Raw genomic sequence first — 104,956 nt, forward strand, 5'->3', positions numbered from 1 at the left:
CTAGATTCAGATAAGTCAAGACACAAACCAGAAAGTTTCAAGCCATTTATTTGTGTACAGCAGTTTGATGAGTTTAATGAACCATAATTTTAAAAATTTGACATCCGACATAACTATTTTTCTCAAGATTTTTCTTGTAATAATTGTTTAGTAATAATGGTCATGTTCATAACATAACATTATTAAAAACATTTTTAGTCGATTTGGTTGTTGGTTGTTGGTTGTTGGTTGTTGGTTGTTGGTTGTTGGTTGTTGGTTGTTGGTTGTTGGTTGTTGGTTGTTGGTTGTTGGTTGTTGGTTGTTGGTTGTTGGTTGTTGGTTGTTGGTTGTTGGTTGTTGGTTGTTGGTTGTTGGTTGTTGGTTGTTGGTTGTTGGTTGTTGGTTGTTGGTTGTTGGTTGTTGGTTGTTGGTTGTTGGTTGTTGGTTGTTGGTTGTTGGTTGTTGGTTGTTGGTTGTTGGTTGTTGGTTGTTGGTTGTTGGTTGTTGGTTGTTGGTTGTTGGTTGTTGGTTGTTGGTTGTTGGTTGTTGGTTGTTGGTTGTTGGTTGTTGGTTGTTGGTTGTTGGTTGTTGGTTGTTGGTTGTTGGTTGTTGGTTGTTGGTTGTTGGTTGTTGGTTGTTGGTTGTTGGTTGTTGGTTGTTGGTTGTTGGTTGTTGGTTGTTGGTTGTTGGTTGTTGGTTGTTGGTTGTTGGTTGTTGGTTGTTGGTTATTGGTTGTTGGTTGTTGGTTGTTGGTTGTTGGTTGTTGGTTGTTGGTTGTTGGTTGTTGGTTGTTGGTTGTTGGTTGTTGGTTGTTGGTTGTTGGTTGTTGGTTGTTGGTTGTTGGTTGTTGGTTGTTGGTTGTTGGTTGTTGGTTGTTGGTTGTTGGTTGTTGGTTGTTGGTTGTTGGTTGAGGTTTTGGTTTTGGATTTGGTTTTGCCTTCCTCACTGAGGTAAGGCTATAATCCTGCTCTAAAAATGAACTTTCTATTAAAAGCTCCTAGACCCACCTTCATGTATACATATCGACTCAGAATCGAAAACTGAACAAATGTCTGTGTGTGTGTATGTGTGTGTGTATGTGTGTGTGTATGTGTGTGTGTATGTGTGTGTATGTATGTATGTGACCAAAATTCTCACTGAGTTTTCTCAGCACTGGCTGAACCGATTTTGATCGAACCAGTTGCATTCGACTTGGTTTAGGGTCCCATACATCGCTATTGAAATGTTTGAAGTTTCGATAAGTAGTTCAAAAGTTATGTATAAAAATGTGTTTTCACAAATACCCGGATCTCAATTATATGCATGTAAACGATGTCCGGATCCATCATGCGACCCATCGTTGGTTAGGTAATTGAAAGGCCTTTCCAATGAGTCCAAAACATTGAAGATCTGGCAACCCTGTCTTGAGTTATGACCACTTAAGTGATATTTATGTACTTTTTTGAAGCCGGATCTCACTCAAATGTATGTAAACGATGTCCGGATCCATCATGCGACCCATCGTTGGTTAGGTAATTGAAAGGCCTTTCCAATGAGTCCAAAACATTGAAGATCTGGCAACCTTGTCTTGAGTTATGACCACTTAAGTGATATTTATGTACTTTTTTGAAGCCGGATCTCACTCAAATGTATGTAAACGATGTCCGGATCCATCATGCGACCCATCGTTGGTTAGGTAATTGAGAGACCTTTCCAACGAGTCCACAACATTGAAGATCTGGCAACCCTGTCTTGAGTTATGACCACTTAAGTGATATTTATGTACTTTTTTGAAGCCGGATCTCACTCAAATGTATGTAAACGATGTCCGGATCCATCATGCGACCCATCGTTGGTTAGATAATCAAGAGACCTTTCCAACGAGTCCACATCATTAAAGATCTGGCAACCCTGTCTTGAGTTATGACCACTTAAGTGATATTTATGTACTTTTTTGAAGCCGGATCTCACTCAAATGTATGTAAACGATGTCCGGATCCATCATGCGACCCATCGTTGGTTAGGTAATTGAAAGGCCTTTCCAATGAGTCCAAAACATTGAAGATCTGGCAACCCTGTCTTGAGTTATGACCACTTAAGTGATATTTATGTACTTTTTTAATGCCGGATCTCACTTAAATGTATGTAAACGATGTCCGGATCCATCATGCGACCCATCGTTGGTTAGATAATTAAAAAAACTTTCCAACGAGCTCACAACATTGAAGATCTGGCAACCCTGTCTTGAGTTATGACCACTTAAGTAATATTTATGTACTTTTTTGAAGCCGGATCTCACTCAAATGTATGTAAACGATGTTCGGATCCATCATGCTACCCATTTTTGGTTCGATAATTAAAAAACCTTTCCAACGAGCTCACAACATTGATGATTTGGCAACCTTGTCTTGAGTTATGACCACTTAAGTGATATTTCTGTACTTTTTTGAAGCCGGATCTCACTCAAATGTATGTAAACTATGTCCGGATCCATGCGACCCATCGTTGGATAGATAATTAAAAAACCATTCCAACGAGCTCACAACATTGAAGATCTGGCAACCCTGTCTTGAGTTATAACCACTTAAGTTATATCTGTGTTCTTATTTTTCTGGATTAAATAGAAATAGCTGAAATACGTGTCCAAACCACTCATATTACCACTTACATTGTTGGTAAAAAGTGAGGAATGCATCAACCACATAGGTGGATTAAGTTAGTTTTAGTAATCAAATCAAATGTCTAGGTTATCAAAATGGGAAAAAAAGAAAAAAAAAACGCAATCAATTTTGAACAGTACCAATTTATTTATATGACCTAATCGAATATTTACAATAATATCTACTTAAAAGTTAACTTGAAATATGATATTAAGAAAGTAGTTAAGTTATGTTTGAAACAGTCAAATCTTTATGGTTCGTAACTTGAACATTTTCTAAAGCAAAACACTGTTTCTTTATGCATTTGTTATTTCTTAAGCTATTCTGGAAACTATTTAATTTAAGTTAAGCTTTTTATGGACCATTTGAATACAATTCACTAAATCTTATATCTATTCTACTATAACGTTAAACTCCAACGAATTCACCAACCTAAATGTGCGTCGTTTGCGGCGGCGTCAGCGGCGTCCACGCCCCCGTTGACGCACTCCGCACGGGACTCTGGCCGGCCATCCCGCCAGCTCCCGCTCCTGCCGGCGATCCAGCGACCGCCGCTTCCGAAACGTTCCCACTGCTGCCAGCAGCCACGTGGTTCGGTTCCGGCGACGAGTGATTCTCCGGACACTGGTGTTGGTGGTGTTGGTGATGGTGGTGGTGGGGGTGGGCGTGCTGAGGGTGATGGTGGTGGGAGGTCAGCAGGGTGTGCTCCACCGGAGATTGCTGGTGGTACTGGATTGGGACCGGCGAAGAGGACGAACTCGGTTCGTGACGATGGTGGGAGGTTGGGACCGGGGTCAGCTCGGTGATTTCCGCCGGGTGGTTGTAGGTGCTGGTTGGGCGAGATGCAGTCGGTTAGTATTGTGACTTGGGCGATATCTAGTATCGATTTAGTACCTGATGTCCCCGATCATCGGGATGTACTCCGCGGTTGGATAGTGATACGCGCCCTGGTAGACACTGTAGTCCCCGGCACTGTGCCACGAGGCCGAGTAGCCAAGGTTGGTGATCGTCGGAGCGTTCAGGACGTTGCCGTAGAGTTGATGGTTTGGCGAAACCGTTGGAGTTGGGTGGTAAATCTGCAAGAAAATATTGATTTCTGATTATTAAACAAGTTCAATTCAAATGAGAAGAGATCATCCATTACCTGATGCCCTGCCGGTGCGTAAATCTGCTGCGGCGAAACGCTCGGCTGGTACACATCGATCTGGGAAACGGATGCCGTCGCCGAGGACACCGCCGGAGTGTACTGACTGGCGCTGCTGTGCGAACCGAGGTGGTACGTCGGCGAGGATGTTACATAGCCCGGGGATCCGTTCGAGTGTGTCGGCGAGATGTTCGGGGCGATCGAGTTGGGACTGCCGGGGTTCGTGGTCTGGCTGGTCCAGTAGGTTCCTCCGGCGGAGGCCACCGAGGACGGAGTTTGCCAGGCTGTGGAGTACGATGAAAACACCGGCGATGGGACCGTTTCCAGCGGAAGGTAACCCGTGGCAGGTTGGGGTGAAGTGCTACCACTGGTACTGCGCGATCGCTGGGTGCTGTACGGGGTCACCCGGTTCGTTCGTAACGTCGTATGCTGGAACCGTTCCGCCGTTGGCAGCGGTGATTGTGCCGTTGCGTACGACGGGTGGAAGTTCAACCAGCCGTAAGTCGAGTTCTCCCTCGCGTACACCGAGTCCGGCCGTTCCTTCGCGTCCAAAAAGGCCTTCGCAAACGGATTGTACTTGATCTTCAGCGAAGTGACCTCCTCATTTTGATAAGCCGTCACGGCGATGAACTGAGTTTCCGGAAACGGAAAAGAGTACACCTTCTGCTGATCCCGCTGGTCGGAAACCAGATGGACCAAATGTACTCGGGGCTCGTACTTGTGCAGCGAGTTCAGCATGATCTGCCCGTTGCCGTTGGTTTTGTTGGTGAGCTTCACCTTGGCGAACGAGATCGGTTCCTTCATCCAGTGCTGGCCAAAGTTGGGCGACTCCGGGTGGTAGTAGATCGGGTTGGGCGGGGGAGCCTCAGCTTTGCCGCCGGCGACCTGGAGAAGACATTTCATATTTAGATATTTCTAGGCTAGTATACATTTTATTCAAAGTTCAAAATCAGGGGATAAAAAATATTTTTTCAAAAAACTTTAAAAGTTTAATGGAAATTGAGGTAATCAGCTTAAATCAATTCAAAATGCATTCCCGTGCATTTAGAATCATTTTTAAGCATGTTTTTGTTTATTTAAAAATCTTTTGAATTTAAAAAAAAATCGATATTTAGCATCGCAAATATTTTTTTTGCTAAAATGTTGTTTTTGTCAAACCTTACATTTTTTGAAAACTAATGATTGCAAAACAACTGAATTAGTGTAAAATGTATTTTAAAACACTTTTTGCATTCAAATGTTGAGACTATGGCATGTTATTTCAATGTTTAATAATTTTATTTTTAGGGACAAAAAAAAGGGACAAAAATTAAAAAAAAAATGTTTGCATGGGCCTCATTAATAATAAAAAAACAAATTTATGAATACATTTTAACTTTTTACCGAAAATTTAAGCTATTGGTCAAGTTTCAAAACAAAATCATTTTAAATTTCTAACAAAGTACGAGATTATTTGTTACTGTTATTTTTAATATGTACTGAAACTTATTTTTATTTCAAATATTTTATTTTATTTTTTTATAAAAAAAACAGGAACATTTATTAGTTAAAAAGAATTATTAAATTTTTGGATTTAATAATGCTCAATGTTTTGAATTAAAAATGTATTTTTATTTTTAAGTTTTCAAAACTTTTTTTTATTTTGCAATATGGTATCTTATGTTTAATCATTCAATTTTATTTTATTGTTTAAATATTTTTGCTCTATGGTTTTTATTTTTTTATTTATGATTTTTTAATATTTTAGAATTTCATTCAATTCGATAACTCTATTGATACCATCCACAAACCCAAGGATTTTTTAATTTCAGAATGGGCCGGTGTCCATGATGTTACTGTATAAAGCATTTATGATTTTCCTAAATGAGATTTTTTCTCCACACAAAGAATTTCGATTAGAGTTCTGTTTTCTTCAAAACAGCTTAAAAATGTACTGAAATGAACCTAATGTTACGATTCTCAATGTCAATAAAAGAATCATTCGTAAAATGTTGTGATCTCTTAGAAAAAAATATTAAAAATATTTTGGAAATTTTAAATAAAGGACTGACAATTCCAAGGGGCCAAAGATTCAATATTACGACCCTTTGAAAAGTTAGTCTTGTGCTTAAAATTTGCAAATTATTTTGTTGAATAAACCAGAAATTTAATTGATGATTTATTTTTTTACGTTGAGATATAGTCACTCAAATATATATATTTAAAAAAAAACAAAAAAATAGATTTCTAAAAGGCACATAAATTGCATTTATTTTTAATGCCGATATTTGTGAACCTGATGGTACGATTTTTAATGTAAATAATTGAATCATTCTTAAAATTATGTGATCTCCTTGAAAAAAATATTAAAATTATTTTGGAATTTTTAAAACTAGGACTGACAATTCAAAAGGGCCAAAGTTTCAATATTACGACCTTTTGAGAAGTTAGTCTTGTGCTTAAATTTTAAAAATAAATCAGAAAATGTATTGTTTGATAATTTTTTTAACATTGCTTTGGATTTTTATAGATTGCAAATTGCAAATCGAGTCATATGTTTCCGGAATGCCGCACGGCGTGTTTTCTGGGCAACCTTAAGGAGAAAAAATAGTCATCGCTACTTTCAAATGTGTCTTATAGGAAATTTTCTCAGCTTTCCAATGCTTCTAAGAGCGAAATGTTTCATCGGGAAATTTCTGAGATATCTCTATTTTAAGTTATTTGTTTTAAAATCCTTAATCATTTATTGGAAACTTTTAAATAACAGTTCAGGAAACTTGTCAAATGATGTGTTTCATGTGTCATTTACTCATCAAAATGTGCAAAATAAGACAAGAAACAACTTTGTAGAAGGTTGCAAACCGCTAAACATTTCGAAAATGAAGTTTTAACCGAATTTTTGAATATGTGGGATTTATTCAGAAATTAAAATCATTAAACTGCATAAAATATTATTTTCACAAGAACAAATAGATTATTACATAATTGCTGTGTACAAATAACACCGGTCTGCTCTGATACAGCTTGGAATTAGCTGCTACAACCGATTTTTTTACAGGTTTGAGATTGATAGGATATTACAAGATTTTTATGGATAAATATCATGTTTCCTTAATCAAACATTAACCAGTTGCATAGATACAAAACATGTTTAATACTCGAAATTAAACTGCAAACTACCGTTGCAAGCTTTAGGAGAAATACTTTTCATTAGTATGAAATGATTGTTTTAGTTTTTTTGTATTAATAATCAAAGATTTACCAATATTTTAGAAGTTTATAAGACTGTCATCTTCAATCTCATCTTTAAAAAAGAAATATTTCGTGATTTTTGTTTAAATAGTTTCGAAAGAAAGTTTCTGTTGATTTTTTTTTGTTAAAATAATATTTTAAAAAAAAGTTTGTGACGGTGTTTTCAGCATTCTGAATTGGAAGACTCGAGTATTATTGCTACTTTTAAGTGCATGTTCAACAGAAAACATTTTATAAAATTTTATCTTTATTTTATACTCATGAAAATATGACTTTTGAAGCATGCAACAGTAATATGTAGTACATTTTCGATTTTAAATCATATTTGTATTTATGTTCCTGGTTAATGTTTGCTTAAGAAAATATCAAATTTATTCATTAAAATTCAATAATACCATTAACAATCACAAACCTGCCAAAGTTTCGGTTGAACATGCAGACACGTGATATTTGTACACAAAAAATATGTAATTATCTAATGATTCTTGTAAAAAATATATTTTAACACTGTTTTATGATTTTAATTTCTGAATAAATCCCACATATTCAAAAATTCGGTTAAAACATAATTTTCAAAATGTTTAGCGGTTTACAACCTTCTACAAAGTTGTTTCTTGTCTTATTTTGCACATTTTGATGAGTAAATGACACATGAAACACATCATTTGATAAGTTTTCTGAACTGGTAGTATAGAATTTCAAATAAATAATAAAGGAATTTAAAACCAAAAAACTTAAAATAGAGATATCTCAGAAATTTCCCGATGAAACATTTCGCTTTTAGAAGCATTGGAAAGCTGAGAAAATTTCCTATGAGACACATTTGAAAGTAGCGATGACTATTTTTTCCTGATAAGTTTGTTCTAGAAAACACGCCGTGTGCCATTATTTGAATATTGAGTTCTGTTTTGGTGACAATTAAAAAAAACTTAAATTTTATTGATTCTGTATATTTCAGTGGCTGTATCTCACAACGAATAAACCATTCTTCTATTTTTCTCAGATGAATTTATTGAATGTTTTTTCAGTTTTTTTGAGAAAAATATCTTTTTTTTCAGAAATGGGTGCGCTTTTTAAAAACCGATAATTTGATGATTTTTTCTCAAAACTGAACATATTTTCGCAAACTTCGCACTTTATCCAAAACTAAAAAAAAAAATAAAGCACTCTTCGGCTGTAAAAAAAAAATAACTGCAAATAATCTATTTTTCAAAAAATCGCTGCTACTTCAAAACAAAAAACCTGCCCATGCTTCTCTGTAGCTCAAAGATTACTTTTTTGGACCCCTAAAACATATCAAAATATTTCTAAAATCTAAAAATACGGATCTTGGGAATTCAATTGTTGATAATAAAAAGTCTATTGAAAATGGCTTTTTTTAAAGTGTAACTATTTTTATACGAATGGTCCTAACCAATAACTACAACTTTGTCGAAGACAAAAACATGCGCAAAGAAGCTTAGAAAGTAGAAGAAAGGATAGTACAAAGTGTTAGCCAATTTCAAAATACAAATGAAATCTAAAAAATATATTTTTTTATTTCATATTCGGCCAGCACTATGGAATCATTCTTAAAAACCAAGCGTCCCGATCTTTCGTAGAATTAATTCATGATTCTCAGCATTCCAACCCAGTCATTAGCCACCTTAAAATTAGCATTGATTCCGCTAGACACAGCCCAATCCGGCCACGGTCGGAAATATCCTCCCGAAACGGTTCGTAAAACCGATCTTGGCCATTCCATCATCACTAGACACCAACTTCATCTTTTACATTACGCCGGCAGCGTGAGCCCTTCGGCGGGCTCCTGTTTTCGCCTGTTCCAATTAGCGCCTCCATCGCCCGCCACGGAATTATTGTTTTTTCCAGCAACCCTCGTCATGCATTAATTAGCGGAATGCAAATAGTTTGCCTCGCTACGGAATAAACAAGATCTTGAGAGGCCCCGAGCCGCCGCCAAGGTAGCAGCGAAACCTCCGCTTAAAACGTGCATCGGTGCATGGAATGCTAGGTGTTTGCACAATTGTGGAACATTTGTGCACAAATTTTTCATTTAAAATTATATTTTACTTTGTTCAGAGAGGCAAAAGTAGCTTCTTATGTTCCAAATTTCAACAAAATTTAAAAAACGAAGTTTTGTTGTTTTTTCAGACTTGATGCTCTAAGGGTTCTAGATTTGATGTGCTAAGGTTCAGGACACCTACCCACTCGCCGTTGACGTACTTCCAGCGGTGCGAATCCACCTGGCAAAACTCCAGCATCACGTTATACATTGCGGTGGGATCCAATCCGGACGCGGTCACTTTGACCACCGGGAACATGCGCCTGAAACCAGAGAGAGTGAGTTGAAAAAAACCTCAATTCCTGAGAAAGTTTGCAAAATTAAAAAAAAAGTCGTGAGCTGGGAATCACCAGACGGTGACTTAACTCCGATGTAAGTCAATATTAGTCCGCAACTAAGTCCGGACTCCACAGCAATGACAAAGGAAGCTGATCTAATCGAAAGTGACTTGCGAGCGCACAAGCGACGAACCTACCGGCCATTTTTCGTCACAATCATCTCGTTGGTCAGGTTCTGGAAGCGCAGCCACAAATCCCGATCGTCAAGGGAAATCGACAGGTTCCGATCGCGACCACTTCCACCTCCGCCACCACCGCTAACGGTGCGTAGCAATCCTCCGGAGGAAGAACCGCCGCCGGAACCGGTTCCGTTTGAGCCGCCGGTCATGATGGGATCGATCGAGGACAGGATGTGGGATGTGGCCATCTCATCCACGGAGCGCATTCTGGAATGATTGGGAGAAAAAATATTTTTGTAGATTTTGTTCAGAGGTAGTTAACTTGTTTGCACTAGTAATAGGTTGAATGAATAAAATCAATATTAGCCGACGGGGTTCGTCAATAGCTGGGAAATTTTCGATTTCACGTATTTATGCGTCATTAAATTAAACACGAGTTTGTAAACAACATTTTGCCTACCGGACGTTGAACTTTTATGTAATCATTTTCATATCATTTAGAATTTCTCTCCAAACTTTTTATTTTCTTGCTATTATGAAAATGTCATAATAACTGCAATGGCATAACCAATAGAGTTTATTCATCATTTGGAAAATACTTTCTGTCAAAATATAACCCACCTTCAATTTGGGTAAATCAGAACACATGAGTTTTATTTTTATAATAAAATTATTCGAAGTAAGTAGAAATTTTTGGATAATCGAATCCTCGAACAGTCAGGTTCAGTTTCAAACAAAAAGCCATTCGAAAACCAAAATTTGAAGCTTTTCCAAAATGTATTTCCAGAGATAAAGCCATATTAGTGTTTTACGTCTTATTTTTACTCTATTTTTTCCTATTAAATTTTTGGTTTTATACAGAATCATATACTGAACATCAAATTCGAAATCTCGGCTCATTCTCGCTCGGAAGATCGACAAGTCGTATAGTCGAAGCATAAACGCCAGCACATTTACGCTTGCGCGTTTTACGCTGCGCGTGAAAGTGTTCTTTCTGGCTTCTCATAATAGATCGACAAAGTGCAATATCGATACATATTTTTTAAGTTAATCATAGACTAACATTAAAGACTGAGTACCCTTTATTTTTTTTCTAATAATGTCAATCCAATATGTTTTTCTCAATTAAATATAATTATCTTGCTACCCATAATGTATCCCTGAAATTTAAAAAAAATTGCAGCACTCACTGAGTGGTATCATTATGTTTCTGAAGAATTAATTGCACCAATATATTTGTCGGAGTTTCATCATTTTGTAAGAAAGGCTCTATTTCACCTCTGGTAATATTAAATCGGGTTTTTTAATTTTGCCTTCCTCACTGAGGTAAGGCTATAATCCTGCTCTTAAAATGAACATTTTATTGAAAGCTCAAAGACCCACTTTCATGTATACATATCGACTCAGAATCGAAAACCGAACAAATGTCTGTGTGTGTGTATGTGTGTGTGTATGTGTGTGTGTATGTGTGTGTGTATGTGTGTGTATGTATGTATGTGACCAAAATTCTCACTGAGTTTTCTCAGCACTGGCTGAACCGATTTTGACCAAACTAGTTGCATTCGACTTGGTTTAGGGTCCCATACATCGCTATTGAATTGTTTGAAGTTTCGATAAGTAGTTCAAAAGTTATGTATAAAAATGTGTTTTCACATATATCCGGATCTCATTTATATGCATATAAACGATGTCCGGATCCATCATCCGACACATCGTTGGTTAGGTAATTGAAAGACCTTTCCAACGAGTCCACAACATTAAAGATCTGGCAACCCTGTCTCGAGTTATGACCACTTAAGTGATATATTTGTACTTTTTTGATGCCGGATCTCACTTAAATATATGTAAACGATGTCCGGATCCATCATCCGACCCATCGTTGGTTAGGTAATTGAAAGAACTTTCCAACGAGTCCACAACATTGAAGATCTGGCAACCCTGTCTCGAGTTATGACCACTTAAGTGATATTTATGTACTTTTTTGATGCCGGATCTCACTTAAATGTATGTAAACGATGTCCGGATCCATCATCCGACACATCGTTGGTTAGGTAATTGAAAGACCTTTCCAACGAGTCCACAACATTAAAGATCTGGCAACCCTGTCTCGAGTTATGACCACTTAAGTGATATTTTTGTACTTTTTTGATGCCGGATCTCACTTAAATGTATGTAAACGATGTCCGGATCTATCATCCGACCCATCGTTGGTTAGGTAATTGAAAGACCTTTCCAACGAGTCCACAACATTGAAGATCTGGCAACCCTGTCTCGAGTTATGACCACTTAAGTGATATATTTGTACTTTTTTGATGCCGGATCTCACTTAAATGTATGTAAACGATGTCCGGATCCATCATCCGACCCATCGTTGGTTAGGTCATTGAAAGACCTTTCCAACGAAGGCACAACATTAAAGATCTGGCAACCCTGTCTCGAGTTATGGCCTCTTAAGTGATATATTTGTACTTTTTTGATGCCGGATCTCACTTAAATCAAATGTATGTAAACGATGTCCGGATCCATCATCCGACCCATCGTTGGTTAGGTCATTGAAAGACCTTTCCAACGAGTCCACAACATTGAAGATCTGGCAACCCTGTCTCGAGTTATGACCACTTAAGTGATATATTTGTACTTTTTTGATGCCGGATCTCACTTAAATGTATGTAAACGATGTCCGGATCCATCATCCGACCCATCGTTGGTTAGGTTATTGAAAGACCTTTCCAACGAGTCCACAACATTGAAGATCTGGCAACCCTGTCTCGAGTTATGGCCACTTAAGTGATATATTTGTACTTTTTTGATGCCGGATCTCACTTAAATGTATGTAAACGATGTCCGGATCCATCATCCGACCCATCGTTGGTTAGGTCATTGAAAGACCTTTCCAACGAGTCCACAACATTGAAGATCTGGCAACCCTGTCTCGAGTTATGACCACTTAAGTGATATATTTGTACTTTTTTGATGCCGGATCTCACTTAAATGTATGTAAACGACGTCCGGATCCATCATCCGACCCATCGTTGGTTAGGTCATTGAAAGACCTTTCCAACGAAGGCACAACATTAAAGATCTGGCAACCCTGTCTCGAGTTATGGCCTCTTAAGTGATATATTTGTACTTTTTTGATGCCGGATCTCACTTAAATCAAATGTATGTAAACGATGTCCGGATCCATCATCCGACCCATCGTTGGTTAGGTCATTGAAAGACCTTTCCAACGAGTCCACAACATTGAAAATCTGGCAACCCTGTCTCGAGTTATGACCACTTAAGTGATATATTTGTACTTTTTTGATGCCGGATCTCACTTAAATGTATGTAAACGACGTCCGGATCCATCATCCGACCCATCGTTGGTTAGGTCATTGAAAGACCTTTCCAACGAAGGCACAACATTAAAGATCTGGCAACCCTGTCTCGAGTTATGGCCTCTTAAGTGATATATTTGTACTTTTTTGATGCCGGATCTCACTTAAATCAAATGTATGTAAACGATGTCCGGATCCATCATCCGACCCATCGTTGGTTAGGTCATTGAAAGACCTTTCCAACGAGTCCACAACATTGAAGATCTGGCAACCCTGTCTCGAGTTATGACCACTTAAGTGATATATTTGTACTTTTTTGATGCCGGATCTCACTTAAATGTATGTAAACGATGTCCGGATCCATCATCCGACCCATCGTTGGTTAGGTAATTGAAAGACCTTTCCAACGAGTCCACAACATTGAAGATCTGGCAACCCTGTCTCGAGTTATGACCACTTAAGTGATATATTTGTACTTTTTTGATGCCGGATCTCACTTAAATGTATGTAAACGATGTCCGGATCCATCATCCGACCCATCGTTGGTTAGGTAATTGAAAGACCTTTCCAACGAGTCCACAACATTAAAGATCTGGCAACCCTGTCTCGAGTTATGACCACTTAAGTGATATATTTGTACTCTTTTGATGCCGGATCTCACTTAAATGTATGTAAACGTTATATCTATGTACTTATTTTTCTGGATCTAAAAAAATAGCTGAAGTATGTGTCCAATCCGCTCATATTACCCATTGTTGGTAAAAAGTGAGGAAGGCACCAACCACATAGGTGGATTAAGTTAGTTTTTATTTTCAAGTTTATAACTTAAAAAAGATTATTGAATGTTTGGGTTTTTTTAATATTCAATGATTTAAATTTTATTTATTTTTTCAATTTTAGGTTTTTAAAACTTTTTTTTAATTTTTCAATATAGTATTTTAGGACTATTTTTTATTATTTTTATTGTTTAAATATTTGAACTCAATAATTTTACTTTTTTTTCAATTTATGATTTATTTTATTAATTTAGAATTTTAATCACTTCGATAACTCTATTGGGACCATTCACAAACCCGTGACTTTTTAAGGCATTTATGAGTTTTCTGTATCAGACAAAAAAATCAACACAAAGACTTTCGATTTGAGTTCTGTTTGCTTCAGGAAAAGCTTTAAAATGTACTGAAATGAACATATTTTTGTAAATCTTACCGTTTCTTTAGTTACATTTTAAGTATTTTCAACTGCTATTTGTTTGGTTACTTTAATGTTTTCTACAAGTTTGAACACATTAAAAAAATATTCAGAAAATAAAAAAAAAAGTTTAGTGAATAACAAAATATTGATACTTGAAACATTCGCCTTTTTTGCAAACAACTTCAAAATTACGATAACTATCGATTTAATTTTTGATTCATCTGAAGTATTGTAAAAAAAGGAAAGTTTAGACTATTCTTCAAGAGATACAATAGGACATCAGAATGACTATATAAACATCCCATTGTGCCTTTTTTCTGTCAGAAAACTTCATATTAAATTTGTACGAACATTTATTCAAAATGTTCCTAAATAATTTAGAGGAATTATAGATTTTTCTATTAATTTACATGTTTAGTAGAGAAAAATGCAAACATTTGAGCTGTATATTTTGTATGGATAATGTTAATGCCTTTTTATTGAAAAACAGTGAATTTTGAAAATACACTCAACATTTTGACAAAGATAGTTAATTCATTTTATTGAAATTTTGAAAAGTGTCCAATTGTATCAATCTTTTTTTTTTAAATATTCAGAATATTATATACAATTTTCTTTCTTTACTTGTTAGTTGCTGAAATCGTGCCTTGCAAATAAGATTTTTTATAGTTTTTTTTCTAGATTTTGAAGAATAATGTTAAAATTGACTAATATGAAAACGTTATTTTATCTTAACAATAAATTTTTCACTGTAACTTCATTGTTTGTAGGGGAACCGCATCTGATTCCAGCGTGCCTTTAATGTTTCCATATCAGCACTTTGACGTTCAATTACAGCTAATTAAACGCGTTTTCAACTGAAATCGGGTGATAAATAGTTGAATAGGAAGTGAGCAAGCAAGTTTCTATAAACAGTTTTCCAAAATAAGTTGTTTAAATTGTTTAAAACCTGCCAAACATACGAGAATATCCCCAATCTTAAAAAAACTACAAAACGATTCTTTCTTCAAATTCTAAGTTCAATTATTTTACAGGTTAAACCAATTTTCAGCTTAATCAGGAATATTGGACTTAATTAAAATTTATTGTAATTTTAGCTATGTAAACTTGTTTACACAATTCCAAGTGAGAAAAGAAACAACTCGATTTCAGTTACGTATGCCTTTTAAAATTTGTAATCTGACGTCAAAATGTTGGCATGCCAACATAAGGTGCTCGATGTGATTACATTCTGTTCTCTCATGTCATATCGTCGTATATTTTTTTTAAATAGATTTTTAAGAAGTTAAAATTATTTCTGTTATTTTAGACCATATTGTTAACAAATCAGCTTTTAAATATTAAAAATGTAGGAAAAATTTTAAACATATATTTCAGAAAAATGTATAATAACACTTATTTCGACAAAACAATATTATTCATAATTCTAATGTAATAAACTAAAACAAAAATATTTAAAAGCAAAAGTTGCTAAGGTTTCCATGTGGAATGGAAAATAATTACTTAAATATGATATTGTTTCATAATGATATCAAAGAAAGACAAACTATCTGTTTCCATCCAGAGTATCGGGAAAATAACTCAATGGGAACCAGTACTTTACCCCTTCAAATCTTGAGCTCTAGTGTGTGAAAACCTGGTGATCAAAACCGGCACGCATCTTACACATATATAAACACCTAATTAACACCAGTGTGGCACGTCTTTCCATCACTTAGCAACATCTTCCAAAACTGATACCATTCAAATTGGAAGTTAATATACCTCCATCATCGACATCGCCAGGAGAGGCCTTTTCGTGCACCGATTGAACCCTTGATCAATGAGTTGAGTTGAGACTGGTTCAATCCGCAACTTACTAAGTGACAACGTCACGTTGATCGAAATCTTTTTATTTTTCGAATCCACGCGCGAAATTCTGAAATTTGACCTTTCTTGCTTCACCAAGTTTCCCCCCAGCTGATCCGACACTGACCTCTCTCTGTCTGACTTAAGTCGCGGAGAAGCTCTATGGAACTGCGCGCGCGGGCACGATTTATGACCTCCTGCGGAAATGTCTTAATCAATCGCGATCACTTTGGGCCGTCTGGCGGGGATCGATCCAACAGAAGCTGTCGAAGTTTGATTGTCCAGAGGTGTTTTATTGGAGGGGCCCAAAAGGCCGACTTTTGCCGCCGCTGAACTCGGGAAGACTGGTCTTTGGCGAGATGCGGAGCGCTCTTTTATTGGACCTTTCGATCGGGGTGCCGACTCATCATCATCACCATCATCATGGGCTTAACCCTGCGTTCATCAAGGAGATTAGTGTATGAGTGTTGCAATTTTTCTATCAATTTTTAAATTATCTTGTTGAATTTCATTTCAGCAATCTTAAATTGATACTTTTTGAAAGACATGCATAAAAATACAAAATAAAAGTTTAGACCAAGGGTTAGGACCAAATCCGCATCCAACTACCTGAATAGGACCTGAGAAAATCTTCAGTTTCCACCCAGAACGTTTGCCGCCGCGGTCACCCTCCTTCGGTGGGAAAAGAGGAAGCCCCCTGACACGACGGGTTGTACGAATTTATGCCCATCCCATGACCGACCGGCGATCGCTCCTCGGAACACAATATCAATATTTTATTTTTATCGCTTTTTTATTGAAAAATATCATTTAATTTTTATCGTTTTATGGCACCCCTTTGAGAAAAAAAAGAGTCAGCAAGCAACCCTACCAACCTTTGTCCGCCACTAATTTGAGCCACTTTTGCCGACTTTCATCGATATCAGGGAAACTTAACCGTTTTTTCTGTTGAAAATTTGCGACAAAAATTTAAATAATATAAAATAACCACGCGTCTCCACCGAGGAAGTACTTTTCTAAGAAATTTCATGAAACTAGACGTTTGGTCACACACACCTGAAAAAAAAATCGCTTCACAAATACTTGAAAACCATTCATGACAGTCTGCACCAAAGTGCCAGTTTATGGGTCCCCCTCAATTAGGGTGAAATGTGGGTGATGGAGATGAGTCGTTTGGCGGCTCTCCTTTGGTCGACGGTCATAAATTGTTTTGTTGATGAATCAATTAATAATTCTTCTGATTCTTGCTTTTTCACTGATTTTGATCCCAAAATCTGGGATATTCTCATCATGTTGAGAGAAGATTGTGGCTTCAGTGAGAGGTTAGTTCCATCAACGGTAGCCCGTATTGCTTCTGAAGAGCAAAACTGGTTTCGATGGTAAGAAACGAAAAGCATTTTTATGAAGAAAAGGTCTACCTGAGCATCGCAATTTGGTAGATGAGTTGTACAAACAGAGAGATCCACCCGAGTCAGGTCAGATGACTTTGCTGTTGATTTTTTTTACGTCACGAAAACGTGCCCATATTTGTCATTTTAGTTGCGTGACAAGATAAGTTCACTTAACAAAAATAAATTCTTGGAAATGTATAATGTACAAAGATTGTATAGATAAACCGTGCAAACAATGGGATAAAAGTTTGCGCTTCAAGAAAATTTATGTAGAAGCATAATGTTAGGGTTCCAGAAATCAATTTTGTCATAAATAAAAATAAAAAGATCTAAGACTGTTCACTAATGTAACAAAATATTCAATGAAGCTTCAATGAAAATCACTTCGGATAATCAAATCTTCAGATAATCGAGTCACAAAAAAATCGTTGTCTTATTTTTTACTGACGAGCTTAAGTAACCCCTGTTATTGAGTTACTTATTTTTAATAAAACTTTATATATAAACTTATTAAGCCATTTCAAATTTTATTAAAAGTTTTTGTCCCCTCCTTTTTCCGATTTTACGAAAAAAAGTTTTGAAAAAGTTGGTCGTCATCGATCATGGCCGTTCATGGTCACCCGCGACAGACACGAACGACGAAACAAAGAGAAACGCAAAAAGTAACTTTTTCAAAACTTTTTTTCGTAAAATCGCGATAACTCTCGATGTTTACAAGCAAACCCCTTATGTCTATATATCAAAATTTTTGTAATTGTTTGCTCTACAACTTTGTAGAACATTGTTACACTCTAAAAAATAACCCTGCAAAGTTAGAAAAAACACGAAATTTTAAAATGAAAAATTTTGTTCTAAATGAAAAAATGACCCTTGTAGATTCGAAGAGTACATTAAATTTCCCTTAAAATGACATGTTCCAAAAAATTTTACAGTCGAGTGACGGAAAATGGGAGAATTTTTAAAACTTTTTTAGGGTTTTTTTAGATGAAAAAAAAGTTTTTTCGGAATTCTGAGTACGCCATCAAATCGGGCGTCTAATTTTACATAAAAGTCCTTTTGACACCAAATTTCTATCTCATCACCGTTTCAGGCTGCAAATTATTGAAAAACACATCTTTTTTCGCATGTTCAATAATGGTCGGGGCAACTTTTCCCGATTTCGTGTGAGTTGGTAGAGAATTACCCAGATAACATTTTAATAACTTAAACAATTGATTGTTAACAATAAGAATAAATTGTTTGACGATTATTTTGGTATTTTTAAACAAATAGGGAACTTTAAAATTTTCTACAAATTTGGAATTTGTGGAACACTGATAAAAATAAGACATAACACATTAGATAAAAAAAACATACTAGTAATTTCATTGATATTTTGCAAATTCTCAGAAGTTTTACATATACTTATAATATAAAATCATTATGTAATACTTTTTGCAATATTTTTTTTAAATTCAATTTATTTTTATCTTGTTGAGTTTTTGATATGATAGAATTTTTTTTTTTATTTCCAAATGACATTTTTTTTTAATTTTTAATTATTTTTTCTAAATCAGCTAGTTTAGAACTTAAATTTTTTATTCCTGATTTTTTTCCAGATTTTTTGGATGGATTACTATGATTATAATTAAGATTAATATTTTTAAGAAATTTATGTCACTCAAATCTGAATCAAATTAAAAAGAGGGGAAGGGGCAAAAAAACACACATAAAAAAATAATTACAATAAATTACAAGCCATAGTATAAAAATTCGATTGAAAACAATGTTTTAAAATGCATTTTACACCAGTTCATGTTTTAGGCTTTTCAGAAAGAGCACACAATTTGGAACCAAACTGCATCAATTGGAAATGTTGAAACTGGATTTCAACATTTCAATGCAAAAAAGCATAACAGTTTTCAAAAATTCAAAATTTAAAGAAAATATTTTTATGTAGAAAAAAGTTTTTGCTACTGTACAAAGAAAATTCAAAAAAACTCAAAATATTTTTGAACTAGCTTGAACACGTTAAAAATGATTAAAAACGCATGACAAGGCAAATTAAATTGTTATCAGTTGTTTTCAAAATTTATTTAAAGTATTTTTCGATTGCAAATTTGATTTAACATGCCAAATACATTTTGACCAATTTGTGTCATAGCACAAAATCGGCCTAAAAAATCAGGGGGTAAAAAAATTAAACTACAAAATTGTAACAGATATAAAACTATAATCTACTGAAACCATTTCAAGTGCATTTTCTTCTTCTTTTCATTTTAAACCTGACCAATCTTGACTACCTCTAAAAATATTTTTTTCAAAAAGATTGAAAAGTTTCTTATTTATTTGCTTCAAAGGCAAATTGAAGATTTAAAATTATGATTTTTCTACATCATCTAAATAGCGTCAAATTATTATGGCTAACGAAATGAAATTTTTGTTCAATTTCCAATCTTTTGAATAAAAATATTTTCAATACATTCAAAACTTGTATGAAGTAAAATTAATTATCTTGTCACAAACTTGTCATAGGAAAAGTGCATGCAAGATTTCATCCAAATAAAAAAATACAAAAAAAAATTTTCACAAAAAAATTCATACTTGAATTGCTCAATCTTCTGAAAAAAAAAATCTGAAGAGATCATGGGACGGAAAACATAGTTACATTGAAATTTATTTCGTCTGTTGTGTGCTATCTAGTGACAACGACCATTTAGTGCTATTCGAAAAAATCGAATTTAAAGTTTGATGATGAATATTTTCAAAACTTTCTGAAACAATCGGTTCGTATACTATCGCTTAACAAACGCTCCAAGTTTCAACTAATTTGGTTACACTAGTTAAAAGATACAGTAAGTAATGTAAACAAAAATCTGAAAAGCACGTGTCACAAGTGTGTTTCGAAAGTAAAATTGTACTACGTGTCACAAGTGTGCACAGAATTTCCATACAAACTAAAATAGACTTAAATCAATAGTTTAACCGACTTAACGGTGCACATCAACCAGAGCTTTTGCAACCAGATTTTTGTTACAGACATTTTAGTATCTTCGAAATTACGGGTACTATCGAAATATTGTTTTATTCATCCCCTAAAGTACTGTCCACAAAGTAATTTACAACAAAGTTTGACTTATTTGACAAACGCGTTGTTGCAGGATTGGGTCCGTAAGTTTGACAATTTTGGAATAAGAAGACAACAACTTCCTTCGTTGCTGTGTACCCTTAATCAGTATATTTTCAAAAACAAAAGATTGCATTGCCTTCAGAAAATGTGTATCAACATAAATTTGTGAAAAACATGAAAAATTTTCCACATTTTCTAACAACATGTATGACGTGTCACAAGTGTGCACGATCATTTTGATGATAAATTGGTCTATGTCACTAGTGTGTATTGCGATATCCGGGAAACGGAAGCGAGTTCCCAAAATCGGGTTGAAGCATCTTGTAGTGTTTGTAGCAAAACTTCATCATTAACTCATTTTCGACCAAAATGGCCTTTGTCACAAGACAGCAGACGATTTATCAATTTTTAAGTACTCTCGGATTCGGATTCATCGGGAAAAATACTAAGATTTCCTCAGAGACAGAGCTTTCCGGAGAGTGTAATTATTTTGAGTTTAATTTAAAATTCCAGCAAATAATTATAAAAATAGTTTCAAAGTTCTTTTTTTATTATTTCTTCCACCAACTTATAGGTTTGTTTGTTTGTATATTTTAAAGGCTACAAATAAAAAAGAAATCGTCAGATTAAATCTCACATTTCTAAAATTAGGTGACAGGATAATTGACAACAATTATCTTTGTCTTTTCAGGTAACAAACAAATGTAAATTCAAATGAAATATGATTTAACTAATATACCAACAACTACCCCGAAAAAAAACCAAAAACAAACCAATCACTTGAATGAAATATGCATTGGAAACAAGGACCAAATTAAAGATCTTTTATTATCTTTAGTAAAACTGAGAAAGAGGAATTATCTCATTTAACATTTGAAGTACTTAAAAATTAAAATAGATTTGGAGGTTTTATGATAATTTGTAGCTATTATTTTTTTAATGTTAAGAATCAAGGTTTTTTTTTACATAAAAGACATTCAATGAAATAAGTTATTCGTTGTTCATTGTTTTAGACTTGAGTTGAAAAACGATAAATATTTATAAATCTTTTCCAAAAAAATATTATTGCAACGGTAAACGCTCAGTCAATTGCAAATTCAACCCAAACAAAAAGTCCACCTCAAAACAGACCTCCCAGCGGCCCACCTGTTCACACTGTGGCACAAATATTCCCACGCACATTAGACCAAACTCCCTATTGAATTTAACAAACAGACGGCGATGACGACGGCGACGACGAACGGAAAAAAAAGTTTCAATAAATTAACTATGCGCGAATAAACAACTAACAAAAGCTTGTTGATGATACTCACTGTCGAGCCAGCAGGTGTCGAAGATCACACTTTCCTTCTAACCACCAGCAACCAAACCAGGTTGAACACTCTCCTGTTAATAAATCTCCTTTGTACAAAAATCCTCAGGGGCTCGGGGATTATTTATCACAATTATGAGAATTAACTCCTTCTTTGAGGGGGAGGCACACTTTTGCACTACTTTTCACCAAACTTCCGGATAGTTGTTTTAATAACTCACACTTTCCACCAACTTCCGGTTCGGGTTTTATTTTTTCTTGCTGCTGGTTGGTAGAACTGACCAAACTGTTTGAACTGTCGCAAGGTCGCAAGATTGGTTGAGATCACTTTGCGCACTTCATCGTACGCATGCTAGAATCCACACTACCATCTTAATTTTTGATGTTATAAATTAATTAACAAACAACAATCGCCTTCCTCATCTACCTCCCCGAACGACTAGTGCTAGTTCGCACTGAGAGCTTTCGATCGTCAAACAAATTACCTCTCGTTAAAATCGTTTACACAAATATGGACAAGTTTAATAATAATCTTTATAATAACTCTGTGAACATACACTAATTAATTAGTATGGGTTTGTCAAATGTTTTATAAATACAATCGTCACAAATTCAAATTCACACAAGCACACCACCGTTCGAAAATTACTCTGAAGCTCCTCCGATCACTGATCTTCCTCTTCCAACTCCCAAAAGCGCACAAAACCACCCAACAAAATCTCGCCACTTGTCACGAAATAATTGCCACACCAAATTGAGGAGGGGGAATTCACCACGTGTCACCCGACGGTCACTCTCTCTTCTTTTTGCACTTGGCTCAGCCTCAACTCAAGCTGCCGCTGATCTGCTGAGAAATACCACCCTTGCGCGATGGCAGACGTCAAGTGTCTGTCGGCTGGTTTTCTCGATCGTTAACTTTGATGGATGATCTTCCATCTCAAGCACCTGAAAACGGAGAATACACCTGAGAAGAGCTGAGGTTGAGGGGAGATGACGATATGTTGGAATTAGGAAGAGTTGGGTAGAGTGAGATGAAGGTATTGCTGGAGAATTGTGTGAGATGAAAACTGAAAGAGTTGAGGGAGATAGGGTTTACAAAAAATATATTTTCTAAATATTAAAATATTGTGAGAAGATGACCTAAACAATTGAAAACCGGAATAATGCAAAGAAATGATCTGACAAGGATCAACCGAAAATTGGAAGATTGCTTTACTTAGAAATTATACCATATCAATAGAAAAATAGGAAAAAACAGTATTTTTACGCAACTCATCAACAAATTTCATGACAATTTTATTTTTAAATTAAAAAAGGTCAAATATGGCAATTCTCTACCAAAACCGGAAATGGATTTTATATGTAATTTTTTATTTTGTTTTTCTTTAAGCCGCTGTATATCAGCAATCCAATCCAATCTTCAATGTCTCTTAGAAAATTTTATAGCAAATTTTCTGGACTTTTCCAAAAAAAAAATATTTTTAGAAATGGTCACCGTTTTACAAATAAAAAAACTGCAAATATTTCGCAACAATCAAACTTACGGTGACTATATCTCAAAAACGGGGACTTTTTTCAAAAAATCTGTAAAGTACTTTTCGATTGCAAATTCAATTTTACATAAAAAAATAGTTTTTCTAAGTCTTTTCCAAAAAAAACACCATTTTCTAATGTCGATATCTCAGCAACTAATGGTCCGATTTTCAATGTCAAAATATGAAACATTCGTAAAATTTTTCGATCTTTTTAAAAAAAATATTTTATATAACGCCCTTTTAAAATGTAAGCCTTGATTAAAAAATTTGAAAATATTTTTTTCGAAAAGATCGAAAAATTTTAAAAACCGAAAAACTGCAAATAATTCGCTAAAATTAAACTTTCGGTGGCTGTATCTTGAAAACGGAGCTCTTTATCAAAAAAATCTGTAAAGTACTTTTCGATTGCAAATTCAATTTAACATAAAAGTAATTAGTTAATTTTTTTTGTATAAAATTTCGACATTTTTCAAAAATTACTATTTTTTAAATCATAACATGGCGTCAGATTTTTAGACATATCAAAAAATCTCGAAAATAAAAAAAATGTATTTAGGGAAATTGAAATCATGTGAAAAAAAGTTAATTAAAAAATCGGCAATTTTTTGCCGTGTGCCTATTATTTCTCAAAAGTCTTCATCAATACCTACAACTTTGCCGAATTTGTGTCTTCAGAAAATTCACTCAAAAGTTACAGATTTTTGAATATTTACGTACCATTTTTGTATGGACAGCTGCCAAAATTGTATGGAGACTTGTATGGGTGAACCAATGACACAAAATAGCTTTTTTGGTCATAGGAAAGGTCCCCACAAAGTTTGAGCCAAATAAAAAAATAATAAATTTCGTAATTTCCAATTTCGGAGAGAATTTTGTATTTCGTACGCTATTTTGATAACACTCAGAAATCCATATTTAGTTGTTGTCAGAACCTGGCAAAAAAAAATATTATTATTTTTAAACAAACCTATCCAACAGTGTAAAGGAAAGTTATGCCAGAAGTTCATCTAAATCAGCATACTTTTACTCTAAAAACTGAAGACTGCAAAATGCTAATAGCTCAGATAGATCAGGAATTCCTTACAAAAATAGCACGACTCGAAGAAATATTGTCGGGCTCAAAAATGGTCTACAGGGTGATCTACGCCATGTTAGAGTGGTCCAAAAAAATGAAATATTCGTAAATTTTGTGCAAAAACCACATTTTTTTTCAAAAAATCTAAACTTTGTTCCTAAAATGCAGTTTTGAAGGTTTCGAGAAAAATGGGTCACAAGAATATCAAATTTTACAAACCCTTCCTCTCCAAACCTAATTCAGTCAGCTGTCTTGATCGCAACCATCACCGCGTTTCCGAAGCCACTCCCATCACGTAAAACTCAAACCTCAAAGCATCATTTTCTCTCTTTCTTCCATTCGAGCGAGACACCACCAGTTTCTACCGCATCCATCGCAGAGCATCACCACCATCATCATAAACCATTATGGCTGGCTCGCTGGCTGGACGGGCACTTGCGGCTTCTGTTTTTCTACACCCTTTCTTGCAGTTGGAAACTTGCTGCTCTGCTGCCAGAAGGGTAATTATTACTCGGGGCAAGGCGGATAGGAAGGGAGCAGTAAAGTATGCTTTACCAATGCAATTGCACGATGCTTACCGAGTTTTTACGACTGTTTTTGCAAAACCTGGATCGATGAACGTTGTCGTCACTTCTGTTGCTTTCAAGCAGAGTTGTTTTCTTTTCCACCAGAACCGGTTCTTTCTGCCAGACAACCGCTACAATTTTATGATCTGTGCAGCATGGAATAACGAAGGTAATTATGAAACACTAAAAACATCTTTCAAAAACAGTTGAAACACATTTTGGCCATTTTGAAACCGAAAAAAACACGCAAGAGACTTGGCCGCACAGCGACGAACCCGTTTTTAGAGCTCGGACAAACATCGCGATGCGGTTATTATTTGCTTCGATCTCTTCTGTGCACGTTCAAGCGCACACACAGCATCTCAAATCTCACACAAACTTCAGTGCCGATCCCTCGGAAAGTGTGTTTGCTCTGTTCCGTTTCAGAAACATTAAACAGAAAGAGAAAAAAAAGGAGTTAAACTCGATTCGAACCGTTGATCCAGTGCATTTTCACTCGTCCAAATTGAAGAAAGAAAAACGAAAAAAAAGTGCCCCCAAAAAGCTTGTGTTGTCCTACAATGTCAAATAAAACGCGCATCAGCCACTATTGGATCAACACAACAACGAACAACCACAAAAAAAGAGCGTTCGGGGCGGCTTGTTCAAACATGATACTGTTTCTTAAAAATTTCCTAATTTCTACCGCAAACATTTGATGTCACGAACGCCGCGCCGTCACCGTGTCCAGTCGTCCAGTCGCATAACTGACCCATTCGGAACGGGGAAGTGAGAAGGCACTGAAAACATTTTTAGAGATTTTTTTTATCAATATTTTTGCTTTATTTTTATAATGATTCTCATTTTTCACATGATCCATTTCATTCCCCAAGTAACATTTTTTTCCAGGAGTTCTACAAGAGCTCTTCAAGATAGCTACAGCATAGCAGTTTGGACCGCGGTAGGATAAAATTCTCTTAACCCGTATAGGCCTGGGTGAAATTGGAATCACTAAAATGGCCATAACTCAGCGAAAACTCAACCAATTTGCATACTTCTTTATTCGTTGGACTCGTTAGAATGTCTATTTTCCGAAAATGACCCGCAGAACCCGGAAATGTTCCGGTGGCCGGAGATATTCCGGTGGGTCACTGGGTCAAACAGGGTCAAAAATGGCCATTTTTGGGTCCCACACTATTTTGTTAATAGAAATCTTGGAAAAAACACATTTTTTTCATGTTACGATCTTTGTTCTACCAACAGACAACACTGACCATGGATTTTGCACCACCGGGGATGTTCCGGATTGAGCGGGCAGGTTCCCTACCCCGGGGGAACCGGTCAAGGGACGGTCAGAAATAAAACTATTTCTATCATGGCAATATGGGTGTCAAAGTTCATCATTTTCAAAACAAAGCTCATTTATGATCTCCAAAACCACTTTTGGACCGATCTGGCCACATTGGGACCGGTTCCCGGTACTCCGGTGGAACCCGGAATAAGGCAAATTATGGGATTATTTCTGAATAATTTTTGACAGGGCAATATGGATGTCAAAGTTCATCATTTTCAAAATCAAGCTCATCTATGATCCCCAAAACCACTTTTGGACCGATCTGGCCACTTTGGGACCGGTTCCCGGTACTCCGGTGGAACTCGGAATATGGCAAATTACGGGATTATTTCTGAATAATTTTTGACAGGGCAATATGGATGTCAAAGTTCATCATTTTCAAAACAAAGCTCAATTATGATCCCCAAAACCACCTTTGGACCTATCTGGCCACTTTGGGACCGGTTCCCGGTACTCCGGTGGAACCCGGAATAAGGCAAATTATGGGATTATTTCTGAATATTTTTTGACAGAGCAATATGGATGTCAAAGTTCATCATTTTCAAAATCAAGCTAATCCGAGATCCTCAAACCCACTTTTGGACCGATCTGGCCACTTTGGGACCGGTTCCCGGTACTCCGGTGGAACTCGGAATATGGCGAATTACGGGATTATTTCTGAATAATTTTTGACAGGGCAATATGGATGTCAAAGTTCATCATTTTCAAAATCAAGCTCATCTATGATCCCCAAAACCACTTTTGGACCGATCTGGCCACTTTGGGACCGGTTCCCGGTACTCCGGTGGAACTCGGAATATGGCAAATTACGGGATTATTTCTAAATAATTTTTGACAGGGCAATATGGATGTCAAAGTTCATCATTTTCAAAACAAAGCTCAATTATGATCCCCAAAACCACCTTTGGACCTATCTGGCCACTTTGGGACCGGTTCCCGGTACTCCGGTGGAACCCGGAATAAGGCAAATTATGGGATTATTTCTGAATATTTTTTGACAGAGCAATATGGATGTCAAAGTTCATCATTTTCAAAATCAAGCTAATCCGAGATCCCCAAACCCACTTTTGGACCGATCTGGCCACTTTGGGACCGGTTCCCGGTACTCCGGTGGAACTCGGAATATGGCGAATTACGGGATTATTTCTGAATAATTTTTGACAGGGCAATATGGATGTCAAAGTTCATCATTTTCAAAATCAAGCTCATCTATGATCCCTAAAACCACTTTTGGACCGATCTGGCCACTTTGGGACCGGTTCCCGGTACTCCGGTGGAACTCGGAATATGGCAAATTACGGGATTATTTCTGAATAATTTTTGACAGGGCAAAATGGATGTCAAAGTTCATCATTTTCAAAATCAAGCTCATATTTGATCCCCAAAACCACTCTTGGACCGATCTGGCCACTTTGGGACCGGTTCCCGGTACTCCGGTGGAACTCGGAATATGGCAAATTACGGGATTATTTCTAAATAATTTTTGACAGGGCAATATGGATGTCAAAGTTCATCATTTTCAAAACAAAGCTCAATTATGATCCCCAAAACCACCTTTGGACCTATCTGGCCACTTTGGGACCGGTTCCCGGTACTCCGGTGGAACCCGGAATAAGGCAAATTATGGGATTATTTCTGAATATTTTTTGACAGGGCAATATGGATGTCAAAGTTCATCATTTTCAAAATCAAGCTCATCCATGATTTCCAAAATCACTTTTGGACCGATTTGGCCACTTTGGGACCGGTTCCCGGTACTCCGGTGGAACCCGGAATGTGGCAATTACGGGATTATTTCTGAACAATTTTCGGTAGAAAAGTGGTTTTGGGGATCATGGATGAGCTTTATTTTGAAAATGTTGAACTCTGACACCCATATTGCCCTGTCAAAAATTGTTCAGAAATAAATCCGTAATTTGTCATATTCCGGGTTTCACCGGAGTACCGGGAACCGGTCGCAAAGTGGCCAGATCGGTCTAAAAGTGGTTTTGGAGATCATGGATGAGCTTGATTTTGAAAATGATGAACTTTGACATCCATATTGCCCTGTCAAAAATTATTCAGAAATAATCCCGTAATTTGCCTTATTCCGGGTTCCACCGGAGTACCGGGAACCGGTCCCAAAGAGGCCAGATCGGTCCAAAAGTGGTTTTGGGGATCATAGATGAGCTTTGTTTTGAAAATGATGAACTTTGACATCCATATTGCCCTGTCAAAAATTATTCAGAAATAATCCCGTAATTTGCCTTATTCCGGGTTCCACCGGAGTACCGGGAACCGGTCCCAAAGTGGCCAGATCGGTCCAAAAGTGGTTTTGGGGATCATAGATGAGCTTGATTTTGAAAATGATGAACTTTGACATCCATATTGCCCTGTCAAAAATTATTCAGAAATAATCCCGTAATTTGCCTTATTCCGGGTTCCACCGGAGTACCGGGAACCGGTCCCAAAGTGGCCAGATCGGTCCAAAAGTGGTTTTGGGGATCACGGATGAGCTTGATTTTTGGAATGATGAACTTTGGCATCCATATTGCCCTGTCAAAAATTATTCAGAAATAATCGCGTAATTTGCCTTATTCCGGGTTCCACCGGAGTACCGGGAACCGATCCCAAAGTGGCCAGATCGGTCCAAAAGTGGTTTTGGGGATCATAGATGAGCTTGATTTTGAAAATGATGAACTTTGACATCCATATTGCCCTGTCAAAAATTATTCAGAAATAATCCCGTAATTTGCCTTATTCCGGGTTCCACCGGAGTACCGGGAACCGGTCCCAAAGTGGCCAGATCGGTCCAAAAGTGGTTTTGGGGATCATAGATGAGCTTGATTTTGAAAATGATGAACTTTGACATCCATATTGCCCTGTCAAAAATTATTCAGAAATAATCCCGTAATTTGCCTTATTCCGGGTTCCACCGGAGTACCGGGAACCGGTCCCAAAGTGGCCAGATCGGTCCAAAAGTGGTTTTGGGGATCATAGATGAGCTTGATTTTGAAAATGATGAACTTTGACATCCATATTGCCCTGTCAAAAATTATTCAGAAATAATCCCGTAATTTGCCATATTCCGAGTTCCACCGGAGTTCCGAGAACCGGTCCCGAAGTGGCCAGATCGATCCAAAAGTGATTTTGGTGATCATGGATGAGCTTGATTTGGAAAATGATGAACTTTGACATCCATATTGCCCTGTCAAAAATTATTCAGAAATAATCCCATAATTTGCCTTATACCGGGTTCCACCGGAGTACCGGGAACCGGTCCCAATGTGGCCAGATCGGTCCAAAAGTGGTTTTGGAGATCATAAATGAGCTTTGTTTTGAAAATGATGAACTTTGACACCCATATTGCCATGATAGAAATAGTTTTATTTCTGACCGTCCCTTGACCGGTTCCCCCGGGGTAGGGAACCTGCCCGCTCAATCCGGAACATCCCCGGTGGTGCAAAATCCATGGTCAGTATTGTCTGTTGGTAGAACAAAGATCGTAACATGAAAAAATGTGTTTTTTTCCAAGATTTCTATTAACAAAATAGTGCGGGACCCAAAAATGGCCATTTTTGACCCTGTTTGACCCAGTGACCCACCGGAATATCTCCGGCCACCGGAACATTTCCGGGTTCTGCGGGTCATTTTCGGAAAAAAGACATTCTAACGAGTCCAACGAATAAAGAAGTATGCAAATTGGTTGAGTTTTCGCTGAGTTATGGCCATTTTAGTGATTCCAATTTCACCCAGGCCTATACGGGTTAAAAACTTCTTCAGGAGTTTGGAAGAGTACTTGAAGAGAGTATTATCCTACCGCGGTCCAAACTGCTATGCTGTAGCTATCTTGAAGAGCTCTTGTAGAACTCCTGGAAAAAATGTTACTTGGGTCATTTCATTCATTTCATTCATTTCATTCATTTCATTCATTTCATTCATTTCATTCATTTCATTCATTTCATTCATTTCATTCATTTCATTCATTTCATTCATTTCATTCATTTCATTCATTTCATTCATTTCATTCATTTCATTCATTTCATTCATTTCATTCATTTCATTCATTTCATTCATTTCATTCATTTCATTCATTTCATTCATTTCATTCATTTCATTCATTTCATTCATTTCATTCATTTCATTCATTTCATTCATTTCATTCATTTCATTCATTTCATTCATTTCATTCATTTCATTCATTTCATTCATTTCATTCATTTCATTCATTTCATTCATTTCATTCATTTCATTCATTTCATTCATTTCATTCATTTCATTCATTTCATTCATTTCATTCATTTCATTCATTTCATTCATTTCATTCATTTCATTCATTTCATTCATTTCATTCATTTCATTCATTTCATTCATTTCATTCATTTCATTCATTTCATTCATTTCATTCATTTCATTCATTTCATTCATTTCATTCATTTCATTCATTTCATTCATTTCATTCATTTCATTCATTTCATTCATTTCATTCATTTCATTCATTTCATTCATTTCATTCATTTCATTCATTTCATTCATTTCATTCATTTCATTCATTTCATTCATTTCATTCATTTCATTCATTTCATTCATTTCATTCATTTCATTCATTTTCATTCATTTCATTCATTTCATTCATTTCATTCATTTCATTCATTTCATTCATTTCATTCATTTCATTCATTTCATTCATTTCATTCATTTCATTCATTTCATTCATTTCATTCATTTCATTCATTTCATTCATTTCATTCATTTCATTCATTTCATTCATTTCATTCATTTCATTCATTTCATTCATTTCATTCATTTCATTCATTTCATTCATTTCATTCATTTCATTCATTTCATTCATTTCATTCATTTCATTCATTTCATTCATTTCATTCATTTCATTCATTTCATTCATTTCATTCATTTCATTCATTTCATTCATTTCATTCATTTCATTCATTTCATTCATTTCATTCATTTCATTCATTTCATTCATTTCATTCATTTCATTCATTTCATTCATTTCATTCATTTCATTCATTTCATTCATTTCATTCATTTCATTCATTTCATTCATTTCATTCATTTCATTCATTTCATTCATTTCATTCATTTCATTCATTTCATTCATTTCATTCATTTCATTCATTTCATTCATTTCATTCATTTCATTCATTTCATTCATTTCATTCATTTCATTCATTTCATTCATTTCATTCATTTCATTCATTTCATTCATTTCATTCATTTCATTCATTTCATTCATTTCATTCATTTCATTCATTTCATTCATTTCATTCATTTCATTCATTTCATTCATTTCATTCATTTCATTCATTTCATTCATTTCATTCATTTCATTCATTTCATTCATTTCATTCATTTCATTCATTTCATTCATTTCATTCATTTCATTCATTTCATTCATTTCATTCATTTCATTCATTTCATTCATTTCATTCATTTCATTCATTTCATTCATTTCATTCATTTCATTCATTTCATTCATTTCATTCATTTCATTCATTTCATTCATTTCATTCATTTCATTCATTTCATTCATTTCATTCATTTCATTCATTTCATTCATTTCATTCATTTCATTCATTTCATTCATTTCATTCATTTCATTCATTTCATTCATTTCATTTTCATTTTCATTAATATTATCGATACAATTTTGGTTTGTTTTTGACCCATGATTTTATGGCAATTATTTGAAAAAATGGCTTTTCATTTAAAAAACGGAAAAATCACAGAAAAACTCGAATTTGTTTTTAAGAAAATAAATTTTACAACAATATTTGAGATTTTTTTTTATTTGAGAATTACATATACTTCTGCACACGTTTAAATACATGTATTCTTAGCTCGAAAATCAATTTAAAAATTTTTATTTTTTTTCAATTTTTTAGACTTTCGATCTTTCGTCTACCTTTCTAATGGTCAATAATTTGTCGCACATCTGAATTTTCAGTACCTTATTATATCTTACTTTAATAATTTACCACAAATTTCCAAACTATAACATTTTTCCCAATCAAATAACTTTCCGTTCAAATCTCGTTTTCAGTTACTTGACATTCAGCTCGTTTGAATCTCCTTCAGCATCCCAAAACACACACACACACACACACGGGCACACTAACAGTCGTGACGCACGGTGCTGCTGAAGCGTAGTCTCACGCGCGCGCACTCCCCCGGTTCGTCGCTGCTGTCCGCGTTCGAGTCTCTGTTTCATTACCGCCGGCCGCCATGATCTTTTCTGGCATTTGCCTTGACGGGGGGACCGATCATCTCAAGAGCAGCGGCAGAGAAAACGCGTTCAGGTCCTCGATTTGTTTGGACAAGTAATAAAGTATAATCATAAAGCAACGATTTTTCCACCAGGCTCAAGCCGAGGTCTGTCTAAACATGGTGTCTTTCTTAATGAGGAAGAATTAAATATAAAGTTTAAAAAATTCATTGTTTTATAAAAGGTAGTTGTGAAATAACAACATAAAAATTTAATTTATGACACATTTTGTCAAATTTAAATTAATATTATTCGTTAAACTTGAAAACGTTTTGTAAAAATATTTAATATTGTGTGAATTTAATTAGGCTTCAAAATAACTTTTCACCATACGTTTGTCAAGTTTAAAATACTATTTGAAACATATTTTTGAACATTCCTAAAATAATTAGATGGATTACTCACATTCTCCCTCTTCAAGCTCCCAGCAAACTTAAATTGTTATTTTGTGGAAAATTAAACAAAAGTGGTCGATTTTTACGATGCGACGCGACGAAACGGTTGGATAACTGCGTGGTCGTGGCCAAGTGGTCAAGTGGCCAACAACAGCCGCCCCAAAGATGTTGTGTGTATGGAATCGTGAAGATAGTTCAAACAAACATGGCCACGTCGAAAACTTGCTGAAGATGCTGACACCCCGTCCGATGACGAATGGCAAACAGAACTACAGAAAAGCGCGATATTTTTGGAGCATGGCTCAAACCGAAAACGGTTTGATTAGTGTGTTTAATCGGATCTTGTACATTCCGACGAATGGACATTTTGCTGAAAGTGTATTTTCAATGAAATTCATCAATTTTGTGTTAGAGCAAATGAAAAATCTTAATTTGATTGTACTACACTCTAAAAAAAATGATATTCATTCAAAATCAAAATTTTACAATAATTGTCGGAGCTTTGATTTATTTTAACAAATTTTAAAAACTTATCTATATTTCACTGAAGACTTCGAAGATATGCCGAACTTTCAAATTATTTCTCGGATATAGAGGAGAAAATTGTGACGTCAGAAATGAACTCAAGTCACTCAAAGTTCATTTTGTGAGTGACTTTAACAGTTTGGCCTAGTTTGACAGATACCTCGTCCCCAGTTTTTATGTGGGAGAGAAAAGGAGGCGAATACTTTATGGAAATCATACCTGTCAAAATTCCTAGCCTCAAAATTTTGTCGCGAGTTGCTTTTCTCCTCTATTGAGCCAAAAACTCATGTTTGAAAAGCTAATAAAATATATTATTTAAGCTAATGCGGTCAACTGGGATGGATCAGGACAACAGCTCGAAGAAAACTCGGTTCTATTAGTAGTACGTAATTTGTAATTCTGATTAAAAACAAAATGTTTTAAATCTTCGAGCAAAAAGAGCAAACAGCTGTCTCACCCCAGTTACTAACCTAGACCAATACATTTTAAGCTTATTTCAATATTTAAAAAATCAAAAATATCAACGAAGATTATATAGAACTCCAAACTTTTGAAATATACATAGTTTTAATCAAAGCTTTATTCTTTATTCAATTTTGTAAAGGCCTGCTCATGTTTCAAGAATTACAAGAATTTCAAGGATTGCATTTTACAATTGAATCGATTTTTACGGAAATTTGAAAAATATAAATAAAATAATACAAAAATCAGTTTTTAAAATTTGATTTTTCACAAAAAAAAATATAGTGTGAAAAAATACAAAGAAAAACACAAAGGATTTGTGTTTTAATCAAAAAACTACAACAAATCATTCGTATTTTGAGATTTTTTCTAAAGGCAATCTTTTTTCGTTGGAGAGAGCTATCTATATTGTCGGCATAGTTTTTACAATAGTAACGCTCTTAAAAAAAACTATTTTCCATTTTCAAAAAAAAACAGTTTTGGATCTGTTTGAGATGACGAAAACTGCCTTCTTTTAGCCATTTTTTCTATAACACAAAAATTGGTCAAAATTATTTGACAGCTCTGTCAATTTTATTATTCTTTTATACAGACATGTTATAATTTTTTTGTCAAAAATCACCTTTTATTTTGATTCACAAATATAAAGTTTTTGTACCATGGTTTAAATAGGAAATAAAAAGGAATGAAAAATGTAAAAAATAACAAAAAGTGACTTTGACATGAGGAGATCAGTATTCTTTAAAAAAAAAGTCTAAGAAATCATGTGAAAAATTATGTTGATGAATTTTAATTTTTGATTTTGTGGATTTAGATGTTTAATTCAAAAAAATATTTAAATAAAAATGTTTTCAATATTATTTCGATGAAAAATCCAGTCAAATAGGAATTCAGGCTTTATCGCTCATGTTATGCGATATTTTTGTAGATTCTAAATCTTTAAATATATTTATAGTGTCCTTAATTTCATACATCTTTAATCCATTTCAAAACTTGTTCAAAATTTCGATTCATGAAAATTATTGTGAAAATAGTATGAAAACGTCAAAATGAACTTCAACTACCTAGCATGCATAACATTTACGCTTAGATTGCACTTCCCAAACACAGATGCGAACTTAAGTACTAATACCTAGACCTGCCCATAATTGAAAATTCGGCTATTATGCCAAATCAAGTATTCCGAGAAAAACGCGTTTTAGTGTTTGTCACAAAATCTTCGTCAAGGCAATTTCCCATAAGAGTGGCATATTAGCCGTTTGGTTTTTCGCATCGGCAGCCAAGTCTAAACACTATTTCAGTGAAATTCAAGTTCCAGGAGATGCGTTGGAACAACCTCTACTACCTGGTGCTAATATCTCGTTTTTGCCAAAAGTGGATATTAGCCGTTTTTTCAATGGTGGGCAGTAGAATGGGTTGCCTTTCTATATTATTTTGGTATTGTCTACGGCATAACTTCTTTTACTTTTTATATATTTGAAGAAGTCTTTTCATTCTCAAAATAATTAAAATAGTGGAATAAAGCACCCTGCTGATTCCCCATTTTCAGGCATTTTTTCTTAAAAATGACGTTAAAATCACCACATCGTCAGCTGTGTGCTATCTTGTGGTATAGACCATTTTGGTCGAAAATGAGTTAATGATGACGTTTTGCTATACTTAACAAACACTACAAGATGCTTTAACCCGATTTTGGAAACTCGCTTCCGTTTCCCGGATATTGCAATACACACTTGTGACATAGACCAATTTATCATCAAAATTATTGTGCACACTTGTGACACGTCATACATGTTGTTGGAAAATGTGGAAAATTTGTCTTGTTTTTCACATATTTTTGTTAATACACACTTTCTAAAAGCAATGCAATCTTTTGTTTTTGAAAATATACTGATTAAGTCGGTTAAACTATTGTTTTAAGCCTATTTCAGTTTGTATGGGAATTCTGTGCACACTTGTGACACGTAGTACAATTTTACTTTCGAAACACACTTGTGACACGTGCTTTTCAGATTTTTGATTTCATAATTTACTGTATCTTTTAACTGGTGTAACCAAATTTGTTGAAACTTGGAGCGTTTTTTAAGCGATGGTATACGAACCGATTGCTTCAAAAGTTTGGCTCTACCATTCATAGTTTTGAAAATATTGATCATCAAACTTTAAAAATCGATTTTCTCGAATAGTACTAAATGGTCGTTGTCACAAGATAGCACACAGCTGACGACATGTCTCGCAAGTAACTTTTTAGGCCTTTTTATCCCCAATTTCCCAAATATTGTCAATATTGGCCATTTTCAAATAAGGCGTGTTTTAAAAATTTGAAAATATGTTCATCTGAAAGGCAATTTCACATACGAATAATTACTTAAATTTGATAGTATGACAGTTTTTTCCTGACTGGACCCAGTTTTTCGAACGACAGATTTTTACGATGAAAATATTTTAAAACATAAAAAAACGCCTTGTATTGAAAACCAATATTAACAATAAAATTTATTTTTTGCAATTCCGCTGTGAAACTGTCAACTTTTCCTGTCCTTATGGAAAAACGAAACGGCCTACTTTTCCCTACCAAAAATAACAAATTTGAAAATTAATACCTTTCAACATCAGTGCTAAAAAATCCAACTTTGAAGCACTAAAATGGGTGCTGAAAAGTTGATATTTTCAACACTGTATCGATATCGAAAAGTAACATTTTTCAACATTGTTTTGTTTTGAACGGTGAATTTACTTAACACATAGATGCTTGACATTAATTTCCATTTAAACTCTACCGAGTTGGATAAATGTACGACTCAAGCCGAAAAAAAATGTTTTGTTGCATAAACTACTATTTAAAGAAAAATTTGGTTTGATGATACTAAATGACAATTCCGTTGTGAAACTAGGTACCGTAAACCGGGGTGACTTTGATAGGATTTCAATTTGTTATTGGAATATTTTCCAACTGTTAAGATTTTTCTTAAGATTATTGAAAAAAAGTTTTTTCAATAGTGTTTGGAGAAATAGTTACGTTAAAAATTCTTAGTTTAAATTCCGGGGTGACTTTAATAGTCATAGTTTTTCTTGTTAAAATCAGATCAGAAACTTTATTTTTACGTCAAATGTGCCATCACTACGGTTTTTTTTTTTCATAAAATTATTTTTATTAGGTCCTTTTCGGTACTGGGACCTGGTTAGGACCGAGTCGGCTTTTGTAGTTACATTGTTCTAAATCACTAAGGTTGTTGATATAGTTTTAAAGAAAGAAAATCAATGTTTATATTTAGTTAACTAAGTTTATAAGCTTTTTAACAAAATACATATAAATTTCAGGTAAAATTGTTAAAATGTTGGAATTTTTCCTTAAATTCGTTAAAACTAATATTTTTTTATAAAATTATCGATTTATATTGCATTTAATACTAAATTCAAAGCGCAAATCGCAAGTTTTCACATTTTACATGAAATTTGTTCAACTGAAATTGCCTTTAAATTTGAAGATTTTATTGAATTGTGTTTTAAAAACATATATAATTTATTATTTACAAACTTATTTTACCATCTCCTTGTGGAAAATTGTCCAAAGAATCCGAAAATGCATTCCGTTTTCCGATTAAAAATCATGTTCATTGAGAAAATCATGACACTTTGAGAAGTTTTAAATAATGCCTTTCATCAACATTTTCTTAGTTATAGTTTACTAACTATTTAAACTTTTCGAAATTTTATGAAAGGTTCTTCTTTAGGTACTTTGAACACTTCTCTACCCTGGTCAGTATGATTCCAAATCATTCCGTATGTAATTTATTTGTACTCTTCATTTTGTGGAAAAATCTCAAACCTATCAAAGTCACCCCGGCTATCAAGGCACCCCGTTTTACGGTACTTACTTTTCCTGTCATTCTTGAACAACAAAACAGCGTGCTTTTCTGTACCAAAAATAACAGAATCAAATAGAAACCCTTTTCAAAACAAATGCTGAAAAGTTTTACTTTTCGATTTTCCAAGCAAAAAAAAACATTTCGACCCAAATTTACCAATGTTGACATGATGTTACTTGATCTGGAGGAAAAACATTAAAAAGGAATATTTTTTATTCCGAGTTAATCAACCAAAACCTGAATCTTCATTAGCCAAAACAAACAAAACCCAAACATTTATAAATCTCAAAGTAAGCGGAAGTTTACTCTTCCAATTGTGAACCTGTGAGGTCCTTTCGTACGTGAACTAATTGCCGAACCAAGGACAACCCGTTCCCGCTCAATCCCGAACAAAACCCGATTCATTTCACCGCCACCGACCGTCGGCCCCGAATTTTCTAACCTGTCGACCTTTCCCAAACTGGAACCCACAAGCCGAAATCCGGTTCATCAGAGAGGGCGAGAGAAAGAAAAAATCAAAGATCAAAGACCAGATGCCGCCGGGGCGGAAAAGCGATGACCAACTCTGCTCGACCCCGACCCGGCCCGAGGGGGCCATAACACGGCTACTAGTAGTAGCCGCGGTGAAAGAACAAAATGCCGCGCCGCATCTAAGGCCAAAACACCGACGGCCGGGTCAAAACACGACGACGGCGACGACGCAACCCAAAGAGAGTAAATTTATATGATTTAATACGTTTATTGTATGCATCTCCGGTGTGTTTTCGTTCACTTTTTTATGATTTTTCCTCCCGAGTTGCTGTTTTTTTTTTGTCTTCTGTTTTTGCTCCTCTCTCGGTCCCTCGTTGGCCGTGTTTTACTTGTCTTAATCTACCTTAACTTCTCGCTGGTTCACGGCTACCGACTTAGGACAACTGCTAATCCCTCAGGTTGACCAACACGTGGCGCAGCGTCGGAATTGCGACCAGTTTGGCCTCGCCCTCGGGCGTAATCTCGGGACATCCGCGAATGTTGAGGTGTTTGAGCTCGTGGCAGTGCTTGATGAGGGCGGCGAGGGAGGCGTCCGTCACCAGTGGGCAGTTGTGCAGCTTCAGCGTGGTCAACCGGCGGCAGTGTCGAGCGACGAGTTCCACGCACAGATCGGTGATGTTGGGACTCTCGCTAAAGTCGATGATCTCCAGCGAGGGGCAGGACTGGACGAAGGATTGCACGGCGAGGTCGGTGATCTGGAAGAACGTAAATTTAAATAATTATTAGTTTTTAATTTCTGAAGGTCACAACTAAAACTTAATTTAAGATTGTCAAATCTATAACAATTTAATGAATGAAAAATTACTATCGCAGACAAAGACAAATATAAGCAAAAGTTTATCTTTGAGCATTATTTCAAAATAATTTATTAAGCCGAATGTTTGATTTTCTTTTCAGAAAAATGGGTACACTTTTTAGTATGACCAGTATGACACTTTTAGTTTACCTACTCCGTGGGTTTAACAAAGTGACAAACTGTCAATTTTTACACGGAACTCACACATACTATCAAACCAAACGTTTGGTAGAAAATGTGAGCTCTGTGTAGAAAGGATGTCAAACTAAAAAGTAACCCCATTCTTTAGACATCAATTGGGTACTAAAGCCCTATGTCAATTTTTATGTACAACAGTAAAAAACACGATTAAAAACCATTTCTGATCACTTTTTTTCATTTTAATGCAAAAAAAAAAATATTGACAAGACAACATTATTTCGATGGATCAACTATGGTCCCCTTGGCGCGAGCTGTCAAGTAGGTGCTTTTCTGTCAAGAAGGACCGGGAGGTTAATTTTTCAAAATTGATTTAAAAATCCATTTTAAACTCTTTGTGGTCGTACAAAGGGTCATTGTACTCAGAAAAATAAGCTTTATCGCTGTAAACAATAATATCAGCAATCTAAGCTTCATTTTAGGACCCAATTGGATCAAACCATCGAACAGTGGGTGAAATCGGACCCAAACAAAATCAAATTATTCGCTCTACAGCATTGCCTTGGCGTTCTCGATTGCGAGATTCCTACTCGAAACTTGGTGTCCGAAATCTTGATTGTTGAGGCAATTGCAAACCTCTTTTCACACCTAAGCTTCCATCCACCCCGGGATTCGAATAGACGACCTTTGGATTGTGAGTCCAACTGCCTACCAGTGACTCCACCGAGACAGGACCCAGGGAGACGACTCCTACACCTGGACTGAGCTATCGACCTAACCCTCTAGATTAGACCGGGGCCAACCTTTTCTTTTTCATCCGACGGAAGGCGTGATCAGACAAATCTCGTCTCGAAAAATGCCACCGAGACCTTCTGGGATCGAACCCAGGCCGACTGGGTGAGAGGCAACCACGCACCCTACACCACGGGTCCCGGCAAATCGGACCCAAAATCGAACCTAATTAACCCTCTACTGCCCAATTTTTTTTCGAAAATTTTTATTTTTCCTGGGTTCAGGAGGTCATTATGAGCAACTTTTGTTCTACGAAAAAGTTTACTTCTCTTGTTTTATGTTTTTCTTGTTTCATTTTTAGTATTTTAATTTGCATTTATCTTGTTTAGTTTATGTTTGTTTTTGGTAGTATTTGGCCTATTCTACCACCTCCTATCATAACATTTTGCCTATCTAATTTTTTCATGTTTTTACAGTCGTTTTTTTTAATTTTTGCTTGTTTTTCACATTTTCTGCTATAAAATGGCACCATTATCATTGAAATTGTAAAAAATGCGTAGAGGCATAGTCTGGGACACTAGAAAAATTACTGCATACTTCTTTTAACTTAAAATATAGAAAATGTTAGTAAAAAACACAGCCAAAGTTGACCCCTAAAAAATACATTTAAAAAAACATTGGCAAAGGCACATAACACAAGTGAAACTTCCAATCGAATGGTGATGGTTTTATTAACCACACGAAATGGCAAAGGGTCCATTTTGCCCCAATTCCTAATTTTTCAACATTTTTGCTTGAAAATCGATCTGTATTTAGAAAGGAGGCTCTATGTGGCCATCAAAAATACACTTATGTGAAAATGTCCCAGGAAACCAGTAATTAGGTAAGATTTTGGGTCCGATTTCGCCCACTGTGCATTTCCTGATATTTTTTAAATTTCAGTTATCACTAAAAATTGTGTTCCCAAAATAGTTTTTTTTTCTTTTTTAAATTTTTTGATATGTTTTAGGGGACTAAAAAAGGCATATTTTTAGCTAGAGTTTATGATGGTACCAAAATCTGATACCTGAGTTAAAAAAAAACATATTTTTGGAAATGAAAAGCTTAAAATATTTTTAAACTAAATTCAACATTTTTTCAATATTTTTTGTCTTACCTTCATGAATTATTTTTTAACGCTAAAAAAACTAAACGTTTTTCGAAAAAAGTTACCTTCAAATACCTATAACGGTGCATTACATAAAAAATGCTTGAAGTCATTTTTGATTGCAAATTTGATTTTGCATGTAAACATTATATTTGAAATTTTGTTTGACAATATGAGGCTGAATTATCATTTAAAAATGATTTTTGAAATTATAACATTCTAGTTTTTTTTTTTTTCAAAAAATCACTTTTTTCCTCCACCCTCTTGACCACTAGCGCAAAAGATGCCTTTTTTTATTACCACAAAACCATATAAAAAACAAAAAAAAAATACTAGGTTTCATCCAAATCAAAAAATGCCAAATTTCAAAATCTCGAAAAAAATCCAAAATTCTATAGAATTACTCAATTAGCGATTTTTCAGCTGCGTTAAACTGCTTAATGGCACATTAACAAAAGATTTTTATAGAATTTAAAATTTTAGAATATTTTCAAAAAATCATAAAATCTTTTTCTAAATCTAAATTGCTGTAACTATGTCGAAGGCACCAAAATTAGAAAAAATTGCCTACTTATAATGAATGCATATTTTCCGATGGTTAGAAATTATTTTTGAATGCTTAGAATTTGATGCTTAACGATATGTATAAACAAAGGAATGTTTAGGAAGCGTATTTAAGAAGATCATTTTTCGAGTGAAAGGCTAAAATTTCCTCAGCGAAGAAGGTAAAAACAGGAATTTGAATATCGAAATGGCTTCAAACCACTAAAAATAACTTATACTATGATTCTAATCTGTCTCCTCAGAAACATTTATGACCTTTGTTTTTTTTTATCTTAAAAAAAATGGACTCAAATATACAATCAATGTAAATTCTTCCCTCTTTTTACTACAACCTAAAATTTCAGCAAATAAACTCACCAGCAACCGCGTCAGCACCAGCTCCCTAAGCTCCCGCAGCCGAAACTTCCGCACAAACGTCAAGTCCGTCACCCGGAAGCACCCATTAAGGTTGAGATAGCGCAGCCGCTTCAGGTTCTGAATCGAAAACGTCATCCGCAGGTCCCAGATTGCGATCGCACACTCGGGCAGGTCGATCCCGGTGAGGCCAGCGTCGGAAACCTTCAAAAAAAAACAGGTTAGGTTTCGTTCAAGGTTAGGGTGATTGCAGTACCTTTGCACAGCAGTCCACGTTCAGCTCTTGCAGACCTGCTAGGTGGTAGAAAATGTACTGAATTGAACGATCGTTGATGCAGTTGGAACAACCGCCTAGATCGAGCACGGCAAGGTTGTTCAGGTCGAACGCGATCTTCGTGAAGACCACTTCTCCGATGTTGGTTAGCAGACCCATGTAGAGCTTTCGGAGGCGTTTGCGGTTGTGGGTTAGGATGCCTTCGAGAACGCCACAGTCCGAGATGCGTTCGCAGTTGGTGAGGTCGATGTGCTTGAGACGGGTTAGCTTCTTGATTGAGCCAATTCCGTAGTCCGAGATCATCCAGCAACGGTTAAGGATGAGGGTTTCTAGCAGTGGCATGCTGTTGGAGATTTGCATTAGGGCGGTGTCGTGCACTTCGAGCGACCTGGTGAGATCGAGATAGGTTAGGTTGGTCTGGAGTTGGAACAGATCCATGATGCCGGCTTCCGTTTGCGGGATGCGATCGTTGATCATCAACGACAAGCTTTTTAGACGGAGTCCCTTGATGTCCGCGAGGTGGCGCAGAAACAAATTGTCTACTGGCGTATCGCCAATGTAAAAGTGCTTGATCGCGTGCTGGCGCTGCTCCAAGAAACGCAAAACGTGTCCCAACATGCGAAAACGCTGCCCGGCTTCGATACCCTTGAAGCAGTTGGACACATTTAGCGAGTCGAGTTTGGGCGCCATTCCGACAATGAAATCGAAATGATGCTCCTCTAGTTTGTTGTTGCCCGCCAGACTGATGTGAGTCAACGCTGGTAGCGTTGGGATGTACATTACGGTAAGGTTCTCCAAGACCTTCCACGAGCGGAACAGGTCCGGACAGTTCTCGATCGCGAGACGCTTTAGGCGGAACGTATAGCGGAGGATCGACAGCAGCTTTTGCTTCCAAATGATGCAGTTATCGAAGGACAACTCTTCCATAGATTCGCCCAGTTCAGCCCAAAAATCACTTCGATTGCCAAAAGCGATCTTCGTTAGCTTGATGTTTGGAAAGTACCGGAATGCCGTGAGAAAGGTCCGAACAGGCTCGACATTGTCCTCAAACTCTATGTTGTCAATGTGCAGCACGGACGATCTCATAAAGAACGGATGCTTCAAACCTTCGTAGAACCCTCTGCAAGCCTGCGCCATGGCATGTCTGTCAGCGTGGTTCAAGAACTGCATCAGGTAGACCATCACCTAACGAAACCAAAATATCCGTTTCAAAACAAGCTCCTTTGTCTCGATTTGAACTTACCTCGTACGGCAGATCCTCAAAGAACGGTTCAAAGTGAAAAACAAACTGATCATCGTACCGCACATACAATGTATGCTCGAGCGGTTCCCAGTCCCGCGTTGGGTTCGGACTCATCCTTATGGCGTCGCGAGAGCTTTGTTGATCAACAACCACCGCGGCGGCACCGGTGCCAACAAAAAAAGACGATCTTTGCGCAATGCAAGTTGGCAATCAACTGATCGAGGACGTTCAACAACAACTAGCAGGTCGTGAGCACGGTTTCACACGGCGCTCGTGTTTCACGAACAGCGCGATCGCGATCGTCTCCAGATTGCGGGGCACTCTGCAAAACCTTGATCGCCAGTCGCTTGCGAAAGGCGCAGTCAGTTTAGTACGAGCCATCGAGCAACAAAGATGGGCGACTATCCCCGGTCCAACTCGAGCATCAAGCGGTTGAAGGAAAAGGCGGACATTGCGGACTTTATCTTAAAGCCACTCGATGAGGACGACGATGGACCGACTCCGTCCATGAAGGTGAAGAAGGCGATCAGGTCGCGGAGGAGAGCGACACGGAACAGGACGGCGGTGGACTTGAGCGATCCGAGGAATTGTTTTGTCAAACCGTCAGGATCGTTGATTCCCATACCCATTTCAGAGCTGAAGCCAAAGAATGCGTTTCCCAAGGATCCCGAGGCAGAGAGCTTGCTGGGCGAAAAGAGAGTTAGTATTATTAGTTCGTTCGAAACGGTCAAGTGGAACTTTGACAAAGGTGAACCGGAAGCGGAGGTCGAGCCACCACCATGGATGGAACCTTTCAGTTGCGATGGAATGTTCGAAGCGAGGTATGATCTCCTACCGATGGAGTTGATATTGATCATATTTAAGCAGATTACCGTAAGTGACCGCATGGCGGCTGGGGAGACGTGTAGACGGTGGATGGAGGCGTCCTACTATTACGAGCCATTCCTGAACCAAACTTACTACCACTTTGATCGTTCGGACTGTGGCGATCAAGTGGCTCCGTTCAAGTACTTTAGCGAAGGGTTCCGATACTATCCAAGGCTAGTGTTTACACAGGTCGATTTTAACAAGCACAGTGACTTCTGGTTCAATCACGGCCTTGGCATCACGGAACTTACGCTGCGATCGTGCAAGATAAGAAAGAAGAAGTTCCTCTCAATAATGCGAAACCTGCTGAATCTGCGCAAACTTGAGTTAATGCAGTGTGATGAGCTGTTCAAAAACTGGAACATCGAGTACAACCACCAGGAACCAATGTTCCCGTTTTTCATGTTCTGTCTGAAGCACCTGTCCCTCTCCGGATGTGACTACTTCAACGAGTACCACTTTGAGCGATTCATAACCATGGCGCCGAACCTGTCCTCGATCGACGTCTCCAACTGTTTCATCAACCTGTACCTCTCCAAACGCATCACCATGCTCGATCGCGTCATGAAGCTGATCAACCGCAACCGGTACCTCATGAAATCCCTCAACCTTGCGGACACCCCCTGCGTGGACGACTTCATCTGGCACTGCCTCTGCGAACTGGAATCTCTACAGCTAACCCACTTTACGATAGCGTACAGTGATCGCGTACCCCTCAAAGACCCCGGAATCCTGCGGTTCTTCGGCCTTCAAACCGACCTCACCTACCTCAACCTCACCTCCTCGATCGGACTAAGCGACGAATGTCTGCAAAAGATCATCACCAGCTGTCCCAGGTTGCACACGCTGCTCATCCGACGCTGCTGGTTGATCAGCGACGAGGGAGTTGGCGCCACGACACTGACAAAGGAAGGAGTGGAAATTGTGCGGCGGCCCATGCACACCCTGGAACACCTGCGCGTGCTGGACATCTCCAACTGCGAGCGCATCAGCGACTTTTCCATCCAAACGTACATCATCGGGAAGCGACCGCGCGAGATGAACGAACTCCAGCTGTGCATGCTGAACAACCTGTCCGAGTCCAGCATCTACTACATCGCGGTCACCTTCAAGAATATCCAAGTTCTAAACCTGGACAGCTCGGCCAACGCCATCACCGACAACTCTCTGCAGTACATCATGTGCTACCTGACCGAACTGCGGGACCTCAACATTGTCGCGTGCACCAAGGTAAGCCCAGCGCGATCGCGCCCCTTCATCATTGCCATGATCACCCTTAAAACAAACAAACAAACAAAACATTACACAATCTACGACTCAATCACTTCCACGTCGCGATCGCGTAATTTGGCACGGTCTCAACCCGTCCGTCGCGACGCTTCCTCGTCGTCTTTCGCGTGTGATTTAGGGGAGTCGAATTAAGCGCATCACACGATCGCGATCGCATTCGCGACCAGGTCCATAATTAGTCGTCTTCCTGATCTCAGTGCAAGTTCGCTACCGCGCGCGAAACGGTCGTCAAATGAAGCTGCTGAAGCTAGAACCGGACTTTGGCAATCTTCCAACGGAGGTGAGTCCGCGGAAGGTGATCGTAGCCTCATTTCCCTTACCAACGGTTTCTTTTCCACGTGCAGCTGTTGGTGCAGATCTTCAAGTACTTGTGCGTGAGCGATCGCGGTGCCGCCAGCTACACCTGCTGGAAATGGTACGAAGCGTCCAAGTACCTTGGGTTCGCCCGCCAGATGTGTCTGCATCTGGTTGGGGTGGAGTTTGACGACTGTAAGCCGCCGGTAGCGGACCTGCTGATGAGTCCGCACGTTTATCCGGTGCTCAAGCTGACCCGCGTACGCATGCAGCAGTCCGTCAACAGCCAGTTTTGGCTGGACTTTGGGCCGGCTGTGTACGAGATCACCTTTGAGAAGTGCATGATTTGGCGGGAGCGGATTATCGCTGTGTTTAAGCACTTGAAGAATTTGCGGACGGCACGGTTTGTGGAGTGTGACTTGCTGAGGGATGACCTGTTCAAGGATTGGAAGTTTTTCGAGAACGGGCTGATGGACCTTCGGTTTCATAGTATTGTTACGTTGAGCCTGGCTAAGAATAACTTTACGGAGTTGCAGTTCGGAGCGATCGTGGAGATGATGCCGAACTTGACTTCGCTGAACTTGTCCAACTGCTTCAGCTACGTTGATTCGGTCAGCAAGACTCACATGCTGAACTGCATCCAGAAGTTTGTTGAGGAGAGACAGACCAAGCTGAAGAGTTTAAACTTGAGTGGAATATCTGTGGATGATCTTTTCCTAGCAGGACTCAACAAATGCCAAGATCTTCGTCTGCAAAGTTTGAGTCTGACCTACTTGGAAAAGATGCCTCACCGTAATCCAGCTATCGTAACGCTTCTGCGCCAGCAAACCGACATGGAATACCTGGACCTCTCCCAATCAATTGGTATTACGGACTTTTGCCTCGATCAGATCGTCCGCAACATGGTCAAGATAAGGGAACTCAACCTATCCGGCTGTTGGGGCATCTGTGACTACGGAGTTTCCCAAGTCTTCAAGCTACAACATCTGGAGAAGCTGCACTTGTCCAAGTGTCGAATCACGAAGCAAGCAATCATGGAAGGTTCCGGCAGCAAATACCGAAAGAACCTTAAGGAGTTCTACCTCGAACAGATTGCAACGTTGGACGAAGAGTGCATCGTACGGGTGGGCGCCAACTTTGACAATCTGACTGTGCTCAACATTGGCGGTTCTTCGTCCTGTATGACGGACTGGTCGGCGCAGTACATCTTCCGGAATTTAAGCGCCCTGCGGGATATGAATATCGAGCGAAGTACCAAGGTAAGGTTATGTCAGATTTTCCTCCCCTAAGTGCTCGTCTGGTACTTAAGCCACCACGACCTGTACTCTCGAGTGCATTCTTTACCGCGATCGCGATCGATCAGAACAGTATTGTAGCCACCAATAAGTGTTCCATGATGCGATCGAGGTGTCCGGGGTCGGACTTCGCCCTGCTACCAACTGAAGTAAGTCATGGCCGAACTCTTCAACGTGGCCCCGCAAGCTCTAACTGATCTACCCTTCCCCGCGCGTCCAGCTATTAGTGAAGATCTTCAAGTACCTCCCGCAGGCCGATCGCACCTCGGCGGGTTTTACCTGTTGGCACTGGTACGAGGCGTCCACGTATCTAGGATTCGCCCAGGAACGGTGTCTACACTTGGTGGGCGTCGAGTTCGATGACTTTAAGCCGCCAGTCTCGGAGCTGCTGCTGAGTTACCATTGCTATCCGGTGATCAAGCTGACGCGGGTCAAACTAAACGTGTACAGCAAGTTTTGGGGAATTTTTGGGGAGTTTATACGGGATATAACGTTTGAAAAGTGTATGATCTGGAGGGAGCGGATTATTTCGGTGTTCAAGTTCATGCCAAACTTGCAGGTGGCGCGGTTTGTCGAGTGTGACTTGCTGAGGGATGACCTGTTCAAGAATTGGAAGTTCTTCGAGAATGGAGTTGTGAACGTGTACTTTGACAGCGTTCTGCATTTGAGTTTGGCGCGAAATAACTTCAGCGTGTTACAGTTCAGCACCATGGTCGAGATGATGCCTAACTTGAGGGCGGTAGACTTCTCCAACTGCTTCCGTAACGTCGATGTTACCAAGAAGACGCAGTTGTTGAACTGTATTTTGACGTTCATTCAGCATCGGCAGAACGATTTGAAGGAGCTGAACTTGATCGGCGCTCCGGTAGACGATATCTTCCTACGAGGCATGGTGAACGCTAGAGGATTGTCCCTGGAAAGCTTTAGCTTGACCTACTTGGAGAAACTGCCTCAGCGAAAGCCAGCGATCATCGATCTTCTCCGGGAACAAAACGAGATTCGAACGCTTGATCTTTCGCTATCTGCGGGCATCACCGACTACTGTTTAGAGCAGGTCGTACGGAACATGCCCGGATTAACTGTGCTAAAGATTGCCGGATGTAGTGGAGTCTCGGATTACGGGATCATGCAGATTTTCAAGCTTCGTCAGTTGAATGTTCTGGATCTATCCAAGTGTCGCTTTACAAAGCGCGCGATCACCGACGGTACCAACGACAATAACAAACCCCCGTTGAACGAACTCGTTCTAGAACTGCTGAATCCCCTCGATGACGAGTGCATCATCAAGATCGGATCCAGCTTTAAAAATCTAACTGTTTTGAGCATGGCAGGGTCAGCGTCCTGCATGACAGATTGCGCCCTTCAACACATCTTCCTTCATCTCACAAGTCTCGAACATATTAACCTAGAGAGAAGTACTAAGGTCGACTACCTCCAATCACCCTAGTTACCCTCGATCAGCCAACTCTTACCTTCTCCCACAGCTCACGGACGCCGGCTTCACCGGCATCGACCTGCCCCAGAAGACGTTCGCCATCTGGGACATCGCGGAGACGTTCTCGATTGACCGGCTCCGGAAGCTGCGCATCCTGAAGGTTTCGGGCTGCTACAAGATCACCGATTTTGCCCTGCGGTACTCGTTCCGCTTCATGGAACTGAAGGAGCTCAGCCTATCCCGGTGTCACCAGGTAGGGGCGCGATCGCCGGTCACTGAACCCAACTAACTGAGCTTCTACCTTCCGCAGATCACTAAGCAAGGCATGGAAAAGCTCGTGACGAGCTGTCCGGCGCTGGAGTACCTGGACCTGAGCGAGTGTCCCCAGATCAACGACTACTGCGTGGAGTTGATAGCGCAGAACTTGAAACGGCTCAGCACGCTCAAGCTGGCAAACTGTCCGCTGGTGAGCGACGTGGCGTTAGGATTTTTGGCGCAGTATTGCAAGAATTTGAAGGTACGTGCGGATGGTCTTTGGGACGAGTTTGAGTTGGGAATAATGTTGGTCCTGGTCGTTTCAGTACCTGTACGTGCGAGGATGTCACAAACTGCCCCCGGATATTATGGAGCGTTTGGCGAAGATCACCACACTCAGACAGGTGTACAAATCTTGAGTTGGAAAAAAAGGTTTTGCTTTGTTCTGTAAAATTAAATGTGATACAAATAAAAACCTGATAATCTATCGAAAATGTTATTTAATTCTATCACAACGTCCGTATTTTTCAAAAAAATTCCAAACAGCGAAATCTAACGGCAAAATGAGTTTATTGAACCCGGAAGTATGCAACCCCACTAAACACAGCCGGCATCAACCTAGCGTAACGCCCCAGCTGACATAACCTCAAAAATAGGCGTGGCGCCAACGCGCAAACTGTTTGTACACAACGACCGAACAGAAGATCGTTGATCTTGGCACGCGTTTGTTCGTGCGAAAACAAAGACGCATTCGTATCTTCGAAACTTCGGGATATTTTTACCTATCGATTAACGCGATCAAGTTATGCCATTGTACCTTTTGCCACCAACCGAGAAGGATCGTTCGCGCGATAGCTCTCCGTTGAAGGAAAGAAGGATCGTTTAGGCCTACCCCGTTTATTTACAGCGGCACGATGATGGACTTTTTCATAGCCAACAACCACGTGGAGAAACCCAAGGAGGAGGAACCTGAGCCCGAACCGGAAACCACCGGCTTCCACGACCTTCCGATGGAGGTGAGTAAAGAAAACTGCGTCGCAGAATTTTGTACTCATCTTTGTACTTTTAGCTGCTGTTGAAGATCATGAAGATGGTCAGCTTGGACGATCGCGTCGCCGCTGGGCAGACCTGTCGCCGATGGTTGGAGGCGTCGCACTACTACACCCCGTTCAACGAGAAGCTGGTGTTTCGCTTCTCGAACATTAACTTTTGCGACAATGAGCCACCGATCAAGAACTTTATACAGGCGTTCCGCATCTTTCCGAGGATCGAGTTGAGCTCGGTGACGTTCTACGGGAACAGTGACTTTTGGCCGGATTTTGGGGAGTTTGTGCTCGAGTTAAGCTTCCGGAACTGCCTGATTCGGGACACGGAGTTGGCGTGGGCGTTGCAGCACGTGCCAAACCTGCGCAAGCTGCGGATCGAGTCGTGCGATGAGCTGTTCCGGATGTGGCAGTTCGACAAACAGTTCCACTGCTGTCAGTCGAACTTTGTGTTGGAGAAGCTGTTGGATGTCTCGGTGGCGAATAACGACTTTATGGATGAGAAACACTTCAACTGGATCATGACGATCGCTCCCAACATGGCCCATCTCGACATTTCCAACTGTTTCAAGATGGTTACAGCGGTACGGAGAGTCGCGATGGTCGAGCACATCATGCGGTTCATCAACAATCGTAGGTTTCAGCTGGAAACGCTCAAGTTTAGTGGTACCTTGTCGATCGACGACATCTGCTTGAGCACGTTGGCCATGCTGGACGGACTATGTCTGGAGAGCCTCAGCCTGACGTTCTGCGACAAAATACCCCCGGCGATCATCGATCTGCTGAGACGGCAACCCGAGCTGAAGATAACCCCCGCCCTGCAGTTCAAAGTTGGTAAAGTGAAGAAAACCATCCAAACGCCAGGCTTCATCAGCTTCCTCACCAGCCAACCCAACCTGGTCCACCTCGATCTTTCCTCTTCCCTCGGAGTGACCGACGAAGTCATGGAACTGATCACTACCACCCTAACGAAGCTAAAAACACTCAAACTACGCCGCTGTATCCTCATCACCGACGAGGGGATCATGGAAATTGTCAAGCTAGAACGCCTCGAAGTTCTTGACCTGTCCAACTGCGAACGAATCTCCGACCGAGCCATGTTCAACGGCGTGATCGGTCGCAGAATGAAGAATCTCCAAGAACTTTACCTGTGCGAACTGCCCAGCCTAAGCGACTACTCGCTCATCCAGGTTACGCTCAACTTTGACAAAATTCAAATCCTTGATCTCAGCAGTTCTCCGAACGCCGCGACGGACGCAACCCTGCAGTACATCAACTTCTACCTGCTACACCTGCGCAAGCTGATTCTGTACTGTTGCACGAAGGTGACGGACGCTGGCCTGACGGGGATCGACCTGCCGTACAACCCGCTCGAAATTTGGGACATTTCCGAGTCGTTCGCGATAGATCGCATCTTCAAGCTGCGCACGCTGGTCCTCACCGGGTGCTACAAGATCACCGATCTTGCCCTGCAGAAAGGGTTCAGCTTTGGCGAGCTGAAGGAACTGCACCTGGCGCGGTGCTCGATGGTGAGTAACCTTCGTCTGCGATCATTCACTAGTTGCAAGTAGAGTTGACCTCTGCGATTCCCTTCCATGGTCGTGTTCACCCCGCGAACCACTCTGCTTCGACATTGATCGAGTTCAAAACCCCCATCTACTACTCCACAGCTCACCGAGGCCGGCATCGAGGCGCTCGTCACCAACAACAAGTCCATCGAGTACCTGGACCTCAGCGAATGCCCCAACATGAACGACCACTGCATCGACCTTATCACGGCCAATCTGAAGCGGCTCAAAACGCTCAAGGTCAACAAGTGCCCCATGCTGACGGACGACAGTCTGTACTTTGTCAGCGTCAACTGCCACTACCTGAAGGTATCGTATTCGTCAGATTTGGTGGGCTAACAGGGTAACCCTTTTAATGGCGTAAAGTTTCATTACAGCACATTTCGCTAGCCGGATGCTTCAAGCTGAACCGGGTCGAGGAGCGGTTACAAGCGGCGATCCCCACGCTCAAGACGATCAACAACAAGTAGTCGTAGTAGGCGTCTTCTCTTTTTTTGTTTTTGTGATGTCCTATGAATAGAAGTTTCTAAATATAACCCCCCAGGCGTGTGTCTCTGTCGTCGATATCACAGTCACAACAAATACCGATCGGGGGTGATGCAACCTGATCGCGTCACATCATCGGCGATCGAAAGTGTGCCAAGTTTGTGGTCGCGTACTCAACTTTCACGTTCAATGACCAACGTGGGTTTGTTGACAAACAACGACGCCATGATCGGTTTTTGGACAAACACAAAATTCAAAATGGCGCCTTCGGCGTGGCGATCGCGATCGCGAGTTTCCGCGAGTATTTTTATTCCTTGGTTGGTGGTTACAGCGGTCGGACGGGTATCTTAAAGGGTTGTTGTGCAAGATGGAGATGATGATGGAGAGTTACTTTAATCTGCATTACTATGGGTATGGAATGGGTGAGCTGGGGTTTGATTCGGACGACGAAGATATGGAAGAGGAAGAGGAGAAGATCGTGGAACCGGTGAAGGAAGAGGTCGAGAATCGAGAGTTTCCGTTCGATGACGATGTGTTTCAATACATCGCGAAGGCTCCGCGGGTTCGAGTTGGTTGGGACAATCTTCCAATGGAGGTAAGGAGGTAATGTTTGGATGACCCTCGGGCTCATGAACTCTCTCTCTTTCAGGTACTGATCCACGTCTTCACGTTCATCCGACCGAGTGATCGTAACTCGGCGGCTCTTACGTGTCGTCGTTGGTTTGAAGCCCTGCGTCATCCGCAGTTCCTGAACGCGACCTGCTTTCACTTCGAACGGATCGAGGTCTGCGACAGCAAGTCTCCGATCCAGATCTTCCTGGACAGCTTTCGGCACTTTACCAACATCAAGCTGACGCGGGTTCAGTTCAGCGGCCAAACGGCGTTCTGGGACTTCTTCGGAGTGTACATCCGCGAGATAACGTTCGACAACTGCGCACTAACCAAGCCAAAACTCTGCAACATCGTGGGCTGCCTGCCAAATTTAGAACGTCTCAATTTGATTGACTGCGACGAGCTGTTCAAGAGCTGGCACCCGGTAGACTTTCAAGACATGATCCTCTGCAAGCGCCTTACCCACCTCGGTCTACGCAAGTGTAGCGCCTTCAACGAGGAGCACCTCAACTACCTGATCGCGATGGCCCCACGCATATCGTCCCTCGAGATCTCCAAGTGTCTCAAGGAGCTCGACCCAAACCAGCGCGTCCAAATTCTGTCCCACATTCTGCGCATCCTAAAAAATTACAAGCACCAGATGAAGTCGGTCAATTTTAGTTACACCATGTACGACGATCTGTTTCTCAAGCAATTCGCCGAGATTGAGAGCATGTCCCTGAGTACCATCAGTCTGTCCTTCTTCGCCCGAGCCCCCATCAAGGACCCCGGCATCATCGATGTTCTCCGGAAGCACACCAACTTGATCCACCTAGATCTAACATCCTTCCTAAACCTCACCGACTTTGCCCTGATCGAGATAGCCGATTCAATGCCCCTGTTGAAGACTCTCAAGCTCAACGGTTGCTGGCTCCTGACGGACTTTGGGATTGGCGAGATCCGAAGGCTCCGCAAGCTGACGATCCTGGACCTGTCGGATTGCGATCGTATCACCGACGAAGGCTTCATGAAGGCAATCATCGACAAGGGTCGGACCAACATGAGGGAGCTACACCTGAGTATGCTGCCCGGGATATCCGAGGGTATGATACTGAAAATCTGTCTGACGCTGGTGAATCTGACCGTGGTGGACTTTTGCGGGTCGAACTGTGTGAACGATACCTCGATTCAGTACATGTTTTCCTACTTGAGGATGCTGCGGGTCTTGCGGTTGAATGGGTGTGTTAAGGTTAGTATGGGAGCGAAGTTTGATACTCAATATTTTATTTGGTTTCAGTTATTTTTTTTATTAATTTATGAATCAAATTAGAAATAATGAATAATGGAGTCTAATTATTTAAATATCTAAATTATTAAATTATTAAATTATTAAATTATTAAATTATTAAATTATTAAATTATTAAATTATTAAATTATTAAATTATTAAATTATTAAATTATTAAATTATTAAATTATTAAATTATTAAATTATTAAATTATTAAATTATTAAATTATTAAATTATTAAATTATTAAATTATTAAATTATTGAATTATTAAATTATTAAATTATTAAATTATTAAATAATTAAATTATTAAATTATTAAATTATTAAAATATTAAATTATTAAATTATTAAATTATTAAATTATTAAATTATTAAAATATTAAAATATTAAATTATTAAATTATTAAATTATTAAATTATTAAATTATTAAATTATTAAATTATTAAATTATTAAATTTTTAAATTATTAAATTATTTAATTATTAAATTATTAAATTATTAAATTATTAAATTATTAAATTATTAAATTATTAAATTATTAAATTATTAAATTATTAAATTATTAAATTATTTAATTATTTAATTATTAAATTATTAAATTATTAAATTATTAAATTATTAAATTATTAAATTATTAAATTATTAAATTATTAAATTATTAAATTAATAAATTATTAAATTATTAAATTATTAAATTATTAAATTATTAAATTATTAAATTATTAAATTATTAAATTATTAAATTATTAAATTATTAAATTATTAAATTATTAAATTATTAAATTATAAAATTATTAAATTATTAAATTATTAAATTATTAAATTATTAAATTATTAAATTATTAAATTATTAAATTATTAAATTATTAAATTATTAAATTATTAAATTATTAAATTATTAAATTATTAAATTATTAAATTATTAAATTATTAAATTATTAAATTATTAAATTATTAAATTATTAAATTATTAAATTATTAAATTATTAAATTATTAAATTATTAAATTATTAAATTATTAAATTATTAAATTATTAAATTATTAAATTATTAAATTATTAAATTATTAAATTATTAAATTATTAAATTATTAAATTATTAAATTATTAAATTATTAAATTATTAAATTATTAAATTATTAAATTATTAAATTATTAAATTATTAAATTATTACATTATTAAATTATTATATTATTAAATTATTAAATTATTAAATTATTTAATTATTAAATTATTAAATTATTAAATTATTAAATTATTAAATTATTAAATTATTAAATTATTAAATTATTAAATTATTAAATTATTAAATTATTAAATTATTAAATTATTAAATTATTAAATTATTAAATTATTAAATTATTAAATTATTAATTATTAAATTATTAAATTATTAAATTATTAAATTATTAAATTATTAAATTATTAAATTATTAAATTATTAAATTATTAAATTATTAAATTATTAAATTATTAAATTATTAAATTAATAAATTATTAAATTATTAAATTATTAAATTATTAAATTATTAAATTATTAAATTATTAAATTATTAAATTATTAAATTATTAAATTATTAAATTATTAAATTATTAAATTATTAAATTATTAAATTATTAAATTATTAAATTATTAAATTATTAAATTATTAAATTATTAAATTATTAAATTATTAAATTATTAAATTATTAAATTATTAAATTATTAAATTATTAAACTATTAAATTGTTAAATTATTGAATTATTAAATTATTAATCATTAAATTATTAAATTATTAAATAATTAAATTATTAAATTATCAAATTATTAAATTATTAAATTATTAAATCATTAAATTATTAAATTATTAAATTATTAAAATATTAAAATATTAAATTATTAAATTATTAAATTATTAAATTATTAAATTATTAAATTATTAAATTATTAAATTATTAAATTATTAAATTATTAAATTATTAAATTATTAAATTATTAAATTATTAAATTATTAAATTATTAAATTATTAAATTATTAAATTATTAAATTATTGAATTATTAAATTATTAAATTATTAAATTATTAAATAATTAAATTATTAAATTATTAAATTATTAAAATATTAAATTATTAAATTATTAAATTATTAAATTATTAAATTATTAAATTATTAAATTATTAAATTATTAAATTATTAAATTATTAAATTATTAAATTATTAAATTATTAAATTATTAAATTTTTAAATTATTAAATTATTTAATTATTAAATTATTAAATTATTAAATTATTAAATTATTAAATTATTAAATTATTAAATTATTAAATTATTAAATTATTTAATTATTAAATTATTAAATTATTAAATTATTAAATTATTAAATTATTAAATTATTAAATTATTAAATTATTAAATTAATAAATTATTAAATTATTAAATTATTAAATTATTAAATTATTAAATTATTGAATTATTAAATTATTAAATTATTAAATTATTAAATTATTAAATTATTAAATTATTAAATTATTAAAATATTAAATTATTAAATTATTAAATTATTAAATTATTAAATTATTAAATTATTAAATTATTAAATTATTAAATTATTAAATTATTAAATTATTAAATTATTAAATTATTAAATTATTAAATTATTAAATTATTAAATTATTAAATTATTTAATTATTTAATTATTAAATTATTAAATTATTAAATTATTAAATTATTAAATTATTAAATTATTAAATTATTAAATTATTAAATTATTAAATTAATAAATTATTAAATTATTAAATTATTAAATTATTAAATTATTAAATTATTAAATTATTAAATTATTAAATTATTAAATTATTAAATTATTAAATTATTAAATTATTAAATTATTAAATTATTAAATTATTAAATTATTAAATTATTAAATTATTAAATTATTAAATTATTAAATTATTAAATTATTAAATTATTAAATTATTAAATTATTAAATTATTAAATTATTAAATTATTAAATTATTAAATTATTAAATTATTAAATTATTAAATTATTAAATTATTAAATTATTAAATTATTAAATTATTAAATTATTAAATTATTAAATTATTAAATTATTAAATTATTAAATTAGGCCGATGAAAATATTTAAAAAAGTTTTTGTCCCTCGGCCCTGGCCAAGGTCAAGGGGGGGGCAAAAAAATAAAAAAATATAAAAATTTTTATAACAAGCCATAGTCTTCACATTTAAATGAAAAAAGTGTTTTAAAATGCATTTTACACTAGTTCAGTTGTTTTGCAATCATTAGTTTTCAAAAAATCTAAGATCTGACAAAAACAAAAATTGTGTCGAAAAAAAAGATTTTGCATCGAAAATTTTCAAAAAATCTTAAGATTTTTTAATAAACCCAAACATGCTAAAAATGATTTTAAACGCAGGAGAATGTATTTTAATTTGATTTCAGTTGGTTGCACTTGAATTTTCATTGAAATTTTAAAGTTTATTGTAAAAAATTTTTTTATGCCCCCTGATTTTTCGGGCCAATTTTGAAGGGGGGGGTGACAAAAACTTTTAAAAATATTTGTACCAGCCTTATTGAATTATTAAATTATTAATTTATTAAATTATTAAATTATTACATTATTAAATTATTATATTATTAAATTATTAAATTATTAAATTATTTAATTATTAAATTATTAAATTATTAAATTATTAAATTATTAAATTATTAAATTATTAAATTATTAAATTATTAAATTATTAAATTATTAAATTATTAAATTATTAAATTATTAAATTATTAAATTATTAAATTATTAAATTATTAAATTATTAATTATTAAATTATTAAATTATTTAATTATTAAATTATTAAATTATTAAATTGTTAAATTATTAAATTATTAAATTAATAAATTATTAAATTATTATATTATTAAATTATTAAATTATTAAATTATTAAATTATTAAATTATTCCTTAATCATTTCCTCACAGATCTCCGACGCGGGCCTGACCGGCATCGACCTCGAGCGGCCCGCCATCGAGATCTGGAACGAGCAGCAAACCTTCTCGCTGGACATGCTCCAGGGCCTCCAGGAACTGCAAATTTCCGGCTGCTTCAAGGTCACGGACCTGGCCCTCACAACCTGCTTCAAGCTTGTCGAACTGCGCGAAATCAACCTGTCGCACTGCGTTAATGTGGGTTATTTTTTTCTTCTTGTGTTTCTACTCAATTTAAAAAAAGATTTTCTTCCCCACGCTTCACAGATCACCGACGAAGGCATCGAGGCCATGGTCCTGAACTGCCCCTCGCTGGAGGTGATGGATCTGAGCGATTGCCACCTGCTCAACGATCGTGCCATCGAACTAATCAGCAAACATCTGATCAGGTTGAAGGGTTTGAAGCTGTTGCGACTGCCGCTGCTCACTGCCGAAAGTATCTACGCGATTTTGACCAACTGCAAGCTGTTGAAGAACATCAATCTGAGGGGGTGCCACAAACTGCCACGGGACACGACCACGCTGCTGGGGAAGCTAAAGTCGCTGCGGAACTTGCCAAAGTATTGAACGGAATTCTGGGTGTTCACGATTGTGTGTTGAGAGAGTTGTGCCCGTCCTGTTACTGTCCCGTAGATTTTATTTGTTTGAAGCTTGTCACTAATAATTTCTATTATTTCTATTCCAGATATTTTTTATAAAGAGAAATGTTTAAATAAACGACTATTATACAAATCAAAGCAAATTCCTGAATTCTCGAGATAGTTTTTAAAAGGTCCTTAGCGCAAGTAAGGAACGCATGCGAGCGGAGTACATTTTCCACACACTGAAGGACTTTTACTGATTGACAACATGACTGTTCCAACAAAAACAATAAACGCAAAATTAAATTCAGTTTTTTTTGGATATGACTCGATTGAACATGATCTGTAGAGTTATAGTTATCGAAAATATAAAGTGTCGACTCTCTGGTTGTCAATAACTACGGAGGCCATCGAGACAGATAGAATAAGAATCCAAAAGCCGATTCGATAAGAATATCTAATATATATTATCTATGTAAAGCATGATCATCATTTTGAGATCATATCGACAACAATAAAGTATTTCCGTTAGGAATGAAATCAGAAGGACCGTCAAGATAGTGAAAAGTTGAGATAAAGAGGAATGGAGAAAAGAAAGCATCGAAGTATAAAGTTTAAAATTACTTAAGAATACTGGAGTTTTTTTTTTTTAAAAAAAAAAAAAGGTCCAATCAACCAAATTTCCAGTTTTTGCTTTTCGGGTGTTTTTAAAACCGCCTTGAGTCAGGGCTATTAAAAAACACCCAAAAAGCAAAAACTGAAAATTTGGTTTATTGGACCTTTTCAAAAAAAAAACTCCAGAAATCATCTACAGACGGAGGAAGAGTAAAGATTGACAATCAGTGAGCCGACTGTGGAGAATAAAGACAACTAAAGTCACATACCTAATGACGGTCACTGCTGAAACTTTGTACACCATATTCTTTTTTTTAAGTCATCTTTTTTTAAACGATTCTCGATTTACACATTTTTTTTAGGTCATGACTTAAAATGAGAATGTCTATGACTTAAATTGAGAATATGACTTAAATTAAGAATCATTGGGATTCGTAATTTGTCGGAGAATTTTCAAAATGTATCAATTGTATTTTATTTAGTTATGTTATAAAAACATTTAAGCATGGTTTTGGAACACCAAGGATGTTTTAGTCCATCCGAAACTTCCGGAAATTTTATGCAACAGGCTTACCAAAGAATCAAGTCGAAACTTCAAAATGTTGAAGACGGATCCTACTCAGACTACTTCAGTGAGTGTGGGCTACAGTACATTGTTCTAACAACTTATTGGGATGATCTGGGTCATCCAAGGACTCCCTGGAGTTAAGATCTGTGGGTCTACCGCCGTAACAAGCCAGAGGTCGACGGAACATATCCGCATAGCTTCAGTGAGTATGGTAGACTACTCCAGGGAGTCCTTGGATGACCCAAGACAGCCCAACAGATCAGCAAAGTAGTCTACCATACTCACTGAAGCTATGCGGGTATATTCCAGGGTCAAAATCCGTCGACCTCTGGCTTGTTACGGCGGTAGACCCACAGATCTTAACTGCAGAGAGTCCTTGGATGACCCAGGACATCCTAAAATATCAGCAAAGTAGTCTACCATACTCACTGTAGCTATACGGATATGTTCCGTGGTCAAAATCCGTCGACCTCTGGCTTGTTACGGCGGTAGACCCACAGATCTTGGATGACCCAGATCATCCCAATAAGTTGTTACAACAATGCACTGTAGCCTACCGCACTCACTGAAGCAGTCTGGGTAGGATCCGTTGTCAAAATTTTGAAGTTTCAACTTGTTTCTTTGGTTAGCCTGCTGCACAAAATTTCCGGATGTTTCGGATGGACTAGAACATCCCAGGTGTTCCAAAACCGTGCTAAAATGTTTTTATAACATAACTAAACAAAATACAATTGATACATTTTGAAAAAGTTCCGACAAATTACGAAATCCCAAAGATTCTTAATTTAGGTCATATTCTCAATTTAAGTCACGGATTTTCTTTTTTTAGCGATTCGAGATTTAAACACCCCCATTTCGTTGTGTAAATCAAGAATATGGTGCATCAATTTCGACGTCTTCGGAGTGGCTGCTTTTTCTCTTTTTTTGACGTCGCTCCACCATCGCCTGGTGGAGATTTGGACGGAATTGCGGCTAATGGAGATTTGGGCGGAATTGCAAATTTCGCAAGAGGTGGAAAATTTGTAACTATTGCTCCCAGATTTTATCCGCTCTCATTGCTTTTATTTTTCAATGATTTACATAACTCCCAGCTGCTGCTGCGTCAGCCGGTCCTGAAAGCTACAGTTTTAGCATTAAGACAGAAAAATTCAACAGTGTGAAGTTTGTTATGGAGTTTTTGATGATAACTAGAACCAAATGCAGCAATATCGGATTAAAATCCGACGCTAAATTGCAATTTCGAAAACTGTGATCGTTATTTTTCCAGCTGATCGAACAGAACCTGACACAAGGTTAAAGATCATAATGCTAATGCTAAAGGGGGCTAGTACCAGCCGGCTGGTAAAGCAATTTAAAATACAATTTCAAACAATAGCAAATGATGGATCTAACACGCCAAATACAGGCAAAATTGCGCGAGATAGAAAAAGAAAGATCAAGCCTCGTCGACGCTCTAATTGCGAAAATTTGCAATTCCACCAGAATCTCCATTAGCAACAATTCCGCACGAATCTCCACGAGCCAATGGTGGAGCAACGTCAAAAAAGAGAAAAAGCAGCCACTCCGAGAACGTCGAAGTCACAAGCAAAATCAAGAAGTTAACGATGTCTTCGAATATGTTACACATATCAACGATGCAAACGATCAAGAATCGTCGTCGTCGTCCGTAGAAGACGGTTTAAATGGAGCTGCCGACAGATCGAAAGTTCGTAATCGCGTGCACTTGGCGTGACGCTCTCGGTACTTGAATCCTACGTCCCGAACAGAGATGAAGTTTCATAATCAACATTGAATCCTTCAAAAAAATGCAGTCATCAAACCCAACACCACAAAAAACACAAACACAGAAAATTCATTCAACAAATTTATTCCACTAATTACAAAGTCGTCACCCGAACTGCTACTACTTCTCAACCTGCTTCGCACTTCCGCTGCTCGCCTCCTCCTGCACGATAACCTGCTTCAGCAAATCTTTCTTCTGCTCAAAGTAATCCCGGAACCACAAAATGTGCTCCCGCTTCTCGTGCGCACTGATAAAGTAATTCTTCGACAGCCCCACACAAACAAGCTCCATAAAGTGCCGGATGGGGCCCCGCTTCGGACACCACGGTTCCAGGTGGTCCTCGAGGAAGATGTGCTCGGTGAAGGACACCTTCGCCTCCTCGTCCAAGCCCTGCTCGTTGTTGATGGGGAATCGCCACAGTTTGCCCTGCTCCGTCCAGAGGGCCATCTTTTGGAAGTGGTTGGCCGGCGGGTGGGTGACCGCGAGGCGGAGTTCCCGCTCGTGCAGGGCATTCCAGGTCTTGAGGACGTCCGGACTTTCGCGCAACAGCGACGGATCGGTGAAGATGCCCAGCGGTTCTCCGTCGAACAACTTGACGCTGGCTCCCGTAGGAGGCGGTACAAGTGCCGTTAGCGGAGCTCGTTTTCGCTCGCGAGGTTCCCTCGCGTAATCTCCCCGATGTTCCTTCGAAGCCTTCTTCTCGATCGACTTCCTCACGACGTTGCTCCGGGTAAGCTTGACCTCCTCCTTTGCCGCGCCCTCCCGATCGACCTGCATACCGGTGATGACGTCGCTCAGACTGGACCCCTCCCCGCTTCCTCCGAGCAACTTGGCCAGCAGTTCCGCCTCCGTTTGCTTGGCATCTCCGCCCAGCGAACTCGCGACCTTCTTCGTAGCCTTCAGCAAATCCTTTGGCCGTTCATCGTCCGAGTCCGACTCCGAATCGGAATCCTTCTTGGCCTTCTTGCTGCCTCCCTTCTTCTGGCCGGCAGGTTGAGCCAGCTGAACCTTCTTCACGAGCTGGACCTCGTTGCCGGTGTTCATCATCGAGAGCAGCTCGTTGAGGCGACTCAGGGCGGCGGAAGGAGCGGCCGCGGGTTTCTGGTCATCTTTCGGTTGTTTTGGCTTACGCTGGCCATCGTCGTCCTTGGACGAGTCGGAGCAGAAGTTGGCGTTGGCCAGCAGCCGGGCCGTGCTGGAGCTCTTATGTAATCTGAGGAGGGAAGGCGATTTCAACGTTAATTTAAGTGCATTCAGAAGTAATTTAATTATACGAACCTGCTAATGTTTGAACGAACTAAATGAAACATTTTTCACTGTTTTTAGTGCTGTTTTTCAGAGAAAATATTAAACTTTTTGCACAAAACAGCACCCACTTCGCTCGTGGTTTTGTTTATTTACATGCGGTGAAATTTTCTAAACTGACGTCTGTCATGAACGCACGACGCGTGATTTTAGCCAGTGCACGTGTGATGAAGATTGCTCAACTTTTTGGTTAATTTTAGTGGCTCGTTACACTGATTCATGCAAATTTTTACATTGACGCCAACGGTTCAACGAAGCTTGGAAGGAACGCTGGAGTTTTTTTGAAGTCCATCAAACCTTTTTTTAATTTTGACTTTTTCTTTCTCTGGCAATCGTTTTCTAATTAAAAAAAATTTAATTGTTTTATTTTTTTAAATAAAATTCTGAATAGTTTAAAAAAACAGTAAAACCTGGTAAAACAAATAATTTTTGACTTTTTTTCTATTTTATAATTTTATAGATTAAAATTATTTTATAAATATCTCTTGATTTTTTTTAATTTTAATTTTTTTTTTCAAATATTGGATTTTAAAAAAAATTTGGAAGTTTTGGACTTTAAAAATTCATTTTAGGAATTTGAGAATTTATGAATTGAAGAATTTAAGAATTTAAGAATTTAAGAATTTAAGAATTTAAGAATTTAAGAATTTAAGAATTTAAGAATTTAAGAATTTAAGAATTTAAGAATTTAAGAATTTAAGAATTTAAGAATTTAAGAATTTAAGAATTTAAGAATTTAAGAATTTAAGAATTTAAGAATTTAAGAATTAAGAATTTAAGAATTTAAGAATTTAAGAATTTAAGAATTTAAGAATTTGAGAATTTAAGAATTTAAGAATTTAAGAATTTAAGAATTTAAGAATTTAAGAATTTAAGAATTTAAGAATTTAAGAATTTAAGAATTTAAGAATTTAAGAATTTAAGAATTTAATAATTTAAGAATTTAAGAATTTAAGAATTTAAGAATTTAAGAATTTAAGAATTTAAGAATTTAAGAATTTAAGAATTTAAGAATTTAAGAATTTAAGAATTTAAGAATTTAAGAATTTAAGAATTTAAGAATTTAAGAATTTAAGAATTTAAGAATTTAAGAATTTAAGAATTTAAGAATTTAAGAATTTAAGAATTTAAGAATTTAAGAATTTAAGAATTTAAGAATTTAAGAATTTAAGAATTTAAGAATTTAAGAATTTAAGAATTTAAGAATTTAAGAATTTAAGAATTTAAGAATTTAAGAATTTAAGAATTTAAGAATTTAAGAATTTAAGAATTTAAGAATTTAAGAATTTAAGAATTTGAGAATTTAAGAATTTAAGAATTTAAGAATTTAAGAATTTAAGAATTTAAGAATTTAAGAATTTAAGAATTTAAGAATTTAAGAATTTAAGAATTAAAAAAATTAAGAATTTGAAGGTTTAAAAATTTATAAATTTAAGAATTTAAGTATTCAAGAATTTAAGAATTTAAGTTTTAGTAATTGATTTTTTAATTCAAGAGATTAATTTTTTTTCATTTCATAATTTTTAACTTAATTTTTAAGCCTTAACATTTTTGTATTTTCATTTTAGAATTCTTTATTGATTCATTGGTTTTTTTTTCAATATTTTTTTTTCTTAATATTAATTTTATGAGCTTTTCAATGCTACAATTTTATTTTTTTCGAATTTTAGATCTTTGGATTTATTTTTTTTTTTAATTTTTGAGTGTGAATAATTTTAAATTTTGATTTTATTTAAGTGTAAACCGCAACCAAGGAAGTTGCCGTCTTCTTACCCCAAAATTATCAATCTTACGGACCCAATCCTGCAACAATCCGATAGTAAAAAATTTCAAATTATGTTGTAATAAATTTGTGTACAGGAATGAATCAAAAATTGAGGATACTAAAATGTCTGTAACAAAAATCTTGGTGCAAAATCTCTGGTTGATGCGCACCGTTAATTTTTCAATTTTTATTTACTTTAATTTTTAATTTCTTAAAATTTCTGAAGATTTCATTATCCGAGGATTTATGGAAAAAAAAATTTTTTACCGTTTCTTGTGTTTTTTAAAATGGAGTTTTGCGTTCCTTCCGAGCTCCGTACTAGCCTGTAAATTGAACTGATTGTCATCAAATTTAACGAAAAAAAAACCACAGATTTAATCATTTGATGATATTGTTAGATATTTATTTGTCTTAAATTTGAAACTGTAAAAAGATAGTGAAAGGATTTTTAAAAATACTTTATTTTAGTCAATTCTTGATGCCAGCAATTGTTTCGATTTCTTGTTTTCTGATATTCATATATTCCGTAATGCACAACTGTTTCAGCACATTTTAAAGCAAATTTGTTTAATTTTGTCAATTATTTTAACCATTTGCGTGCAACTAGCTTGAAATCTCGGAGTCAAAATCGATTTTTTATTGTTATTATTTTTGCTTGGCTTCCAAATATACGCCCAGCCTAATTTGTTTGAGTTTTGAGTGTTGTGTTTGTGATATTATTCCAACTATTTTTCTTTATTTATGTATTTAAGTAGTAATATATACGTTTCTGATAATTCTTCTGTTCTGCTAAGGAAATCGTTCTACTTGATTTTTTTTTATCTCTCTCTTTCTCTCTGATTGATTGACATTGAAGGCAAACGTATTGTAATTTTGAATTTGTATATTTAGAGTTTTTTTTCTTGTCACAATCTCTCGTCGCGCGATAGGTGTGCTTAACAACTAAAACATTCAACGTGGGAAGATTTGAAAAAAATAGAGGGGGGAAAACATGCAAGACATAATTAAACAAAACAGAATTTAAGATAAAACGAGGGTGTTGGATAAAAAGTTTGCTAAAAACTTAGTCGCACAGTGCTAAATCAACTTTTAAAAACCTAAACTGTAGTTGTGTCCGTGTGTAAAAAAGTAAGCTCTCTTAAACGATACTTTTGATTATCGCGGGTGAATAAATTGCAGCAGCTGTTGGAGAAGTCGTGTGTTGTGCCGTCGTGCTTTAAAACAGAATGATTCGCTTCTCGACCGTCTTGCGACAAATGGGACAACCGTCGATCTGGTCGCCGCACATCTGGCACGTCCCGTGGCCACACAGGAACACCATGTTCCGGATGCGGTCGAAGCACACCGGGCACATTGTCTGGAAAAGAATTTTGATTAGTTTTTGAACAAAAATTGAGGGCGGATGTTCAAGCTACCTGCTCCTTAATGTCCTGAAGTTGCTGCTGCAGCTTTTGCACGTCGTCCACCAGATTCAGATTGCTCGGAGCGGGTCCACCGGCCACCGCCACCGGCCCAATGTTATTCGTCGTGGTTAGCGAAGTCGGCGTTCCGTTCAACCCGCCAACGTTCGGTGACATCGTGTTGTTCATGGCCACGCCGTGTCCGCTCTTGTTGATGCCCTGGAGCAGGTTCTGCGTCGAGGTCGGTTCCTTCTTTTCGTCGCGCAGGTGCTGAACCGTAATTACGTTGCCCGGTCCACCGCTGCACACCGAAAGTGGGACCTTCTGGTCAATCTGCGTCCTGCACTGGACGCACTTCTTCATGATCTGGGCGCAGTTATCGCACGCCACCATGTGACCGCACGGTTTGAAGAACACCGAGGCCTTCCGGTCGGAACAAACGAGACATTCGCCAATCTTTTCCCGCTCCGAAACCGATTCCCGGCAGATCAAGCACTTTTTGATGCGCGGTCCGCAGTTGTCGCAGCAGACGACGTGGCCGCACGGCTTGAACACCGTGTCGCGCTTCTGGTCCGAACAGAGCAGACACTCGTCCAGCGGGCTAGGTCCGTTCTGACCGCCGCCGCTGCCACCACCATTTCCACTATTGCCAGCGATATTATTCGATTGTCCGCTGATGGCCGGCTGGATGGACATTTTGTTCAAATCGTTGAGCAAATTGGCGTCCACAACGCCCGGCGGAATTCCTCCCGCTGCACCAGCCGATCCGAGCAGCGAACTGGACGCGGAATTCGGTCCCGAACCGCCACTTCCCCCACCGACAGGACGCATCATGCTCGGTGCCGCGGCCGCCGCAGCCGCCGCCGCCGACAGGGCCGCGTCCGTTGCGTTCATGTCCATGTCGTCGGTCTTGCGCTCGTTGTAGCACTTGATCAGCATCTTGCACAGGTTCGGATCGGGGCACAGATCCAGCGGCGTCTGCAGCTTGCGGTTCTTGATCGTCAGGTCGGCCCCGTTGGCGGCCAGGAAGCACGCGATCGACGCGGAAGCTTTTTTGTCCGTGTTCTGGAATGGAAATTTGGGTGTTTTTAGAGGGAAACTGAAAGGGAGATTTCAACAACTTACATTCCTGAGTCCCATCAGGATCTTGCCAAAGCCTTCCACGTCCTGCAGCTGCCTCAGCTGGCTGAGCGTGTGATGGCGCAGGGCTTCGTGCAGCGGCGTATCCCCGTCCTTGTCCGGAATGTTCAAATTGGCGCCCTCCCGCACCAGCAGCTTGACGATCTGCACGTGCTGCCGCTCGACGGCCAAATGCAGCGCCGTCTGTTTGTTCACGTTCTGGCAGTCCATGTTGGCTTTGCCCATCGTGACGAGCAGTTCGGCGATCTCGACGTGGTTATTGAGCGCGGCCAGGTGCAACGCCGTGTAGCCGTCGTCCTTCATCTCCTCGACGATCCACAGCCGGTTGGTCTTCGTGAGGAGGATCTTCATGGCGCTCGGATTTCCCTTGAGGGCGGCGTGGTGCAGCGCATTGAACCCGTTGTTGTTGGTTCGCGTAATGTCTGCGCCGTAATCCAGCAGCAACGATAGCATGTTGTCGTGCTCCTTTGAGATGGCGTCGTGCAGCGGAGTGTCCCCTTCCGAGTCCTGCAGACTCGGGTGGCTGCTCAGCTCGAGCAGCGTCTTGACCACGTTGAAGTGGCCCTTGTTGACGGCGATGTGGAGTGCCGTCTGACGTCGCTTGTTCCTTGCGTTCAAATCAGCTCCGGCCTTGGCGAGCAATCCCATAACTCCAGGTTCGTCGCCAAAGGCCGCATGATGAACGGCACGATCTCCGTCCTTGTCTTCAATCTCCACGTCCGCTTTGTAACGCAGCAAGACTTGGATGACCTCGAGGTGACCGTTCTGGCTTGCCGCTTGAAGCGCGGTGTGACCGGCAAAGACTCCATTCACGTCGACCTTCACCACCTGCGACGAGTCCTGCGAGCTCGACGAAGAAGACGCCACATTCTGAGCGGCCGCCCCGGACAAAAACTCTTCAACCTTTGCCACGTCCCCATTCGCCGCCGCCTTCACCAACTCTTCCGTGGTATCGCCGGAAGCGTGCGGCTCAAACAACTTCTTCAAAATCGCCGACAATCGCTCTCCGTTGGTCGTGACCGCCGTAGACCCGTCCGACGACGAGGCAACCTTCGTCACCGCCAGCGGATTGTACGTCCACGAAGTGTTGCACACCTCAACCTTCAGATCGTTGTCGTGGTAAACCTGCTGCACCCGGCCAACCTTGCCCAGCGTCGGGACCATCGCTTCCGCCCACTCTCCGTGGCCACGCTGCAAAATCTTGATGCGCTCCAAATCGCTGCAAATCTTCACAAAATCCCCGACGGCAAACTGCTGCGATTGACTTTCTGTAAGCAACGATGCCGGCGAAGATACGATCGTCAGCACGGTCGGATTGAACGTCCAACGGTGCGAACTCGGATACGCCACGACAATGTCGTGATCCTCGTCAATTCCTACCACCGTCCCCGTGGTATTCAAGCACTCGTACATTCCGTCGGTCCAGCCGCCGTGCCCATGCTGCAACGACTGCACAATCTCAATGTCCAAATCGACCGTCACTTGGTCCCCAATCTGGAAGCTGTGCGGCCCCCTCCCCGGTCCAAACTCCCCCAATAGTGGCAAATGGTCCCGGTACACATTCGTGCCCTTCGAATCATTCACCACCTTCAAATCGGCCATCCCCTCGAACCCAACCCGGTACAGATTCTTCGCTCCGTTATCCCAAACGACGTACGCGGCCGACCGTGGCGACGCCGACGACCAGTCCTGAATCTCGTTGACCTTCCCACGCCTCCCGTTCCCCCCGTCCTGGTCCTCCCACTGCCAGTCCACCCCGCGGACAACCCTCGCCCCGGGGAAAATCCCCCGCACCGCAATCTTCTTCGTCTTCCGGCGCGGCTCCAGCAGTGTCTTCTCCCCGCCCGGCGTCGAAATCCGGTGAAACCGGTGCCTCAAATGATGCTTATCGCCGTGATAGCAGATCGAGCACAGATCGTAGTTGTTACACTCGGCACACTTCCAGCGTATGCCGAAGATCGGCGTCTGGCGGCACGTGTCACACATCGTGCCCTCGTGCTTGATCCCCGTCGGGGCGCTGTCCAGGATGCGCAAATCGAATGCGCCCGCGCACCGATAGTTGGCCGCCGTCCCGTTGTCCCACACCACCACCACCTCCTCCTGGGACTCAAAGTTGCGCACCGTCCCGACGTGGCCCTCGCCGCCATCCTGTAAAGAGGAGAGAGAGAAATTAGATGCAGAATTAAAAATTAGTCCTTAAAACGGGTACCGATTCCATTCCCGCGAAAACGTCTACCGTCCCCGTTCAAGTCCGAAGCCAGACTAAAATGAAGACGCCAGCAAATTTACAAACAACTTTTGAAATCTGCTTGTCTAAGCACACCGGAAGAGTAATCTTAGGGATCCTTATCAAACGCCGACAGACTACAGTGTATAGAGTTGTTTGTAAACAGAACCCGGTAATCGGAAGAAATCAATCTCTCCTCCACATAAATTGATTGAACGGCGTCATTTGCGAAGCTAATCACGAAATTATGGAACTGGATCGGCTGGCCGGTGTGTGGATGCGGCGGAATGATGAAGGTTAATCAATAAAAGGGCCTGAATATTTTATTAAGTGGAAAGTATACGTGAATCGACAGATTTGACCGAGACCGAGACTGTGGGAGCAGCGCGGTAAACAAGGTCGTTATGGGACTTTGGAATTGGTAAACAAGCCTATTTAAACATGTTGAAAGAAACAAACGCAGGGTGTAACTTGCTAAGAATCTGAACATTTTCTGATGCAAGATGCTGCACTTACAAAATCATTCAGAAAATACATAAAATTGGAAGTCGAAAAAAATGTGTGCTAAAAAACCCCCTCTATATGTCATCGCCGACCGGAAGGCACGCCGACAGGTAAATGAGCTATTTCACTACGGCAAACAAACAAACAAACTCGCACTTTTTGACAGTTTGCATGCTTTGTTTGTTTGCCTGGATTTGTTTGTACAAAGGTCGGCCTGCATACATTTTGCCTTGTTTGCGAGTTTGGCAAACTGTCAAACACGAAATAGTTTGTTTGCGGTAGTGTAATGGCTGTTTAAGTTTGCTGGGTTGGCATCCCAATTAATCATTTTATTTTAACTAATCACAATTCTTATTTTTATTTCATATTCAACAAACATCTAAATTTCTGAATGTTCATTTTTTTTTGGGTTTTGAGTTCTTGAATTTTTAAATTGATAATCTTACAAAAAAATATTTTTTTTTTGATTTTAGTGGATTTTTATATTTTTTAAATATCAGATTCTTTATTCTTTCTTGGACTTCGCACTAAATTATTGCTATCGATCACACCATGGCGGCTTATCAAACTGGCTTGAACAATTTAAAGTTTACTAAAACATTATCAAAGCGAGCCGATGTTGTTCGCTTGCTTTTTTTTAGCTGTGAACCGCAATTTTAAATTGCGAAAAATCTTGTTGTCATAAGTCATAAGTGCGAGAGAAAGTGCGGGCAAAATCATGTTTTAACAGTACAAAAAACATTTGTTTTAGTTTAAAACATTTGTACATTTTTAACATATTTTTTTTACACTCATAGATTCCAGTATTTATTTTTTAAATATTGTTTTTTTTATTTTTCAATCTTAAAATGTAAAATTTTTTTATTCACTTTTTTATTTTGTTTCCGAATTCTGAAATAAAAAAAAAAAACATTTCAAAATTTCAAGATATTTAAATTAGATTTTTAACATTTTAGAACTTTTGATTTTTCGAATTTAAAATTTAGGACCTTAGTTTTTTGTATTCGGAAATTTTAGAATTGAAGAATTTTGTTTTGTTATCTTTGAATTTTAGGATTTAGGAATTTTTTAATTTTAGAATTGAGTTTAATTTTTTTTATTTTAGAAATTAAGATATTTAGAATTTTTGAATTTTAGAAATTCAGAATAGAACTGAAGAGTTTTAAAATTTGACAAATTTTTGAATCTCGGATTTTTTTAAATAAATTTTGGATTTCAAGTTTTTAAAATTATTGATTTTTTTTTATTTTGATGTTTTTTTGTTGTTGTAAATTTTTGATTTTGGTTTTATTATTTTCCATTCGAATTTTAGAATATTTTCGAACTCAAACTTTGTGATTATTTTAATCTTATTTTTTATTTTAATAATTAAGGAAATTATTTTTTTTAGGATTTTTAACAATATATTTACTCTTTTTTTTAATTTTGTGATATTTAAAATTGACATTAAACATTGAAGCTTTAAAGTTTTTAATTTTTATAGGTTTACAATTTTCAAATAAAAGAAAATTTATTTAATCATACTTTCTTCATTTTAATATTTTTGTCAGAGTTTAAAAATTTAAGAATTTTGGAACTTTAAATTTAAGAATTTCTCATTTTTTAATTTTTGTTTTATTATTTTGCATTCGAATGACAGAATTTTAGAAAATTTTCGAACTCAAACTTTGTGAATTTTTTAGTCTGATATTTTATTTTTTATAATTAGGCTGGTACAAATATTTTTAAAAGTTTTTGTCACCCCCCCCCCCCCCCCCCTTCAAATTTGGCCCGAAAAATCAGGGGGCAAAAAAAATATTTTTACAATAAACTTCAAAATTTCAATGAAAATTCAAGTGCAACCAACTGAAATCAAATTAAAATACATTCTCCTGCGTTTAAAATCATTTTTAGCATGTTTGGGTTTATTAAAAAATCTTAAGATTTTTTTAAAATTTTCGATGCTAAATCTTTTTTTTCGATACAATTTTTGTTTTTGTCAGATCTTAGATTTTTTGAAAACTAATGATTGAAAAACAACTGAACTAGTGTAAAATGCATTTTAAAACACCTTTTTCATTTAAATGTGAAGACTATGGCTTGTTATTTAAATTTTTATATTTTTTTATTTTTTTGCCCCCCCCCCTTGACCTCGGCTAGGGCCGAGGGACAAAAACTTTTTTAAATATTTGCATCGGCCTTAATGATTTTTTTTTATTTTCGAATTTTTACCAATATTTTTTTTTCAAATTTCATGATATTTAAATTTAACTTTTAATATTGAAGCACTAATTTTTTTGATTTTCATAGTCTTAAAATTTTTAAATAAAGGGGAATTTACTTAAAAATATTTTCTCAATTTTTATTCTTTTCAGAATTCAAAAATTTTAAAATTTTAGGACTTTAGATTTTAAGAATTTCAAATTTAGGACCTTCGTTTTTTTGTATTTTGAAAATTTAGAGTTGAAGAATTTTATTTTGTTATCTTTGAGTTTCAGAATTTTGGATTTTGTTTTGTAATCTTTGAATTTTAGAATTTTGGAATTTGAGAAATGTTAGAATTTTAGAAATTTTGAAATTTAAAGTTTTAGAAATTTAGAATTTAAAAAATTAAGAATTTTAAGAATATTAGAAATTTAGAATTTGAGAGTTTATATTTTTCAAGTTAAGAGTTAAAGGATAGAATTGAATAATTTTGAAATTTCACATATTTTGGAATCTCGGATTTTTTCTAATATTTGAACTTTTAAATTTTAAGTGAAATTTGGATTTTGATGTTTTTTTTTTAATTTTTCTTTTTATTATTTTTTATTTGAAAAACAGTTTTTTTAATTTAATAACTCTTTTGAACTTTTTTGAAAAAAATTGATTCTTCAATTCTTAAAAAAAAAACAATTTTTAGAATTTTCAGCAATTCCGCTCACGAAAAGAATAAACAAATTTGTCCGATCGGGCTCAAAGTTGCCAGAGCTTTTGCACCAAGATTGTTGTTAAACAAATTTTGGTATCTTCAAAACTACGGGAAGTATATATCGATACATTTTTTCATTCATTCTCTAAAAGGCGGTCTACAAAATGATTTACAAACAATTTGGACTATTTTGACAATCAGATTGTTGCAGGATTGGGTCCTTGAGTTTTAAAATTTTGGGATAAGAAGATAACAACTTCCTTGGTTGCTGTGCAGTGTGCACCCTTTTTTAATTTATTTTTTTCCCTTTAAAGAAAAAAAGTGAAAAGTTTCAAAAATCTTGCCTAATTTTTGAAAAGGTCGTATGAAAACTTTAAAGGCGGGACCAAAGAACCTATATTTAAAAATATTTTTAACCGGATTCCTCGGACACTTTTAACAGTATTCAAAGATATGATTTTTAGAAAATTAACACTGGATGTTTTGATGTGCCACGCGCTAAAACGGGAAAATGACAAAAACGGGAGAAAACTACTTTTTTCACTAAAGCCGCGAAAAATTGAAAAATTTAAGTGATGAACTTTTTTGAGTCCCACAATTTTCGTAATTGAAAGACTCTCCCCAAGAAACTATTTAGCTGTGAAGTCAAATAAAGAAAAAAACAATAATTCATTCTATCTAATTTTGACATTCCAAAAACTGTTGTTTGGTTAGTTCATACAAGTTTCATACAATTTTGGCAAAACAAAATATGATTAAAATTCGCAAATCTGTATCTCGAGAAGGAAATTTCTGATCGATTTGGTGTCTTCGGCAAAGTTGTAGGTTATGATGAGGACAATTAAGAAAAAAAAGTAACGATCTCAAAACAATCACCCAAGTCAGTATTTTTATGGTTTATAAATTTTGCATGTTTTTATATGAGTCTGAATTTCCAGTATTTTCGTCAATTTATATTTTTTTCAATATCACATTATCGAAAACGACATTCCACCGCAACAATTACTCATCTCTCTCCCTAAGTACGACAACTAATTTACAGCACTTTTCCATTGCTCCGTCGTCGTCGTCGTCATCACGAGATCGAACCGCCAAGATTGCCGAGTTGCCGATGATGACCTCAAAAAAGCGGAATCACATGGCTATTTCTCTCGCATGTTTCACCACCCAGCCGGGCCAATCAATAAGCCTTTCGTACAGCCCAGGTCTCTCGAAATTGCCTTGAGGCGAGCCTCCACGTGCCGCAACAACTCTTCAAGAGCTTTGAAAAGGAAAATCTTTTGGCCAACATCCGACCCAGGGGTGGCAGAGGAGGAAAAAAAAGTTCAACAACTTTATCGGAAAATTTAAGCACGCACCACCCCAGCACAAAAGTTTCTTTGGCTTTTGCAGGGTTGTTACGGGAGAGTCGAAAAAAAAATCCGCGCCAGATCCGCGCCGACCTAAAACCCGAAACCGCGCAAAATCCACAACATATAAATAAATATCGCGAGCAACATTTAAGAAATTTTATTTTTTAATGAAGAAAAACTAATTCAGAAAGTATTTGATAAAAAAAACTCGGCTCCAAAAGAATGAAAGCAATAAATCCATTTAAAAAAAATCTCAAGAGACGGTCAAGGCAAAGGTCATGAAAAAAAAATCTTCAAAAGAGAAAATACAATATTTAAAAACGTTACTTAATCCACCGGAAGGTGGTTGCTGCCTTCCTCCTAAAAGCCTTGCAACCACACACTACGAAAGCTTTGGCTAACGCTTACTTAGTAAAGACACTATACATCTGAGTGCTGCCATCTAGGTATGATAAATTTAATGACCCATTTGAAAGCACTGCAGTGTTTGTGTGCGTGCACTGAGCGTAAAGTTCCGACAGCTATCCGCCGGAGCTTTCAAATTATGTAAATAATGACCCTTTTTAGTATCAACCAAAACAGTTTTTCGAACATATCTTTTAAAGTACTGCACCAAGCCGGATGAAATTTAAAAAAGACTTAAAGAACCTGAAGGCAAATCCAAAAACATAGATCCGGACAAAATCGGTCGAGCCAGTTCCGAGAAAAGTGAGTGAGAAAAAAAATTCTACGTCCATCCACACGCACAGACATTTGCTCAGAATTTGATTCTGAGTCGATATGTATACGTAAAGGTATATCTGGGAGACTTATTAAAAAAGTTCAATTTTTGAGTGATTTTATAGCCTTGCCTCAGTGAGGTGAGGAAGGCAAAACCTAAAAATTTAACTTCAAAAATATAACCTAGAAATTAAATCAAAATCTAAAATTATAATATCTGGAGTTTTTTTTTTTTGAAAAGGTCCCATAAACCAAATTTCAGTTTTTGTTTTTTGGGTGTTTTTGAAACCGCCTTGAGTCAGGGGTAATAAAAAACACCCAAAAAGAAAAAAACTGAAAATTTGGTTAATTGGACCTTTTCAAAAATAAAACTCCAGATATGATAAAATTTCAAATTTTGAAAGTCTAAATATTCAAAATCTAAGAATTTTTATACAGTTTGTATTCCAAAATCCTCGCTAAAATTTCACTCCGAAAGAAATTTAATTTCTGATATTTAAAATAATGTCTACTCATAATCTCAAAATCTCTTAATAAAATAGGACTTCAAAAATTCTGAAATTCAAGAATTTAAGAATTTAAGAACTAAGAATTTAAAAATAAAAACATTTAAGAATTAACGAATTTTAGAATTTTAGAATTTTAGAATTTTAGAATTTTAGATTTTTAGTATTTTAAAATTTTAGAATTTTAGAAATTTAGAAATTTAGAATTTTAGAATATTATAATTTTATAATTTTATAATTTTAGAATTTTATAATTTTAGAATTTTAGATTTTTAGAATTTTAGAATTTTAGAATTTTAGAATTTTAGAATTTTAGAATTTTAGAATTTTAGAATTTTAGAATTTTAGAATTTTAGAATTTTAGAATTTTAGTATTTTAGAATTTTAGAATTTTAGAATTTTAGAATTTTAGAATTTTAGAATTTTAGAATTTTAGAATTTTAGAATTTTAGAATTTTAGAATTTTAGAATTTTAGAATTTTAGAATTTTAGAATTTTAGAATTTTAGAATTTTAGAATTTTAGAATTTTAGAATTTTAGAATTTTAGAATTTTAGAATTTTAGAATTTTAGAATTTTAGAATTTTAGAATTTTAGAATTTTAGAATTTTAGAATTTTAGAATTTTAGAATTTTAGAATTTTAGAATTTTAGAATTTTAGAATTTTAGAATTTCAGAATTTTAGAATTTTAGAATTTTAGAATTTTAGAATTTTAGAATTTTAGAATTTTAGAATTTTAGAATTTTAGAATTTTAGAATTTTAGAATTTTAGAATTTTAGAATTTTAGAATTTTAGAATTTTAGAATTTTAGAATTTTAGAATTTTAGAATTTTAGAATTTTAGAATTTTAGAATTTTAGAATTTTAGAATTTTAGAATTTTAGAATTTTAGAATTTTAGAATTTTAGAATTTTAGAATTTTAGAATTTTAGAATTTTAGAATTTTAGAATTTTAGAATTTTAGAATTTTAGAATTTTAGAATTTTAGAATTTCAGAATTTTAGAATTTTAGAATTTTAGAATTTTAGAATTTTAGAATTTTAGAATTTTAGAATTTTAGAATTTTAGAATTTTAGAATTTTAGAATTTTAGAATTTTAGAATTTTAGAATTTTAGAATTTTAGAATTTTAGAATTTTAGAATTTTAGAATTTTAGAATTTTAGAATTTTAGAATTTTAGAATTTTAGAATTTTAGAATTTTAGAATGTTAGAATTTTAGAATTTTAGAATTTTAGAATTTTAGAAATTTAGAATTTTAGAATTTTAGAATTTTAGAATTTTAGAATTTTAGAATTTTAGAATTTTAGAATTTTAGAATTTTAGAATTTTAGAATTTTAGAATTTTAGAATTTTAGAATTTTAGAATTTTAGAATTTTAGAATTTTAGAATTTTAGAATTTTAGAATTTTAGAATTTTAGAATTTTAGAATTTTAGAATTTTAGAATTTTAGAATTTAAGAATTTAAGAATTTAAGAATTTAAGAATTTTAGAATTTAGAATTTTAGCATTTTAGAATTTCAGAATTAAACAATTTAGAATTTAAGAATTTATAAGCTTAAGGATACTAAAATCATTTTAGATTTGAGATTTTTTTTTATATTGTTTTGAATTTGATATTTTTTAGTTTTTAAATTTTGACTTTTTAATTTTGATTTTTTTTAAATCTTAAAATTTTTGATTACCCAAATTTTTGGTATTTTGAATTTTAGATTGTTAAAATTTTGAACTTCAAAATTTCAGATTTTTTAAATTAAGATTTTAGAAATTTCGAAAAAAAATTAATATGTATTTTGTTTTTTTTTTTTGTTATTATAAAAACTATTGAAACATTTTTTTTGAAGTTTTGAATTTCTGAAGCTTTGATTTTGGAATGTTCTGATCTTTTTATTTTCGCCAAGAATGTTTAAATTTAGAAAAAAAAAACAAATATTTCTACCGATTAAATTCCATACCAAAATTCGAAATTGGAGGCCAGCTTCTGTTACGTCCAAAAAACGAAACTATTGGCACTACGCCCCCCGGGGCATGGCCTTCCTCTAACGTGGGATTTCTGCTCCAGCGCCTCTGACGAGACAGGAGAAACCGGGACCGACGTTTTACTTCACCATCCGATAGAAGCTCAGTGGATAAGGCGGGAATCGGACCCGCGTCTCATAGCATTACGGGATCGGCAGCCGAAGCCGCTACCCCTGCGCCACGAGACCCACGTTACGTCCAATCAAGCTCATATTTGGCGCCCACCAGAACAAGCCCCAATTATAGTTTGTGTAACAAACACATTCTAATGTCTATATCTTCGGGAAAAGTTTGTAATATCTGATTTACAAAATTAAAAATTGAATAAATCCAGTATAAAATTAAAAATAAATAAGTTTAATAATCATTTCTCAAAACTCAAAAGAAATTAAATATTCAGAGCCGGAGATGTTAAGAAATGACAAGAAACATATAAAAAATAATTTCTACATAATCTTTATCTTCATTTTTCGACGTTTCGTACTAAGAAAATACAAACAAACATTTTCAAAATTGCCATCCGCGCGAAATCCGCGCCTGAGCAAAATTAGCCAGCAAATCCGCGCCAGATCCGCGCTATCCGCGCGAAACGCGCCATCCGCGCGATCCGCGCCGTCCGTAACAACCCTGCTTTTGTCAGGAAACTCGTTGAAAAGTGGGGGATTATTGTTCAAGAGGGGTAGAAAGAGGTGTGGTGCGATGGGGGGAAATTCAAAACATCCAAGCAACCAAGCAATCAAAAACAGAAAGCATAAAACAACAACAACAAATCAAAGCAACTAAAAACACATGAATATCTCAGTAGCCCGTGATGACGCAGATCACAGTGGAGAGATGATGACGTCTGTCTACAGGGTACCGTCAGGGGTGCAATTTCTGGCTTCTTCCAAATTCATTACATCTCACAACTCTATATTTTTGAAGTTGATGTCAATAAACGCTTCAGTTTCGTAAAGGTATGGTAGATTTGGGCTCCCTGACCATGCTCCTATCGACAAAATTGAATTTTAATGGATTCCCTGCCAATGAATAAAATTGTAAATTTCGGGTAAAATTGCTATCTTAAGCAACCATGCGCACCCATGTTTATCTCTGATTTCATAGCATTTATACCCAAATTTACAAATTTATTGATTGGCAGGGAATCCGCTAAAATTCAATTCTGTCGGTTAGAGCGTGTTCAGGGAGCCCAAATCTATCATACCTTTACGAAAATGAAGCGTTTACTGACATCAACTGCAAAAAAGTCGAGTTGCGTCTTTTGAGAAAATAAACTCGCTAAAATCAACACCTTTCATCGACCAATTAATCACACAATATTGCAACTGGTCAAGGTTGATCACACTTTCGATTGACCAGAACTAGACAATACTGAATTTTAAGGTGGTGTCGCTTCGCTTGATTGCCTCTTTCTTTTCAAAGAGTCTGAATAAATTGGACTAAAGTGAAGGCGTCAATAGTACAAATTGCCAATTTTTAAAAGCACAAAAAAACTCTGCGTAATTAACAGTGTTTGTTTCTGTGATTGGATTTCCTGAAACAGTTCGTTTTGGACGCAAAAATTGCTGATGAAATTTATGTTCGTATTACCTCATGAAACTTTCACACTAATATAATTTTTACCAAGTGACAATCATTTCAAACAATTTAATTGAAAAGTGTCAAAATTAAATCTGCAAAAACGCTCTTACTGACAACCTCCGGTTAACTAATCCTCTTAGGCTGGTTAGATATTCGCTCGATACCGTCTTCTTATCGCACGCACGCATCCACTAATTGATCCCCCGACGGTAGACGGTGCCACTGCTTCTGTTGCTTTTGTTGGTTGGGTGCAACCACACACCACACCACCATCATCGTCGTCGTCGTGTGGCCATCATCATAATCACATACACTAGCTCACGTTAGTCAGCAAAGGGGTGCCGTGCGATGGGGGTGGCTTGGGGCATGGTGTGAAGTGGGTTGGGTTATTTGTAACATGTTTTAAGTTTGGTTTGAGATTTCTTATAATTTAATTAAGGAAAATTCTTTTAGACCAGATTTAAACACAAAAACTGATCGCTCAAAAAGTTTTGTAAGGTACAATGAATCCTAAGAAATTGGTGCGGTTTTTCAGAACTTTACTTTGCTGGTAACAAAAGGAAAAATTGCAACCAAAATGATGGAAAACAGTGGGAAATTTTATATATTTTCTGTTTACAAGAATTATATTCTATTTGTTAAAATGCATCAATCACAGAAAATTTTGACGATGAATTTTACAAAAAGAATCATTTAAAATCGTAATTTTAAAACTAAGTCAATTTCCTCCTTCGACCAACACTTTATAAATTATTCTTTCGGTTAGCTAACTTAAGAAGTGCAGCTAAAAAGGATAAAATAAAATGTCTAAACTCAGTGTTAATTTTGAAAATTTCTAGGTAAAAGATTGTTCCGTACAGGATTGTGGTTACTTAATTTTAAATTGAAAAAAAGGAAAAATATCACAAAATTCATGGTCATACTTTTGCATGATTTTTGTCTACGTCAGTCAAACTCTCGATTTTTGTTTGTGTAATACTAGAGTTTTACCTTTAGTCCAATAAACCAAATTTTGATTTAGTTGTTTTTTTCCCCTGGGTCAAGTTTTAAAACACTCATAAAGCAAATAATTTAAATTTGGTTTATTGAACCTTTACAAAAAAACGTTACTTAATCCACCTTTAGGTGGTTGGTGCCTTCCTCACATTCATAAAGTGAATACACTACACAGCGTATAAATAACACTTATTTTTATCAAAATATCTGAGATCAGGCCTCAAAAAAGTGTATAAATAACACTTAAGTGCTCATAACTTTTGATAGGGTTGTCAGATCTTCAATCTTTTGGACGCGTTGGAAAGGTCTTTCAAATACCTTTCTAACAATATATAGCATGACGGGTTTTCTTACAAAAAACACCCTTTTTACAATCTTCTGAAGTATATCTAAAACCGTTTTTTTAGCATAACTTTTGAAGTACTTTTCTAAACTTCATAATATTAACTAGGGTCTTGTGGGACCCCAAGACGGATCGAATGAGACCAAAACAGTCTAAATCGGTTCAGCCAGTCCGGAGATAACCGAGTGCATATTTTTGGGTGCACGGACTCACATCCAGACACACGCACAGACATTTGTTCAGAATTTGATTCTGAGTCGATAGGTATACGTGAAGGTGGGTTTAGGAGGTCGAATAAAGAAGTTCATTTTTCGAGTGATTTTATAGCCTTTCCTCATTGAGGTGAGGAAGGCAAAACTCCAGAATTGTTATTGAGTAAGGGGCTATCCATAAACATCAAAGCGATGGCAAATTTTTGTTTCAATAAGTTAGTTTGCTGGAAAAAAAAAACTTGTAAAATTGATTGGTCATAATTCAGAATCATTGTATAATAAAGTGCCTAATAGAAAGTGGGGACACGAGAAACTGAGAACCCAGCGATTTTCTGTCAAAAAATTGAGCACCTCCAAGATCTTACAGATAAGGTGCTTACCATCTCTACTTCTTCCATAGGTTTTGTCAAAAAATGAACACCTTCCATTTAAACGCTTGGTAAATTTTGAGTGACCAACTGTGAGTGGCATTGCATTTTGAGTGCCTTGTCCTCACTTTCTATTAGGCACTTTATTGTATAACGCTTATTAATGCATCAAACTAAACAAAATTAATCAAATTGTACCAAAAACAGAGCCGAAGGACAATAACATTTTTCATAAATTGTTTTTTTAAGAAACGACCTTAACTGCAAACAAAAAATAATCACTTAATCTAAAAATTAATTAAGAGGATTACAAAAAAAAATATTCAAATTTTCAAATTATCGCTGAGTTCTCGAATTGCCACTTTTTTACCTTTTAAAAAAAATGTTTCGAGAAAATGAATCAGTAGACAATAACTTAATCGAATTGTTGAATAATTACATCGTTAAAATCTAATTTTATTTAACAATGTTTATTCCTTCAAAAGTTTTGCAACGTTTTTCCAAGTTTACTTAAGGAGGTACTAGACTATGACAAAACAAACAAACAAACTCGTAGTTTTTCTTGTCTGGCGGTTTTCAAACTCGCAAACAAAGCAAAATATATGCTGGCTGACGTTTCTGCAAACAAATTCAGGCAAATAAACAAAGCAGGCAAACTGTCAAAAGGGCAAATTTGTTTGTTTGGCAAAAGTCCGAAACTTAAAAAAATTAATAGGAACTTATGGAACTCCGAAACAGACAGATTGGGACAAAAACAGCCAAAGTTGTCCATATAAATTTGGCAGCTGCCCATACAAAAATGAAAATGAAAATTCAAAAATCTTCATCTTCTTGAGGAATTTTTTGATCGATTTGGTATCTTCGGCAAAGTTGTAGGTATGAATAAGGACTACACTGAAAAAATGAAACATGGTAAATTTTTTTTGTGATTTTTAATTTCAATTTTGGTCACCAAAATTGATTTGCAAAAAAAAACACTTATTTATTTTTTTTTTATTTTCTTATATGTTTCAGGGGACATACAATGCCAACTTTTCAGAAATTTCAAAAATTTTCAAAACAATGCTGATTTTTTTTAAATCGAAATTTTAGATACAAAAGTTTTTCAACTTAATTTTTCGATGTAAACAAAAATGTTTTTATTTGTATGGAAATTGTACACGCTAGGGGGTTTGAGGTTTCCAAAAAAGTTTCCACGTGGTTTGTGGATAGTCCCTTTCTAAGTCTCACCCAAACACAGCAACTAATGGTCCGATTTACAATGTTAAAATATGAAACATTCGTGAAATTTTCCGATCTTTTCGAAAACAATATTTTCAATCAAGATTAACATTTAAAAAGGGCGTAATATTGAATGTTTGGCCCTTTTAAAATGTTAGACTTAATTATGAATATTTGAAAATATTGTTTTCCAAAAGATCAGAAAATTTCACGAATGTTTCATTAGGGTGTAATATGGTTGTATGGAAAAAAATAAAGTTGTCAAAATTTAGCGAGCACAGCACTTTTCAGTTCCTTTTGGGGTCCTAAACAACTCCCCAAAGTTTGGGAACGATTGGTTTAGTCCTCACTTTGCGCAAAGCGATTCACTATCTATATATATAAAAAATTTCGACGGTTTTGTTCGAACGCGAATCAATTCAACACGGAATGTCGGATCGAGGTGCTCTTTGTTGCGTTGGGTTCGTATAAGCCCAAGGAAGGTTTATATGCTGAAAAATTGCCACTTTGGCCACTCTGGGACCGATTCCGGAGCATCTGCAGATTGTATGGGAAAATTTACGTAAAATCAAATTTTGATCACAGGAGGCTGAATAAGCAAAAAAGTTAAAAACGTCAACAAACGAAAAAAAAGGCAGAACGAAGTTTGTCGGGTAAGGCTTGTTTTCCATATAAATTTGTATGGGAAAACCCATTTTTAGGATTTCGATATTTATAAAATCCACGTTTCACGCTGTACTAAAACCGGATTCATATTCGGATGCTCTAAAAGGTGCTCTACAACTTTCCCGAAGAGAGTATGGTGCTAACTTGGTCCTAAAAAAAGATACAGCGTGTTCAAAACTCGTCTAAAACGTGTTTTTTGCTCGAAAATCACGTTTTAGACGAGTTTTGAGGACGCTGTATCTTCTTTTAGGGACAAGCTAGCACCATACTCTTTTCGGGAAAGTTGTAGAGCACCTTCCAGAGCATCCGAATATGAATCCGGTTTTAGTACAGCGTGAAACGTGGATTTTATAAATATCAAAATAAAAAAAAAAGGGTTTTCCCACACAAATTCATATGGAAAATTGAATCGCTTTGCGCAAAGCGAGGACTAAACCAATCATTTTCAAACTTTGGGGAGTTGTTTAGGACCCCAAAAGGAACTGAAAAATTGCTGTGCTGGAAAATCGATTTTGATATTACACCCTAATGTTTCATATTTTACCATTGAAAATCGGACAATTAGTTGCTGAGATATCGACATTAGAAAATGGTGGATTGTTTGAGTGAGACTTAGAAAACATAAATGTTCCTGTTTTTAAATCTTTGCATGACAATATCTCAGCAACTAAGGGTCATATCAACAAAATTCAAAAAAGCAAAATATAGATAAATTTTCTCAGCTTTCCAAAATTATGGGTATGAGCAGCTGCCAAATTTGTATGGAAAATTATATGGACAAACTAATGATGCAAATTGGCTTCTCGGGCATACCGAAGGCAACAACAAAGTATTAGCCAAGGGGCTGGAAACTCTTAGAGCTATAATTATTATGTTAACCGGTATATCAAAATATATGTAAGTATACTTATTATTTCCTTTACATATCGCCAGTATACTTACCAATATACTGAGAGTATCTTAATATACTAACAGTTTATTGCTTTTCGGTTAGTATACTAACAAGTATACTGGAATATCGTTAGTATACTTAGTATTCCTAAGTAATATTAGAGTTTCCAGCCCCTTGGTTTTAGCCGGATTAAAAAATACAAAAATAAGACCGATTCCGTAGAGAATTGCTCAAATTTAGAAATCTACTTTCTTTACAGCAAGTTAAAAAATCGTAACATTTTAAACATGAGTATTTCAAAAACTTTTAAAGCTCAGTTCCAAATCCACCCCACCCAACGGTCCCCAACTTGAACCCGACCCCACCGTGACCGACGACGACGAGAAGGGAGTAAAGTTAGGTGTTTAGTTTAGCTTCGGCTAAGCAAAGCTTAAGCTCTCCTGTCTGTCTTTTCCAGCAGAAGCAGCAGCAGCCATATTTGTACATCACGCAACAAGCGGCCCTTCCCTAGAATCGATCTGTTTGGACGGCGACCTTTTCCGCACGGTTCCGTTCCGGAAAGGTTCAAAGTTGAAAGTTTTTGTTGCTTCCAATTCGAATCACGTTCGATTCGAAAATTAGAAATTCAAATTGCCAAACGCGATGAGAGCGAGACAGAGAGGGAGAGCATAATTGGCCACAGAAACTTTCCCATAATGATCCTCCGGTCGTCTTCCTCCTCCTCCTCCTCCTCCCAACGATTATCCCACGGAATTTGCTCCGGGTATGATTCATCAAGAAAAATCTCCCATCCGCCGAGAATGTATCGGAATTCCGGCACAGAAAATGGAGGACGGACTCACCTGTTTGCCCCACTTCCAGTCGGGTCCGCGAACCACCCGGGAACCTACGCCCTCCATCGTGAAGCGCCGGGTCGCCTGGACGGACACATTGGTCGGGGCGACCACTCCGTCGCTGTTGGCCCCGGTTCCGCTGCCGCCTCCGCCACTATTGCCACTGTTTCCGGCCGAGGCGCCACCAGCACAGGCCATTCCGAAACCGAACGGGTTCAAATCCGGTTTTCACACCGTCGTCATGGACACGCACACACAAACAGCGACACACAGACAAACACACACGCACGCGGTGGTCACTTCTAGAAGAGTGTGAATGAGGTGGTTCTCCGCCCCAGTCGGAGAAAAAAGACTCGTAATCGGTGCTCCTCCTTAATCCACGGAACGAAGGACGCGGGGGTGGCCTGGACAAATATTGACACGAATTCCAAGGAATCTCGCCTCGCCCCGCGTGAACCAGGTAATTTTCTACCTGTTCAAAACGGCCAGAGACCTTCACTTTTTCTTCTTCTTGTTGGGCTTCGTCGAAACGAAGTAGGCGACAACCCGCACGGTACGGAACGAAGACACAACACAACTACGTCGCGACAAACAGAAGACTGCCTGCCTTGGCCCTGCCTGCTGTGAAGAACTTCAGCAGCTTACTTTTGAATGAAGGCATTGCACAAACACAAGGGTGCTTTTGATGGCATGAATGAAATGGGTGGAGGAACGTCAACGTGAAAAGCATAAAAACATTTGCGGTCAGCTGTCAAGTGAAAAGGGGGGAGAAGTACAGATTGTCAAGGGAGACAGATTGGTCGATGCAAAATAAATTGGCACTGGCAACGTATGTTTTGCGCTTGCAACACTGCCAGTTTTGCTGGACGTGAATGGCGGTTGGTGTCCAGCGCGTTTGGTGTCCAAAAACATTGGCCAATCTGTTTGCCTTGACAATCTGTAGGGAGAAGAGCCCTTTTGAAATGTTGGGGCAGCGCTGCACTCTCGTTGAAAGTTGTGCAAACCGAACCTACTCAGAAATCAGTTAAATTTACGTTTAATGAGGCATATTTCTAGAGGAAATTTTCAAAACAACCTATGAGTCATGGGTTTTCTATGCAGACAGGACCTTTTGAAAATTTAATCGAGATTTCAGAGATATACTCTAGGATATACTTCACATGAGCAATTCCGGAAATGGATTTTATTTTTATTTTTTGATTTGGCTCAAACTTTGTGGGGGCCTTCCCTATGACCAAATAAGCTATTTTGTTAGATTGGTTCATCCATACAAGTCTCCATACAATTTTGGCTGCTGTCCATACGAAAATGGTATGTAAATATTCAAACAGCTGTAACTTTTGAGTGAATTTTCTGATCAATTTGGTGTCTTCGGCAAAGTTGTAGGTATTGTTGAGGACTTTTGAGAAAAAAATAGGTACACGGAAAAAAATTTTTTTTTCACTAAAACTCAATTTTCTCAAAATACGTATTTTTTGATTTTCGAGATTTTTTGATATGTTTTAGGGGACAAAAATCCGCAACTTTTGAGCCATACAGAAATGGTCAAAAAATCTGCCGCCGAGTTATGAATTTTTGAAAAAATAGTGATTTTTGGCAAAAATCGAAGTTTCATGCAATAACAAGTTTGACATTATTTTTTAATGCAAAATTGAATTGCAATGACAGCTCGTTCCAAGGGGACCATAGTTGATCCATCGAAAAAGTGTTGTCTTCGTAATGTTTTTTTTTGCATTGAAATGAAAAAAAGTTATCAGAAATGGTTTTTAATCGTGTTTTTTACCGTTGTACATAATAATTCACATACACACAAAGAAAAAATACTCTGAATTTAAAAAGATCGTTCGTTAAATTAAAAGTTCGCGTTGGTGAATATTCGTAGAAAGTTCAAACCTTTCAATTTAAAAGTTGGAAAGTTTTTGATACTAACATGCATTTATGGAACAAAATCGTTGTATCGGTAAAAGTGTTTTACTTTTAATTGGTAAAGAAACCTTTTATAGCAAGAATAAACAACATTTAATACTACAGTGTTAATTTCAGAAAAATATGCTTGATTCTAGGCTTGATTTTATATTTATTTTTAAAAGTTTTAAACAGTATGTTAAATAAGACATTTTGTTATTGTATTTAACGCTTCTGGCCAAAATCCAAGTCCAAGATGTACCGATTCTTAGGATACGCCACCGGTCACTTCCGAAGACCCCAAGCTGGACGATTCCAGACGGACGTTTCGACGCGCGACAGCAAAGTAGAGAACAGGATGTCCTTCATCAGGACAGGTTTGGAGAAGTTGGCTGTAGATTCGGCAAGGGTTATCGACGTTTCCTGGCTGGAAAGTGAAGTGCCTGAACGGGGAGTTCCCGATTCTGGAAGCGCATCCGGAAGATTGTGTTGATGAGGCCCTCGGAACGGAATTAGATTTCGAACACTTCATCCTCCTTCGAGAATGACACAGATTTTTTCGCCACGCTGTCCAGGGTTCATTCGGCTGGAGCTGCGCCGTCGCGAGATGAGCATTTGAGGGCGGTTATTTGCTAAAAGAGATGGAAGTAAGTGAAGTTGGCAAGCCACTGTACATATTCTCATTACTCACAGGTGTTGTAAACCGCCGGCACCAAGTGCAACATCCGCTCTGGCTACCTCCGATTATCCCGCTTCTCGTCGCCCTCCTCTTCGTCGGCTCCTTCTCCTCACCGTGAAAATCACCTGTCTCGTACTTGTCCAAAAACCGGATGTTTATCTTCTTCAACGCAATCTCGTTGTTAACGCAACTCTTCGGCAGCACCATCTCCTCGATGATCTCGTTACAGTCCTCGCGGGAATTGACCTTCAATCACCAATCCCGGGCCACCACCACCGAATACAACCGGTGCGAATCCACATTCCTACCTCCCATCCAAAAAAAAAAACAAAAAAAAACCAAATCAATCACAAGCCCCACAAAACACCCAAGCTTTCTTCTTACCCATTCCGGTCGTGGAACAGCTGCAGTTCCTGCAGGAAGCTCGCCTTGTCCTTTTCGAGCCCTTCACCTTGTCCCGCACCCGCACCACCCTCCTTCGAAGGCGTTCCGCTGCTGCTGTTTGGCTCACGAAGGTTTCCGCGTCCGATTCCTGGCTGCTGCCACCGTCGGCTTTGCTTTGCGTCCTAGAATCACCAGCACCACCGGACCCACCAAAGTGTTTGTTTACATTTGGAACTTAGTCGTACACGGTTACACGAGAACGTCAAAATAAAAGAAATTCTACAGTCGTATTGAAAGTTAAGACTTTTATATCAGTTAGTTAGGAGATTTTCAAAAACTTTACCAGTAAAAGTTTTCATATTTTAAACAAGAAAAAAACTTTCCCTCAAGCTAATTTTAGCAACTTTTTAAATAAAAAATAAGTTACTTTTGTCATTACGGTAATATTTTTTTGTGTGTACTGCGCGATTTTGACATTTCGGACGTTCAACATTCGAACGCCATCTTCGCTTAAAAACCTGGATAACCCCTGAAATGCTCTAAAGCGATTGAGAATTTTTAAATCCAAGATGGCGGCCAAAATGGCGGTGAGGAAATATTGATTTTTTTAAATTTATAAGCAATCAACGATTTAAATTTGACTAAAATGAAATCGCAGAACTCGAATTTGATGTTAAAAGTAAGCAAATAAAAAAATAATGTTGGTGATTCGATTATTTGAAGTCCCATACAAACCTTCGGATAATCGAGTCTGGACTGTAATTTCAAAATATTAAAACATAATATTTCAAGAATTTAATAATTTCCTGACATCAAAAATTTTCCAAAAATAAAAAATATTTCAATTGTTTGAAAATTTATGAGACTCTAGAATTTGAAACATTTCGCAAACTTCGGGATTATAAAATTCGAAATGGGACCATCCATAAACCACGTGGACACTTTTTTGGAAATCTCAACCCCCCTTCCCCCTCCCCCTATCGTAAACAATTTCCATACAAAAAATAATCAGAAAAAATTTAAAAATTTGATGAAAAAAATTCCTGAATGTTCAAATGCAGCCTATTTTTAAATCTCAAAAACTAAAAAAAAAATAGTAAAATAAAGGATTCCTAAAAAAATAAAAATTGTCAATTACCTACTTTCAAAAATTCAGAAACATAGCTCGTCTACTTTTTTAAAAGGTCTTATGTACATAGCAATCCCATAGCGCATTGGTTGTTTTGAAAAAGTAATCTAGATAGATTGTTTAACAATTTAAAAAAAATCAATGTTTTCAAAATTAAAAAAAAACGTTACTTAATCCACCTTTAGGTGGTTGGTGCCTTCCTCATATTCATAAAGTCAATACATTCAGTAAAAATAGCAACATTCTCCCTTAACATGTTTAACAAATCAACTTTATAACTCATTTCTTTTGATATGGTTCGCAGACCATCAATATTTCTGGCTCATCGGCAAGTAATAAAAAAAATCCTATCCAACGATAGTTCGCATGGAAGATTCAGACAATATTTTTATCACAATATCTGAAATCAAACCTCTAAAAAGTGTATAAATAACACTTAAGTGCCAATAACTTTTAATAGGGTTGTCAGATCTTCGATGTTTTAGGCTCATTTGAAAGGTCTTTCGATTATCTAACTAACGATGGGTCGCATGATGGACCCGGACATCATTTTCATTGAAATATCTGAGATCCGGCCTCTAAAAAGTGTATAAACAGGCCCGTAGCCAGGGGGGGGGCTACCGGGCTACAGCCCCCCCCCGAAATTTTTCCCAATTTTTTTAAATTGTACTGCCTTAAAAAATCTCAAAACAATGATTGTGTGTACTACCTTAAAAATAATTCAAAAACAATGATTGTGTGTTCTCTCCACAGAAATAATTTGTAAGAGAGAATCAAGAATAGATTGATCAAACTAAGTAATTTGCCTGTCCATTGCCGAGCTCAGTTTTCGTAGATTATGGGTCCAATATTTAAAAATTGAGCTGCAGATTTGAAGATCGTTCCGTTCAGTAACTTTTCATTTATCTCGTATTTTTAGCATTACATTGGTTAGGGTGGTCCAAATCTGGGCTTACTTGAGGCTACCCCCTAAAATCAAAGATTGACCCATCACTACACAGCTAAAAAAGTAGTAATCCAGCTGCGTGTAAAAGGTCTGGGTGTAAATTAAATATTGCTTTATTTTATGCAATTTTATGTGATTTTACACCCTGAAATATGTAGCCCATCAATATGGGAAACCTACTTGACCGAATCGTAAAAATATATGGAGAAAAGCAACTGTTTCAGTTTTTGACCTGTGGAAGGCGCTTCCACTTTCCCGAAGACACCTTATATTTCGGGTTTTTTGCTAAAAAGTTATTAGCCTTCGAAAATAGCAATATCCGGGGCTACATAGAAATAAATAATTTTTAAACTCATGTCTGTGCTAGCTTGCCTGGCAATGCACCTGTTATGTTGCGCAAAAATGGTCATTTTCGGAAGCTGATAACTTTTTAGCAAAAATCCTTAAATCTCGTTGTCTTACTTTTGATTGTCGAACTTAAGTATGACCCCTGAAGAACCATAAAATAATTTAGAATTTTTAAAAATAGTTAGCGTGCAACCACCGTGGCATGCAGACGCATTTCATACTGTGTGGAACTTGAGACTATCGAAATTCGCATTTTCTACACGCTTTCGTTTTTTTCACGAATCCGCCACTCGGTGGCCGTCGCGTTGCGGTTCGCGGTTCTTGTGATTCACCATGAATTCACAAAATAATCGCGAAAACACGTTTCGAGTCGATTTCTCGAACCTTCCGAAGAAGCCCAGCGTCAAGGAAGTACACCAGTTTCTCGCGCGTGACCTTGGCCTTCCTCGGGAGAAGACAAAGAGAGTGCAAATCAACCATGTGCAAAACTGTGTGTTTGTGAAAACTGCCGACCTTGAAACGGCTGAACAAATTGTCGAAGACCACGACGGCAAACATGTGCGCGAAGTGAATAAGAAAAAGTACACGATCCGCATCACGATGGAAGATGGATGCACCAATGTGAAACTACACGACTTGACGGAGGATGTCTCCGACCAGCAAATCAAGCGTTTCATGTCCCAGTACGGGGATGTGATGTCGGTCACGGAGCTGCTGTGGAGTGATGATCTCGATTATCACGGCATATCATCGGGTATTCGCTCGGTGAAAATGGTCCTGAAACGCCCGATTAAGTCGTACGTGACAATCCAGGGTCAATGTGCCTACGTAAAATATGCGGGCCAACAATCCACGTGTCGCCACTGTGGCGAGTACGTGCACATTGGCATTCCATGTGTACAAAACAAAAAGCTCCTCGTGCAACGGGCGAACGAGCGCCTAAAACCAGGTGCGAAGGAATCTTTCGCCAGCGTGCTGAAATCTGGTTCAACCGACACCAGACAGGATGACAACATATCTTCCAGCGATGACGAAGAACGCGACTCAGCAGCGATGTCCGAGGACGACGACGAATACACTGTGGTTCGTTACGGGAAAGGCAAACATCCAAAGTTGCCTAAACCGATAAAGTCTAAACCCCGGCAAGAAACCATCAAGGTCAATCCCATTGCTACTCCCGGTGGGACACCTCTCGATGCGGTTGTTGAACAGGAGACAGACAAGGAAGGGTTGGTTTTCAAAACGCCACTACTACTGCCAGGAAAACACAAACGAAACGATGGAAACGACACTGATACTTCTACAGCTTCCACGGCCAGCAATGGCAAGCGGGGTCCGGGTCGTCCACGGAAAACCAAACCAACCGACGTTGATACACAACCACAAGCATCGCCCAGCGCTGACGAGCCCATGCAACCCTAAAAAATGGATTTTTTGACCTACAATATAGCTTCTATAAACATCAACACAATCTCAAACCACACCAAACTCAACGCACTCAACAACTTTGTCAGAACCCTCAACCTTGACATCGTGTTTCTACAAGAAGTGGAGAACGATCAGCTGGCTATTCCCGGATTCAACCTGGTGTGCAACGTAGATCAAGAGAGGAGAGGAACAGCGATAGCGCTGAAACAGCACATTAGATTCTCACACGTGGAGAGAAGCCTAGACGGTCGGCTAATCTGCCTTCGGGTTAACGAAACGACTACTCTCTGTAACATTTACGCTCCGTCGGGCACTCAGCATCGAGCATACCGAGAGAATTTCTTTAATGGGACCGTGGCTCACTACCTTCGGCAAGCTACGGAGTATGTCATCCTTGGCGGTGATTTCAACTCCGTAATACACACAAAGGACGCTACGGGGGATAACAACTACAGCCTAGCGCTGAAAAATGCTACACAACAGCTGCAGCTGTTGGACGCCTGGGACACTTTGAAGCTGAATCGGGTTGAGTTCACCTACGTGACGTACAACTCGGCCTCCAGAATAGACCGTTTCTATGTGAGCTCTAACCTCCGACCCCAGCTCAGAGATGCCGATGTTCATGTCTGCTCGTTCACCAACCACAAAGCCCTAACCACCCGGATCTGCCTGCCGAATCTCGGAAGGGAGCCAGGGAGAGGGTTCTGGTCAATCCGTCCCCACATATTGTCTGCTGACAACATCGAAGAATTCCAGGAAAAGTGGACCTACTGGACGCGACACAGACGGAACTTCACCTCCTGGATCCAGTGGTGGGTCTCCTACGTTAAGCCAAGGATTCGTAGCTTCTTCCGGTGGAAGTCTCGGGAGAAATACATGGAGTTTCATCAACAACATCAAGAGCTCTATGCGCAGCTCCGGAGAGCCTACGACGCATACTATCAAGATCGAACCGTGCTCTCCTTAATCAACCGGATCAAGAGCGAAATGCTGCTTCTCCAGAGACGCTTTTCGGACACCTTCTACCGCAGCAATGAAACACGTGTTGCTGGAGAGCCGATCTCTCTGTTCCAGCTGGGAGAGAGGCAACGTAAACGTACGACGATCGAGGCGCTGGATGTGGAAGAAAACACTCTCAACAGCTCTGCAGAAATTGAGCAGCACGTGTTCGGCTATTTTCGGCAGCTGTATGCCGAGGAGCAGCCGGAGATCGCAGACGAATTCGCATGTGACAGGGCTGTATCAGCTGCTTGCCCATCAAATGCGTCCTGTATGGATGATATCACGACCGACGAGATATTCCAAGCTATCAAGTCAAGCGCAAAGAACAAGTCCCCTGGAAGTGACGGTATTCCACTTGAGTTCTATGCAAAAACCTTCGATATCATCCACAGGCACTTGAACCTCATCCTGAATGAGGCCCTGCGCGGCAACATCCCGCCGGAGTTTGTCGATGGTACAATAGTACTCGTGAAAAAGAAGGGTGCCGGTTCAACCATTAAATCCTATCGCCCTATCTCGCTCCTTAACACGGATTACAAGCTTCTCTCACGAACACTAAAGTGCAGGCTGGATCGTGTGATGCGAGACAACCAGATCCTCACCACATCTCAAAAGTGCTCCAACGGCGACAAAAACATCTTTCAAGCTACACTCTCACTCAAGGACAAGGTCGCGCAGCTGAAGGAGAGAAAACTGTTCGGGAAGCTCGTCTCGTTCGATCTCGATCATGCCTTTGATCGGGTCGATAGAGGTTTCCTGATGAGAACTATGCGAGCGCTTGGTATCAACCCGCGCTTGGTTGAACTGCTGGACAAAATCGGCCGGCTGTCCACTTCCCGTGTTCTGGTGAACGGTCATCTGTCACCGTCATTCCCGATCGGACGCTCCGTCCGTCAAGGGGATCCTCTCTCGATGCACCTCTTTGTCATCTATCTCCACCCCCTCATCAAGCGACTCGAGCAAATCTGCGTTGGCTCCAACGACTTGGTTGTTGCCTATGCCGACGACGTATCGATCATCACCACGTGTGCCGAGAGAATCGAGAGAGTGAAGGAGCAGTTCGAGAATTTCGGGCGATCAGCTGGTGCCAAGCTCAATGTTCGAAAGACGATCTCCATCGACGTAGGCTACATCAACAACAACAATCGACTCGCTGTGCCCTGGCTGCAGACAGCTGACAAGGTCAAGATTCTCGGCATTGTGTTCGTGAATTCAGTGCGACTGATGGGCAAACTAAACTGGGTCCCGCTGGTAGGCATGCTCACTCGGCAGCTCTGGCTACACCGAATGCGTACACTAACACTTCAACAAAAAGTCGTACTGCTGAACACGTTCATCACTTCTAAACTATGGTACGTAGCATCGGTGTTAGCAATCACGAAGGCAGATGTTGCCAGACTCACACGGCTAATGGGATCATTTCTGTGGGCCGGCCAGTGCATTAGAGTGCCGATGCAGCAGCTCGCGCTGCCAGTTGAGTTGGGGGGTTTGAATCTGCATCTGCCTGCGTTCAAATGTCAAGCTCTCCTCGTCAACAGACATCTACGCGAGATCGAGAACTTACCCTTCTACAACTCTTTTGTGAGTACTACACGGAATCCCCCAAACTTACGGATTGTTCCAACCAACTGTCCGTGTCTGAAAACAGTCTGCAGCGAGCTCCCTTACCTCCCCAGTGCACTCCAAGCGAATCCCTCGGCCAATCTTCTCCACGCTCACTACCTGAACAAGATCGACAAGCCGAAAGTGGTGCTGGAAAACCCAACAGCAAACTGGAATCGAATCTGGCGAAACATTGCGGCCAAACACCTGACATCGTTCGAGCGCTGTCATTACTACCTGCTCGTCAACCGGAAGCTGTCCAACCAGCGGCTGTTGCACAGGATGCAACGGGCCGACTCTGACATGTGTCCCAACTGCAACAACGAACCAGAGGACATCCCACACAAAATCTCAACATGCCCGCGCGTTGCAGCGGCGTGGACCGTGCTGCAGAGAAGGCTAAGGAACATCGCCCAAAACAGAAACATCTCTCTCACCCATCTATTGCAACCAACACTTTTTGCAATTAGACGATCAGTTAAAGTTAAAGTGCTTAAAACGTTCATTCAGTTTGTCATCTTTGTTAGCAAGGATAATAATGTAATTGACATTAATGAATTAGAATTTCACTTAGATACTGAAGTTTAAGCTATTTGGTCAAGTAGTTTTTAAGCAATCAAAACAAATAAAACAATATTTTATAAAAAAAAAAAAAATTCAATGTGTCGGCCAAAATGGTGGTCAAGAAATATTGTTCAAATTAAACTCAAATGTGGTTGCAGGTGCCGAATTTGATGTTAAAAGCAAACAAATAAAAAAACGATTTCATTTATTCATGATTCGATTATCCGAAGTCCTTCGAATTTTTGGATAATCTGGACTGCAAAATTAGTAACCCTTCTTTATTTGCATTAAAAACCCTTATCTTTTTGAAGACCTTCATACTATTAACAAATGATTTTTTCTACATTTTTCAAAATATACCATAATTTCTACAAAATATTCAGTTTTATTTCAAAATCGAAAGCTTTTAAAATGAAGAACATTTGAGTGAATTTCGACAATTTTAGAAATACACTTCTAATTCTATCGTTTTGGTTTTTAGAATATGGTTAGTTACATATCTGAGACCTTAGAGAAAAATGCTTGAGAAATATCTGTGTGTATTTTTTATTACATTTTCGTAATCCTTTTTCCCGAAACCACTCGTCCAAAATGCTTACTTTTGGTAACATTTATTTGTTTCCACCGTGGCCACTCTCCAATTTTTATTTAATATATCAAAAATCGAAAGATCCTCAAGTGAATCCTTATTATCAACTAATTTTTGCTTTGTGCATGAGCTTGCGCGTTTTTAAGCAAGAAATAAAATGATAAAAATTGAAAACGTTAAAAAAATTGAAGCTTGCATTCAAAAACTCAGAAATTAAATTAATTAAACAACATTTTCAAATTGTTAAATTTGTGATAAATAATTTATTTTTAAACTTCTTCATTTCAAATTTTTGGATTTTATGGATTAGAATTTCCATTTTGAAGATTTTAAGATTTCTTTATTATTTTTTTTTAAATTGTATTTCATTGTAAATATTTTCCAAAGTATATGTTGCCACCCTTTCAAAATTGGCCAAACAGCAGAGGGTAAATACAATATTTAAAAAAAAAAATGAAAATGGAAGTCTAATCAACTCAAAACAGTTATTTTTTTAATCATAACTTATTTCGATTAAGTCCTTTTAGGAGCAGCGACAACAAATTTGAAATGTTTTTTCCTGCGTTGATAATCATGTACGACATGTTTGGGCTCGTTTGAAAATATTTATAATTTTTTTAACATTTCGTTGAACCGCGGCAAGTTGTTTTCACGAAAAAAGCTTTTCGACAGTTACTGGATATTTTGAAAACTAATGATGCAAAATGTACTGATTTAAAGTGAGGTTTTGAAACACGTTTAAAATGATAAACCAATGGCTTGTAATTTAAATTTTTATATTTTTCATTGTTTGCTCTACCCTGTCGACTTTGGTCAGAGTTTAGTAACATAAAGTTCAGAATAATATTTGCAACGGTCTTATTGAGAATTTAAAAAATTTACTACTTTTTAATTTATAAACTTTAGATTTCAAATATTTTGGTATTAGACAAAGAAAAGTCAAAAATCAAAAATAACAATAATAAAAAGAAACAAAAATTTATAATAACAATTACACATAATAATTTAAAAAAAAACAGAAATTCAATAAAAAAAATAAAAAAAACTAAAAAATAAACAAAATAATTGATATTAAAAAATATCAAAATTAAAAAAAAAATACCATTATTGTAATGGCTTTTCTCTTATTTTAAACTTAGTTCTGAGCAAGAAACAAAATCCATTCTTAACATCTTCGGCATTTTAAGAACAGTCGGCTTCATGAGGCAATTCTTCAATATTATTTTAGCGAATACATTTTCAAATATTATTCTCAGTCGCATTCAAATAAACAAATCAAAATCTCATCAACACATATTGCATCCGAAGAAATATCAAACACCACTTTTTGTTTTTGTTGCTTTTCAGCTGCGTACCGTTAAAGCAAAATCTATTCGTAAATATTTTCTTGACCGTTTCTTGAGCATTTTTTTTGTATGGATTTTAAGAGTCTCCGTGCAACAGGACATTTTTTTAAATTTTCATTTGAATGTAAAATATGGTTCTTGTAGCAAAATTCAGACTAAGATTAAATTTACAGGAATAATCTACTTGGTTCAAGAATTCTTACATAAAGTTTTCTTTACTTTTAAAACATAAAAAAATTAAGATAACAACTACACATGATAATTTAAAAAAATCAGAAATTGCAAAACAAAAAAACTACAAAAATTATAAATAATTAATGCTAATAAATCCTGAATTTTTATAAAAATAAATTTTAATCATTTCAAAAAAAAGATATTCAATAAAAAATATTGAAACATTTCAATGTATTATTTTTTCTAATATAAAAAAAAAAGGTTACAATTCTATATTATTCAACATAATTTTTATTAGTTATATCCCAGAAATCCAAAAAAGGATTTCATTTGCGTTTTTTTTTTTTTTTTTTTTTTTTTTTTTTTTTTTTTTTTTTTTTTTTTTTTTTTTAGAAAGATACAGAGAGTTTTTTCCTGCATTATTTCAATTAACAATAATGCAAAAATAAACCGGAGCGACGGTATGTCCACGCATCCCTCCTCCCCTGTAGATTCTGTGGAATGTGATCCGTTCAAAGAATCCTCTCTGCGGTAAACACAACGTAGTAGGGCTGGCCGCTTTAATTTTTGTAATGCATTTTCGGGTGTACTCGGTTGTATTGCAATTATTAATATTGACAAGAAAAGTGCTTGGGGCGTTATCTAATCACAAGACTTTCCAGCATGCTTTCATCGAACTGGCTGCGTTTGTGTTAGATTAGATTAGATTAGATTAGAAAGATACAGAGAGTCTTTTCTATAACCAGCACAACTAATTATCTTTTAAAATCATATTGGTTATCAACACTTATTTAAAAAATTAATTCAGTTTTGACAGTTATTTCAAAATAAAGAAATAAGTAAATTGAAGATTTTAATTTGTTAATCGTGTTAACATTTATATTTTTTATCGTACAAGTTTATTTTTTATTTCAAGAAGATGTGTCAAAGAAACTAATAGACCAATCTCCAATGGTTCTTAGTCGATAAGAACAATAAAAATTTTGCTTGAAGTTGCTGTTATATCATTTTCATTGAAAACACTTGTTAAACAGTTTGTATACTATTTTCAATAAATTTGATAATGTTAATTTTTGCGTTTTAATGAAATAAGCACTTCAAAGCTTACTGTGCATTTAATTTTTTTCCCGATAAAAAAAATAAATTATTTCTAAGAATTCATAGACTTTAAAATATGTTGACTCTTGATATCTCTGGATAAGAATGTCTTTAAGCATTTTTTGATACTCGTTGGTTGAAATTTAACTGTTATTTTTTTTTCAATTTCAAAGATAAGCAACACTGAAACGATACATTGAAATTTTATTTAAAAATTACCTTTAATTAAGATCTGATTTATGTCAATTTTTTAAATTCTCAAATTCTGAACCAATTTGTCAGATAAACCATCACAGTGAACACACAGCTGAAAATGTAAACGCAGACGATTTAAAATTTGATAGTTCAAATTTACCAGTTTGCTCGTGAGTTTTTCTATCAGTATAAAGTACAAAAATATAATACTTATGGGTAGATAAATCGATACAGGATTTTTTTTTATTTCAAAATATTTATTCAAGTTATGTAAATTTTAAATTTTGCGACAGTTTATCACGAAATTCAATTACAATTAAACAGTTCAAGAAAATGTAAAAAAACACTTTCTTCTCTACTCCTTCAATACAAACTAGCTGTATGAATAAAGAGAAACTTTTGACGAAGGAGTTTCTTCAATAGAGACATTGAAAACTTAAGAACAAAATCTTTTAAAACATTTTTGCATATATTATTCTACAATTTTACAATTCATCTTAATAATCATACCATAAACCAAGTGATGGTATAAATAATTTGCTGGTTTTTATAATCTTTGAATTTTTGCACCCAAGCCCCCCCCAAACAAAAATCCTGGCTACGGCCCTGTGTATAAATAACACTTAAGTGCTAATAACTTTAGATAGGGTTATCAGATCTTCGATGTTTTGGGCTCATTGGAAAGGTTTTTTTAATACCTTTCTGAAAATGTATAACATGACAGGGTTTCTTACAAAAACCACCCTTTTTACAATCTTCCGGACATACGCCAAAATCGTTTTTTTAGCATAACTTTTGAAGTACTTTACTAAACTTCATAATTTTCAATAGGGACTTATGGGACCCCAAGACGAATCGAATGAGACCAAAACGGTTCAAATCGGTTAAGCAAGTGCTGAGATAATCGAGTGCATATTTTTTGGTGCACAGACCCACATCCCTACACACACACACACACACACACACACACACACACACACACACACACACACACACACACACACACACACACACACACACACACACACACACACAGACATTTGCTCAGAATTTGATTCTGAGTCGATAGGTATACGTGAAGGTGGGTCTACGAGGTCAAATTAAGAAGTTTATTTTTCGAGTGATTTTATAGCCTTTCCTCAGTAAGGTGAGGAAGGCAAAAACATTTTTAAAGAATGGAAAAATCTTAAAAAATTAAGAAACCTTGAATTTATTTAAAAAAATCGACATGTTTAAAAATTATAAATCTTTTTAAATCTCATAAATGTCAAAAACGTCAAAATTTTAAGAATATTGGAAGAACTTAAAAGTTCGACGATTTAAAAAAATGACAATTTTAAAAATTTCCAGACTTTAAAAAATAAAAAAAATCGAGTCTTCAAAAATGTTATAAAATGTAATTATTTTATAAATTTAGAAAGCAAATTTGTACAAATCTAAGCCGTGATTTAAGAAATTGAAAAAATATAAGAAAAAATATGTTTGTGCAGAAAAAACTAATAAACATTCAAAAAAAATTTAAACGTTCTCAAAATTAATGTGATTGTAGATAGGCCATGACCATGAATGTTACTCAGAATGTATTAAGAATTAAATGAAGTTTACGCATGTGAGCAACTCTCTACGAAATCGGCCGATTTCGACCATTTTTATTTTTTGTATTTTTTTATTTGACTTAAACTTTGTGGGGGCTTTCCCTATGACCAAATAAGCTATTTTGCGTCATTGGTTCACCCATACAAGTCTCCATACAATTTTGGCTGCTGTCCATACAAAAATGGTATGTAAATATTCAAACAGCTGTAACTTTTGAGTGAATTTTCTGATCAATTTGGTGTCTTCGGCAAAGTTGTAGGTATTGTTGAGAACTTTTGAGAAAAAAAATAGGTACACGGAAAAAAAAATTTGCAGATTTTTTTATCAATTTTTTTTTCACTAAAACTCAATTTCCCAAAATACGTATTTTTTGATTTTCGAGATTTTTTGATATGTTTTAGGAGACAAAAATCCGCAACTTTTGAGCCATACAGAAACATGGTCAAAAAATCTGCCGCCGAGTTATGAATTTTTGAAAAAACAGTGATTTTTGGAAAAAATCGAAGTTTTATGCAAAAACAAGTTTGACATTATTTTTTAATGCAAAATTGAATTTGCAATCGAAAAGTACTTTACAGATTTTTTGATAAAGGGCTCCGTTTTTAAGATATAGCCACCGAAAGTTTGATTTTAGCGAAATATTTGCAGTTTTTCAATTTTTAAAAATAGTGACCATAAGTGAACATTTCTAAAAATATTTTTTTTTTAAAGTTCAGAAAATTTTCTATAAAATTGTCTAAGAGACATTGAAGATTGGACCTCGGGTTGCTGAGATAGAACCGCTTTAAGGAAAAGAAACACGAGAATTGGGTTCTAAAGCCCTACACACAAAAAAATATTACCGTAATGACAAAAGTAACTTATTTTTCATTTAAAAAGTTGCTAAAATTAGCTTGAGGGAAAGTTTTTTTCTTGTTTAAAATATGAAAACTTTTACTGGTAAAGTTTTTGAAAATCTCCTAACTAACTGATATAAAAGTCTTAACTTTCAATACGACTGTAGAATTTCTTTTATTTTGACGTTCTCGTGTAACCGTGTACGACTAAGTTCCAAATGTAAACAAACACTTTGGTGGGTCCGGTGGTGCTGGTGATTCTAGGACGCAAAGCAAAGCCGACGGTGGCAGCAGCCAGGAATCGGACGCGGAAACCTTCGTGAGCCAAACAGCAGCAGCGGAACGCCTTCGAAGGAGGGTGGTGCGGGTGCGGGACAAGGTGAAGGGCTCGAAAAGGACAAGGCGAGCTTCCTGCAGGAACTGCAGCTGTTCCACGACCGGAATGGGTAAGAAGAAAGCTTGGGTGTTTTGTGGGGCTTGTGATTGATTTGGTTTTTTTTTGTTTTTTTTTTTGGATGGGAGGTAGGAATGTGGATTCGCACCGGTTGTATTCGGTGGTGGTGGCCCGGGATTGGTGATTGAAGGTCAATTCCCGCGAGGACTGTAACGAGATCATCGAGGAGATGGTGCTGCCGAAGAGTTGCGTTAACAACGAGATTGCAATGAAGAAGATAAACATACGGTTTTTGGACAAGTACGAGACAGGTGATTTTTACGGTGAGGAGAAGGAGCCGACGAAGAGGAGGACGAGAAGCGAGATAATCGGAGGTAGCCAGAGCGGATGTTGCACTCGGTGCCGGCGGTTTACAACACCTGTGAGTAATGAGAATATGTACAGTGGCTTGCCAACTTCACTTACTTCCATCTCTTTTAGCAAATAACCGCCCTCAAATGCTCATCTCGCGACGGCGCAGCTCCAGCCGAATGAACCCTGGACAGCGTGGCGAAAAAATCTGTGTCATTCTCGAAGGAGGATGAAGTGTTCGAAATCTAATTCCGTTCCGAGGGCCTCATCAACACAATCTTCCGGATGCGCTTCCAGAATCGGGAACTCCCCGTTCAGGCACTTCACTTTCCAGCCAGGAAACGTCGATAACCCTTGCCGAATCTACAGCCAACTTCTCCAAACCTGTCCTGATGAAGGACATCCTGTTCTCTACTTTGCTGTCGCGCGTCGAAACGTCCGTCTGGAATCGTCCAGCTTGGGGTCTTCGGAAGTGACCGGTGGCGTATCCTAAGAATCGGTACATCTTGGACTTGGATTTTGGCCAGAAGCGTTAAATACAATAACAAAATGTCTTATTTAACATACTGTTTAAAACTTTTAAAAATAAATATAAAATCAAGCCTAGAATCAAGCATATTTTTCTGAAACATTTTCGCTTAAAAAGCTGGATACTAAAGCCCAAAAATTGAAAATAAGACAACGAAAAAATATTTTTTTTCGTGATTCGATTATCCGAAGTGAAATTTTACCAAGGCCTTCGGATAATCGAATCTGGACTGTTTTTACGTTCTTTTTTAAAAAAAGGTTTGATATTTTTTTATTGAAATTTGGATTTTTGAATTTTAAAATGTCAAATTAAAAATTTCGATCGTAATTTCTCGATATACGCACTTCGGAAGGAACCGGTCCAGAAAAATTTCAAATGGGCAGCAGCGGCAGCGAAAACATGCCAGAGGGTGTGAAGAAAAGCCCCAAGAAATCGTTCCCTCTTCTTTGTTCTGCTGTTCGTAAAGCCATGTCTTGACTTCTTTTCTTGGGAGGTGCGTATTGGCCTTGAGTCGAGAAATTACGATCGAGTGCAATAAACACCACGAACAATTTAAACAATATTGTTGGTCATCTGGAGAAATCAAGATTGTTGTTAAATTTACAATTATGTCCTTTATTTTCAATTTCCTTAGACAATCGCTTCATTCAAGTTCCTCAACTTGATCACCAGCCGCTTCTCCACGTACATCCTAATTATATCAACTCCCATCTTCGGGTGCCGCTTCGCAATCGAACTGACCACGTTCTCCACAACACCCTCGTTCTTGAAGAACGTAATGTCCGAAACGTAATCCTCCAACTTTTTCGCCTGCTCCGTCCACAGCCGACTCGGCTCGAACAGCCCCGTCGGCATGTCCGGCATGACCACGTACCGGTTCGCGTGCCGCTCGATCACGAACGTCTGATCGCCGAGGTAGCTGTACTTGCCGTGGAGAGCCTTCGCCACGTACTGGGCCAGGAAGGTGCAGGCGTTGCTTTCGTTGACTTGGGGGAGGTCGTCGCTGGACGACGGTTCGGGCTTTTCGGACGGGGGACGAATTCCGGTGGAGAGGGAGGTTTGAAGCAGGAGTTTGTTGGTGGAGGCTGTTGGAATGTGGTCCGCTATGGCTTGGCTGAGTTGGCACAGGACAGCTTTGGTTGAAGATAGGCTGTGCTGATGGACGTTGTGGAACTCTTTGAAGGTGTCGTTTAGGGTGAGGTTGGTTAGGGTTATCGTTGGCATCGTATCGCCTGGATATTTCTTTCGCAGCTCAAGCAGCAGAACTCGGATCGAGTTGACGGAAACTAGGATCGCTTGCTGCAGGAAATGATCGTCGTCTTCGTTGAGCAAGCGCAACGAAGCCATCGTGTCGTACATTCCGTCCAGCACGACGTTCTGCTCTTCGAGACTGGTTCCGTACCGGAGTCGTGTCACCGCCGTCGCGGAACTGTAATCGTGGCCAACCGGAGTGGTGCTCACGGTCGTGGTCGTCATCAGGTCGTACCAATCGCGGAACAGCTCGACCAGGGTGGCCAGTACGGCGGCGCCCTCTTCGTCTTCAACCTCCGACAGCAGGTGGAGCGCGTTGGCCGTTTTGTGCGAGATCACTTCCTCGGCCAGGCGGAGGTTACTTTTGCTGGATTCATCGTAAACCAGATGCTTCTTCCCAATGTCCGCGTGTCCACTCTTGACCAGCGCCTCAAACTGCATCCTCGTGACGGTCGTCGTCCCATCTTGAACCGCAAAACCCTCCCCAATCAGCACCTTCCACAGTGCGGTCAACGTCGAAAATGCACAAACCGTCATGAAGACCGGTGCCTTCGTGACCGGATGGTCAACAAAGTGCCTCTCCGCTGTTATCTCCAGCTCGTTCCAAAGATCTTCCGTCTCCTGGTCGCAGCCTCCGGCGATGGCCACCACGTTCAGCTGGATCGCGGCGAGTTCCGTCATGAGCGAAGTCAGCAGGTCGGCCGTGTAAATCAGGTCAAAGTCCAGATAGACGATTTGGTGCCAACTGGAGAAGATTCCCTGGACGGCGATGCAGTACAGGAAGCCAGCGTTGTCAATGACCTGATCGCGGACCGGGTCGTACGTGAACTTGGTGTTGGCCTTGGTTCTGCCGAGGAGAAGGGCGCACTCGCGATCCCGCGGGGACATTGTCCGGGTGAGGGCTTTCAGAATTGTAAGTGCGCGGTCTAGAAGACCCGTTTTAAGGTACGTCCCGTGAACCCAAAGTTCCATTTCCTGTGCAGTTGGCAATGGGAACTTCAACTGAGTTTGTACGAAATCGAAAGATCCCAACGTTCTCAGCACAAAGCTGTTGTACATCTCCTCATTACTCCAAGCAATCTCGACATTCCCAGCAATCAACCTCCGAATCTGATTCTCAGTCAAGTACTCCTTCAACACTTCGTTCACCTTAATCGTCAAGTTCTTCTCCTCCAAATTCCTCAAATCCTGCAGCGCCGTCGTAATGTTAACCATCTCCGTCTTCGCCAGCATTATCTTCTCGTTCTTCTTCTCAATAACCTGCTCCAGCTGGGCCACCTTGGCCTGCAACGCTTCATTCGCCTCCCTCAACGCTTGATCCGGATCTTCCCGAACAACCTCCTCACCCACCTCCTCAACCGCCCGCTCAATCGTAATCGTCCGGTTGTTCGGCAGCCGCACCTTCACCTTTGGCCGCACCGTCACCACCGACGGTTCCTGCTCCTCCCCCGAACCCCCCTCACTCAACAGCCGCTCAATCTCCTCCTTCCGCCGTTTCCGCTCCCGCTCCGCCTCCAGCGCCACCTTCCGCTTCTGCCGCTTGGCGCTCCGGATCGTCGGGACCGCATCCCGCGTCAGCACGTTCCGCTTCACCGCACCGCTCAACAGCTCCGACCGCAAGTCCCGCTGCAGGTACCGCCGCTCAAAGTGCAGACTGCACACGAACTTTTTGTTCAGGTTCCTCGCGCTGGAAAGTTTGCAAAATTTCAGCCAAGTACGCTGGCGGGGGCCCTCCGTTAGGGGAATCTGGTGGTACGTGACGCGCTCCAGCGGATCGTCGCCGGCCTCCTGGTCCGTGTCGGCGGACGAGTTGCCGCACACCTCGCACACGCGGGCCATTTTGGTGGCGCGGAAAATTAACGAAATTCGATTTTCGATTGCGGACGCGAATGCGGCGGATTGTTTAGGACCTTTTTTTTTTGTTTTGACAGTTGTGATAACAAATCGGCGTCGGTTTTGTTTATGTGAACACGTTTGAAGGAATGTACTCAATATTGAGTAAAATAAAATTGCACTCTTAATAAAAAAAACTATGCTATCGAGCTGTCAAATCTGCAACATGGAGTTAAACTTTTTGTGAAGTTGCTGTGAAGTTTACCACGGCGCTTCGAAAAGTTTAACTCCATGTTGCACGCACACATTCTCACTTTTAATTTCTCGATTAACCTTTTTGGTACACCCTTACCAAAAATCATGATTTTCTGAGTTAAATATCCCTTTGGCGGACGAAATA

The 104,956-nt window shown here is 37.2% G+C and overlaps 8 protein-coding genes across 10 annotated transcripts; 4 read left to right on the forward strand and 4 right to left on the reverse strand.

The window, feature by feature from the left end:
* Positions 1-2,758: 2,758 nt before the first annotated feature.
* LOC120428655 (T-related protein) lies at positions 2,759-22,540 on the reverse strand. Its single transcript, XM_039593702.2, has 6 exons — positions 21,688-22,540; positions 9,531-9,779; positions 9,198-9,318; positions 3,763-4,647; positions 3,513-3,694; positions 2,759-3,447 (listed from the first exon to the last, which is right to left on the reverse strand). The coding sequence occupies exons 2-6, from the start codon at positions 9,776-9,778 to the stop codon at positions 3,051-3,053; spliced, it is 1,833 nt and encodes a 610-aa protein (XP_039449636.1). The 5' UTR covers position 9,779; positions 21,688-22,540; the 3' UTR covers positions 2,759-3,050.
* Positions 22,541-38,430: 15,890 nt separating this feature from the next.
* LOC120428650 (F-box/LRR-repeat protein 2-like) lies at positions 38,431-43,752 on the reverse strand. Its single transcript, XM_039593696.1, has 4 exons — positions 43,491-43,752; positions 42,230-43,432; positions 41,977-42,177; positions 38,431-38,937 (listed from the first exon to the last, which is right to left on the reverse strand). The coding sequence occupies exons 1-4, from the start codon at positions 43,602-43,604 to the stop codon at positions 38,629-38,631; spliced, it is 1,827 nt and encodes a 608-aa protein (XP_039449630.1). The 5' UTR covers positions 43,605-43,752; the 3' UTR covers positions 38,431-38,628.
* Positions 43,718-45,703, forward strand: LOC120428651 (uncharacterized). Its single transcript, XM_039593697.2, is given in 2 exon segments — positions 43,718-45,645; positions 45,648-45,703. Coding segments are annotated over 2 exon segments (1,818 nt in total). The 5' UTR covers positions 43,718-43,883.
* Positions 45,704-45,795: 92 nt separating this feature from the next.
* LOC120428652 (uncharacterized) lies at positions 45,796-49,413 on the forward strand. Its single transcript, XM_039593698.2, has 6 exons — positions 45,796-45,927; positions 45,992-47,200; positions 47,457-48,659; positions 48,721-48,924; positions 48,982-49,188; positions 49,253-49,413. The coding sequence occupies exons 1-6, from the start codon at positions 45,880-45,882 to the stop codon at positions 49,343-49,345; spliced, it is 2,964 nt and encodes a 987-aa protein (XP_039449632.1). The 5' UTR covers positions 45,796-45,879; the 3' UTR covers positions 49,346-49,413.
* Positions 49,414-49,597: 184 nt separating this feature from the next.
* On the forward strand, positions 49,598-52,073 carry LOC120428648 (dynein regulatory complex subunit 6-like). Of its 2 annotated transcripts, none has more exons than XM_039593695.2 (4): positions 49,598-49,942; positions 49,996-51,498; positions 51,640-51,846; positions 51,904-52,073. In XM_039593695.2, the coding sequence occupies exons 1-4, from the start codon at positions 49,841-49,843 to the stop codon at positions 51,925-51,927; spliced, it is 1,836 nt and encodes a 611-aa protein (XP_039449629.1). In that variant the 5' UTR covers positions 49,598-49,840; the 3' UTR covers positions 51,928-52,073. The 2 variants fall into 2 exon arrangements, with proteins under 2 accessions (XP_039449629.1, XP_039449628.1); XM_039593694.2 differs by having other exon boundaries at positions 49,600-49,942; positions 51,915-52,073.
* A 149-nt stretch (positions 52,074-52,222) lies between these two features.
* On the forward strand, positions 52,223-59,105 carry LOC120428647 (F-box/LRR-repeat protein 7-like). The gene is made up of 5 exons (XM_039593693.2): positions 52,223-52,618; positions 52,673-53,863; positions 57,886-58,089; positions 58,159-58,451; positions 58,577-59,105. The coding sequence occupies exons 1-5, from the start codon at positions 52,391-52,393 to the stop codon at positions 58,587-58,589; spliced, it is 1,929 nt and encodes a 642-aa protein (XP_039449627.1). The 5' UTR covers positions 52,223-52,390; the 3' UTR covers positions 58,590-59,105.
* Positions 59,106-61,506: 2,401 nt separating this feature from the next.
* LOC120428653 (28S ribosomal protein S31, mitochondrial) lies at positions 61,507-62,875 on the reverse strand. Its single transcript, XM_039593700.2, has 2 exons — positions 62,717-62,875; positions 61,507-62,651 (listed from the first exon to the last, which is right to left on the reverse strand). The coding sequence occupies exons 1-2, from the start codon at positions 62,746-62,748 to the stop codon at positions 61,559-61,561; spliced, it is 1,125 nt and encodes a 374-aa protein (XP_039449634.1). The 5' UTR covers positions 62,749-62,875; the 3' UTR covers positions 61,507-61,558.
* Positions 62,876-65,026: 2,151 nt separating this feature from the next.
* Positions 65,027-84,984, reverse strand: LOC120428644 (E3 ubiquitin-protein ligase mind-bomb). Of its 2 annotated transcripts, none has more exons than XM_039593684.2 (4): positions 84,387-84,984; positions 67,034-69,196; positions 65,924-66,973; positions 65,027-65,865 (listed from the first exon to the last, which is right to left on the reverse strand). In XM_039593684.2, the coding sequence occupies exons 1-4, from the start codon at positions 84,573-84,575 to the stop codon at positions 65,725-65,727; spliced, it is 3,543 nt and encodes a 1,180-aa protein (XP_039449618.1). In that variant the 5' UTR covers positions 84,576-84,984; the 3' UTR covers positions 65,027-65,724. The 2 variants fall into 2 exon arrangements, with proteins under 2 accessions (XP_039449618.1, XP_039449619.1); XM_039593685.2 differs by lacking the exon at positions 84,387-84,984 and adding an exon at positions 69,258-69,406.
* Positions 84,985-104,956: the final 19,972 nt, after the last annotated feature.

The sequence above is a fragment of the Culex pipiens genome, chromosome 2 (genome assembly GCF_016801865.2).
Source record: "Culex pipiens pallens isolate TS chromosome 2, TS_CPP_V2, whole genome shotgun sequence".
NCBI classification, from domain to species: Eukaryota; Metazoa; Arthropoda; class Insecta; order Diptera; family Culicidae; genus Culex; species Culex pipiens.

What these genes read in the sequence shown, in the direction of transcription:
- LOC120428655 (XM_039593702.2), bottom strand. Translation starts at nt 9,778, where the DNA reads ATGCGCTCCGTGGATGAGATGGCCACATCCCACATCCTGTCCTCGATC. An exon ending in AGTACGTCAACGGCGAGTGG is followed by an intron (nt 4,648 to 9,197) that starts GTAGGTGTCCTG and finishes TGTCTTCTCCAG; the next exon opens with GTCGCCGGCGGCAAAGCTGA. An exon ending in CCGATGATCGGGGACATCAG is followed by an intron (nt 3,448 to 3,512) that starts GTACTAAATCGA and finishes TCGCCCAACCAG; the next exon opens with CACCTACAACCACCCGGCGG.
- LOC120428650 (XM_039593696.1), bottom strand. Translation starts at nt 43,604, where the DNA reads ATGAGTCCGAACCCAACGCGGGACTGGGAACCGCTCGAGCATACATTG. An exon ending in ACGTGGACTGCTGTGCAAAG is followed by an intron (nt 42,178 to 42,229) that starts GTACTGCAATCA and finishes TTTTTTTTGAAG; the next exon opens with GTTTCCGACGCTGGCCTCAC. An exon ending in TGGTGCTGACGCGGTTGCTG is followed by an intron (nt 38,938 to 41,976) that starts GTGAGTTTATTT and finishes ACGTTCTTCCAG; the next exon opens with ATCACCGACCTCGCCGTGCA.
- LOC120428652 (XM_039593698.2), top strand. Translation starts at nt 45,880, where the DNA reads ATGAAGCTGCTGAAGCTAGAACCGGACTTTGGCAATCTTCCAACGGAG. An exon ending in TTGGCAATCTTCCAACGGAG is followed by an intron (nt 45,928 to 45,991) that starts GTGAGTCCGCGG and finishes TTCCACGTGCAG; the next exon opens with CTGTTGGTGCAGATCTTCAA. An exon ending in AGTATTGCAAGAATTTGAAG is followed by an intron (nt 49,189 to 49,252) that starts GTACGTGCGGAT and finishes TGGTCGTTTCAG; the next exon opens with TACCTGTACGTGCGAGGATG.
- LOC120428648 (XM_039593694.2), top strand. Translation starts at nt 49,841, where the DNA reads ATGATGGACTTTTTCATAGCCAACAACCACGTGGAGAAACCCAAGGAG. An exon ending in TCCACGACCTTCCGATGGAG is followed by an intron (nt 49,943 to 49,995) that starts GTGAGTAAAGAA and finishes TTGTACTTTTAG; the next exon opens with CTGCTGTTGAAGATCATGAA. An exon ending in ACCTGGCGCGGTGCTCGATG is followed by an intron (nt 51,499 to 51,639) that starts GTGAGTAACCTT and finishes ACTACTCCACAG; the next exon opens with CTCACCGAGGCCGGCATCGA.
- LOC120428647 (XM_039593693.2), top strand. Translation starts at nt 52,391, where the DNA reads ATGGAGATGATGATGGAGAGTTACTTTAATCTGCATTACTATGGGTAT. An exon ending in GGGACAATCTTCCAATGGAG is followed by an intron (nt 52,619 to 52,672) that starts GTAAGGAGGTAA and finishes TCTCTCTTTCAG; the next exon opens with GTACTGATCCACGTCTTCAC. An exon ending in GGTTGAATGGGTGTGTTAAG is followed by an intron (nt 53,864 to 57,885) that starts GTTAGTATGGGA and finishes ATTTCCTCACAG; the next exon opens with ATCTCCGACGCGGGCCTGAC.
- LOC120428653 (XM_039593700.2), bottom strand. Translation starts at nt 62,748, where the DNA reads ATGTTTCATTTAGTTCGTTCAAACATTAGCAG. An exon ending in GTTCGTTCAAACATTAGCAG is followed by an intron (nt 62,652 to 62,716) that starts GTTCGTATAATT and finishes TTCCCTCCTCAG; the next exon opens with ATTACATAAGAGCTCCAGCA.
- LOC120428644 (XM_039593684.2), bottom strand. Translation starts at nt 84,575, where the DNA reads ATGGCCTGTGCTGGTGGCGCCTCGGCCGGAAACAGTGGCAATAGTGGC. An exon ending in TCCTGATGGGACTCAGGAAT is followed by an intron (nt 66,974 to 67,033) that starts GTAAGTTGTTGA and finishes TTTCCATTCCAG; the next exon opens with AACACGGACAAAAAAGCTTC. An exon ending in TTCAGGACATTAAGGAGCAG is followed by an intron (nt 65,866 to 65,923) that starts GTAGCTTGAACA and finishes ATTCTTTTCCAG; the next exon opens with ACAATGTGCCCGGTGTGCTT.